The following is a 143,145-nucleotide window of genomic DNA, read 5'->3' on the forward strand; positions in this document are numbered from 1 at the left end:
CAAGTTTCTCCTGGGGTACCTGCTAGGAATTATATGGTTTCTCACATTTCTTACTAGGCGACTTTGGGTTCTAGGTATGGCAAGACATTTTTTATTCTTCCAATGTTAGGTTCAAGTTTCTTTCCAAGGAAACGTCCAACTATGAATACACACCATCATGTGAATACATTTCCACCCCCTTGAGAATTACAGTTTCAATGGGAAATGCTGCTAAACTTTTTTCCTACTGATTATTATTGCATCCCTATTTTTATACTATTAATCTAAAAGGATGTCTGAGTTTATGTCAAGCTAATAATTTATGCGGATTTAAAGCCATATATATTGGAATAGTTATATTCCAGGACCTGCCGGAGAGGATCAAGCTGCTGCAGGAAGAGATCGGGCAGTAGCAGGAGGAGGCGCCGGGCATGCTCAGCGTTTTCCGGGACCTCAACCCCGACGAGATGGTGGCCAGGAACACCCCAAGGTACGTGAAGAAGCTGCTGCTGGCCTACTGCTACTGCTATTGGGGGAAATGTGAGGGCTGAGATGCTGCTGATGGCACCTGCAGTCCGACGTGGTGCGGAAGGAGGGCGGCGACACCCGGGTGGAGATCTACTGTGCCGCGTGCACTTCAACGGTGATGGCTCGTGGGATGTGATTAGGGATGGTAATGGAATTGTCTCTTCACAATTTCTTTGAGCCCTTAATTAATTTTAGTTCAAAAATGAATAGAAATAGAACCTGATTCTAATCCGATCTAATCCTCAATTTTATAGTGTAAAATTTATAGCCCGTTACTACCTATATGTGATTGAGAATTTAAGATTTGTGGATTTGACTTCTGACCAGTTGTTGTATGTTGTCCCGTTACTGAAATCATGGGAGAGGACTCAAGAAAAAATCTAACTACAGGGTACATACAACAGATACTTATCAATATTGCTAAAAAAGATTAGATTAGTGTATGGTTGTCAACATATTTGCCTACCATTCAAATTTTTATATTGAGCCTTTAGAAATAATTTGTGCGATAATATAATGTTTGTTTCATATTAGTTTATTTTATTTGAGTGGACGTATTTATATAATATTATATATTTATATCGTCAATACAATATTAGTGTTATTGTGATATTTTTGTAACACGAATTTTACATATTATAGTGATGTTTGTTATTCTGTATCTGTGTTTTATATTATTTTTAACCCTCGTAGCAACGCACGGGCACATACCTAGTACATGTATATGGCATCTTGTTTTGAATGATTTATTACAAGAACCACAATGGTATAATCAAAATTTAACAATGTTTAATTTGTAAAATATAGATCTTTTAATTCACAGCATATCTTGATATCATTATATTGTTTGACTTTGGAGGCATGTGTTTGTAAGAGTACAACCTCAAGACAACGTCAAGTGAACCGAGGTGACAAACAAGATTGTAGCGGCCCACAAAGACTTCACAAGCATGTTGACCCATATGCGCTAAAGGAGTGTGACACGTGAGCAAAACACCAAACATATATCATTATGGACGGCTTGATATGATCTAGCCGTCGGCATATAACAACTTTCTAAAGGAGATTGGGACATGATAGACAAATCGTCCAATTTTTAGTTTAATATCTTTTAAAGAAAACAATTTACATCTTGATAGTCAAAAATCTCAATTTTGACTTTAGAGATCAACATTACAGCTCATAACAAGATTCATACTTTGGGGTCAAAGTCCATGACACCGAGATTATATTTAGTGTGACCACGTGGCATAGATGTTGCATTCACATAGCAGTACATTAGCACCAGGAGCCATGATGCCGAGGTCGACACCATGGCTCTTGACGACGAGCTTCAGTTCAAAATCTAGAACCCACTCCTTTGGTCACGTTTTTTCTTACTTGGAGTAGAGAGATGGCATAGGACGAGTGTGCTATGGCCAACGTGACTTTTGTAGATCTTTTCTTTCTTCTGTCTTCCCTTGTCTTGATGTGGTCGATCACCTTCGATCTCTGGTCTTGATGTCATCATTCGAGCTGGGGCATATAGTTAAGATAACTTGTAGATAAGAACATATTGTCAATAGGTAGATGGCATGGGACGAGTGTGCTATGGCAAACGTGGTCTGGTTGCTTTGTTAGGTTGGCTAGTTATCTTATAAACACATTTTTACGCCTATATGTATATGCAGATTCCATTGTGGACATTACTCCACAACTCATCACACTCAATCAAAGAACCAAATCAAGCAGTTATCATAAGAACAGGCATCCAAGCGTATAGATACCTACAAAAATAGTTTTGTTTTTGTTCCTAAGATTAGGTCTCCTATTCCTAAAGGTCACTTTAGGTACAGGATTTCAAAGTGTGAAATCCACTTTTGTCTTTAGAAGTGAAAAGATAAGACTAATCAGAGTAAAGCAACAATAGATGCGAAAAGATTGAGGTAAGTTTAGAAAGAATCTGAGTAGCAAAGGTAAGTAGGTAAGGGTTGTCCAGTTCTATCTAGGTTTGTCCTACAGTCAACATTCCTCTGATACCACTTCTGTCACACCGGGATTTATGGGACCAAACTCGGGCGCGAGCCACATGTTTGCTAGGACTAAGTCTCACACATATGATGACTCATGGTACAGAAACGAATGTCGCATCTTCACTATATAATAGGAGTTCTATACAAAATATCTAAATAATTACATCATATGAAGACAACGATCTAGCAACCAAAGTTGACTAGGAGACGACGGCCTAGGCCACTCACGAACTCATCGCAGCATCCTTCATGCGCCTCATCCTATGGTACATGTCCTTGACCTAGGGGATGTGAGTACAGTAAGGGTGAGCTCACATACGTTTATCGCTCAACAAGTTGTGGGGAGTAATGTGCATGAACTCACCAAAGGTGGGAGCTCATGTGAAGTGTAAGGCTCAGCAAAGAGGATGGTTAAAGCTGAGCATTGCTTTAAAAGTTGGTCAAAATTTGATTAGAAGTTACTAAGTATAAGTAGATACCAACCTAATTAAATATGATATCATAATTAATAATAACACCAGCGATGCAGTGCATATGATAAATTAAGTTTAATTCCATAAATTAATCATGTGAGAGTCATGAGTCGCTCTTGACCGTGAGCACGGCTAATATACCAGTTTTACACTCTACAGAGGTTGCACCCTTTACCCACAAGTCATGTATCCCATCTAGCCATGGTTTGCAAGGCCCTTAGACACTTCCGAGGTGAATGGCTAGAGATCCACTATGAGGCCTTTACAAAGTTCCACTAGCTTCAGAAAACCCGCTACAGTTCCTAAGAAGGGCAATATAGGAATCCCTTGTCCGAAAAGCCATCGCAGCATGATCGACCCGAGAACTTTCCTATATGTAGCTCCTCTATCGCTCTTGCTCCTTTTGGGTAAGGTATTCCTCCACTAGCTTTCCTAATTAGTCAGTCAAGGGTGTCACATTCCACCCTTGTGGTAGCACGGATATCTCAAGTTAAGCTCCATGTTCCAATTAACATAATAATCTTGTCATGAACAATAATTAAAACTACAACATGACTATAACATGATCATAATATAACATTAATTTCCCAAAACTAGGTAGAGCAATAGCAAAACTACCCAACAGTTCAGTGGCAAACAAGGTGTGGGATGAACAATGCTAGGGAAGCCTATTAGGTCCCATCAAATTAACCTGAGCATGTCACAGTGATTAACATAAACATTATTAGGTAAAGAAGAGTGATCAAGGGCACAACTTGACTTAAACTTGAGATCCCCAGGTACCAACTTGGTCTTCAAGTGACTCGTAACCTCGCTCCTACTCATAGCAATACAAACAAACATGGTATAGGCAAAATTAACATCACACCAAACAAAAGAAAAAACTGTATAATAATGTTATATGTTTCGTTACGAGATCATAGGTTCGAGAACCACTAAATTCGAAGTTACGGTTATATAGTTATGATTTTCTAAAGGTTTAAGTGTTAGATATAGAACAAATTAAGTGCATAATTTTAACCTATGTTTCATAACAAAATAAGGTTACCAGATGATAAACAACATTAATATGAATTTAATGCAACTGGAATGGATCAAAAAGGAGTTAAAATGAATTAATTACGAATTAAACAAGATTCTCTAATTATTTCTATACTCTAAATCATTTTCTATACTATTTTATTCAATTTATTTGTTCTCTGGGTTGCGCGCGTTATTACCAGAAAGTTTAGGGTCCAAATCATAAATATCGGGACTCGATTCTAATTGTTTTCTAACTGGTGGGGGATGACGGGTTGATTGCCTAAAACACTAAGGTCTCTTTTGCAAATCTGGCTCGGCGAAGGGGTATCCTTTATCCCTAGGCATTGGATAATGCCTGACGGTACAGATTAGATTGAATCCTACGAGATCTCGGCCACTCGATTCTCAATCAACGTTCAGGATTTTAAATGATTGGGTGAACCCTGGCGTGCACGATCCCAATCCAACGGCGCGCGGCAATGCCCCCAAACCGGTATCCCTCATTTTAATCACGACCATCCATTCACAGATCGACGGTAGACACCTGATTTCCTACCTCCCATTCTATTCGTCAATACTTAGGCCAGCTATGGTTCGGCCAACGATGACGGCGGCTGGCGCGCACAGGCCAGCACCGAAGGTGATGGTGAGGACTGAGGACAAAGCATAGTGCGGTCCGTGATATTATCTGTTCTCCAACGCAACACATCGGTACCCCGGACGCTCCCCCGGCTTCACGACGCGATGCGCACGCACGGTGCAGAGGAGGTGAAGTTCCAGCTGCCATTGGCCGCGACGAAGCTCCTCCGATGCGCGTGGGGGTAGCAGGACTCCCAGCGGCCGAAGAGGACTCGAGTTCATCTGAGGCGGCGGTCTTCTCTCGCTCCCTCCTTCTGCCATAGCGACGACGGAAATCCTTCCTCACACGGCCTGGCGTGGTGGTGGTCTCGACGTGGCTTAGGCTGCCCGCAGCGGTAGCCGCGCGGCGCCCCCTTCCCTTATATGGCGGCCACAGGGACGTCCCTATGCGCGTGTTAGCAGAATTTGCAGGTAAAGGAAGACCAGTAGGAAGATAGGAGGAGAAGGAGAAGCTGTCGTATAGAACTGGAGAGTTGGTACAGAATGAGTTTGTTATGCTTTTTCTGATTTCTCTCCTTTACCAGCTACTCCCCTATAACCTCCAGCGTTACCCCAACTTAGAGCACACGTTCACACATTCCGGCCACATTCGGCCCACCAGACGCACAGCGTCTTACACACGCCAATCCGGCCCAAACACCTTCACGCTTGCCTTCCTCGCTCTTGTTCCCCTTCTAGTTTCCACATCAGCAGGAACCCGAGCTCTTTTATCTCCTTGCTTTGGTGCATCCATCCTCACATTCCCCCCTGGAAGAGACACTGCTTGTCCCCAAGCAGGTGCAAATGGAAAGTTATGTCGCAGGGCAATAGCATCCTCCCATGTAGCTAAGGATTCTGGCATGGCCGACCACTTCACCAGCACTTGTGATTTACCTTCAGAATCCAGCCGGCGTTGCAGTATGGCTTCGGGAACCTGAATGTCAACCATCTCTCCCGGTAGCTGAGATACCTGCACTGCCGGACCCACTGCTTTTTTCAGCTGAGATACATGAAAAACAGGATGAATGGAAGATGAAGCTGGCAGTTGCAAACGGTAAGCAACAGTTCCCACTTTAGCCACTATGGAAAAAGGGCCGAAATATTTAAAAGCCAGCTTTTGGTTCGCGCGGGGAGCCAAAGAGGATTGCACATACGGTTGGAGCTTCAGAAAGACTTGGTCCCCCACAGCAAACGACCTTTCAGAACGCCCTTGATCAGCTTGTTTCTTCATCCTCAGCTGAGCTCTGGATAAATGTTGTTGGACCAGCTCAGACATCACTGTTTTATCTTGCATCCATTGAGCCAGAGATGGAACAGGACATGCAGCATTGGCATCCACACCAAAGTGTTTAGGAGTATACCCATACAGTACCTCAAATGGGGAGAAACCCAAGGACGAATGCCAACTGCAGTTATACCAATATTCCGCCAAGTATATCCAATCCACCCACTTAGAAGGGCAAGCGTGTACAAAACAGCGCAAAAACGTTTCCATACACTGATTGACCCTTTCAGTCTGTCCATCGGATTGTGGGTGATATGCACTACTCATATTTAAGGACACTCCAGCTAGTGAGAACAAGGATTTCCACAACTGACTGGTAAAAATTCTATCCCTGTCAGACACAATTGCCAGAGGTAACCCATGAAGTCTATATACTTGCTGCATAAAAACTTTAGCTACTATCGCAGCAGTAAAGGGGTGTTTGAGAGGAACAAAGTGGCTGAATTTAGAAAATTTATCCACCACCACCAGCACACAATTTTTGCCTCCTGACATGGGTAAGCCCTCAACAAAATCCATGGAAATAGTTTGCCATGCCCCACTAGGAACTGGTAGAGGTTGGAGAAGCCCAGGATATTTAGATCGGTCAGGTTTAGCTTGCTGACAAGTAGTACAAGCGGCCACAAAATTTTGAACGCACTTCCGCATACCAGGCCAGGAAAACAATTGCTTCAGTCTGTGGTATGTTACTGGGAACCCAGAGTGACCTCCCACTGCAGAGCAATGCATGGCTGTCATCACAGTGTGATGTAATGTGACATTGTTGCCTAACCATATTTTCCCTTTGTACCTGAGCAAACCATCATGCAATTCGAAGTCAGGCACGGCCACGGGGTTGAGAGATAACTTGGCCAAAAGTTCCTTGGACTCAGTGTCGTCCAAATACCCATCCAGGACTGCTTGGCACCACTGTGGTTTTAGTACTGAAATTGCACAACACTGGCCATTATCCGGGGCCCTTCGAGATAAAGCATCAGCCACCCTATTATCTGACCCTGGTTTGTACACAATCTTATACTGCATGCCAAGTAACTTGGTAAACACTTTTTGTTGCCAAGGCGTATTGAGTCTCTGCTCATTCAAGTGGATGAGACTTTTCTGGTCAGTGAAGATCAGAAATTCCCCATGCAGCAAATAAGGTCTCCATTGCTCAACTGCCAGCAAAATAGCTAAATATTCTTTCTCATATGTGGACAAGCATTGTGTCTTAACCCCCAATGACTTGCTGATGTATGCCAAAGGGTGCCCATCCTGTAACAACACAGCTCCAACCCCATTCTTACAAGCATCAGTTTCAATACAAAACTGTTTGGAGAAGTTAGGTAGAGCCAAAACTGGGGCAGTGCTTAGGGCCTTTTTAACTGTGGAAAATGCTAACTCCTGCTCAGCAGTCCACACAAACCACACACCCTTCTTAAGTAAGGCAGTGAGAGGTTTAGTAATCAAAGCAAACTGCTTGATAAACTTCCTATAGTATCCTGCCAAACCTAAAAACTTCTTAGCTCCTTGAGATTGGTGGGAGAAGGCCACTGTAAGACTGCTTCAACCTTAGACATATCAGTTGACACCCCAAGTTCACTGATTATATGTCCCAAATAAGAAATTTGCCTCTTAGCAAAAGAACATTTAGAGGGCTTCACATGCCAATGATCTTGACGCAGAATAGTCAAAACTGCTGTCAAGTGAGCCACATGATCATCCAATGTGTGACTGTACACAAGAATATCATCAAAAAATACAATGACACATTTACGAAGTAGTGGGGCCAAAGATGTGTTCATAGCATTCTGAAAAGTCCCAGGGGCACCTGATAATCCAAAAGGCATAACCAAGAATTCAAAATGACCGTGATGGGTCTGAAAGGCTGTTTTATGTTCCTCTCCTTGCTTCATCCTCACTTGGTGGTAGCCCGAAATCAAATCCAGAGTAGAAAACCAACTTGCGCCTGACAACTCGTCCACTAGCTGATCGAATATGGGAATAGGAAATCTACTCTTTAGTGTTAAGGTATTTAAATACCTATAGTCCACACAAAATCGGAAAGATCCATCCTTCTTTTTGACTAATAAAACAGGAGAGGAAAAGGCAGACGTGCTAGGTCTGATTAACCCTTTTTGTAACATTTAAGTCACCTGATGCTCAATTTCATCCTTAAGTGCTGGTGCAAACCTATAAGGTCGAATATACACCGGATGAGCCCCTGCAATGAGAGGAATACTATGATCACAGTTCCTGACTGGTGGTAACTCCACAGGTGGTGACATCACACCAGCAAACTGTTGTAGTAATGCAGTAATAGCAGATGGTAATTCTGGTGCAGATGTATTAATGGAAGAATCATCAACCTCAGTAACATGTATAAGGAATTTTTCCTCCACTCCTTTGGACAAGCCTTGCAAGAGTATGGGTTCTCCCTGGTATGGTATCAACATCCATTTCTGACACCAATGGACCTCCATAGGACTGAACTGTTCTAACCAGTCCATACCTAGGATAATGTCATAGACAGCCAGGGGTAAAATCTTTAGATCCATCTGGAACTGGTAATGGTGAATAGACCAGATGGCTTGGATGATCGAAGTCTGACACAACATTACTTCTCCATTCGCCACTCTGACCTGAATGGGGGCAGTACTCTCCTCTGGTAGATGAAGCTTAGCCACCAATTGTTGGCTTACAAAGGAATGAGTGCTACCCGAATCAATAAGTATGCTGACATCTTGATCCTTTAAACGACCTCCTAGTTGCATAGCTCTTTTAGCCTTACCACCTGACACTGCTTCAAAGGAAAGAGCAGAAAACACATGCTCCTCTGGAAGTACTTCTGACTCTTCTCCAGAAGCTGATTCTTCAGGCTCGAACAACTCCCAGACTTCCTGTATGGCCTGAAGCTGGACAGTAGTCGCACAGGTATGTCCCTTATGCCATTTCTCAGCACACTTATCACACAGGCCTCGAGCACGCCTGTAGGACCTAAGTGCTCCCATTCTATCAACCATAGTCTGAGGAAGGGGCCCTGGGCGTTGATCTGCAGGCACTGCCTTGTCTGCTGTTGGTGGTAGGGTGTTCTTGACTGAAGGTTTGTTCCACAGATTGCCATCAAACCGACGAACTTCCTTACGCTTCATCGGTTCCGAAACTTCTTCCTGTAACGTGGCCAAGGTACAAGCAGTGTCGAGGTCTGGAGGTCGTTGTAGCATTACGACAGCACGAATATCCTCCCTCAGGCCTTCCATAAACCGAGTTGTGAAATATAAGGGATCAAACACTGACTCATAAGCTGTTAATTGATCAACCAGGACACAAAATTTCTCAATATAGTCAGCCACCGTTGTCGTCTGCTTAATACGAAACATCTGGCGCAACAGGGACTGATGTTGATCCTTGCCGAACCTGTCCAAAAGCAGCTTACAAAACAACTGCCATGGCAGAGGCTGATAGCGACGCTCAATGGACTGAAACCAACAGGCAACCAGTGGGGAGAAATGCATTTTAGCCACTTTAACCCAGGAGGTCTGATCCACACTATACATATCAAAATATACTTCACAGCGAGAAATCCAAAACTGGGGATGAGTACCATCAAACAATGGGAATGAAATTGTGGGTAACTTGCCCGTAGAATGATGTGTAGGGGCAGAATCAAAACCTCCAACCCCACCCAAATCACCAGGAGTACTAGAGAGCATATGATTCGGAATAACTGGGGGTGAGTGGAAGTTGTGCATACCCTTGCCCGAGCCCGGCATGAAGGTCGTCACTGATCCGTACCCCGGGTCACGAATCTGGTTCTCCTCGTTGCCCTTCAGACGGAACGACGGCTCGGCCTCAGGACGGAGCAGGAGACCTGAATCCCCGGTTTGCGGATCCATGAAGGAGCGATCCCATTGCTTGTTGAGTTTCCTCAACTCGAGCTTGACATCTTCCAAGGCGGAATCCACCTTGGGTCTCCACGCCTCCAACTCGGCAGTCGAGTTCTCGAGCGCGCCCAAGCGCTCCTCCTTGATGGCGACCACCTCCGAGAACCGCTGTTCCCACTTGGCATCCAGTGTCGAAATTTTTTTCTCCATCTCGTCGAGGATGAGTTTGGTGCTCGCATCCATGGCTCCTTGACGCTTCTGGAAACGGGTGAAATAATTGTGGCTGGGAACTGGATCCAGCTTGTAGCCCGGCTAGGAATCGAATACCTCTGATACCAGATTGTTAGCAGAATTTGCAGGTAAAGGAAGACCAGTAGGAAGATAGGAGGAGAAGGAGAAGCTGTCGTATAGAACTGGAGAGTTGGTACAGAATGAGTTTGTTATGCTTTTTCTGATTTCTCTCCTTTACCAGCTACTCCCCTATAACCTCCAGCGTTACCCCAACTTGGAGCACACGTTCACACATTCCGGCCACATTCGGCCCACCAGACGCACAGCGTCTTACACACGCCAATCCGGCCCAAACACCTTCACGCTTGCCTTCCTCGCTCTTGTTCCCCTTCTAGTTTCCACATCAGCAGGAACCCGAGCTCTTTTATCTCCTTTCTTTGGTGCATCCATCCTCACAGCGCGCAGCGCAGTCCCCTGAAAGGCTCTCTACGCAGCGTGCTTCCGCGGCTCTCCTCTCCCTCTGTTTTTTGTACGGCGGGTTATTTAATAGATGAAGAAAAAATGTAATAAATGATGAATAAAGTTGGATAGTGATATTTTATAGATGTAGTGGGGTATAGGGGGAGAATATAGGGGGAACCGCTGCGGGAGATGGAAAAGTAGGGGATGAAATGTTGATGATGTGACGTAAAAAAATGATATAGGGAAAAAAAATTAGAGGTAACCGCTGCGGACAGCCTTACTGGATGGATCAGAGGGGGTAGCCTGGTAGCGGGGCCCGCTTTTATATGGCCGAAGTTCGGGTCTCCAGCCAGCGAAGGTCCAAGGAGGGTTTCAACGACCGGCGTCAGATCGTAACCACCCCGGCGAGTTTGCAGCGTTTAGTTTTGGGGAGGAAATATCTAGCGGGCGGGACCCACTCGGCAGCGACTAACAAATGAGGGCACACGATGGGGTGGCTGACGCATGGGCCCTATGGTCGGCACACACATCTGATGGAGGCGGGCTGAGCTGATCAAAAAGGGAGAATGGGCCGGGGGCTGGGCTTCTGGTGTTTGGGCCAACAGATTTCGGCTTATGACGCAAGTTTGTGCAGTTCCTTTTTCTCTTTTCATGTTTCCTATTTCCACTTTTAGTCTTCAAATTTAAATTCAAACTTGGTTTTGGATTTCAAATTCAACTTAATGCACACCCAAAATCCAGTATGGACGCACATACATATATATTTGGTTATTATTTTACTTATTGTTACATGCTTTTAAGTGAATGCTCCAAAACGTATAATAAAGAACAAATCACATATTCTTCATTATTCAAAAGTATCATTTTTAAATGTGTAGTCAAATTAAAGTTATATATATATATATAATTTCAAGCTTACTACCTATTTAGTTTAGCAGAAATAAAATCTTCACCAAGATTTACTTTTAGTTCAAATATTTTTAAGGAGTTGCTTTAATTATAAATTTATAATAAATAAATTGAAAGTGTTTATTTTACTTATTGTTCCATAGTTTTAACTTGAATCTTTAGTTTCCAGTTTTGGATCTAAATTTTAAGCTACTGAGCTTTTGATATTACTATTTATTTACTTTAGGTAAATATACGAGAAAGGAATATATTATTAATTAATTTTTTAACTCAAATATTTTTTTTGAAAAAAACTTATATCAATCCCCATATAAAATTTTGGATGTTACATCTGTAAGTCAAACATTTTTAGAAATTTTGTAACTTTAAAGTATAGCTACTTAACTCTAAGGCCCTGTTTGGGAGGGCTCTGGCTCCTCTAAAACTGGCTCCAACAGCGGCTCTTTTAAAAGAGCAGCTTCTCTACCGGAGCCGATGTCTTTTACAAATCATTTGACAAAACAGTGACTCCCAAACACTTTTTTAATTTATTTTATAACTCAAATGTCCAAAGTGCTATTGGACATTTACACAAACACTTCGTGTGCGCCTTCGCACGCGTTCTTCACGGCCACACCTCCTCCTCAAGCTTCGGCAAGGAATCCCAACTGCAGCGGTGATTGCAAGTAACAAAAATCAAATCTGCGAATAAACCAGGCCAAATCAAATCACCTTGTGTTGTCGCCCTCCCACGTCGGTACCGCTTGTGCCTGCCGACTCCGCGCTCATGCTACTGTTTGGCGGCGCGCACGCTCGTGCAGTCTCCACGCTCGCCAGAGATGGTCATCACGGAGCCGGTTAGAGCCACTTTTTCGGGCTCCGGCTCTCGGCCCTCAAACTAGCTCCTGCTCCCAGTGTGGAGCTATTTTCACCATGCCGTTTGGGAGGGCTCCGACGAGGAGCCAGAGCCGAAGCCGGCTAGGAGCAGTATCAAACGGGGCCTAAAGTTTTATGAAGCTGAGCTGATTTTGCCAAACACCCGCTTAGGATTGATCAGCTGAAGGCTGAAGCTCATTACAGCCGGTCGCCACTCACCAGGCAAGCGCCGCAAGCTTTCCATTCCAGCGCGCACGCGGACGCACCCGCCGCGCCACCTACCATCGTGCGTGCCAGGCTGCCCGCGTCCGCTCGGGCCTTTTCCCGAAGTGGACAGATACTCAGATACCCCAACGGAGGGGAAAGGAAAAAAATCAAACGAGAAGGAAGCCACCGCTCCCCAATCGCCTGCTTGCCTTCCCATCCTCCTCGTAGATCTCCGGCACCGGGCACCATGAGCTCCTACTCCGGCGACCGCTCCTCCTCCTCCTCCTTGCGCCCCACCAACACCTCCTTCGACTCCTACAAGTTCGACTTCGGCATCAACTCCTCCCGCTCCTCCGGCTCTCGCCCCCTCCGCGACCAGCGGCCGGGCGCGGCTACCAACCCTCCAACGAGGCCCGCCACCGGCGCCACGTGGATGCACCAGCCCGCCAGCGCCAAGCCGTCGTGGACCCACCAGCCTTCCCCCGCCGCGGCGTCGGCGCCCACCATGGCGGGGCCTGGATCCGGGCCAACCTCCATGGTCGGCGACATCTTTGGCCGGAGCTGGTCCTCCGCCGCGCCCTCCTCTGGGTTCGGCATCCCTCAGGCCAACAACCCCGGCCTCTTCAGCGATCTCCTCGGCTCCGCGCTCGGCTCCTCCCGCTCCCAGTCCAACGCGCCGCTCAGATCCGCCGCCGCGCCACAGGCATCCAGGCCAGCCGGTGAGAAGCCCAATGTCAACGCTAGCAGCTCTCCCTTCTCGATGGGCGGCATGGCGGGCGCGCTCCCGAAAACTACGGGAGCACCGATGGGCTCCGGTGGATACGGCGTTGGTGGCCGGCCGATGAAACCCGTGGGCATGGCCGCGACGGCTGCTGCGCAGCCGATGGGGCAGCAGAGGGATCCATTTGGCTCAATAGACCCCTTTGCCGCAAAGCCTGGGTCCATGAACGCGGTGAAGCAGGCCAATTCGGTCAAGCCGGATCAGGGATTTGGAGCTTTCCAGGGTGTGAATTCCAGTGTCGCTGCTGGATTTGGGAGCTTCCAGAGTACTGATGCTGGATCTGGTGGTTTCCAAAGCGCTGGCACGACCACACCTTCTAACTTTACACCACCGCCAGCACCAGCTTCAATGCCTACTCCTGTGTCTGCAGCAGTTAACTCAAGCATGGATCCTCTGGATAATCTTTTTGCTTCAACCACAAGTGCACCGACTGCAGCTGCCGCTAGTAATGGTGACAGTGGCGGTGACATGTTTGGTGAGATGGATGGTTGGGTCGATGTGGAGGCAGAGTTTGCTGGTGGTGATAGTGGTGGCACAACCACAGAGCTGGATGGCCTGCCACCGCCACCATCCGGATTGACAATATCAGCTGCCAAGGCCAAAGGGATGGATAGCTACAAGGGAGGGCAGTATGCTGATGCTATCAAGTGGTTGTCATGGGCTGTTGTTCTAATTGAGAAATCAGGGAAAGATGCTGACATTGTTGAGGTGTTGTCTTCAAGAGCTTCTTCATATAAGGAGGTTGGTGAGTACAAGAAGGCCATCACTGACTGCTCGAAGGTATTGCATTTTCCTGTAGACGTATTGATTTGTCTGAAAGTGCACTTTGATTAATATGATGGCCTATTTGGAATGATATGCTTGTTGCTAGTAAGCTTGAGTGATGGTACACAAATGTGTTCAGAGTTTTAGTAACTTTATGGTTATCTGTTATCTTCTGTGCAGGTGCTGGATCAAGATAAGGATAATGTCTCAGTGCTAGTGCAGCGTGCTCTCCTTTATGAAAGCACAGAGAAATATAGGCTTGGTGCCGAGGACCTGCGTTTGGTTCTGAAGATTGATCCTACAAATAGGCTTGCCAGGAGTACAATTCACCGCCTGAACAAGTTGGCTGACTAGTGATGTCTTTCTAGCGCCCTGATGTAATATTGTACTACCACTGTACTGCATCCTTCTCACATGAGATATTGAGATCTGTGAGTTATTTGAACTCTTTAGTCTTTATTACTATACTTGTGGCTTTGGGGGAATAGTTTGCAATTGTGTTGTTATAAAGTATGAAATACGAATTTACATACAATATATTTTTTATTTGTATAATCTACATCATGTATCAAATTATCTTGAAAGCTATTACTCTGCGGCATGTATTCTGTACCATTTTGCTAGAATTCCCATGGTTTTGATGGGAATCATCAGGCATGCAATGTTTAAACAACATAAGGTATTGATACAACCTTAAGATTGAAAGTATTATGATATTGGCTTTTGCATTGCAACATGGTGAAACTTTGGACTTGTCTAGTAGAATGATCATTAGTAGTTACTAGTGTCATTTGAACATTTCCTGTCTGCTTGTCACACTTGTTTATGCTGAGTGGAGTTTATATTCTGGTGGTTTGCACCTTGAATCTTCAGCTATCTCATTCCAAGATGCAATTGCACATCTACCCATGAATCATCTTAGTAATTTTACCTTTGGTGTCCTTTTCTGTTTGGCTATTGGTTAATATTTGAACTTCCTAGTATTCATGATGTTTCTGGTTATCTGTTTATAATTTGTGTGTTCATTTTACCCCTTAGTTATACTAAGTAGGAAAGCGGCTCCAGCAGACCAAGTCTTTTCTTTTTTATTGTTATAGGTGTATAATGTTCCATATTTCTAGTATTACTGTATGGATGAAGATTCTTTCTGGTTACATCTGTTATGAGTTCATTTTGGCTGCAGGACCCAAATATACAGACAGTGTTTACAAGTTAATTGTAATTGTGATTAGTCAACCTAATTGGTATCTTGAAGTTGATAGGCTATTAGGTTTGCCTAGGTTCCTCGTTGTCTGCTTAGTCAGTCAATAAATTGTGACTAGGTTGTTGTGGGTTTGCCTAGGTGACTAGGTTGTTGTGGGTGGGTCTGATCAATTGGGATTTGAGGTGAGTTATTAGGCTGCCAATCTGGACCAGTAGGGTAGGATATACAAGTCACAAGAGAGGGGAGCCTCCAGAATCAGAACTATGCTGTCACATGCTCCACTCTGATGTCTGCTTCAAACTGTTGCCTGATCCCTTAAAGCGCTGTCGAAAACCTTACCCAAGTTGCTGCCGGCTGCTGTCACTATCTCTGCCGAGTGCCCTTTCTCAAGCATTGTGTAATCCATGTCCGCTTCAAACTTCTGCAGTCCCGCTATAGGGATTGCAAGATGAACTCTCCTCAGACTGAGTGTGCCCCCAGCCTCCTTTAGATTTTCTTGCCAAGCATTATAGCCTTTACTTGATGGCTTGATGCTCTGTTGTCTGAGATTAATCGAGACTAGTCGCCTTGTCGGTGCCATGATGACTAGAATTGACTAGATAATTTACAAACCTCGAGTCCACAGGTACAAAGTTGAGCAATATATGCTCAGTGCAACATTGATTTCAAGAAGGATCGTGTGGCTTCTCAATTCTATTTTATAATAATCATCAGTGTTTGTATCAAAGTTTCTAAGTCATTTGTTGTAAAAAAATATTTGAGTCTTGATTTTTTTTTCAGCTCTAAAAAGTAACACAATTCAACATTTCCTTATTTTTCTCATTCATAAGGCTAGAATAGTTCTATGCTAATTTTAATCTGTAGGTTTATTTTACCTTCATTGAGGAGGAATCTCCAAATCAGAGAGTATCCATATGATTGATGACACCTTTTAGATGTTATAAACGTTGATTTGGTTTTTTTAAGGAAACAACAAAAACTCGTTTATATGGGAGAGTAGCCTGTAGTTGTATCAACTGAGGTTTAACCGAGTGGGGCAAGTCATCCGTCCATTCTCCCTAAACCCTGTACTCGGCACATTAAGAATGTGTTTTTTTTCCTTTACCTTTGGTGAGTAGACTAAAAAAATCAACTGCCAGTCGAAACAGTATGGAACATTTGTCATGGAAATGGCCATAGTTTGAGGTTCTGCCAACTACATTTCAAGAAGGTTTCTTGTGAATCTTTCGGAATTTGATTGTGTGATCCTTGAGTTCTTGAATCTTCAGGATGTCTATAATAATTCTTGAAAAAGAGATTTCCTTGATAATCATAATTGCTGATGGGGAAAAGGGTCAACCATAATTGCTGCCCTGAAGATAATATAATTTAATCCTAGCTTCGTTAGACCTTAATAACAGGCACACTGTACACTGCCCCTTTGTCGATTTGTGGTTTCAGAATAGCCATGGAGTTAAGTGTTTATTCAGCTGTTTACTGTGGTTCCTATTAATATTTCTATCAATCGGCGAGACTCCATATTTCTAGGCAATTTGTTACAATTTACAAGGGGCCACAGTCGAACTGATTGTACATGCTACCCTACAATGTATTTCTCGTCCTACTCTGGCCCTGTTTGGCATTGGAAAAACAGCTTACCTGAGAAACTGGTGAAGAACAGAGTTTAGATTGAGAAGCAGTTGAAATGGTAAGCTGATGTAGCCTTGTTTGATACAGATTCTGTTTAAACTTGTGAAAAGCTCTAAAATAAGCCGTGCCAAAACATCGCCTCTGATTTATACTCATGAGATAGGCCTTTGCCGGCGTTCATTTGCATTGTCTTCAGCACATGGAATGACGTTCTTTTGGCACCTCCAGCAGTTAAATGATTACTTCTCAAATGATTTTTTTCACGTTATCCAGAACTAATGTAGTCTTTAGGGCAGTTCCAATGGGTAGTTTCCATAGCATTAATCAGTGTGTCAATATGCTGATGTGGCATTGGAACTGAGGAGAGAGAAATGTTTCTTATTCAAACTATGTCTACACAACCAATACCAATACTGATAGATTTATAATGAGAGAGAAGGTAGTGATTGTATGAAAAATTAATTTGAAGAGCCATCTCCATGTGAATATAGTTTTCAAGCGTTGTATGGACATTAATTTATAAGTATAGAAACTATCTCATGATTTCATGGTTGAGACTGCCCTAAGGGTAGCCTCAAGGTCAGTTTCATTCTGGTTTCATCCATATTTAGTGGCTGTTTAGATTTCCTCTAAATTTTAGAGCTAAAGTTTCAAACAAGTTCTAAAATTATCTTTAAACTCTAGCTCATCTCGTACTAGAGCTAAAAAATAAGCTAGAATGCTCTAAAATTTAGAGAAGTGGATCTAAACACCTTAATAGTTTGTTACATAAGCATTTTTTTAATGATATGTCATTTAAAAAAAATTGAATGTGATAATTTTTTAAAATAAGAGAGGATAATTGAGTTCCACGAAAATGGAACCCTGTTGGAATTAATTGTTTATGAAACATGAGAATGAAATCATGCATTGAGGTTAGTTATTTATCCCTATTTTATTATTATTGTATCTGCCATGTTATTTTTGAAAACAATGTCATCAAACTCTTCACTAAGAATAATTTAAGTAAATACACATCATCCAAAACTAATTAATGTGATCTTGGCCTGTTTGTTTCCCTTCATTCTGAGGAATTGTAATCTAACTAATATAGTAGGTTATTTTTTTAAAATTGTGACATTTCACGATTTTTCAAAGTTTATATATAAGTCTATCTCAAATTCATAATGTGAGAGATGGAAATTGATTCTATAGATTTATATGCTACTTTTATAATGTACAATTTATAGCACCTCTTCTACTTACTTCTATATATTTACTTCTATATAGTATAAATGTAGTGTATATCTCTCTCTCGTATGATTAGGATAATATACAAGCAAATTGCATATACAAATATATTAACTTAATTAATTAGTTTGTGTATAGATTATAATTATTAAAACGGAATTCAATTCCAATGAAATAAACGGGGACTAAAGAAAATTAAGAAAGATAACTTGAGGAAATACATGTGCAAATGACTAGCTTAGCATGAAGAGTCAGCCCTTCTTTCTCTCCATTCTGCATCGGAAAAAAAATGTGGCATAGATTTAACTAGCTAGCACTACATATTCTCTCCTTTACATCGAGAAAAAATATGGCATGGATTTAATTAGCTACCGAGGCGGTCTTAGCATCTAGCTTTGACTGATGTTTGACGCATGCCAAATCATATGGCGTCATGCCGTCATACAGAGAAAGCACAATGTCTTATCATTTGGTGATGTGTTTTGATCGCTTAGAAAATTGAGCATTTTAAAGATTAAATTAATATTCTAAAACAATCACTATATAATTCACGCATAGAAAATAAAAACATGATTATATAGTTGATTATATTTATCTTAAATAAACTCATCATTACTCGTAGAGTCGTAGTAGAGGTTGCTTTAGTCTGATCGAAGATGGGTTCACATAGTTGTTGAAGTCTGTAGACGCTGTAGTACATGTTAACTCGGTGCGTCGTCGTATGATCGCTGCCTAAAAACCCAATTTGCCCCAACCCATATCAGTTCTTCAGCAGAGCAAGGTTTCAAAGACACTCCTCTTCTTGTCGTCATCATCACACCAACGTCAGGGTTGAAGGAGCTTGAGATCATACAACATCGAGGACTTTCTTGTCTAAAATCCTAACTCATAGTAGATTGGTTGTTTCTCGTTCCTTTAGGAGAGAACACCCTCTCTATTATATAGGATGATAGACACATGATTATTATGCACAAAAGAATAGGAAAATGATCTGATGGATCCTGTTTTAAACTTGTCACACAAGATAAGGCAAAGTTGAAAACATGAGTGAACCTTTAAGTTTTATTCTTGGAATTATTGTTAACAAAAGTATATAATAAAACTCAACAATAGGAAATATTGTTAAAGAAATTGTACAATAAACTCTAAGGCAATAAAAATATTGTTAAGAAAATTGGACAATAAGCTCCAACAAAGATCCACAAAGATCTGGAATGCACAACATGACCTAGTACCAAATATCTTTAAGTGTTGTTTATATATTGAAAGTCGCCTAGAGGGGGGTGAATAGGCGGAATCTGAAATTTACAAACTTAAGCACACACTACAAGCCGGGGTTAGCGTTAGAATTAAATTCGAGCCCGAAAGAGAGGGAAAACAAATCAACAAAGAAATAAAGCGGATAAACACGGTGATTTGTTTTACCGAGGTTCGGTTCTTGCAAACCTACTCCCCGTTGAGGTGGTCACAAAGACCGGGTCTCTTTCAACCCTTTCCCTCTCTCAAACGGTCACCTAGACCGAGTGAGTCTTTCTCTTCAATCAAATGGGACACTAAGTCCACTACAAGGACCACCACAACTTGGTGTCTCTTGCTTTGATTACAAGTGAGTTGGAAACAAGAATAGAGGAAGAAGAAAAGCAATCCAAGCGCAAGAGCTCAAAAGAACACAAAAGTCTCTCTCTTAGTCACTAATTTGTTTGGAGTGATTCCGGACTTTGGAGAGAATTTGATCTCTTTGTTTGTGTCTTGGAATGAAGTCTATAGCTCTTGTATGAGGTTTGATGGCTGAAAACTTGGATGCAATGAAGTGTGGTGGTTGGGGTATTTATAGCCCCAACCACCAAAATGACAGTTGGTGAAGGCTGCTGTCGTATGGCGCACCAGTCTTTGTCCAATTGTTTGTGTTGGGCAATTCAACCACCAAAATCATTTAGGAAAAGGTGTGAGCCTATTTCCCTTTCAATCTCCCTCTTTTTGGTGATTGATGCCAACACAAACCAAAGCAAATATATATAAGTGCAGAATTAAACTAGTTTGCATAAGGTAAGTGCAAAGGTTACTTGGAATTAACCAATATACATTTTATAAGATATGCATGGATGCTTTCTTCATTTTTAACATTTTGGACCACGCTTGCACTACATGTTTTGTTTTTGCAAAATCTTTTGGAAATTCTTTTCAAAGTCTTTTTGCAAATAGTCAAAGGTAAATGAATAAGATTTCGAGAAGCATTTTCAAGATTTGAAATTTTCTCCCCCTGTTTCAAATGCTTTTCCTTTGACTAAACAAAACTCCCCCTCAATGAAATTCTCCTCTTAGTGTTCAAGAGGGTTTTAGATATTAATTTTGAAAGAGGTCATACCAATTTGAAATTATATCAAAAATAAGATATCAATTGAAAAACTTCTTTAAATTCAAATTGAAAGACTATACTTTTTTTGAAATTGGTGGTGGTGCAGTCATTTTGCTTTGGGCTAATACTTTCTCCCCCTTTGGCATGAATCGCCAAAAACGGAGTCATTAGAGCCCTTTTACTTTCTCTCCCCCTTTGGTAAAGAATATATGAGTGAAGATTATACCAAATTGGAGAGCGATGCGGAGTGACGACGAAGGATGAATAATTCGATGGAGTGGAGTGGAAGCCTTGTCTTCGCCGAAGACTCCATTTCCCTTTCAATCTATGACTTAGCATGAAATACACTTGAAAACCATATTAGTCATAGCAAAGAAAGAGAGATGATCAAAGGTATAAATGAGCTATGTGTGCAAAACATCAATCAAAATTCCTAGAATCAAGAATATTTAGCTCATGCCTAAGTTTGGTAAAAGTTTTCTCATCTAAAGGCTTGGTAAAGATATCGGTTAATTGTTCTTTGGTGCTAACATATGCAATCTCGATATCCCCCTTTGTTGGTGATCCCTCAAAAAGTGATACCGAATGGCTATGTGTTTAGTGCGGCTGTGCTCAACGGGATTATCCGCCATGCGGATTGCACTCTCATTATCACATAGGAGAGGAACTTTGGTTAATTTGTAACCATAGTCCCTAAGGGTTGGCCTCATCTAAAGCAATTGCGCGCAACAATGGCCTGCGGCAATGTACTCGGCTTCGGCGGTAGAAAGAGCTACAGAATTTTGTTTCTTAGAAGCCCATGACACCAGAGATCTTCCCAAGAACTGGCAAGTCCCTGATGTGCTCTTTCTATCAATTTTACACCCTGCCCAATCAGCATCTGAATATCCAATTAAATCAAAGGTGGATCCCTTGGGGTACCAAAGACCAAACTTAGGAGTATAAACTAAATATCTCAAGATTCGTTTCACGACCCTAAGGTGAACTTCCTTAGGATCGGCTTGGAATCTTGCGCACATGCATATGGAAAGCATAATATCCGATCGAGATGCACATAAATAGAGTAAAGATCCTATCATCGACCGGTATACCTTTTGATCTATGGATTTACCTCCCGTGTCGAGGTCGAGATGCCCATTGGTTCCCATGGGTGTCTTGATGGGCTTGACATCCTTCATCCCAAACTTGGTGAGTATGTCTTGAATGTACTTCGTTTGGCTGATGAAGGTGCCCTCCTGGAGTTGCTTGACTTGAAATCCTAGAAAATACTTCAACTCCCCCATCATTGACATCTCGAATTTTTGAATCATGATCCTACTAAACTCTTCACAAGTAGATTTGTTAGTAGACCCAAATATAATATCATCAACATAAATTTGGCATACAAACAAATCATTTGCAATTGTTTTAGTAAAAAGAGTAGGATCGGCTTTGTCGACTTTGAAGCCATTAGCGATAAGAAAATCTCTTAGGCATTCATACCATGCTCTTGAGGCTTGCTTGAGCCCATAAAGCGCCTTAGAGAGTTTATACACATGGTTAGGATACTCACTACTTTCAAAGCCGGGAGGTTGCTCAACATAGACCTCCTCTTTGATTGGTCCATTGAGGAAGGCACTTTTCACGTCCATTTGATAGAGCTTAAAGCCATGGTAAGTAGCATATGTGAGAGCACCTAGAGGGGGGTGAATAGGTGATCCTGTAAAAACTTGAAACCTAATGCCACAAAACTTGATTAGGAGTTAGCACAATAAAGCCAAGTGGCTAGAGAGGAGTTCTTGCAAAACACAATAACCACAAGAAGATCAACACAGATAGGCATAGTGGTTTATCCCGTGGTTCGGCCAAGTCCAACACTTGCCTACTCCACGTTGTAGCGTCCCAACGGACGAGGGTTGCACTCAACCCCTCTCAAGCGGTCTAAAGACCCACTTGAATACCATGGTGTTTTGCTTTGTTTCACTATACCCCGCTTGCGAGGAATCTCCACAACTTGGAGCCTCTCGCCCTTACAATTTGATGTTCACAAAGAAGCACGGAAGTAAGGATGGGATGAGCAACTCACACAAGACACAAAATCAGAGCACAAACACGCACACGAGTCACAACTCGAGCTCACAATACAACCCCGAGAGTTCTCTACTCAAATGGAGCTCTAGTTGCTATCACAAAGAATCAAATGCGCGGAATTGGAGTCTTGGTGCTTAGGAATGCTTAGAGAATGCTTGGTATTGTCCTCCATGCGCCTAGGGGTCCCTTTTATAGCCCCAAGGCTGCTAGGAGCCGTTGAGAGCATTCCAGGAAGGCAATTCTTGCCTTCTGTCGACTGGCGCACCGGACAGTCTGGTGCACCACCGGACACTGTCCGGTGCGGATTTCTTTCCTGTTTTGGCGCAGCCGACCGTTGAAGATCCAGAGCCGTTGGCGCACCCGACACTGTCCGGTGCACACCGGACAGTCCGGTGCCCCCTTCTGACTGTTGGCTCTGCCACGCGTCACGCGCGGATTGCGCGGCCGACCGTTGGCTCGGCCGACCGTTGGCTCACCGGACAATCCGGTGCACACTTAGGCACTTGTGTTGGACACTTAATCACCAAAATACTTAGAAATGGCCCAAGGGCACATTTCCCTTTCAATCTCCCCCTTTTTGGTGATTTATGCCAACACAATAAAAAGCAACTAAAAGAAGTGCAACATCAATGCAAATGAAAACTCAATTTTGTTTTGATTTAAATTTGGCATATTTGGATCATTCTTTGCCACCACTTGGTTTGTTTTTGCAAATCAACCTCAATTTCCTATCTCTAAGTCAAACACACTTGTTCAGACATAAAGAGAGTTGTTCCAAGAGAAATTGATCGAAGATTTCAAAAATTCCCCCTTTTCCCCATAATTAACCATTCTCCCCACAAGAGGCCATCTTTTGACAAACGAGACAATAAGAGATTTTTGACAAATCAAAAGCTCTATTCTACTATTTTCAAAATTCTCAAGTGGTAGCTGATCCATTTGTTGCTTTGGCCTTATTTTCTCCCCCTTTGGCATCAAGCACCAAAACGGGATCAATCTTGGCCCTTTAACCCCATTGCCTCACCAAAATCTTCAACTAAGAGTAAAAAGGCAATAAGAGTACAAGGATGAACTTGGAATCAGTTACTCTTTCATCGGAGTGCAGTGGAAGTCTTGCATGGTCCAAGTCCACCTTTTCCCTTTCAAACCTCCTTTGAGACTAAATTAAGCAAACTCAAGCACACAGTTAGTCTCAAAGGGTCAAGTTGTAGCACATCTCCCCCTAAATATGTGCATCACTTGCAAATGGACTAGTGAGGTCCGGGGAGTGCTTGTACAACTTGAGCACCATAAATAAACAACAAAATGCATTAAGGAACATGATCAAGGCATAAAACATATGTATGCTATAAATCAATCCAGATTCCGCGAATCTAAGACATTTAGCTCACTACGCATCTTGCAAAAGGTCGACTCATCTAGAGGCTTGGTAAAGATATCGGCTAGCTGGTTCTCGGTGCTAACATGAAACACTACGATATCTCCCTTTTGCTGGTGGTCTCTCAAAAAGTGATGTCGGATGTCAATGTGCTTTGTGCGGCTGTGTTCAACAGGATTATCCGCCATGCGGATAGCACTCTCATTATCACATAGGAGTGGGACTTTGCTCAGATTGTAGCCAAAGTCCCTGAGGGTTTGCCTCATCCAAAGTAGTTGCGCGCAACACTGTCCTGCGGCAACATACTCGGCCTCAGCGGTGGATAGGGCAACTGAAGTTTGTTTCTTAGAACTCCACGACACCAGGGACCTTCCTAAGAATTGACACGTCCCCGATGTACTCTTCCTATCGACCTTACATCCAGCATAGTCGGAGTCTGAATATCCAATTAAGTCAAAGGTAGACCCCTTTGGATACCAGATCCCGAAGCAAGGCGTAGCGACTAAATATCTAAGAATTCGCTTCACGGCCACTAAGTGACACTCCCTTGGATTGGATTGAAATCTAGCACACATGCATACGCTAAGCATAATATCCGGTCTACTAGCACATAAATAAAGTAAGGACCCTATCATAGACTGGTATGCCTTTTGATCAACGAACTTACCTCCTTTGTTGAGGTCGGTGTGTCCATCGGTACTCATTGGAGTCTTTGCGGGCTTGGCGTCCTTCATCCCAAACCGCTTGATCAAGTCTTGTGTGTACTTCGTTTGAGAGATGAAGGTCCCATCCTTGAGTTGCTTCACTTGGAACCCAAGGAAATAGCTTAACTCGCCCATCATCGACATCTCAAACTTTTGAGTCATCACCCTGCTAAACTCTTCACAAGACTTTTGGTTAGTAGAACCAAATATTATGTCATCGACATAAATTTGGCACACAAAAAGATCACCATCACAAGTCTTAGTGAATAACGTTGGATCGGCTTTCCCAACCTTGAAAGCATTAGCAATTAAAAAGTCTCTAAGGCATTCATACCATGCTCTTGGGGCTTGTTTAAGTCCATAGAGCGCCTTAGAGAGCTTACACACGTGGTCGGGGTACCGTTCATCCTCGAAGCCAGGGGGTTGCTCCACGTACACCTCCTCCTTGATTGGCCCGTTGAGGAAAGCGCTTTTCACATCCATTTGGAACAACCTGAAAGAATGGTGAGTAGCATAGGCTAACAATATGCGAATTGACTCTAGCCTAGCCACAGGAGCAAAAGTCTCCTCAAAGTCCAAACCTGCGACTTGGGCATAACCTTTTGCCACAAGTCGTGCCTTGTTCCTTGTCACCACCCCGTGCTCGTCTTGTTTGTTGCGGAACACCCACTTGGTTCCCACAACATTTTGCTTGGGACGAGGCACTAGTGTCCAAACTTCATTTCTCTTGAAGTTGTTGAGCTCTTCCTGCATGGCCAACACCCAGTCCGGATCTAGCAAGGCCTCTTCTACCCTGAAAGGCTCAATAGAAGAGACAAAAGAGTAATGCTCACAAAAATTAACTAATCTAGAGCGAGTAGTTACTCCCTTGCTAATATCACCCAAAATCTGGTCGACGGGATGATCCCTTTGAATCGTCGCTCGAACTTGGGTTGGAGGTGCCAGTTGCGCTTCTTCCTCTATCACATGAACATCTTGTGCTCCCCCTTGATCACACGCCTCTTCTTGATGAACCTGTTCATCGTCTTGAGTTGGGGGATGTACCATTGTTAAAGAAGAAGGTGGATCTTGCTCCTTTTGTTCCAGTGGCCTCACATCTCCAATCGCCATGGTGCGCATTGCGACCGTTGGAATATCTTCTTCATCTACATCATCAAGATCAACAACTTGCTCTTTTGGAGAGCCATTAGTCTCATCAAATACAACGTCGCTAGAGACTTCAACCAAACCCGATGATTTGTTGAAGACCCTATACGCCTTTGTATTTGAGTCATAACCTAACAAAAACCCTTCTACAGCTTTGGGAGCAAACTTAGAATTCCTACCTTTCTTCACTAGAATGTAACATTTGCTCCCAAATACACGAAAGTATGAAACATTGGGTTTGTTACCGGTTAGAAGCTCATACGAAGTCTTCTTGAGGAGGCGATGAAGGTACACCCGGTTTATGGCGTGGCAAGCCGTGTTCACGGCTTCCGACCAAAACCGCTCGGGTGTCTTGAATTCTCCAAGCATTGTCCTCGCCATGTCTATGAGCGTCCTGTTCTTCCTCTCTACCACACCGTTTTGCTGTGGTGTGTAGGGAGCAGAGAACTCGTGCTTGATCCCTTCCTCCTCAAGGTACTCCTCCACTTGAAGGTTCTTGAACTCGGACTCGTTGTCGCTCCTTATCTTCTTCACCTTGAGCTCAAACTCATTTTGAGCTCTCCTTAGGAAGCGCTTGAGGGTCCCTTGGGTTTCAGATTTATCCTGCAAAAAGAATACCCAAGTGAAGCGGGAAAAATCATCAACTATAACAAGACCATACTTACTTCCTCTTATGCTTAGATAGGCGACAGGTCCGAAGAGGTCCATATGAAGTAACTCCAGGGGTCTTGATGTTGTCATCACATTTTTGGCATGATGAGAGCTTCCCACCTGTTTACCTGCTTGACAAGCTACACAAGGTCTATCTTTTTCGAAAGTTACATTAGTTAGACCTATCACGTGTTCTAAAGACAGACACATCTACATTTGTGAATAAACAGTTATATCCCATATTACAACGTTGACTTACAGACAACAAGTTATATCTAAGCGACTCAACTAAGAACACATTAGAAATAGAGTGCTCGGATGAAATAGCAATTTTTCCTAACCCTTTCACCTTGCCTTGGTTCCCATCACCGAATATGATTGAATCTTGGGGATCCTTGTTCTTGACGTAGGAAGAGAACATCCTCTTTTCCCCCATCATGTGGTTTGTGCATCCGTTGTCGATAATCCAGCTTGAGCCCCCGGATGCATAAACCTGCAAGGCAAATTTAGGCTTGGGTCTTAGGTACCCAACTCATGTTGGGTTCTACAAGGTTAGTTACAATAGTCTTAGGGACCCAAATGCAAGTATTATCTCCCTTACATTTGGCCCCTAATTTCCTAGCAATTACCTTCTTATCCTTTCTACAAATAGCAAAGGAAGCATTGCAAGCATAATAAATTGTAGAAGGTTCATTCATTACTTTCCTAGGAACATGAACAATATTTCTTCTAGGCATATGATGAACAACATTTTTCCTAGCCAAATTTCTATCATGCATAATAGAAGAACTAGAAGCAATCATGGCATGAGAATCAAAAGCATCATAACTTCTATAAACATTCCTAGAATGTCTCCTATCATGATACATGAAAGCATGGTTCTTTTGAGCACTACTAGCCATAGGGGCCTTCCCTTTCTTCTTGGCGGAGATGGAAGCCTTATGACTTGTTAAGTTCTTGACTTCCCTCTTGAAGCCAAGACCATCCTTAATTGAGGGGTGTCTACCAATCGTGTAGGCATCCCTTGCAAATTTTAGTTTGTCAAACTTACTCTTACTAGTCTTAAGTTGGGCATTAAGACTAGCCACTTCATCATTCAATTTAGAAATTGAAACTAGGTGTTCACTACAAGCATCAACATTAAAATCTTTACACCTATTGCAAATTGCAACATGTTCTACACAAGATGTTGATTTATTAGCTATTTCTAACTTAGCATTCAAATCATCATTTATGCTCTTTAAGTTAGACAATTCACAAGAAAGCATTTCATTCCTTTTAATTTCTAAAGCAAGGGATTTTTGTGCCTCTACAAACTTATCATGTTCTTCATACAAAAGATCCTCTTGCTTTTTTAATAACCTATTCTTATCATTCAATGCATCAATTAATTCATTAATCTTATCAACCTTAGTTCTATCTAGGCCCTTGAATAAACATGAATAGTCTATTTCATCATCGCTAGATTCTTCATCACTTGAGGAAGCGTAAGTACTAGTATTATGAGTGCTTACCTTCTTTTCCCTTGCCATGAGGCAGGTGTGATGCTCGTTGGGGAAGAGGGCCGACTTGTTGAAGGCGGTGGTGGCGAGTCCTTCGTTGTCGGAGTCGGACGACGAACAATCCGAGTCCCACTCCTTTCCAAGGTGTGCCTCGCCCTTAGCCTTCTTGTAAGCCTTCTTCTTTTCCCTCTTGTTCCCTTGTTCCTGGTCACTATCATTATCGGGACAATTAGCGATAAAATGACCAATCTTACCACATTTGAAGCATGAGCGCTTCCCCTTCGTCTTTGTCTTGTTGGGATGCTCCTTGCGACCCCTTAGCACCGTCTTGAAACGCTTAATGATGAGGGTCATCTCTTCCTCATTGAGTCTCGCCGCCTCAACTTGTGCCACCTTGCTAGGTAGCGCTTCCTTGCTCCTCGTTGCTTTGAGAGCAACGGTTTGAGGCTCGTGGATTGGGCCGTTCAACGCATCGTCAACGTATCTAGCCTCCTTGATCATCATCCGCCCGCTTACGAACTTTCCAAGTATCTCCTCGGGCGTCATCTTGGTGTACCTAGGATTCTCACGAATATTGTTCACAAGATGTGGATCAAGAACAGTAAAAGACCTTAGCATTAGGCGGACGACGTCGTGGTCCATCCATCGCGTGCTTCCATAGCTCCTTATTTTGTTGACGAGGGTCTTGAGCCGATTGTATGTTTGGGTTGGTTCTTCGCCCCTGATCATTGCGAATCTCCCAAGTTCGCCCTCCACCAACTCCATCTTGGTGAGCATGGTGACGTCGTTCCCCTCATGTGAGATTTTGAGGGTGTCCCAAATCTGCTTGGCGTTATCCAAGCCGCTCACCTTATGGTATTCATCCCTGCACAATGAAGCTAGAAGAACAGTAGTAGCTTGTGCATTTTTGTGAATTTGCTCATTAATGAACATGGGACTATCTGTACTATCAAAGTGCATTCCATTTTCTACTATCTCCCATATACTTGGATGGAGAGAGAACAAGTGACTACGCATTTTGTGACTCCAAAATCTGTAGTCCTCTCCATCAAAGTGGGGGGGGGGTTACCGAGGGGAATGGAAAGCAAGTGAGTATTGGAACTTTGCGGAATACGAGAATAATCAAAGGAAAAGTTTGAATTAACCGTCTTCTTTTTATCGTAGTCGTTGTCGTCGTCCTTTTGGGAAGAGGAAGATTCGTCGCTGTTGTAGTAGACTATCTCCTTGATGCGCCTTGTTTTCTTCTTCCTCCCGTATTTTCTTTTGTGGCCCGAGCCTGAGTCAGTAGGCTTGTCATCCTTTGGATCATTGATGAGGGACTCCTTCTCCTTATCATTGATCACCATCCCCTTGCCCTTAGGATCCATCTCTTCGGGCGATTAGTCCCTTTCTTGAAGAGAACGACTCTGATACCAATTGAGAGCACCTAGAGGGGGGGGTGAATAGGTGATCCTATAAAACTTGAACTTTAATGCCACAAAACTTGATTAGAGGTTAGCACAATAAAGCCAAGTGGCTAGAGAAGAGTTCTTGCAAGACATGATAACCACAAGAAGATCAATACAGATAGACACAGTGGTTTATCCCATGGTTCGGCCAAGTCCAACACTTGCCTACTCCACGTTGTGGCGTCCCAACGGACGAGGGTTGCAATCAACCCCTCTCAAGCGGTCCAAAGACCCACTTGAATACCACGGTGTTTTGCTTTGTTTACTTTATCCCGCTCGCGAGGAATCTCCACAACTTGGAGCCTCTCGCCCTTACACTTTGATGTTCACAAAGAAGCACAGAGTAAGGGAGGGATGAGCAATGCACACAAGACACAAAATCAGAGCGACAATACGCACACAAGTCACAACACGAGCTCTCAACACAACTCAAAGAGTTCTCTACTCAAATGGAGCTCTAGTTGCTATCACAAAGAATCGAATGCGCGGAATTGAAGTCTTGGTGCTTAGGAATGCTTAGAGAATGCTTGGTGTTATCCTCCATGCGCCTAGGGGTCCCTTTTATAGCCCCAAGGCAGCTAGGAGCCGTTGAGAGCATTCCAGGAAGGCAATTCTTGCCTTCTATCGCCTGGCGCACCGGACAGTCCGGTGCACCACCGGACACTATCCGGTGCGGATTTCTTTCCTTCTTTGGCGAAGCCGACCGTTGGCGGTTCAGAGCCGTTGCCGCACCGGACACTGTCCGGTGCACACCGGACAGTCCGGTGCCCCCTTCTGACCGTTGGCTCTGCCACGCGTCGCGCGCGGATTACGCGGCCGACCGTTGGGCGGGCCGACAGTTGGCTCACCGGACAGTCCGGTGCACACCGGATAGTCCGGTGAATTTTAGTCGTACGCCGCCGACGAAATCCCGAGAGCAGCCAGTCGACAGACGCCAGCCTGGCGCACCGGACACTGTCCGGTGCACCACCGGACAGTCCGGTGCACCTAGACCGAGCAGCCTTTTGGCTGTACACAACCAACTTCTCCAAAATTATTTCTCCTATTTCTAGCACTTAGACACAATACATTAGTCTTCAAAACAATGTACTAAGTCTAGAAACATACCTTTAATCTTGATTTGCACTTCTTGAGTCTTTGGCACAATTTAACACTTAGGCACTTGTGTTGGACACTTAATCACCAAAATACTTAGAAATGGCCCAAGGGCACATTTCCCTTTCAGATGTTACTAAACTTTTTGCGCTCATGGCGCTTAGAAGTGACGGACGACGCGTCAGAGCCAAAGGTGGATGGCGACGAAGAGTCGGTCTCATAGTAGACCACCTTTTTCATCATCTTCTTCTTGTCGCCACTCCGGTGCGACTTGACGCGGGGAGGTGATTCCTCCCTCTTGTTGCCGGACTCTCCCGATGGAGCCTTCCCGTGGCTTGTGGTGGGCTTCTCGCCGGTCACCATCTCCATCTTGGCGTGAGCTCCCAACATAACTTCGAGCGGTTAGGCTCTTAATGAAGTACCGGGCTCTGATACCAATTGAAAGTCGCCTAGAGGGGGTGAATAGGCAAATCTGAAATTTATAAACTTAAACACACACTACAAGTCGGGTTAGCGTTAGAATTAAATGTGAGTTCGAAAGAGAGGGCGAAAACAAAACGAATAAGAGCGGATGACACGATGATTTGTTTTACCGAGGTTCGGTTCTTGCAAACCTACTCCCCGTTGAGGTGGTCACAAAGACCGGGTCTCTTTCAACCCTTTCCCTCTCTCAAACGGTCACTTAGACCGAGTGAGCCTTTCTCTTCAATCAAATGAGATACTAAGTCCACTACAAGGACCACCACACCTTGGTGTCTCTTGTTTTGATTACAAGTGAGTTGAACACAAGAAAGAAGGAAGAAGAAAAGCAATCCAAGCGCAAGAGCTCAAATGAACACAAATGTTTCTCTCTCTAGTCACTAATTTCTTTGGAGTGATTCCGGACTTGGGAGAGGATTTGATCTCTTTGGTTGTGTCTTTGAATGAAGTCTATAGCTCTTGTATGAGGTTTGATGGCTGAAAACTTGGATGCAATGAATGGTGGGTGGTTGGGGGTATTTATAGCCCCAACCACTAAAGTGACCGTTGGTGAGGGCTTCTGTCGCATGGCGCACCGGACAGTCCGGTGCGCCACCGGACACAGTCCGGTGCGCCAGCCACGTCACCCGGTCGTTGGGTTCTGACCGTTGGAGATTCTGATAGGTGGGCCATCGGACAGTCACTATTCACTGACCGGTGCGCCTTCTGGCGCTGCTCTGACTTCTGTGCGCGCAGGCGCGCACTGTTCACTTTTACTGTTCCGTTGCAGACGACCGTTGGCGCTGTGTAGCCGTTACTCCGCTGGCACACCAGACAGTCCGGTGAATTATAGCGGAGCGGCTCCCAGAATTCCCGAAGGTGGCAAGTTCGAAGTTGGGTTCCCTGGTGCACGGGACACTGTCCGGTGCGCCAGACCAGGGCTGCCTTTGGGTTGTCTTTTGCTCTCTTTGTTTGAACCCTTTCTTGGTCTTTTTATTGGTTTGTTGTGAACCTTTGGCACCTGTAAACTTATAATCTAGAGCAAACTAGTTAGTCTAATTATTTGTGTTGGGCAATTCAACCACCAAAATCATTTAGGAAAAGGTGTAAGCCTATTTCCCTTTCAGTTCCGACCGTTGGAGCTCTGACATGTGGGCCCACCGGACAATCCGGTGGTGCACCGGACAGTCACTGTTCACTGTCCGGTGCGCCTTCTGGCGCCTGCTCTGACTCTGCGCGCGCAGTCGTGCACTATTCACTGTTCCTGTAGCTTTTGCAGACGACCGTTGGCACAGTTAGCCGTTACTCCGCTGGCACACCGGACAGTCCGATGAATTATAGCAGAGAGGCTCCCCGAATTCACGAAGCTGAGCAGTTCAGAATGATTCTCCCTGGTGCACCGGACACTGTCCGGTGGCACACCGGACAGTCCGGTGCGCCAGACCAGGGCAGCCTTTGGTTGCTTTGCTCCTTTCTTTTTGAACCCTTTCTTTGAACTTTGTATTGGTTTATTGTGAACCTTTGGCACCTGTAGAACTTATAATCTAGAGCAAACTAGTTAGTCCAATTGTTTGTGTTGGGAAATTCAACCACCAAAATCATTTAGGAAAAGGTGTGAGCCTATTTCCCTTTCATATACCAATTTTACGATGAAGACAGTTAAGTTGAACATCCACTACCAGACGGGGGCACATACGGCGGACTCGGCCACCAGCTAGACGTTTCTAGATAAGCTCACATGGGATAGAGGTCCAGCCATGGGCTTGACACTAGGGATGTCAATTTAACCCACAAGCCTGAAAACTTATGAGTACCCGACCTAACGCGTGCGAGTACAAGTGGAGATTTTGGCCCGTGGATGCACCCGCATCTGACCCGAATTTTCACGCGTGTGGGTGCTTATTTCTATTTCAACGCGCTGGTGACTGCATCCGATCCGAAATTTGTTTCATTTTTATTTTGCGCAAAAATATTTAAGATACAATATTAATTGTTTTGAATAAATAACTTGGCTAATGATTCAATAAATGTTTTTGTTGCCACTCAACGTGAGAAGACTTAAAATCTATATATACGACTCAATTTATTGTTGGTACATAATTGCTTATAGCTGGATTATTTTTTAAAAGTGTATACTGATTAAAAGCCCACAGGTGGCTCGAATCCAACGAAACCCGACGAGTCTGGGTGCAGGTTTGTAATTGTACCATGGATGTGGTCACAACGGGTTTAGGTAGACTTACGTGTGCGATTACGGGGAGATTTTTGCTCTACCCGATCCGTTTATATCTCTGGTTGACATAAGGAGGAAGTAGGGAGTAAAGCAACATGTTCGATAAAGTTGTTGTCACAACCAAAGCTTGTCTCAACCAGAGCTTATAGTGTACAAAGTCGTGACTCGGCCCTTAGGCTTCAGTGGAGGCCCGCTCATGGCCAGAAGCTCCGAGGGGGTAGGACTGGGCATTCATTTCTTTAAGAATCGGTTTGATTTCTCAATTTTATAGACAACAAGGACCGATCGATTTACTAGGAAATGAAAATACAATAAGTACGATTTTGGTTTTTTTACTTCTATATTTCAGTAAACCCCGAACACCAAACTTATAATCAAGAAGTTTACATGACATCACATATAATAAGTTTATATGATTGATTACAATCTAAAAATGTAAAAAGATACAACCAAAATGGTTTATAGGTACATCATATGTCAGGCACCCAAGAACGAGGTGCCCAATGGAAGCCCAAAAAACTCTTTAAAATGACCCGCTAGTCTATCGGATGGCTCTCTGCCGAGCAACTCTGCGAGGCGGAACGAACGACCAGCTCTCTGTCGAGCAACCCTAGGAGGCGGAGCGGGCGACCAACTCTCTACCGAGCAACCCCGCGAGGAGGAGCGCACAACTAACTCACTGTCGAGCAACCTGAGATGGAGCGGGCGACCAACCCTCCGACGAGTAAGCGTGCAAGAGGTGAGGGCCTGAGCCACTAAGCCACATCGCAACAAGACGCATCAACATCAAACCATGTCTTGGACGTGGGTACATAGCCGAAAGGACTCCGTGATACATGACGACACGCCCCCGCGCATATCCTTAAGTATGCCCTCGCTGACTTGTGGGGCCCAGTAAACCCTAGTCGTAGGGACCTCAGCACAGGAGTCTATACAACGACCCACATACTAGGAGGGGCGTGATGGTACACCATACATCCATACCGGGTGTATGCCAACGCATGTTGGAAAGTGACGTAATGACACGACGAAAGATGGAGCCGCACCAACCACGACCCTGAACCCCACCATAAGTCTACTCTGTGGGACCCATAAAGCACTACAACATCGACATCGAACACGCTACAGGGACCCATATACCGGACGGATAGAGTAGTACGTCATACCAAGAGTACGATAGTGCACGACCCTACGAACAATGTGAGAAGGGCTACACCACCCAGTGGCAACAAGCCGAGCCCCCAACAGAATACAGAGTTCCTACTGTAAAGTCCACTATTGAGCTATGTCGGCGTTTCGAGACAGGGGGGTCCCTAAGCCGACGAGTGAGTGTGCTGCGTGCCCCAGCCCAGATGGGTCGAGCGCGTGGGCGAGCGCGAAGGGGGGAGAGGCGAGGTGGCCGGAGTCGAGCGTGAGAGAGGTGGAAGTCCCGCGGCCTTCGTGTTCGTCCCGCGCCCAGGTCAGGTGCGCTTGCAGTAGGGGGGTTACAAGCGTCCACGCGGGTGAGGGAAGCGAGCGGCCCCAAGAGAGCGCCTGTCCCGTCCTCGGTCCCGCGCGGCCAACCTTCTCTGAGAAGGCCCTGGTCCTCCCTTTTATAGCCGTAAGGAGAGGATTCAGGTGTACAATGGGGATGTAGCAGAGTGCTACGTGTCTAGCGGAGGGAGAGCTAGCGCCCTAGGTACATGCCAATGTGGCAGCCGGAGAGATCTGGGCACCCTGCTGGCGTGATGTCGTGGCTGTCGGAGGTGCGGCGGAGCCTGATGGAGGGACAGCTGTTGGAGCGGTCGAGTCCCTGCTGACGTTGTCCTGCTTCCGTAAGAGAGCTGGGGGCCGCCGTCGTCATAGAGCTTGTGGAGCGCCATCATTGCCCCTCCGGCGGAGCTGGCCGGATGAGACGCCGGTCTTGTTCTCCGTGACCCGAGTCGATTCGGGGTAGGATGATGATGGCGCCTCCTGTTGACGTGGCGGTCTGTGCCCTAGGCAGGGCGACGTGGGGGTTCCTCCGAAGCCGAGGTTGAGTCTGCCTTTTGTTGCCGTGGCCGAGCCCGAGCCAAGGGGTCGGGCGACGCAGAAGTCGTTCGGCCGAGGCCAGGGCGGAGTCCGAGCCCTGGGGTCGGGCGAGGCGGAGTTTCATCGTCTTCCGGGCGTTAGCCCAAGTCCGAGCCCTGGGGTCGGGCGGAGCGGAGTTCGCCGTCTTCCGGGTCTTAGCCCGAGTCCGAGCCCTGGGGTCGGGCGGAGCGGAGTTCGCCGTCTTCCGGGTCTTAGCCCGAGTCCGAGCCCTGGGGTCGGGCGGAGCGGAGTTCACCGTCTTCCGGGTCTTAGCCCGAGTCCGAGCCCTGGGGTCGGGCGGAGCGGAGTTCGCCGTCTTCCGGGTCTTAGCCCGAGTCCGAGCCCTGGGGTCGGGCGGAGCGGAGTTCGCTGTGGCGCCTTTGGCAAGGCCTGACTGCCTGTCAGACTCACTCTGTCGAGTGGCACTGCAGTCGGAGTGGCGCAGGCGGCGCTGTCCTTCTGTCAGACTGGCCAGTGGAGCGGTGGAGTGACGGCGGTCACTTCGGCTCTGCCGGGGGCGCGTGTCAGGATAGAGGTGTCAGGCCACCTTTGCGTTAAATGCCCCTGCAATTTGGTCAGTCGGTGTGGCGATTTAGTCAAGGTTGCTTCTGAGCGAAGCCAAGGCCTCGGGCGAGCCGGTGATGTGTCCGCCATAAAAAGGGGGCCTCGGGCGAGACGGAAGTCTCTCGAGGTCGGCTGCCTTTGGCCGAGGCTAGGCTCGGGTGAAGCGTGATCGAGTCACTCGTGTGGACTGATCCCTGACTTAATCGTACCCATCAGGCCTTTGCAGCTTTATGCTGATGGGGGTTACCAGCTGAGAATTAGGCGTCTTGAGGGTACCCCTAATTATGGTCCCCGACAGTAGCCCCCGAGCCTCGAAGGGAGTGTTAGCACTCGCTTGGAGGCTTTTGTCGCACTTTTTTGCAAGGGGACCAGCCTTTCTCGGTTGCATTTCGTTCCGGTGGGTGCGCGCGAGCGCACCCGCCGGGTGTAGCCCCCGAGGCCTCGGAGGAGTGGTTACACTCCTTCGAGGTCTTAATACTTCGCTTAACGCTTCGGCTGGTCTGGTCGTTCCCTCATGCGAACTGGCCGTAGCCCGGGTGCACGGTCGGGGCCCAAGCTCTCGGGCTGGTATGTTGACGCTGTCAACGATTTGGCCGGAGCCGGTTTTTGCGAGAGCAGCCCCCGAGCCTCTGCACAGGGCGAGAGGACGATCAGGGACAGACTCGACTTTTTACATACGCCCCTACGTCGCCTTTCCACAAGGAGGAGGGGGGGAGTGCGCCATGTTACCCTCGATGGGCACCGAACATGGTGTCTCCGGTGAGCTGCAAGCGGGTAATCCGAGTGGACGTCCGTGCCCCGTTCGTTGGGGGTCGGCTAGGGGCCCAGAGGCACGCCCAAAAGTACCTGCGGGTGATTTGCCGGACCCGGTCCCCTGGCGACGGGGTCCGAGGGCTCGATGCCTCCCTCCGATGGGATTCCGTTACAAGATCGTTCCCGCTGGTCTCGGAAATGTCCTAGGGTACCTCGGGAGCGCAGCCCGAGCCTTGGTTATGTATCGAACGTACCCCTGGTCATCCCTCGCTCGGTGTCTGAGGCGACTGTGAACCCTTCGGGGGCCAGCCTTCGAACCCCTGATCAGTAATGGGCGCGGAGCCCGAGTAGCCTGAGGCGGCCATGGAGCCCTTCGGGGGGCTGGCCTTCGAACCCCTGACCAGTAGTGGGTGTCGGGCCCACGCGATCTGAGGCGACTGTTGAACCCTTCGGGGGGCCAGCCTTCGAACCCCTGATCAGTAATGGGGGGCTCGGAGCCCGGTTCCTTCGCGGAGAAGGATCCCTTTCGGGGTATCCCCCTTTCCCGGTCCCTGTTGCAAGAGATAGAGAAAGAGGAAAACGGAAAAGGATACGAAATCGGACGACGTGGCGTAACTTTTCTGACGCGTTTATTACGGCGAAGGTGAAGCGTCGCGCGCTCCTCCTGCCAGAGGCGCCGCGTGTCCCGCCGCGGAGTTAATGCGACGGGGCGAGTGGTTGGCGGGGCGGCCGTTGCGCGCGTGCGATCCGTTCGAGGAACGGGTCACGGGTGCACCGTCTCCACGCCGTGAGAGGAGGCTCTCTTGCTGTCTCAAGATGGGACGTGAGCCTGGCTGACGACGTGACCGCTGCGCCCGCCCGCCTGCCACCGCTATTACTGCCGGCCCACTTTCGGTCGCTTTGACCGACGCGCCAGTCTGGCGCTGTTGGGTCGCCTCGAGTCGTGGCATAGGCTTCGCAACCAAAGAGGCGCGATGGTGGCACAAGTGGCGGTGCGGTTGCTTGCATGCAGCAACTGGCGCGCCGGTTGCTCGACGCGTGGGCCTGGGTTCCCAAGCTGGCGTGTCAGAAGTCGGAGAAGCGCGTCCATCTGGCGCGGTTGCATGCCGCCTGCATGGCTGCCCGCCCCTTCTGCCCGTTGGTCTGGGCGAAAATGGGGGGTCGCCTGTAACCGCTGGACGGTCGTGCGCACCACGCGCGGCGGTTTGGCTTCTTCTGCCCTGAGCCGGCTTGCATGACATGCGGGACCCAGCCCCCGAGTCGCAGGGGAGGGCCTTGGAGCGTGTTGGAGAAGACTCAGCCCGCGGCGCCTGGGGGCGCACGTAGGGAGAGTTGCCTTTAAAAGGAGGGAGACTCCTTTCGTAAGGCAACCATGTCTTCTTCCTCCCTTAAGCGTCGTGTCTTCCCATCTTCCAAGCCCCCGGATGGGGGGTATCCGCTGCCTTTCCGCCTCCTCGTTGGAGGAACGCAACTCCATGGGAGTTGGTACCTCTCAGCCATCGTTCGGCTTCAAGGATTTTCATCATGCAGCCCGGTCGCACCCCTTCACCGGCGGTCACCCGAGATGGCGACCTCCAGCTTGATGGTGGGGGAAAGCGAGCCGGGCTGCGGCCTCTGCCCCTTCCTCAGCCTCAAGGATTTTCATCACCAAGGCTGGGGAGGGGAGAGTGCCGAGTTGGGGTCGGCCCCTGCGTGGGCGGTGGCCCGCTCCTTCACTCAGTGATGGGGGGAGAAGCGGGCATTGCCCGTGGCGTCCGGCAGCTGCAGCGTGCCCGGTCTTCAGCCGCGAGTGGCTTCGGGGCCACTTGCGGCGCCGGCGTCTGCCACGGCAGCTGGAAGAGGTTCTTCCGCCGGCGCGGCGGCCGGGACCGGTCCACGGGGTGACCTCCAACTTCTACGGCCTTCTGCCCGTCCTTGCCTCACGAGTTTTGGCATGGGCGGGGGCCTCCTGGCAGCGGCATCCACCCTGAGGTCAGCGTTGCCGCTGTTCGGCCCCCCGGAGCAGAAGTCGTCGTCGTCGCCGCTGCTGGAGCAGGTGACGGCGCGCCGTTCGTCGGCCTTCCGTTGCTCCGCAGGCCTTCCCCCTCGGAGTGGGGTTGTTCGTACCTGCGGAGGGGGAACCGGAGTTCCGTTTGTAATGGCACTTCGAATGCCAGTGAGTTTGTTCATTGTGGCTGTCGAGGCCTGAACGTGTATGTAATTTCGGCACGGAGCCGTGTTTTTTCCTCATTTTCGAGCATTAAGTCTCGCCTGTTGATTATCTGAACCGCTTTACCAAGCATGAGTTGCCCCGTGTCAAGGTGACGGGTGAGGTATCCGTATCCCGGAGGCGTAGGAATCCCTCGGCCCATTCGGCCTTGTTGTCTGGGGCTCCTCTAGCTTAGTTGAAGAGACCCCTTGGCCGCCCTTCGGTGGACCGAGGCCAGGGGTAGCGATATCAGTATGAACTGAGGCGGAGTTGGCTCGAGAATGGGAAACTGGTTGGCCGGAGCCTAGCCGTGTTGTCCGTCAGCGGAGCCGACGCCAAAGTCGATCAGTCGAGGCCTCGGGTCGGGCTGGCGCCCTTGGAAGCCGGTTGACCGAGGCCCCAGGGGTAACCGGTTGAGCCGCCTGCTCGGGCCGGATTCCCGGAGGAGTCCCTGGACCGCGGCGCCGCCCGAAGCTGGGTCGGTCTTTGCTGAAGACGTCGTCGATGCCGAGGGTGCTACGGCTCCCTTCAGCGTGAAGACCCGAGCCTGCAGGATCAGATCATCTTGTAGCGTGTGCTTTCTGCGGCCGCCGAGGCCAGAAGAACACACCCAAGCCGCGCTTGCGAAGCTGCGTCTTTTTTCCTCTTGTTTCGAGCATCTGGACTCTGTCGGTAACAGGGATGTTTGTGTGAGCGAGAGCTGCTTTTCGCGGAAGGGACGAGTGAGGTATCCGTATCCCAGAGGCGTGGGAATCCCTCGGCTCGGTCGGCCTTGCGGCTTACGCGTACTTTCACCCGTCCATGAGGCCCTGTCCCCGACTTAGTCGAGAAAGCTTGAAGGACTGCTTCGGCAGGAGAGCTTCCGAGCGTGATGACTCGTTCGGTCCACGGAGTCGCTTTATCCGAGCGCAAGTTACTTATCGCAGAAGGTGATGAGTGAGGTATCCGTATCCCGGAGGCGTAGGAGTCCCTCGGCTCGGTCAGCCTTGGCTGCTTACGTGTACCTCGTCGTTTCCAGGATCCGCTTTCCGAAGTAGTCAAGAAGCACGAAAGAAATCCTGCTAAAAAGAGATCCTTTTTCGAGGAAAAATCCGACGCAGAGGGGGTCTCCCCCCTTTTAGCCCCCGAGGGAGGGTCGGGCTTTGCCGAGGCTAGGCCGACCCTTCCTTGACGACTAAACTTTGCGTAGGTGCGAGGTATATGAACAACTTGAAAACATTTTAAGGGTAGAAGCGACGTAGCTGTTTTGATGTTCCAAGCGTTGTCGTAGATCTCGCCTTGATTGTTGGCCAGCTTGTATGTTCCGGGCTTCAGAACTTTGGCGATGACGAATGGCCCTTCCCAGGGGGGCGTGAGCTTGTGCCTCCCTCGGGCGTCTTGCCGCAGCCGAAGCACCAGGTCGCCCATCTGGAGTTCTCGGGACCGGACCCCTCGGGCGTGGTAGCGTCGCAGGGACTGTTGGTACCGCGCCGAGTGTAGTAAGGCCCTGTCCCGAGCTTCCTCCAGCTGGTCCAGCGATTCCTCTCGGCTGGCTTGGTTGCTTTGTTCGGTGTAGGCCCTCGCCCTTGGGGAGCCATATTCCAGGTCAGTGGGCAAGATAGCTTCAGCCCCGTAGACCAGGAAAAACGGCGTGAAGCCCGTGGCACGACTCGGCGTCGTCCTTAGGCTCCAGACCACCGAGGGGAGTTCCTTCATCCATCGCTTGCCGAACTTGTTGAGGTCGTTGTAGATCCGAGGCTTGAGCCCTTGTAGAATCATGCCATTGGCACGCTCTACTTGCCCATTCGACATGGGATGAGCCACGGCGGCCCAGTCCACCCGGATATGGTGATCCTCGCAAAAATCCAAGAATTTTTTGCCGGTGAACTGGGTGCCGTTGTCGGTGATGATGGAGTTCGGGACCCCGAAGCGATGGATGATGTTGGTGAAGAATGCCACCGCCTGCTCGGACCTGATGCTGTTCAGAGGTCGGACCTCGATCCACTTGGAGAATTTGTCGATGGCGACCAGCAGGTGCGTGTAGCCCCCAGGCGCCTTCTGCAAGGGGCCGACGAGGTCCAGACCCCATACAGCGAAGGGCCAGGTGATGGGTATTGTCTGCAGAGCCTGAGCGGGCAGGTGTGTCCGCTTCGCATAGAATTGGCACCCTTCGCAGGTGCGGACAATTCTAGTGGCGTCAGCCACCGCCGTTGGCCAGTAGAAGCCTTGCCGGAAAGCATTTCCGACAAGGGCTCGGGGCGCTGCGTGGTGGCCGCAAGCCCCCGAGTGTACTTCTTGCAGCAGTTCCCGACCTTCGGCGATGGAGATGCACCGCTGGAGGATGCCCGAGGGGCTGCGATGGTAGAGCTCCTCTTCGTCGCCCAGCAAGACGAATGACTTGGCGCGTCGCGCTACCCGCCGAGCCTCGACTTGGTCGAGGGGTAGCTCTCCTCGACGGAGATATTGCAGGTACGGGGCCTGCCGATCTTGATCTGGTGTGGCCCCGCTCTCCCCTTCCTCGACGTTCAGTGCCCTGCCCTCGGGGGCCGAGGGTACCTCGGGCTGAGCCGAGGGTACCTCGGGCTGAGCCGAGGGTACCTCGGGCTCGGGCGTGTCGTCGAGCTTGACGGAGGGTTGATGCAGATCCCGGGAGAAGACGTCCGGGGGTACTGTCGTTCGCCCCGAGGCTATCTTAGCCAGCTCGTCTGCGGTTTCGTTGTAGCGCCGAGCGATGTGGTTGAGCTCGAGCCCGAAGAACTTGTCTTCCAGGCGCCGAACCTCGTCGCAGTAGGCCTCCATCTTCGGGTCGCGGCAGTGGGAGTTCTTCATGACTTGGTCGATGACGAGCTGCGAATCACCGCGAGCGTCGAGGCGTCTGACCCCTAGCTCGATGGCGATCCGCAATCCGTTGACCAGAGCTTCGTACTCGGCCACATTGTTGGACGCCGGGAAGTGGAGGCGCAGCACGTAGCGCAAGTGCTTTCCGAGGGGCGAGATGAAGAGCAGGCCCGCGCCGGCCCCCGTCTTCATCAGCGACCCGTCGAAAAACATGGTCCAGAGCTCCGGTTGGATCGGAGTCGTTGGCAGTTGGGTGTCGACCCATTCGGCCACGAAATCCGCCAACACTTGGGACTTGATGGCCTTCCGAGGGGCGAACGAGATCGTTTCGCCCATGATTTCCACCGCCCACTTCGCGATCCTGCCCGAGGCCTCTCGGCACTGGATGATCTCCCCCAGGGGGAAGGATGACACCACAGTTACCGGATGGGACTCGAAGTAGTGTCGCAGCTTCCGCCTTGTCAGGATCACAGCATACAGCAGCTTTTGAACTTGTGGGTAGCGGATCTTAGTCTCGGACAGCACTTCGCTGATGAAGTAGACCGGCCTCTGAACGGGCAATGTATGCCCTTCCTCTTGCCTTTCGACCACAATCGCGGCGCTAACCACCTGAGTGGTCGCGGCGACGTAGACCAAGAGGGCTTCTCCGTCCGCCGGCGGCACCAAGACAGGCGCCTTTGTAAGGAGCGCCTTCAGGTTGCCGAGGGCTTCCTCGGCCTCAGGGGTCCAAGCGAAACATTCGGCCTTCCTTAAGAGGCGGTACAGAGGCAGACCTCTTTCGCCGAGGCGTGAGATGAAGCGGCTCAGGGCCGCGAGGCACCCCATGACCCTCTGTACCCCTTTTAAGTCCTTGATGGGTCCCATGCTGGTGATGGCCGCAATCTTCTCCGGGTTGGCTTCGATGCCTCGCTCGGAGACGATGAACCCTAGGAGCATGCCTCGGGGCACCCCGAAGACACACTTCTCAGGATTAAGCTTGACTCCTTTCGCCTTGAGACACCGGAATGTCACTTCAAGGTCGGAGAGGAGGTCGGAAGCCTTCCGCGTCTTGACTACGATGTCATCGACGTAGGCCTCGACTGTGCGACCGATGTGTTCGCCGAACACATGGTTCATGCACCGCTGGTACGTCGCGCCCGCATTCCTCAAACCGAACGGCATGGTGACATAGCAGTACATGCCGAACGGCGTGATGAAAGAAGTCGCGAGCTGGTCGGACTCTTTCATCCGGATCTGGTGATACCCTGAGTAGGCATCGAGGAAGGACAGGGTTTCGCACCCAGCAGTGGAATCCACGATTTGGTCGATGCGAGGCAGAGGGTAGGGAACCTTCGGACATGCTTTGTTGAGACCAGTGTAGTCTACACACATCCGCCATTTCCCCCCTTTCTTCCTCACAAGCACAGGGTTGGCAAGCCATTCGGGATGGAATACCTCTTTGACGAACCCCGCTGCCATTAGCTTGTGGATCTCTTCGCCAATCACTCTGCGCTTCTCCTCGTCGAATCGGCGCAGAGGCTGCCTGACGGGTCGGGCTCTGGCCCGAATATCCAGCGAGTGCTCGGCGACATCCCTCGGTATGCCGGGCATGTCCGAGGGACTCCACGCAAAGACGTCGGCGTTTGCGCGGAGAAAGTCGACGAGCACTGCTTCCTATTTGGGGTCGAGCCCGGAACCGATCCGGATCTGCTTGGTTGTGTCGCCACTGGGGTCGAGGGGGACGGCCTTGACCGTCTCCGCTGGCTCGAAGTTGCCGGCGTGGCGCTTCACGTCTGGCACCTCCTTGGAGAGGTTCTCCAGGTCGGCGATGAGGGCCTCGGACTCGGCGAGGGCCTCAGCGTACTCCACGCACTCCACGTCGCATTCGAACGCGTGTTTGTACGTGGGGCCGACGGTGATGACCCCGTTGGGGCCCGGCATCTTGAGCTTCAGGTAGGTGTAGTTGGGGACGACCATGAACTTCGCATAGCATGGCCTCCCTAGCACGGCGTGGTAGGTTCCTCGGAACCCGACCACTTCGAACGTCAGGGTCTCCCTTCGGAAGTTGGAGGGTGTCCCGAAGCAGACTGGGAGGTCGAGTCGCCTGAGGGGCTGGACGCGCTTCCCAGGGATGATCCCGTGGAAGGGCGCAGCGCCTGCTCGGACGGAGGACGGATCGACGCGCAGGAGCTTGAGGGTCTCGGCGTAGATGATGTTGAGGCAGCTGCCCCCGTCCATCAGGACCTTGGTGAGCCTGACATCGCCGACAACGGGGTCGACGACGAGCGGGTATTTCCCCGGGCTCGGCACATGGTCGGGGTGGTCGGCCCGGTCGAAAGTGATGGGCTTGTCGGACCAGTCTAGGTAGACTGGCGCCGCCACCTTCACCGAGCAGACCTCCCGGCGCTCTTGCTTGCGGTGCCGAGCCGAGGTATTCGCCGCATGCCCTCCATAGATCATGAAGCAGTCGCGGACCTCGGGGAACTCCCCTGCTGGGTGATCTTCGTTCTTGTCGTCGTCGCGGGCCCTGCCACCCTCGGCGGGTGGCCCGGCCCTGTGGAAATGACACCGAAGCATAACGCACTCCTCGAGGGTGTGCTTGACGGGCCCCTGATGGTAGGGGCACGGCTCCTTGAGCATCTTGTCGAAGAGGTTTGCACCTCCGGGGGGCTTCCGAGGGTTCTTATACTCGGCGGCGGCGACAAGGTCCGCGTCGGCGGCGTCGCGTTTCGATTGCGACTTCTTCTTGCCTTTCTTCTTGGCGCCGCGCGGAGCAGACGCCTCGGGAGCTTCTTCCGATGGGCGGCCCTGGGGCTGCTTGTCCTTTCGGAAGATAGCCTCGACCGCCTCCTGGCCAGAGGCGAACTTGGTGGCGATGTCCATCAGCTCGCTCGCCCTGGTGGGGGTTTTGCGACCCAGCTTGCTGACCAGGTCGCGACAAGTGGTGCCGGCGAGGAACGCGCCGATGACATCCGAGTCGGTGATGTTGGGCAGCTCGGTGCGCTGCTTCGAGAATCGCCGGATGTAGTCCCGGAGCGACTCCCCCGGCTGTTGCCGGCAGCTTCGAAGGTCCCAGAAATTCCCGGGGCGCACGTATGTGCCCTGGAAATTGCCAGCGAAGGCTTGGACCAAGTCGTCCCAGTTGGAAATCTGCCCCGGAGGCAGGTGCTCCAACCAGGCGCGAGCAGTGTCGGAGAGGAACAGGGGGAGGTTACGGATGATGAGGTTGTCGTCGTCCGTTCCACCCAGTTGGCAGGCAAGGCGGTAGTCCGCGAGCCACAGTTCCGGTCTCGTTTCCCCCGAGTACTTCGTGATAGTAGTCGGGGGTCGGAACCGGGTCGGGAATGGCGCCCGTCGGATGGCCCGACTGAAGGCCTGCGGACCGGGTGGCTCGGGCGAGGGACTCCAATCCTCCCCGCTGTCGTAGCGCCCCCCACGCCTGGGGTGGTAGCCTCGGCGCACCCTTTCGTCGAGGTGAGCCCGACGGTCGCGTCGATGGTGCTCGTTGCCGAGGTGGCCCGGGGCCGCAGGCGCGGTGTTGCGCGTGCGCCCGGTGTAGACCGAGGCTTCCCGCATGAATCGGGAAGTCGCGGCATGAGGTTCTGAGGGATATCCTTGCCTTCGGGATGCAGTGCTCTCGGCCCGCCGGGCCGCAGCGCCTTCCAGGAGATTCTTGAGTTCTCCCTGGATTCGCCGACCCTCGGTGGTTGACGGCTCCGGCATCGCGCGGATGAGCATTGCTGCGGTTGCCAGGTTCTGACCAACCCCACTGGATGCGGGCGGCGGCCTGATCCTGACATCGTTGGCGACGCGGTGCTGGAGACCTTGGGGCAGATGACGTATTTCTCCGGCCAGGGGTTGGCCCACCCATGCCTGTCCGACGTCCCGACGGATCGGCTCAAGCGCTCCTGTTCCCTCGTTGAGCCTGGCCTGCGCCTCGCGGACTTGCTCGAGTTGTGGGTCGTAACCCCCCGCCGGAGCGGGGACCACAGCTAGCTCCCGTGGGATGTCGGCGCGAGGCACCGGCCTAGGGAGATCACCATCCTCCGGCATGCCAAGATGGTTGCCTTCGGTGGGATCCCCTAGCTCGATGTGGAAACATTCGCGGCTTGGGCCGCAGCTCTCGTCGCCAAGGCTGCGGCTTCCATCGGAACAGTCGGATAGGCAGTAGTCACATGCGGTCATGAAGTCCCGCACGGCACTAGGGTTGCCAAGTCCGGAGAAATCCCAACCGATGCTGGGATCGTCATCTTCCTCGGACCCAGAGGGCCCGTAGGTCGAGACGTCCGTCAGTCGGTCCCAAGGCGACCGCATACGGAACCTCAGTGGGGTTGCACTCGCCTCAATGAGAGCGCCCGCCAAAACGAGGTCGTTTGGCGGGTTGAGGCCGAGTCGAAATGACGCAAGATGGGAGTTAGTCGGTACCTTTTGGTCGACGAGGAGCGACGTAGTCACATCGGGGACTGGTTGCACCGTCATCTCTGGTTCGAGGGCGACGTCCTGCAGGCTTTCCGCGAGCGCGCCGGCGTCGTCTTCTTGCTCAGGGTCAGCGTGCCGCGGGGGGACGGCGCTTGCCTCCGTCTTGAACGCGAGGTCGACGTCCGGCGTGCCTTCCGTCGGGGCGTCGGGGGCGTCGATTCGCTCGACGGCCGACGAAGCGCGGCCTCCCGTCTGGCCTTGACGGCCCCGCCTCCTCCTCCGTTGGCGGGGGAGAGAACGGAGCGAGCCCGAATGTTGCTCTTCCACCACGCGGGGAAGACGTCGTCGATTCCGCCGCCGGCGGGCGGGTTGTCGGCCGCCATTGTCGTAGTCGCGCGGCGGTGGAAGAAGTATCATGTCGTAGCTGCCGTCGAAGGACATGAACTCAAGAGTCCCGAAACGAAGCACCGTCCCGGGCCGGAGAGGTTGCTGGAGACTGCCCATCTGGAGCTTGACGGGGAGCTGTTCGTCAGCACGCAGCAGACCCCTACCTGGCGCGCCAACTGTCGGCGTTTCGAGACAGGGGGGTCCCTAAGCCGACGAGTGAGTGTGCTGCGTGCCCCAGCCCAGATGGGTCGAGCGCGTGGGCGAGCGCGAAGGGGGGAGAGGCGAGGTGGCCGGAGTCGAGCGTGAGAGAGGTGGAAGTCCCGCGGCCTTCGTGTTCGTCCCGCGCCCAGGTCAGGTGCGCTTGCAGTAGGGGGGTTACAAGCGTCCACGCGGGTGAGGGAAGCGAGCGGCCCCAAGAGAGCGCCTGTCCCGTCCTCGGTCCCGCGCGGCCAACCTTCTCTGAGAAGGCCCTGGTCCTCCCTTTTATAGCCGTAAGGAGAGGATTCAGGTGTACAATGGGGATGTAGCAGAGTGCTACGTGTCTAGCGGAGGGAGAGCTAGCGCCCTAGGTACATGCCAATGTGGCAGCCGGAGAGATCTGGGCACCCTGCTGGCGTGATGTCGTGGCTGTCGGAGGTGCGGCGGAGCCTGATGGAGGGACAGCTGTTGGAGCGGTCGAGTCCCTGCTGACGTTGTCCTGCTTCCGTAAGAGAGCTGGGGGCCGCCGTCGTCATAGAGCTTGTGGAGCGCCATCATTGCCCCTCCGGCGGAGCTGGCCGGATGAGACGCCGGTCTTGTTCTCCGTGACCCGAGTCGATTCGGGGTAGGATGATGATGGCGCCTCCTGTTGACGTGGCGGTCTGTGCCCTAGGCAGGGCGACGTGGGGGTTCCTCCGAAGCCGAGGTTGAGTCTGCCTTTTGTTGCCGTGGCCGAGCCCGAGCCAAGGGGTCGGGCGAGGCGGAAGTCGTTCGGCCGAGGCCAGGGCGGAGTCCGAGCCCTGGGGTCGGGCGAGGCGGAGTTTCGTCGTCTTCCGGGCGTTAGCCCAAGTCCGAGCCCTGGGGTCGGGCGGAGCGGAGTTCGCCGTCTTCCGGGTCTTAGCCCGAGTCCGAGCCCTGGGGTCGGGCGGAGCGGAGTTCGCCGTCTTCCGGGTCTTAGCCCGAGTCCGAGCCCTGGGGTCGGGCGGAGCGGAGTTCGCCGTCTTCCGGGTCTTAGCCCGAGTCCGAGCCCTGGGGTCGGGCGGAGCGGAGTTCGCCGTCTTCCGGGTTTTAGCCCGAGTCCGAGCCCTGGGGTCGGGCGGAGCGGAGTTCGCTGTGGCGCCTTTGCCAAGGCCTGACTGCCTGTCAGACTCACTCTGTCGAGTGGCACTGCAGTCGGCGCTGTCCTTCTGTCAGACTGGCCAGTGGAGCGGTGGAGTGACGGCGGTCACTTCGGCTCTGCCGGGGGCGCGTGTCAGGATAGAGGTGTCAGGCCACCTTTGCGTTAAATGCCCCTGCAATTTGGTCAGTCGGTGTGGCGATTTAGTCAAGGTTGCTTCTGAGCGAAGCCAAGGCCTCGGGCGAGCCGGTGATGTGTCCGCCATAAAAAGGGGGCCTCGGGCGAGACGGAAGTCTCTCGAGGTCGGCTGCCTTTGGCCGAGGCTAGGCTCGGGTGAAGCGTGATCGAGTCACTCGTGTGGACTGATCCCTGACTTAATCGTACCCATCAGACCTTTGCAGCTTTATGCTGATGGGGGTTACCAGCTGAGAATTAGGCGTCTTGAGGGTACCCCTAATTATGGTCCCCGACAGCTATAAAAGGGCAGGATAACCTTCTTGCTCACACAAGCACATCTGTTGTAACACGCTCCAAGTAATACTAGGATTAGCATACACTGGAGTAGGGCGCGAGCCTGAACCAGTATAACCCCCTATCTCAGATCCATAGTAGTGTCTCAGCAATTCACTATTCGAAGTGAGCCCGCGCTAGCATCCCGTGCCGAACACGAATCTTATTGTCCACCACTTTCCTAAACCACAACATCATATATCACATAAAAAAAGTGAATAACGAGTTCATTACCACACACATTTAGTTCACATAATCAAGAGTCACATTTTAGAACAGATAAAATTTGACATTTCGACTGGGTATATGATAAAACCGATTAAAATACCGAACACCGAACCGAACCGAAACAAAATCAAACTAAAAAAAATCTCAATTTCAGTTCGGTTTGATTTTCGGTGTCCAACCTCGATGGGGGCACCGGTCGGATCTCACGACCTCGTTACCTTCAGCTTTGGCAGAGGACACACAAACAAGAAATGAAAGACAAAAAAATAAAGCACTATTTTTATGATTAATGGTCGTGATGGATATTTTTAAAAACTTTATTAAAGTTAGATTTGGTGGAGCATCGTTTGAACTGCCCTACCAATACATTCACCGTTTCAGTGAACCAAACTGATAGTATAGCAGATATCGGATCTGATCTTTTTAGTAAACTCCAAAGCATGTCCTATGATATGGGTATTGCGTAGCCTTTTGTTTATGTGTTCTATTAGATGACGGCATCAGAAAATAATCTATGCTAGCCCGCCCATGTGATCGCTGGCGATACATTGAATGGCCATGTGATCATGGGAGATTTTAAAATTTCTCTTCGTTGTTAGTCAAAACTCAAAACAACCTCAAAAGCAAGTGAAGAATGGACTGCTTGAACAAGACATGCATGCGTCTCCCCCAAAAGAAAAAAAAAGATTCTCTGGATCATCACAAGTTCACAACTAATAAATTAAATAAAAAATGTATTATAAAAAACTGGCATTTTCGCGTCCTTATTTGCATGAACAAATTTTCGAAGACATAAACAAAATTTTATAACGCTCACAAAAGTAAGGCGTGAACCGCAGTCCTGCATACCATTTTTGAGGCCCTTGCCTTCCGGGCTTGAGGTGCTCAGCTGAGAGTACCTCTACTGGCACGATACAAGTAGAATCCAGTGACCAACGCCATACTGGCAAGGAAGCCATACAAAAATCACAGATATTGCCGTCTAAAATTGCACGAAAATAGAAGGGTTGGCTGCGTAGTGCAGAGGCCAAGAGTAGGGCACCCGGCGAAGGAGGGCTGGGCCGCTGGGGGCAGTCACGCACGCAAGCACCCCTCCTGTTCCATTTCACCACGGCCGCGGCCTTTGTGTGGCTGTGGCCTCCGTCTCGTGCTATCTCTTCTTCGAGTTCTTCCGCCTCCCCTCCCCTTCCTCCCCCCCTCGGCAAAGCCCGCCTTCTCTCTCGGTCTCGACGCGACCCGCCGCTCCCTGCGGCTGCGCGCCCAATTCACGCCCCACTGGAGGCGGCGGCGAGCGCACGAGTGCCTCAGCGCCGCCGATGAGGCTGCGCCGCGCCATGCAGACCTCGCCGCCCACCGTGTCCGGTAACAGATATCGTTCTCCGCCCCGTTTTACGATTCTGTGCGCTGCTAGGGTTCTCGATTTGCCGCCTCTCTAGAGTCTGATGCTTTTGTGGTGTCTGCGTGCAGCGTCGTCTCTAGAGTGCGTGAGCTCGTGCAGGGCCGCCTCGTGGAAGGGGGGCGGAAGGCCCTACGAATGCAGCGTACTCTTGTGCGCGTGGAACGCGCCGCGCGCGCTCACGGGCGCGCTCGCCAGCACCGCGCAGTGCTCGTCGTGCGGCCACGCCGAGGCCGGAGGCGGCTGGAGGAGGCGCGGGCGGTCGCGTCGGAGTAACAACTCGGTGCGTTTCCACTGCTCTGTTGTTGTTTCTGTTATTCAGGCTATTCATGCCAATGTATCGATATGGTTTTCGTGTTTTGCCTACTTAATCCAGCAGTGTTGAAGTAGCAGTAGTATCATTCTGGTAGCAAACAATGCTTTGTCACTTACGCCAGTCTCAGCGGGAGTTTCATCTGAATTTCATTTGCATTTTCATATTGTCACACGTCAACAATTTGATGAGTTGGCAGATGTAAGAACACAGGTGTGGAATAGGGTTGAGCACCGCTCCCGGCACCCGATCTCCTCTCACGAAGGACTAGAATTCAAGGGTATCGTGGTGTTACACGGCAAATCCGCCGCCAGCCAGATGCAACCGGTCCTACCTTCTTCCTTACGTCCCCCCGTTCTCAGCTATTCCTTACATAAGATAAAATTTCCCACACCCACTCTGGACGCCGAACTCTACGATGTAGCCCACTGCGGCCCATATACTCTACTATTGAGCCTTCTCAGCCGAGTTGTCTTTCCTGCCACCAAGCCTCCACCAGCCATACCCTTCTTGATCCTCACATTCTCCCCTCCTTCAGAAGGGGCTTGTCCCCAAGCCTCATGGTCCGGGAAACGAAGCTTGAGAGAGTCGACATCCTCCCAGGTAGCAAGCTCTTCCGGCCATTGCGCCCACTTGATCAGGAACTGGAGCTTGTCACCAGATGGTCGACTGACTTGACGACGTTGAGGATTTTCTCAGGTATCTGCAAGTTTTCAGACAGCAAGGGTAAGTTGGAACTGACCTGCAGATGTGGTCCAATCGCCTTTTTCAATAGTGAGACATGGAAGACAGGGTGAATATTTGAAGAAGCCGGTAGCTGGAGCTTGTAAGCTACTGCCCCTACTTTGGCTTCAGCAGGAAACAGACCGAAATATTTGAACACTAACTTGTGATTAGCTCTTTTGACCAGAGAAGACTGCACATAGGGTTGAAGTTTGAGATACACCATGTCACCCACATCAAAGTAGGGTTGAAAACGGACGGAAAAAATCCCGTCCCGACCCGTACCGTTTTCTATATTTGACCCGACCGTTTCTGTATTTACGGAAAAATATGGAAACGGAACGGAAACGGGAGAGGGCTTATTCCGTCCGTTTTTGCGGGATCCCGTTTTTTTCCGGATTGAACCCGTATTTATCCGTATTTGACAAATATGGGACGAGCCTAATATGCATTAGTATATAAACTAAATCCTCGTGTATTTAGGTGACAAATTATAGCACAATTGGCTATTGTGACCACCGGCTCTTTTCAAATGACAAGTGATCTAAAGTCTTAAACAACATCGGATGTAGCTAAATGTACACATTTAGCAACCAAACAACAATATAATGTTGCCTCTCTATATCTATTTGTTTTATGTTATTGTTTTGCCAATCAATCACTAGTCAAACATCAATAACATTTTTATTTGTATTAAATTATGAGTTTCCGTTAGTATTTTCGCTTCCGTTCGTTTTCGCAATTCCGTTTATCCCGCTCCCGTTTCCGTTCCCGACTATTCCGGACCCGATCCCGTTTCCGATGATAAAGTGCGGATACGGAAACGGGAGAGGGGTTTTTCCATTCGTTTTCGTCCGTTTTCATCCCTACATCAAAGTTCATGTCTGTACAGTGGGTGCTTATCCGCTTGCTGTTTTTGGCATTGTTTTGCCCTGGTTAGCTGCTGTTGTACCAACTGGAGCATTAGCTTTCTCTCAGCAAACCATTCTTGGAGTGAGGGCACAGAGGGGGTAGCCATATAGAACCTCAAATGGAGTTAGTTTGAGAGAAGCATGGTAACTCGTGTTATACCAGAATTCCGCGAGGGAGAGCCAACTTTTCCATTTGGTGGGGCAAGGTTGAGCAAAACAGCGAAGGTATGTTTCCAAACATTGGTTGACTCTCTCAGTTTGACCGTCCGATTGGTGATGGTAAGCAGTAGAGAGACGATTGAGGAGATGTGTGGCGGTGTGCAGGGCCTTTGCCCAGTAGCTGGCAGGGAGAGATGCCTGGAAGAGAAGGCAGCGAATCATGTTGGTGGTGATGCGAATGATGCGTTCGGCCCAGCCGTTCTGGGGAGAGGTGTAGGGGCACAACAGACGCAACTGGACACCATGGGTGAGGAAGAAGGATCGAGAGGCGTTGTTGTCGAATCGCGACCATTATCACACTGGAGGGCACGGACGAGCGACGGAATTGGGTGGAGACCTAGGCAAAGAAGTGGATCGAACTCCATAGAACAGTGGTTGTCACTAGTGAAACGACGAACAGAGAGAAGGGGATGAGTCAGACCGGGAGCAACAGGGACGTCGTTAAGGTAGAATGGTCCCGGAAGAACCGATGCACCTACTGAGGTGATCGGGAGGGTGGAACCGTTGCCCACAACGATAGAGGGAGGATGTTAGGGGTGTGGTGGATGGGATTGGAATAATGAGCTAGTGGTAGGAATAGTGTTGAAGGAGGCTCCAGAGTCGACCATCCAATCGAGGAAGAGGGTAGCGAAGCCACAGGGTGCGCGGAAAGAGATAGGGGAGGTGACAACAGGGTCTTGATCGCCAGGGAGGCAATCACAGCTCTGGGAAAGACAAGTGGTCCAGGCACGTGGCGGTCCACATGTGGGTGAAGCTCGACACAGTCACAAAGGATAGGGCTCAAGGCGCAATCGAAAGTCACGAAGGTGCCCCTGACAAGCTAGCCGTCGTGGAGGAGGACGCGCATAGGAACGGGGCCTGGGACAGTAGCCGCGACGGAGGTAGGAGTCGCCTGAGGCAAAACCAGAGGGGCGGAGGATGGTGGGACCCCGTATAAGGATGGCATGGGGCTGGGAAGGAGAGCGCGACCGACTGGGGAAATGCCGGCGTGCGCGCCAACAGGGAGAAGAGTGCTCGGTGGCCCAGCGGCAGCGGCGTGCGAGAGAAGGGCGCCAGGGTAGGCGATGGGGGTCGCCATGGAGGGAGCAGCGCAGGGGGCAGTGCATTGCAGGAGGCTGGCGGTGGGAGGCACCGACGGGAAGGTGGGCGCCGATGTAAAGCACTGGGCGCGTGGCAGCACAGGTCGAGGGCAGGTTGGCGGGGAAGACGCCAGGGAGCAGAGGGGGCTCAACGACGGCAACAGGCAGGGCGGCGGTGCTGATGCGAGCACGACAGGATCCGGTGGCACTGGCGGCGTGGACTCACCGGTGACAGACGGAATCTGGCGGGATGATGTGGATCAGGACGGCGGCGCTAAGGCGCAGGGCCTGGCGGCACGGCCTGGGGGGCAAGCGTGGCCACAGGCCGACGCGACGACGGTAGGGGGTGGGGCTCCAGCAGCCTGGGGAAGGAGGAGGGGGGCGGCCGACGATGCCTGGGCAGGGGGTGCCGACGGCTGTGGGGTGGAGTAGGAGGGGAAGAGAGAGAAGCTGGCTCTGATACCAAGTTGGAATGGGAAACCCTAACCCTAGCTGGGTTACGAGTGCATATATATAAGCTGAGTAATTGGGCCAAGCCCATTACACTGTGGGTATGCAAGTAAATACACAGGGACTAGCCCCTAAACCTTAACAATACTCTAACAATGTTGATGCTGGTAGAATATATCATGAGTTAGAAAGGTGACTCTAGTGATTGCACACAACTTCATGAAGGCTTAGCTTTATAGCGCACTTCTATGTCATTTATTTAATTTTATACACAAGAAAATTGCATTTCTTAGTCCTGATGGTCATTGCTGTCCTTTGCTACTATCTGACTGAATACCTGAAATGCAATATCTTCAGCGGTAGAACTGCATTTTAGTTGTGGATGTTTGGCCTTATTGGCCTTGTAATAGGGGTTGACAAGTCTTGTCTCCCCTACCTATTTTTTTCTCCTTAATGAAATGACACGCAACTCTCATTCGTTTGTTCAAAAAAAAAGAACTGCATTCTATCCACTTGAATCACATTTACTCTAGTAAAGGTAATTTCTTTTCTGTAATTGAAGTTAATGAACAATACAACTGGAAAATTGTTTTTGCGTGCACTGCATGCCATTTTAGGTTCCAAAGTAAACAAGCTGTGGACAGATTCACTTTCAATAATCCTGTCTTCAGGAATCAAGAATCCTGTAATCACTTGTATAGCAGTTACCACTCTTTCATGTACCTGCTTTTGACAATAAATCAATAACTGACATGTTCCTTTTATATTGTAGATGTTTCTTGTTTACTGTTATTATTTTGTTTTTGCCTTCTAGTTTGCAAGACAGTTTTCTATTGCCTTTCTTGACCATTTTCTGTCTACATTTTGTGTATTTTCTGTCTGAACTTAATGTGTATTGAGTTGACATACTCTCTCTTACTGCCTCGGTGCCAAATTTGTCCTAAGTCAAGCATTTCTAACTTTGACCAAGTTTTAGAAAAAAATATGTTAGCATGTACAAGTTCAAATAAATACACTATCAAGACATATTTCATAGAGAATTTAGTGAAACTAGTTTGATATTGTAGATATTGATTCAATTTTCTATGAATTTGGTCAAAGTTAGAGAAGACTTAGGACAAAGCTAAAGTGAACTATAACTTGGAACAAGAGCACTAACTAGATATATAATACTTTATCTGTTACTGAATAATTGCTATATCTGTTACTAAATAAGTTAGTTTAATCATTGTCTAATGTGCAATCTTGTGCTTTGTGCATGTTAGTGCCTTAGTGGTGGATGGAAGAGTTTGATAACATACATTCTAGAATTACATCTATTCAGTCATAGAGCATAAGAGGGTTAAGGAATAGTTTCTAGCGCAAAGAGGTTAATATTTCATATTGTCTCATTAAATCATAAGGAAATGATTGAATTGTAACGCACCTGAGCTGAGAAAAAAAGGTAATGTGCATACACCGTTCATTGTAGGCAAAACACCGTTCCTTTTTAGCTTTCCACTTGACTATGGTTCAAATTTGAACGATGGCGACCCTTCCTTTCCCGCCTGACCCTTCCTATCCCCTGGACCTCTCCTCTACCCCCGACGCCTCTTCACCTTCCTCCACTAGCCCCACGCCGGAGACCACTCCGATCCCGGCGGCCAATCACCTCTCTTCTTCCCTGGCGTCGGCGGGGCCCTCTGCGTGCGGTGGTCGTTCCAAGGCGCAACGGTGGTGTGAAGACGGCGCGGCGGGCGTGGGTGCTGTCCCGGCGGCCGTGGGTGCGGTCCCGCCTCCGAGTCGGCTCTCCTACAAGGATGCGCTGGTGTCCTCACATTCCTCTGTTTCACGTTTAGCGGGAGAGAGTGCTGGTGGCGGCTGGGAGACTGTCCAGAGTCGTCGCGGCCGCCGCTTGGCTTGCCGCCCTCCCCGGCCAGAGCCCAGACCCGTTCCAGTTGATCTGCGGGGCATATGTTTCAACTGCTTCTCTGCTGATCACCGAGCGGCGCGGTGTTGGAACCGTGTTCGGTGCTTCTTCTGCAGATGGCCGGGGCATCGTGTGAGCGAGTGCCCGCGCAGGCAGACGAACCTGGTTGCTCCTCAGACGAACCTGGCCGCTCCTGTGCGCAGACTGGTGTGGCAGCCAATTTCCAAGGAGGCCCCGGCGGCGGTCGCTGGTGCTGACCACGCCATGGCGGGTGGCTCGGCGCTTGGTGGTTCAGATGCCGCGATCAGCGGGAAGCGGCGTACCCACCGTGGGCAGCAAAGGCGCATGGCCGGGTCTGGTGGTGGTCTTGGCGGTGATCCTCTGCTGCTGCCTTCGGGAAACTTGTCGCCCACGGCTCAGGACGGTCCTCGTCATGTGAGGTTTATTGGGCGGTCCAGAATGATCGACCGTGCTGAGTTGGAGCTTCGCCATGCCCTGATCGTCAGCGTTGTTGGGCAGGAAGGAACTGGTTGCGCCACGGAGGTTAGAGAGGCGCTCGCCTCAAGGTTTGACCTTGATGCCGATGCGCTCCGCCTACGTCGTGCTGCGCCAGGTTCCTTTATTGTCCTCTTCCCTTCAGAGGAGCTGGCTGTGCGGGTGTTTAGTGGAGGACCGTCGCTCCTTGTCCCTCCACTGAGGTTGCATATTAAGAGATGGACTAGGCAGGCTTTTGCTTCGGGCGGCGCCTGGTGTTCTGGCCTTGTGTGATGTTGTGGTTCCCGATTATTCCCTTGATGGTGCCTCTGCTGATTTGGCTGCTGAATTGAGGGAGGATTCGATTTTGGCAGTGAGTTGTGTTGACAGTGCTTCTTCTGCTAGATGGAATTTGAAGCCACCTGTTTTTAAGGTCTACTCCAGGAGGTTGATACTATCTATTTTGGATGATCAGGATGGCACGTTGGTTCAGTCGGGTCTTGATAATTCTATGGTGATCTCTTCGCCCTTGTGCGAGTTCCAGTGTTTGGTCACTAAACCGGTGGATGCCTTGCTGCCAACTCCACGGTTTCCCAAGAGAAGGAAGAAGCCTCTACCCAGTAATTTTACAAGACATGCTGGGACATCATTAAAGTCGATATAATGGCTGCTCTTAATTCCCTTTACCATGGAGATGCCTATAAGCTTGATTTGCTGAACTCAGCGTATCTCATTCTTCTTCCGAAAAGAGAAGATGCTTCTTCAGCTGGTGTTTTTCGACCAATTAGCTTGATTCATAGTTTTGCTAAGTTGGTCACTAAGATCCTCGCTAATCGTTTGGGGCCATATCTTCAAGACCTAGTGGCAGCTAACTAGAGTGCTTTTATTAGAGGAAGGTCAATACACGACAATTTCATGCTAGTGCAACAATCGATTAAGTTCCTTCATAAGAGGAGGATCTCTAGTTTGCTGCTGAAACTGGATATTTCCAAGGCTTTTGACTCAGTCTCGTGGGCGTTTTTGTTGGAAATTTTGACACATTTGGGCTTTGGTCCTGTTTGGCGTAATCTGATCTCCAACTTGTTATTCACTTCTACTCAGGTGCTCCTGAATGGCTCGCCTGGTAATCATATTTTTCATCGGAGAGGTCTTCGCCAGGGAGATCCTCTTTCTCCCATGTTATTTGTGTTGGTTATGGATGTTCTTAGCAGCTTGTTCCGGGTTGCTGAAAGTAGAGGCTTGTTGCAGAGCCTTGGGGGTGCTGATGTCCGCAGTAGAGTCTCCATCTATGCGGATGATGTGGTCCTTTTCATAAAGTCAATTGAAGCAGACCTGAATTGTGCTAAGATAATACTAAACTGTTTTGGTTCAGCTTCCGGTCTGGTAACCAATATGCTCAAGAGCAGTGCTATTCCAATTAGATGTGATGATCAGCAGGTGCTTGTTGGTTGTAGTGTGTTGCATTGCAGTCCCGCTGCGTTTCCTTGCAGGTATCCGGGGCTGCCCATCTCTGATAAAAAATTGAGGAAATGTGACCTTAAGCTATGGATTGAGAAGATTGCAGACCGTCTGCCTAACTGGAGTTTGTTCAACCTGGCTGGGCGGACTGCGCTGGTGAAGTTTGTTCTATCGGCCATTCCGACTTATCTTCTTATTGCAATCAATGTCCCTCAGTGGGTTATTAAATCAATTGATAAAATTCGGCGAGGATTTCTTTGGAGAGGAAGAAAGGAGGTTAATGGTGGTAGCTGTCTTGTTCCATGGGAAGTTGTCACGAGGCTCTGAAGTTTGGTGGGCTTGGGATCCCTAACCTTAAGTTCAAAAGCTGGGCATTGCAGGCAAAATGGTTATGGTTGGAAAAGACGGATCTGAGCAGACCTTGGCGTGGGCTGTCCCTCCCAGTGCAGCGTCAGGTTAGACCGTTTTTTGACTTGTCGGTTTTTACCATTTTAGGGAATGGGGCTACTACTCTCTTCTGGTCGGACAGATGGATTCATGGGAATACTATCCAGGACATTGCCCCTGAGGTGGTGGGTATGGTTGGCCGCAAGGCGTATTCTTCCAGAACGGTGGCACAGGCTCTGGATAATTGGCATTGGGTCAGTGACATTCGTGGTCCTCTTTCCTTGAGAGGGTTGCAGCAATATCTGTTGTTATGGGATACTTTGGGGGAAGTTAGGCTTTCTCATGATGCTGACAAACATGTTTGGATGCACTCTTCTTCTGGGATGTTCTTCTCAAAGTCTTGTTATAAGGCTTTTTTCATGGGATCAATTTCGTTTGAGCCATGGAAATGTTTGTGGAAATCCTGGGCTCCCCCAAAATGCAAGTTCTTCCTCTGGTTGGCGATAAGGAATAAGTGTTGGACTGCTGATAGACTAAGGAGGAGAGGGCTGCAACACCCGGTTGTTTGTGTCCTTTGTGACCAAGAGCAGGAAACAATGCAACATCTTCTGTGTACTTGCAGTTTTGCCAGGCAATTTTGGCATGCTATCCTTTTTCCCTTGAGTCTTGGGGATCTCATTCCTGCTGTTGATGAAATCTCATTTGCTGATTGGTGGAGGAAGGTGCTTAAGAAGGTGCCCAAAATCAGAAAGAAAGGCTTCAACAGTCTCATTATTTTGGGGTCTTGGTGCCTATGGCTGACTAGAAACGAAGCTGTTTTTGATGGTGTAAACCCTTCCCTGTGCTTTGTTAAAAGTTTATTTCTGAATGAGTTAAGTTGCTGGGATAGGGCTGGGGCTAAGCAGCTAGCAAGTTTTGGTCTTCCTGCTATTATGAGTAGGGTCTAGATTGTGGTCAAGTGTTCGGTTTGCCCTATGGGCATTGTACTTTGGTCCTCTTGGACCTTTTCCTCTCTTAATATAATGACGTGCAGTCCTCCTGCGCGTTCGAGAGAAAAAAACTATGGTTCAAATTTTGCAAACATTTATTTAGGTTAATCATTGTAGCCTAATATTTGGTGTAAGTATCTGGTCTCCTAAGATTTTTGCCACCTCATAAACAAACCTGAGATTATTGTCCTTGTAGAACAAAACAATCTATGTATGACTCCACAACATCCTTTTGTAGCCTTGTTGGACAATGCGATCATGTTATTGAAAACTAAAAGACCATTCCTGTTGATGCCTTGACCATCTCATGTCCTATTCAGTTTTGACCCACTGTTATAGTCAGTTTCCCATGTAATATGCACTGTGATCTCCATTCTCCAGTTTTCCTTGGAATTCATAGTCAGACCCCATTGCAGAATCATGTTTTCTCCGGTACAATATCTAGTAATGTGGTGAAATATCAAGTAATTCGGTTTTGTTTTTGGTATATTGACAACTGCAACAGGTAGCTAGTGCAAGGAAGGTATAAGTCTGGGATCACTCTGCTACTACCTCACATTAAGCCAACTGGAAGGAAAGGTAGGTAGCATCAGGTGCTTCCTGATGCTAAGGGAGTGGCACTCTGGGCTGTGGATAAGTTATAGGTAGTGTGGGGTGAGGAGCAGGCGACACACGCCCTGGCCCCTGGCGCACACTATAATGAGTTATGTAGCTGATGACTTGTTCAAAGGTTTTTCAGAGGGTTCTAACACTACTGAAAGACATTCCAATTTTCCTAATATAACTAACTAGAATTTAGGAGCTTATAATGATTTCATACAACCTGAACAATATTCAGGTTTTTTCATGCTCAACGGGTTTCCTGGACAGCAAATTCAGCATAGAAGAGGGCTGTCCAGGAAACCCTTGTCTGGCAGATTACTTTAAGCTCTGGGATTGTCTCTCTGGTTTTGAGCTGCACCCTCTCATTGAAGATAGACACATCTTTAGTATAGCCCCAGATGGAAAATATTCAGCGAAGGCAGCTTACAAGGGTCTCTTCCTGGGATCCTGTACATTTGGACACTATAAGCGGGTTTGGAAAAATTGGGCTCCATCAAAATGTCGTTTCTTCCTCTGGCTGGTGGCCCATAACAGGTGCTGGACTGCTGACAGATTAGCAAAAAGGGGGCTCAATCATCCTAGCAGCTGTCCACTGTGTGATCAAGAACCTGAAACTATTAACCACCTGCTGGTCTCATGTGTGTTTGCAAGGATTTTCTGGTATAATCTGCTCAGAAAGTTCGGGTTGGATAACTTGGCTCCCCAGCCGGGCCTGACTTCCTTCCTGGAATGGTGGGAGATAGCTTCTGAAACAGTTCAGGGAATGGTCAAGAAAGGTCTGAGTTCGCTGATCTCTTTGGGGGCCTGAACGATCTGGAATCACCGCAACAGATGCGTGTTTGATGGACAGACTCCCAGTCTCCCCTCTATCCTTCGGCAGGCTGATGATGAGAGAAGACTTTGGGAATTAGCTGGGGCCAAGGGTCTCTCCTTCTTGGCAGCTTCTTTGACAAATGGCTGAACCCTACTGTTTCTATTTTAGTAGTTTTTTGAGTCTGGCATTCTTAGACTCTTTCACTTATGTGCGGTACTGGCCTCCGTAAGGAGTTAAATGTTGTAACCCTGGTCTACTATAGACCTTTTTCCTCTTCTTAATATATTTTAAGGCGCAGTTCCCCTGCGCTTTCGATAATTTTTTTTTGCTTCATACTCCACTTTGTGATGATGCTGATTATGTTATAGTTAAGTCTGTGAGTTAATACCATGTCAAATTATGGTTATTTTGTGAATGTTACATTTAAAAAAAATGCATTCACATTTTCTTGGCTAAATATTTAAGTAGTTGAGTTTTTCATTTTCTGATAGTCTTTTACTTGTTTTTTTCAGTTACCGCGCATCACCCTGGATGAGGACATCAATAGAGGGAAATTTGGTTATGATCCATCGCGTGCCTACTCTACAAGTTTTGTCAGATCTTGGTCTACTATTGTTGACCGAACATGGAGATCTTACTGCTATTCATCATCTGATTCTTTCATCTCTCCAGAGACTTTGTGGGAGGTGTGTCATTGAATCACTTATGTAATTTGCACTTTTGCACATATCTGAAGAGCTACATTTTCTAGCTTCGATCAAATCCCTCGATTTGGTTTGCAGCCTTATGACCATTCAAAGTTCTTTTGGGGCAGCAAAAAACACAACAGTGTAGGGGTTTTCCCTTTTATTAAATATATGATATATATAGTGCTTTCCACCTTGTCTCTAACATTTGCACAAATATTCTAGAATATGTAAGGAATAGGGATCGTTCTATTCCTGGTAATGGAACACCACAATTATTTCCTGCTCCATGGTGCCAACACATGTTTTAACTAGAAGAAATTAGATAGGAGTCAAGCTCATTGGTGCTTTTGAAATGTAGTTCTGGCCAGAGTAAAATACATTCATTTCAACAGCCACATGGCCACACTAGTTTTACCAAATGGTACCCGTTTGTTGTTAGTTGTTACTTGGTAGTATGTTTTGCTCCTTTGAGTTCGAAACAACATTTTTTTATGTTCAAGTTTACCTACAAACCTCGGGTGCTACTAAGTCCTTAGGTGAGGCAAGGCTCGACTTTAATGCTAGATTTTCTTATGCGAATCAAGAATCACTTCAATCATAGTGAATTGTAACTTTTTTCTGCATAACAGGATCTCAAACCAGCTGTTTCATATCTTCAACCTGAAGAGTTAAAATTTGTGCATGATGCTTTGAAGGTAACTGGTTCACAATATCTTCCTTCAGTGCTATTTGAGAAAAGACTGCACGAACGTCTGCATCACTATAGTTCATTAATAACCGCAGTTGGCATATGAAGCACACAGTGGACAAAAACGGCGAAGTGGAGAACCATTCATTATTCATCCTGTTGAAGTTGCTCGTATTCTTGGAGAGCATGTAAGTAGTAATATGACCAGTATCATTGACATTAGTGAAGTACTCCATCCTGAAATATAAAGGATTTTAAGATGTCCTAAGCCAAACTCTCCTAAATTTGACCAATTTATAGATAAGAATATTAACACCCATATTTTTTTTGAACGCGCAGGAGAGCTGCGCATCATTAAATTAAGAGAAGAAAAGAGTCCAAAATGGACCAAAGTACAATGCCATAAAAGACAGAACACGAGACCACCAAACTCCTGCTGCGCACAGTACTCCAGCCTCCTTCTGCGCATGAAAAGAACATGACACAAAAGGAGACAAACAACAGATTTGGTGTCTTAAGTAAAAAAAAAAACTCGGCCGAGAGGTAAAGACCGCCCTCCCGGTATTTTATATTAAGAAGAGACCGAAACATGGTCCCGGTCGAGAAAACCCCTGAACCCTGGCCCCCATCACTAACGGGCCGAGTCAGCTGCCCACTCCGCAACAACCCAACCGGAGGGTGGTGTCGGGGACCATAATTAGGGGTACCCTCAAGACGCCTAATTCTCAGCTGGTAACCCCCATCAGCATAAAGCTGCAAAGGCCTGATGGGTACGATTAAGTCAGGGATCAGTCCACACGAGTGACTCGATCACGCTTCACCCGAGCCTAGCCTCGGCCAAGGGCAGCCGACCTCGAGAGACTTCCGTCTCGCCCGAGGCCCCCTTTTTTACGGCGGACGCACCTCCGGCTCGCCCGAGGCCTTGGCTTCGCTCAGAAGCAACCCTGACTAAATCGCCACACCGACTGACCAAGTTGCAGGAGCATTTAACGCAAAGGTGGCCTGACACCTTTATCCTGACACGCGCCCCCCGGCAGAGCCGAAGTGACCGCCGTCACTCCACCGCTCCACTGACTAGTCTGACAGAAGGACAGCGCCGCCTGCGCCACTCCGACTGTAGTGCCACTCGACAGAGTGAGTCTGACAGGCAGTCAGGCCTTGCCAAAGGCGCCATAGCGAACTCCGCTCCGCCCGACCCCAGGGCTCGGACTCGGGCTAAGACCCGGAAGACGGCGAACTCCGCTCCGCCCGACCCCAGGGCTCGGACTCGGGCTAAGACCCGGAAGACGGCGAACTCCGCTCCGCCCGACCCCAGGGCTCGGACTCGGGCTAAGACCCGGAAGACGACGAACTCCGCTCCGCCCGACCCCAGGGCTCGGACTCGGGCTAAGACCCGGAAGACGACGAAACTCCGCCTCGCCCGACCCCAGGGCTCGGACTCCGCCCTGGCCTCGGCCAAACGATCTCCGCCTCGCCCGACCCAGGGGCTCGGGCTCGGCCTCGGCAACGGAAGACAGACTCGACCTCGGCTTCGGAGGAGCCCCCACGCCGCCCTGCCTAGGGCACAGGCCCGCCACGTCAACAGGAAGCGCCATCATCATCCTGCCCCGAATCGACTCGGGTCACGGAGAACAAGACCGGCGTCCCATCCGGCCAGCTCCGCCGGATGGGCAATGATGGCGCTCCACGAGTTCTGTGACGACGGCGGCCCTCAGCTCTCTTACGGAAGCAGGGCGACGTCAGCAAGGACTCGACCGCTCCAACAGCTGTCCCTCCGCCAGGCTCCGTCGCTCCTCCGACAGCCACGGCATCACGCCAGCAAGGTGCCAAGACCTCTCCGGCTGCCACATTGGCATGTACCTAGGGCGCTAGCTCTCTTTCCGCTAGACACGTAGCACTCTGCTACACCCCCCATTGTACACCTGGATCCTCTCCTTACGACTATAAAAGGGAGGACCAGGGCCTTCTTAGAGAAGGTTGGCCGCGCGGGACCGAGGACGGGACAGGCGCTCTCTTGGGGCCGCTCGCTTCCCTCACCCGCGTGGACGCTTGTAACCCCCCTACTGCAAGCGCACCCGACCTGGGCGCGGGACGAACACGAAGGCCGCGGGACTTCCACCTCTCTCACGCCCGACTCCGGCCACCTCGCCTCTCCCCCCTTCGCGCTCGCCCACGCGCTCGACCCATCTGGGCTGGGGCACGCAGCACACTCACTCTTCGGCTTAGGGACCCCCCTGTCTCGAAACGCCGACAGTTGGCGCGCCAGGTAGGGGCCTGCTGCGTGCTGACGAACAGCTCCCCGTCAAGCTCCAGATGGGCAGTCTCCAGCAACCTCTCCGGCCCGGGGCGGTGCTTCGTTTCGGGACTCTTGAGTTCATGTCCTTCGACGGCAGCTACGACATGATACTTCTTCCACCGCCGCGACAACGACAATGGCGGCCGACAACCCGCCCGCCGGTGGCGGAATCGACGACACCTTCCCCGCGTGGTGGAAGAACAACATTCGAGCTCGCTCCGTTCTCTCCCCCGCCAACGGAGGAGGAGGCGGGGCCATCAAGGCCAAGCGGGGGGCCGCGCTTCGTTGGCCGTCGAGCGAATCGACGCCTCCGACGCCCCGACGGAAGGCACGCCGGACGTCGACCTCGCGTTCGAGACGAAGGCAAGCGCCGTCCCCCCGCGACACGCTGACCCCGAGCAAGAAGACGACGCCGGCGCGCTCGCGGAAAGCCTGCAGGACGTCGCCCTCGTACCTGAGATGACGGTGCAACCAGTCCCCGATGTGACTACGTCGCTCCTCGTCGACCAAAAGGTACCGACTAACTCCCATCTTACGTCATTTCGACTCGGCCTCAACCCGCCAAACGACCTCGCTTTGGCGGGCGCTCTCATTGAGGCGAGTGCAACCCCACTGGGGTTTCGTATGCGGTCGCCTTGGGACCGGCTGACGGACGTCTCGACCTACGGGCCCTCTGGGTCCGAGGAAGATGACGATCCCAGCATCTGTTGGGATTTCTCCGGACTTGGTAACCCCAGTGCCATGCGGGACTTCATGACTGCATGTGACTACTGCCTCTCCGACTGTTCCGACGGAAGCCGCAACCTTGGCGACGAGAGCTGCGGCCCAAGCCGCGAATGTTTCCACATCGAGCTAGGGGATCCCTCCGAAGGCAACCATCTCGGCATGCCGGAGGACGGTGATCTTCCTAGGCCGGTGCCTCGCGCCGACATCCCACGGGAGCTAGCTGTGGTCCCCGCTCCGGCGGGGGGTTACGACCCACAACTCGAGCAAGTCCGCGAGGCGCAGGCCAGGCTCAACGAGGGAACAGGAGCGCTTGAGCCAATCCGTCGGGACGTCGGGCAGGTATGGGCGGGCCAATCCCTGGCCGGAGAAATACGTCACCTGCCCCAAGGTCTCCAGCACCGCGTCGCCAACGATGTCAGGGTCAGGCCGCCGCCCGCATCCAACGGGGTTGGTCAGAACCTGGCAGCCGCAGCGATGCTCCTCCGCGCGATGCCGGAGCCATCAACCACCGAGGGTCGGCGAATCCAGGGAGAGCTCAAGAATCTCCTGGAAGGCGCTGCGGCCCGACGGGCCGAGAGCACTGCCTCCCGAAGGCAGGGATATCCCTCGGAACCTTATGCCGCGACTTCCCGATTCATGCGGGAAGCCTCGGTCTACACCGGGCGCACGCGTAACACCGCGCCTGCGGTTCCGGGCCACCTCGGCAACGAGCACCATCGACGCGACCGTCGGGCCCACCTCGACGAAAGGGTGCGCCGAGGCTACCACCCCAGGCGTGGGGGGCGCTACGACAGCGGGGAGGATCGGAGTCCCTCGCCCGAACCACCCGGTCCGCAGGCCTTCAGTCGGGCCATCCGACGGGCGCCATTCCCGACCCGGTTCCGACCCCCGACTACTATCACGAAGTACTCGGGGGAAACGAGACCGGAACTGTGGCTCGCGGACTACCGCCTTGCCTGCCAACTGGGTGGGACGGACGACGACAACCTCATCATCCGTAACCTCCCCCTGTTCCTCTCCGACACTGCTCGCGCCTGGTTGGAGCACCTGCCTCCGGGGCAGATCTCCAGCCTTCGCTGGCAATTTCCAGGGCACATACGTGCGCCCCGGGAATTCCTGGGACCTTCGAAGCTGCCGGCAACAGCCGGGGGAGTCGCTCCGGGACTACATCCGGCGATTCTCGAAGCAGCGCACCGAGCTGCCCAACATCACCGACTCGGATGTCATCAGCGCGTTCCTCGCCGGCACCACTTGCCGCGACCTGGTGAGCAAGCTGGGTCGCAAGACCCCCACCAGGGCGAGCGAGCTGATGGACATCGCCACCAAGTTCGCCTCTGGCCAGGAGGCGGTCGAGGCTATCTTCCGAAAGGACAAGCAGCCCCAGGGCCGCCCATCGGAAGAGGTTCCCGAGGCGTCTGCTCCGCGCGGCGCCAAGAAGAAAGGCAAGAAGAAGTCGCAATCAAAACGCGACGTCGCTGACGCGGACCTTGTCGCCGCCGCCGAGTACAAGGACCCTCGGAAGCCCCCCGGAGGTGCAAACCTCTTCGACAAGATGCTCAAGGAGCCGTGCCCCTACCATCAGGGGCCCGTCAAGCACACCCTCGAGGAGTGCATCATGCTTCGGCGTCATTTCCACAGGGCCGGGCCACCCGCCGAGGGTGGCAGGGCCCGCGACGACGACAAGAACGAAGATCACAAAGCAGGAGAGTTCCCCGAGGTCCGCGACTGCTTCATGATCTATGGAGGGCATGCGGCGAATGCCTCGGCTCGGCATCGCAAGCAAGAGCGCCGGGAGGTCTGCTCGGTGAAGGTGGCGGCGCCAGTCTACTTAGACTGGTCCGACAAGCCCATCACCTTCAACCAGGCCGACCACCCCGACCATGTGCCGAGCCCGGGGAAATACCCGCTCGTCGTCGACCCCGTTGTCGGCAACGTCAGGCTCACCAAGGTCCTGATGGATGGGGGCAGCTGCCTCAACATCATCTACGCCGAGACCCTCAAGCTCCTGCGCGTCGATCTGTCCTCCGTCCGAGCAGGCGCTGCGCCCTTCCACAGGATCATCCCTGGGAAGCGCGTCCAGCCCCTCGGGCGACTCGACCTCCCCGTCTGCTTCGGGACGCCCTCCAACTTCCGAAGGCAGACCCTGACGTTCGAGGTGGTCGGGTTCCGAGAAACCTACCACGCCGTACTAGGGAGGCCATGCTACACGAAGTTCATGGCCGTCCCCAACTACACCTACCTGAAGCTCAAGATGCCGGGCCCCAACGGGGTCATCACCATCGGCCCCACGTACAAACACGCGTTCGAATGCGACGTGGAGTGCGTGGAGTACGCCGAGGCCCTCGCCGAGTCCGAGGCCCTCATCGCCGACCTGGAGAACCTCTCCAAGGAGGTGCCAGACGTGAAGCGCCATGCCGGCAACTTCGAGCCAGCGGAGACGGTTAAGGCCGTCCCTCTTGACCCCAGTGGCGACACCACCAAGCAGATCCGGATCGGTTCCGGGCTCGACCCCAAATAGGAAGCGGTGCTCGTCGACTTTCTCCGCGCAAACGCCGACGTCTTTGCGTGGAGTCCCTCGGACATGCCCGACATACCGAGGGATGTCGCCGAGCACTCGCTGGATATTCGGGCCGGAGCCCGACCCGTCAGGCAGCCTCTGCGCCGATTCGACGAGGAGAAGCGCAGAGTGATTGGCGAAGAGATCCACAAGCTAATGGCAGCAGGGTTCATCAAAGAGAGGTATTCCATCCCGAATGGCTTGCCAACCCTGTGCTTGTGAGGAAGAAAGGGGGGAAATGGCGGATGTGTGTAGACTACACTGGTCTCAACAAGGCATGTCCGAAGGTTCCCTACCCTCTGCCTCGCATCGATCAAATCGTGGATTCCACCGCTGGGTGCGAAACCCTGTCCTTCCTCGATGCCTACTCAGGGTATCACCAGATCCGGATGAAAGAGTCCGACCAGCTCGCGACTTCTTTCATCACGCCGTTCGGCATGTACTGCTATGTCACCATGCCGTTCGGTTTGAGGAATGCGGGCGTGACGTACCAGCGGTGCATGAACCATGTGTTCGGCGAACACATCGGTCGCACAGTCGAGGCCTACGTCGATGACATCGTAGTCAAGACAAGGAAGGCTTCCGACCTCCTCTCCGACCTTGAAGTGACATTCCGATGTCTCAAGGCGAAAGGAGTCAAGCTCAATCCTGAGAAGTGTGTCTTCGGGGTGCCCCGAGGCATGCTCCTAGGGTTCATCGTCTCCGAGCGAGGCATTGAAGCCAACCCAGAGAAGATCGCGGCCATCACCAGCATGGGACCCATCAAGGACTTAAAAGGTGTACAGAGGGTCATGGGATGCCTCGCGGCCCTGAGCCGCTTCATCTCACGCCTCGGCGAAAGAGGTCTGCCTCTGTACCGCCTCTTAAGGAAGGCCGAGTGTTTCGCTTGGACCCCTGAGGCCGAGGAAGCCCTCGGGAACCCGAAGGCGCTCCTTACAAAGGCGCCTGTCTTGGTGCCCCCGGCGGATGGAGAAGCCCTCTTGGTCTACGTCGTCGCGACCACTCAGGTGGTTAGCGCCGCGATTGTGGTCGAGAGGCAAGAGGAAGGGCATGCATTGCCCGTTCAGAGGCCGGTCTACTTCGTCAGCGAAGTGCTGTCCGAGACCAAGATCCGCTACCCACAAGTTCAAAAGCTGCTGTATGCTGTGATCCTGACAAGGCGGAAGTTACGACACTACTTCGAGTCTCATCCGGTAATTGTGGTGTCATCCTTCCCCCTGGGGGAGATCATCCAGTGCCGAGAGGCCTCGGGCAGGATCGCAAAGTGGGCGGTGGAAATCATGGGCGAAACGATCTCGTTCACCCCTCGGAAGGCCATCAAGTCCCAGGTGTTGGCGGACTTCGTGGCCGAATGGGTCGACACCCAGTTGCCGACGGCTCCGATCCAACCGGAGCTCTGGACCATGTTTTTCGACGGATCGCTGATGAAGACAGGAGCCGGCGCGGGCCTGCTCTTCATCTCGCCCCTTGGAAAGCACCTGCGCTACGTGCTGCGCCTCCATTTCCCGGCGTCCAACAATGTGGCTGAGTACGAAGCTCTGGTCAACGGGTTGCGGATCGCCATCGAGCTAGGGGTGAGACGCCTCGACGCCCGCGGTGATTCGCAGCCCGTCATCGACCAAGTCATGAAGAACTCCCACTGCCGCGACCCGAAGATGGAGGCCTACTGCGACGAGGTTCGGCGCCTGGAAGACAAGTTCTTCGGGCTCAAGCTCAACCACATCGCTCGGCGCTACAACGAAACCGCAGACGAGCTGGCTAAAATAGCCTCGGGGCGAACGACGGTCCCCCCGGACGTCTTCTCCCGGGATCTGCATCGACCCTCTGTCAAGATCGACGACGCGCCCGAGCCCGAGGCACCCTCGGCTCAGGCCGAGGCGCCCTCGGCTCGGCCCGAGGCACCCTCGGCTCAGCCCGAGGTACCCTCGGCTCAGCCCGAGGTACCCTCGGCCCCCGAGGGCGAGACACTGGACGTCGAGGAAGAGCAGAGCGGGGCCACGCCTGATCGAGATTGGCAGGCCCCGTACCTGCAATATCTCCGTCGAGGAGAGCTACCCCTCGACCAAGTCGAGGCTCGGCGGGTAGCGCGACGCGCCAAGTCGTTCATCTTGCTGGGCGATGAAGAGGAGCTCTACCATCGCAGCCCATCGGGCATCCTCCAGCGATGCATCTCCATCGCCGAAGGTCGGGAACTGCTGCAAGAAATACACTCGGGGGCTTGCGGCCATCACGCAGCGCCCCGAGCCCTTGTCGGGAATGCTTTCCGGCAAGGCTTCTACTGGCCAACGGCGGTGGATGACGCCACTAGGATTGTCCGCACCTGCGAAGGGTGCTAATTCTATGCGAAGCAGACCCACCTGCCCGCTCAGGCTCTGCAGACGATACCCATCACCTGGCCCTTCGCTGTATGGGGTCTGGACCTCGTCGGTCCCTTGCAGAAGGCGCCCGGGGGCTACACGCACCTGCTGGTCGCCATCGACAAATTCTCCAAGTGGATCGAGGTTCGACCTCTGAACAGCATCAGGTCCGAGCAGGCGGTGGCGTTCTTCACCAACATCATCCATCGCTTCGGGGTCCCAAATTCCATCATCACCGACAACGGTACCCAGTTCACCGGCAAAAAATTCTTGAATTTTTGCGAGGATCACCATATCCGGGTGGACTGGGCCGCCGTGGCTCATCCCATGTCGAATGGGCAAGTAGAGCGTGCCAACGACATGATTCTACGAGGGCTCAAGCCTCGGATCTACAACGACCTCAACAAATTCGGCAAGCGGTGGATGAAGGAACTCCCCTCGGTGGTCTGGAGCCTAAGGACGACGCCGAGTCGTGCCACGGGTTTCACGCCGTTTTTCCTGGTCTACGGGGCTGAAGCTATCTTGCCCACTGACCTGGAATACGGCTCCCCGAGGACGAGGGCCTACACCGATCAAAGCAACCAAGCTAGCCGAGAAGAATCGCTGGACCAGCTGGAAGAGGCTCGGGACAGGGCCTTGCTACACTCGGCGCGGTACCAGCAGTCCCTGCGACGCTACCACGCCCGAGGGGTCCGGTCCCGAGACCTCCAGGTGGGCGATCTGGTGCTTCGGCTGCGGCAAGACGCCCGAGGGAGGCACAAGCTCACGCCCCCCTGGGAAGGGCCATTCGTCATCGCCAAAGTTCTGAAGCCCGGAACATACAAGCTGGCCAACAATCAAGGCGAGATCTACGGCAACGCTTGGAACATCAAACAGCTACGTCGCTTCTACCCTTAAGATGTTTCCAAGTTGTTCATATACCTCGCACCTACGCAAAGTTTAGTCGTCAAGGAAGGGTCGGCCTAGCCTCGGCAAAGCCCGACCCTCCCTCGGGGGCTAAAAGGGGGGAGACCCCCTCTGCGTCGAATTTTTCCTCGAAAAAGGATCTCTTTTTAGCAGGATTTCTTTCGTGCTTCTTGACTACTTCGGAAAGCGGATCCTAGAAACGACGGAGTACACGTAAGCAGCCAAGGCTGACCGAGCCGAGGGACTCCTAAGCCTCCGGGATACGGATACCTCACTCATCACCTTCTGCGATAAGTAACTCGCGTTCGGATAAAGCGACTCCGTGGACCGAACAAGTCTTCACGTCCGGAAGCTCTCCTGCCGAAGCAGTCCTTCAAGCTTTCTCGACTAAGTCGGGGACAGGGCCTCATGAACGGGTGAAAGTACGCGTAAGCGGCAAGGCCGACCGAGCCGAGGGATTCCCACGCCTCTGGGATACGGATACCTCACTCGTCCCTTCCGCGAGAAGCAACTCTCGCTCACACAAACATCCCTGTTACCGACAGAGAGTCCAGATGCTCGAAACAAGAGGAAAAAAGGACGCAGCTTCGCAAGCACGACGAGGGTGTGTTTTCTGGCCTCGGCGGCCGCAGAAGGCACACGCTACAAGACGATCTGATCCTGCAGGCTCGGGTCTTCACGCTGAAGGGAGCCGTAGCACCCTCGGCATCGACGACGTCTTCAGCAAAGTCCGACCCAGCCTCGGACGGCGACGCGGTCCAGGGACTTCTCCGGGAATCCGGCCCGAGCAGGCGGCTCGGCCGGTTACCCCTGGGGCCTCGGCCAACCGGCTTCCAAGGGCGCCAGCCCGACCCGAGGCCTCGGCTGATCGACTTTGGCGTCGGCTCCGCTGACGGACAACCCGGCTAGGCTCCGGCCAACCAGGTTCCCATTCTCGAGCCAACTCCGCCTTTGTTCATACTGATATCGCTACCCCTGGCCTCGGCTCATCGAAGAGCGGCCGAGGGGTCTCTTTAACTAAGCTAGAGGAGCCCCAGACAACAAGGCCGATCAGGCCGAGGGATTCCTACGCCTCCGGGATACGGATACCTCACTCGTCACCTTGACATGGGGCGACTCATGCTTGGTAAAGCGGTTCAGATAATCAACGGGCGAGACTTAGTGCTCGAAAATGAGGAAAAAACACGGCTCCGTGCCAAAATTACATACATGTTCAGGCCTCGACAGCCGCAATGAACAAACACACCGGCATTCGAGATGCCATTACAAACGGAACTCCGGTTCCCCCTCCGCAGGTACGAACAACCCCACTCCGAGGGGGAAGGCCTGCGGAGCAACGGAAGGCCGACGAACGGCGCGCCGTCACCTGCTCCAGCAGCGGCGACGACGACGACTTCTGCTCCGGGGGGCCAAACAGCGGCAACGCTGACCTCAGGCTAGATGCCGCCGCCAGGAGGCCCCCGCCCATGCCAAAACTCGTGAGGCAAGGACGGGCAGAAGGCCGTAGAGTTGGAGGTCAGTCCGTGGCCGGCCCCGGCTATCTCGCCGGCAGCAGAACCTCTTCAAGCTGCCGTGGCGGATGCCGGCACCGCGAGCGGCTCCGAAGCCACTCGCGCCCGAAAGCCAGGCACGCTGCAGCTGCCAGCGCCACGGACGACGGCCGCCCTTCCCTCCGATCACTGAGTGAAGGAGCGGGCCACCGCCCGCGCAGGGGCCGACCCCAACTCGGCACTCTCCCCTCCCCAGCCTTGGTGATGAAAATCCTTGAGGCTGAGGGAGGGGCAGAGGCCGCAGCCCGGCTCGCTTTCCCCCACCATCAAGCCGGAGGTCGCCATCCTGGGTGACCACCGGTGGAGGGGTGCAGCCGGGCTGCATGATGAAAATCCTTGAAGCCGAACGATGGCTGAGAGGTACCAACTCCCATGGAGTTGCGTTCCTCCAACGAGGAGGCGGAAAGGCGGCGGATACCCCCCATCCGGGGGCTTGGAAGACGGAAAGACACGACGCATAAGGGAGGAAGAAGACATGGTTGCCTTCTGAAAGGAGTCTCCCTCCTTTTAAAGGCAACTCTCCCTACGTGCGCCCCCAGACGCCACGGGCTGAGTCTTCTCCAACACGCTCCAAGGCCCTCCCCTGCGACTCGGGGGCTGGGTCCCGCATGTCATGCAAACCGGCTCAGGGCAGAAGAAGCCAAACCGCCGCGCGTGGTGCGCACGACCGCCCAGCGGTTACAAGCGACCCCCCACTTTTGCCCAGACCAACGGGCGGAAGGGGCGAGCAGCCATGCAGGCGGCATGCAACCGCGCCAGGTGGACGCGCTTCTCCGACTTCTGACACGCCAGCTTGGAAGCCCAGGCCCACGCGTCAAGCAACCGGCGCGCCAGTTGCTGCATGCAAGCAACCGCACCGCCACTTGTGCCACCGTCGCGCCTCTTCAGTTGCGGAGCCTGTGCCGCGACTCAAGGCAACCGGCGCACGACCCAGCGGCGCCAGTCTGGCGCGTTGGTCAAAGCGGCCGAAAGTGGGCCGGCAGTAATGGCGGTGGCAGGCGGGCGGGCGCAGCAGTCACGTCGTCAGCCAGGCTCACGTCCCATCCTGGGACAGCAAGAGAGCCTCCTCCCACGGCGTGAAGACGGTGCACCCGTGACCCGTCCCTCGAACGGATCGCGCACGCGCAACGGCCGCCCCGCCAACCACTCGCTCCGTCGCATTAACTCCGCGGCGGGACACGCGGCGCCTCTGGCGGGAGAAGCGCGCGACGCTTCACCTTCGCCGTAATAACCGCGTCAAAAAGAGGTACGCCACGTCGTTCGATTTCGTATCCTTTTCCTTTTTTCCTCTTTCTCTATCTCTTGCAACAGGGACCGGGAAAGGGGGATACCCCGAAAAGGATCCTTCTCCGCGAAGGAACCGGGCTCCGAGCCCCCCCTACTGATCAGGGGTTCGAAGACTGGCCCTCCGAAGGGTTCAACAGTCGCCCCAGATCGCGTGGGCCCGACACCCACTACTGGTCAGGGGTTCGAAGGCCAGCCCCCCGAAGGGTTCCATGGCCGCCTCAGGCTACTCGGGCTCCGCGCCCATTACTGATCAGGGGTTCGAAGGCTGGCCCCCGAAGGGTTCACAGTCGCCTCAGACACCGAGCGAGGGATGACCAGGGGTACGTTCGATACATAACCGAGGCTCGGGCTGCGCTCCCGAGGTACCCTAGGACATTTCCGAGACCAGCGGGAACGATCTTGTAACGGAATCCCATCGGAGGGAGGCATCGAGCCCTCGGACCCCGTCGCCAGGGGACCGGGTCCGGCAAATCACCCGCAGGTACTTTTGGGCGTGCCTCTGGGCCCCTAGCCGACCCCCAACGAACGGGGCACGGACGTCCACTCGGATTACCCGCTTGCAGCTCACCGAAGACACCATGTTCGGTGCCCATCGAGGGTAACATGGCACACTCCCCCCCTCCTCCTTGCGGAAAGGCGACGTAGGGGCGTATGTAAAAAGTCGAGTCTGTCCCTGATCGTCCTCTCGCCCTGTGCGGAGGCTCGGGGGCTGCTCTCGCAAACCCGGCTCCGGCCAAACCGTTGACAGCGTCAACATACCAGCCCGAGAGCTTGGGCCCCGACCGTGCACCCGGGCTACGGCCAGTTCGCATGAGGGAACAACCAGACCAGCCGAAGCATTACGCAAGGCATTAAGACCTCGAAGGAGTGTAACCACTCCTCCGAGGCCTCGGGGGCTACACCCGGCGGGTGCGCTCGCGCGCACCCACCGGAACGAAATGCAACCGAGAAAGGCTGGTCCCCTTGCAAAAAAGTGCGACGAAAGCCTCCAAGCGAGTGCTAACACTCCCTTCGAGGCTCGGGGGCTACTGTCGGGGACCATAATTAGGGGTACCCTCAAGACGCCTAATTCTCAGCTGGTAACCCCCATCAGCATAAAGCTGCAAAGGCCTGATGGGTACGATTAAGTCAGGGATCAGTCCACACGAGTGACTCGATCACGCTTCACCCGAGCCTAGCCTCGGCCAAGGGCAGCCGACCTCGAGAGACTTCCGTCTCGCCCGAGGCCCCCCTTTTTACGGCGGACGCACCTCCGGCTCGCCCGAGGCCTTGGCTTCGCTCAGAAGCAACCCTGACTAAATCGCCACACCGACTGACCAAGTTGCAGGAGCATTTAACGCAAAGGTGGCCTGACACCTTTATCCTGACACGCGCCCCCCGGCAGAGCCGAAGTGACCGCCGTCACTCCACCGCTCCACTGACTAGTCTGACAGAAGGACAGCGCCGCCTGCGCCACTCCGACTGCAGTGCCACTCGACAGAGTGAGTCTGACAGGCAGTCAGGCCTTGCCAAAGGCGCCATAGCGAACTCCGCTCCGCCCGACCCCAGGGCTCGGACTCGGGCTAAGACCCGGAAGACGGCGAACTCCGCTCCGCCCGACCCCAGGGCTCGGACTCGGGCTAAGACCCGGAAGACGGCGAACTCCGCTCCGCCCGACCCCAGGGCTCGGACTCGGGCTAAGACCCGGAAGACGACGAACTCCGCTCCGCCCGACCCCAGGGCTCGGACTCGGGCTAAGACCCGGAAGACGACGAAACTCCGCCTCGCCCGACCCCAGGGCTCGGACTCCGCCCTGGCCTCGGCCACAACGATCTCCGCCTCGCCCGACCCAGGGGCTCGGGCTCGGCCTCGGCAACGGAAGACAGACTCGACCTCGGCTTCGGAGGAGCCCCCACGCCGCCCTGCCTAGGGCACAGGCCCGTCACGTCAACAGGAAGCGCCATCATCATCCTGCCCCGAATCGACTCGGGTCACGGAGAACAAGACCGGCGTCCCATCCGGCCAGCTCCGCCGGATGGGCAATGATGGCGCTCCACGAGCTCTGTGACGACGGCGGCCCTCAGCTCTCTTACGGAAGCAGGGCGACGTCAGCAAGGACTCGACCGCTCCAACAGCTGTCCCTCCGCCAGGCTCCGTCGCTCCTCCGACAGCCACGGCATCACGCCAGCAAGGTGCCAAGACCTCTCCGGCTGCCACATTGGCATGTACCTAGGGCGCTAGCTCTCTTTCCGCTAGACACGTAGCACTCTGCTACACCCCCCATTGTACACCTGGATCCTCTCCTTACGACTATAAAAGGGAGGACCAGGGCCTTCTTAGAGAAGGTTGGCCGCGCGGGACCGAGGACGGGACAGGCGCTCTCTTGGGGCCGCTCGCTTCCCTCACCCGCGTGGACGCTTGTAACCCCCCTACTGCAAGCGCACCCGACCTGGGCGCGGGACGAACACGAAGGCCGCGGGACTTCCACCTCTCTCACGCCCGACTCCGGCCACCTCGCCTCTCCCCCCTTCGCGCTCGCCCACGCGCTCGACCCATCTGGGCTGGGGCACGCAGCACACTCACTCGTCGGCTTAGGGACCCCCCTGTCTCGAAACGCCGACAGGTGGCGCGCAGGATATTGATCCCCGAGAGCAAGCGGGGCACATCAAAGGGATTTTTTAACCAAGCCCAAAATTCGCCCTCAAGGGGGATGGAACCCGGGACCTGAAGGTGCTATTCGAAAGCCCTTTCATTGGTATATTAAGTAACATAGGATAGCTTATTTAGGACAACTCAATATTCCTTGTATTTTGAAGGTTCCCTATGGCTACTACTAGCAGTAGTAATGAAGTTAGTTTTTTTGTCTCCTTGGACATAACTTGGAATTTGATTGACAATCAGTGACGCTATGGTGATGCAATCTATGTACTTGTCCCTACTATACACAGTGAATCTAAGTTCTACTCTGCTTTGATATAATTAGGAACTTGACTGGGAATCCATCGCTGCTGGTTTATTGCATGACACTGTTGAAGATACGAATGTGGTTACTTTTGAAAGAATAGAAAATGAGTTTGGGCCAACTGTGCGACGTATTGTTGAAGGGGAGACAAAGGTACATTGTTGTCTTTTTGCAAAGCTGCAACTTGGATATATTTTGGCGATTGTGCAGTAAATCTAGCAAAAAAACCTGCTCTGTTTTAAATATAGGTGTCTAAGTTGGGGAAACTTCAGTGTAAAAGTGAGGGTAGCACAAAACAAGATATTAAAGCAGAAGACCTAAGGCAGATGTTTCTTGCCATGACAGAAGAGGTATCCTTTTTATCTCATATGGAACATCTTATCAGGAGAAAAAAGATTCAACTCTGTACGTTTTACTTAATAAAAAAATTAAAATCAATTCTTAGGTTCGTGTGATTATTGTCAAACTGGCAGACAGGTTGCATAACATGCGCACTCTCACACATATGCCTCAGCACAAGCAGGTGAATTCTTATTCCAGATTTAAGATATGCTGCATCTTACTTCCACCCTAAGTACTAAGCATGACTATTTGCAGTATGCCATCGCCGTGGAGACACTGCAGGTCTTTGCCCCTTTAGCAAAACTCCTTGGGATGTACCGGATAAAGGTATCTGCTGAGCCTTAGGACCTATAAGAGCTAACTTTAATACTGTATTTCTTTTTATTTGTTTTATTTCAGCTTGTTCAATTTTACAGCATATGCTGCATTTGTTTTTTGTTGATAAAATTTTGAATACCATTTTAAAAATAATTGGTTTCTTCTTTATGTGTTTTCAGAGTGGAATGTTTCTGTTATCTCTGTAACAGTTTTTTTGTCGAACATACAGGAGAACTGCGTATCCTTGTATTAAGAAGAAAAGGGGAAAAACCCCAGAACTAACATTACAAAGGGAAAACACCCACCCACACATGCACACAAGAAAACCCCACCCAGCCAGAGCAGGGGCAAAGTGCCTGTCAGCTGGCAGACACCCCAACAATAACAACAGAGAAACTATCCCACATGACTTTGAGCTTGGAGGAAGGAAACCCCTTAGCTCCAGCCAAGGACCACAGAAGAGCTTCCTCCCCGGCCAGCTGAACGACCACCACCAAGCTTGGGGATGAACCATTAAAGACCACGCCATTTCTATGCTTCCACAGCATCCAAGCACCCAGAGCGACCAAAGAGTCAAAACCCTTCTTACTCAGCCCATCTAGCCGAGCACTATTGGAACACCACCAGAGATCAAAATCCTCAATATCATGTCCTGGAATGAAGCCCTGCAGTCCAAAAGTCCTGAACAATTCGAACCAGAAAAGACGTGCAAAGGAGCAGCCCACCAGCAAGTGATTGATCGACTCATCATGTTGGTCACAAAGTGGGCAAAGAAGCGACTGAGTCAAGCCTCTTTTAGCCAACCTAACTGTTGTCCAACATTTGTTGTGAGCCACAAGCCACAGAAAGAACCGACATTTGCTAGGGGCCCAAGTCTTCCAAATTCGACCAGCTTGCTTGAAAAACACTGAGCCACAAAACATAGCAGCATAAGCAGATTTTGAGGAATAGTCACCGGAACTAGATTACCGCCAAACATGACGATCTTGCACATTAGGTTTCAGCAAGAAACCCTCCAGGATCTCAGTCAAGTCTAAAATCTGGATGTCATAACCGACTGGATATAAACCGCTCGGCTTTCAACCTGGAAGCATGACCGCAATACGATCAATGATAGATTGAAGTTACGGCCTAGAAAGACGTTTTAGGGATAACAGAATCCCAAGATATTTGCAAGGGAAATTATATAACTGGCAAGGTAAAGAAGCCTGCACAATAGCCAGATCTTCCTCCCCACACTGAATTGGGAAGACATTAATTTTCTGAATGTTGGTCTTCAGACCAGAGGCTTCACTAAAAAGATGCAGAATCCCCTTAATTGCCCCAATGTCAACCACATCCGGTCGAAGTAGACGCCCAAGTTCAAAATCACAGTCCTGCTGTTTCTTCTGCCCTCGCTGTGTCGGACCGGCCGCTATCACCTTTGGTCCTTCAGCAGGATGTCCTTTCTCAAGACCCAATTAGTAGTAGGTCTGTGGTGTCCCTTCCTTTACAACAAACCTTCAACCTGCAACGGGGTGGACAGTTTTGTTTGAATGAGTGCCCTTCAGTGCATGAGTGCCCTGGCTGCGGGCAGTTGATCGAGTGTCATAAGGATCTAAGTCAGATTGGAAGTCAGCAGGTTATTGCTTCAATTGGAGATTTGGGCGTAGGGGCTGCCAGTGAGGGTTTGCCTCCCAGGGTGTCTCCTATTGCTGCCACCTCCCCTTCTATGCTCCTCTGCCCAAAGCCTATTCAAGTTTATTTTTGCCGGCGTCGAGAAGCAAGGAGGGTTGAGGAAGCAACCTTGGGGGACTTACCGTCTCAACTGCAGGCCTCTGATGTACATGCATCTCCGTCCCTGGCGGCTTTGTCACCTTCAAGGGTGTCCGAGTTCTTATCCAAAATTTCCAAGGAAGATGACGCTGTGTTGAAGAATCCTACCCCCAACCCCCTAGAAAGAAGAAATTACCTATGGGGCAGGTGGCTACTCCTAGGCGCAGTAGGTGTGTTGCCGGCGTTGGGGTGGAGTGTCACCAACACCTATCTGCTATCAAGAAAAGCAAGAAGACCATTATGAAAAAGCTGGGAGTGATCCGTGATGGGGATTCTCTAAGTCAAGAGGCTCTCGATGACTATGCACGCATTTTCAGCAAATCTCTCTCACAGGTGCAGATCCAAGTTCTTGCCTCTCTCTTCGGGTGGTCTATACCAGAAGAGAATATGGGAGGGATGGTGTCTTCTCAGTGAGGAAGGTGTCTTCCTTGGGTTGAGGGTTTGTTGGTCGTCTTAAGCTAGTGTTTTATGGATCCTTAAAAAATTCTCATTTGGAATGTTAGGGGGCTTAATGCCTCGGCTCGTCAGGATGCTGTGAGGGCTGATGTCGTCTCTTCGGGAGTGGATGTGGTTTGCTTGCAGGAGACTAAAATGCAGGATATTTCTTGTTTTCTGGTTATTCGGATGCTTGGACCAGATTTTGCTAACTTTGTTTTTTGTCCTTCTATCGGTGCTAGTGGTGGCATTTTGGTAGCTTCGAGAGACCGGGTAAATTGCTCGGCTATCTCTAGAGTGGATGATCATTCGGTGTCAATTCAGTTTCGTCCTGTTGATGATGTGGAGTGGTGGCTGACCTGTGTGTATGGTCCCCAACTCGACCAGGATAAACTTGCCTTCCTTCAAGAATTGCGTGATATTCGGGCTTGTTGTTTTGGCCCTTGGTTGGTCCTTGGGGACTTCAGTTTAATTTATAAAGAGGAGGACAAAAATAACCCTAATCTGGATAGACAAATGATGCATGGTTTCCGTAGATGGATTGATGACTTGGCTCTTAAGGAGTTGCCTCTGGTAGGTCGTAAGTACACATGGTAAAATGGGCAGCAGAATCCAACTCTTGTCAAATTGGATCGTGTCTTCAGCTCCTTGGACTAGGATGATCAGTTCCCTTGGGCCCTACTGCAAAGTTTGGCCTCCTTTGATTCAGACCATTGCTCACTTCTTCTGGGTCTTAAGGATATTGTGCAAGGAAAACCGCGTTCCATTTTGAGGCTTTTTGGCCAAGATTGGAAGGGTTTCAGGAAGCTGTGGAGGAAGCCTGGGCTGCTGTCCCTGCCAGACACTGTCCGTTGTTTACTCTTTCCATGAAGCTCAAGGCCACGACTAAAGCTCTTCAAGGTTGGGGTGAGAAAAAAGTTGGTCATATTAGATCGCAGCTTGATCTTGCCAGAGAGCTGCTACATCAGTTTGACATTGCCCAGTACAGTAGAAGCCTTTCTCCTGAAGAATTATGGTTGCATAACAGATTAAAGCAGCACAGTCTTGCTCTTGCGTCCCTATGGCGATCCTTGGTTCGGTTGAGGTCTCGCATTTGCTGGCTGAAAGACGAGGATGCGAATAGTGCTCTATTTCATGCTCATTTTTTTCTCGAAAGAGCGCAGGAGGACTGCGCACCCATATATTAAAGTAGAGGGAAAATAAAGGGCCATAAGGACCCAGGTACAAAGCACTCCTTATGGAGGCCAGAAACAAGCATACACAAAGCTATCCATAAAATTGGACAAAAACACTACAACCCTAGGAGCTAGGTAGTTTGGCTGGCCAAAAAGGAAAGCCCCTTGGCACCAGCCAGCCGCCACATCTCCTGTTTATCATCAGCAGCCTGAAGAAGGAAGGAGATAGAGGGGGTCCTTCCATCGAACACCACCTTGTTCCTATGATTCCAGATCATCCAGGCCCCTAAAGCAATAAGGGAGCCAATCCTTTCTTTCTCATGTTGAGGACCTGAGCCGAGGAATTCTCCCACCAACCAAGGAAGGCTCCACTTGCTGAGGGGATAAGCTATGTAACCCAAACTTTCTCAAAAGCCTATACCAGAAAACTCTTGAGAACACACAGGAAACCAGCAGGTGATCAATGCTTTCAGGTTCTTGATCACAAAGAGGGCACCTAGCCGGATGGTTCATGCCTCTTTTCTGCAGCCTATCAGCAGTCCAGCATTTATTGTGTGCCACCAGCCACAGGAAGAAATGACACTTGGGTGGCATCCAGGATTTCCAGATTCTTTTGTGGTGAAGAAAGGAGCACGATCCCTGGAAGAGCCCTTCATAAGCAACTTTTGCTGAGTAGTTACCATCTGGCGCTATGGAAAAAATGTGTCTGTCTTCAATATCAGGATGCAGCTGAAAATCCGTTAAAGCTTCCCAGAGGTGCAGAAAATCAATCAAGGCCCCTACTGAGAGAGCGCCCCTAATATCACTAATCCATCTCCTATTGTCCATTGCCTCTTGCACTGTTCTTTTATTGGCAATTCTTTTTGATATGGTGTAGAACAGTCTTGGTGCAATATCAGCTACCTTTTTCCCATTAATCCATTTATCCACCCAAAAAAGAGTATTCACACCATTGCCAACCTCTGACATCAACACTGCAGAGAAGAAGGACCTGGCAATACTTGGGACCTGAATGGGTAGGTCCACCCATGGCCTCGAAGAATCAGTTTTTTGCAGCCACAACCACCTCATTCTGAGAGCCCAACAAAGCTTAGTCAGGTTAGAAATCCCGAGGCCTCCCATATGTAGAGGCCTACAAACCTTTTCCCAGGCTACCATACAGTGACCTCCTTTAGCATCCTTTCTGCCTCTCCATAAGAATCCCCTTCTAATTTTATCAATTGCATCCAAAGCCCACTTAGGAAAATCAATAGCCATTGCAGTATAAATTGTCATACTAGTTAGGACATGCTGCACTAGAATTCTTCTGCCAGCTTTGTTCAACAACTCTGCCTTCCAGCTTGGGAGAAGATCTGCAATTTTCTCAATAAAGGGCAGGAGCTGCTGTTTGGTTAGTTTGTGTAGAGAAAGAGGGAGACCCAAGTATTTGCAAGGTAGGGACTCCACCCCACAAGGTAACAAGCTTTGAACCTCCAGGATGGTCTGCTCCGAACATCTGATAGGATAAATACTGGATTTCTGCACATTGTTGTGGAGACCTGAGGCATTCCCAAAGATGTTGAGCCAGAGTAGTGGAAATGTCATTCTGAGTTGGGAGCAGGAAGAGGGCCACATCGTCAGCATAAATAGAAATTCTATGAAGTTTCTTTCTGTTGGACAATTGTTGCAGCAACCCTGTCTCTTCAGCTTTGGCAAATAGAAGGCAAAGGACATCCATGACTAAAATAAATAACATGGGAGAGAGGGGATCCCCTTGCCTGAGCCCCCTTCTATGTTGGATTTTATTGCCAGGGCACCCATTGAGCAGCACTTGAGTAGTTGAGGAACCAAGTAACCCACAAATTATATTTCTCCAGATTTGGCCAAAACCCAAAGCCTGCAGCACCTCAATCAGAAAAGGCCATGAAACCGAGTCAAAGGCTTTTGTGATGTCGAGCTTAAAAAAAAGACATGCCTTATTTTGCTGATGTAAAAATCTTGAAGTTTGCTGCACTAACATAAAATTGTCCTGTATAAATCTGCCTTTGATGAAGGCACTCTGATTTGGGGAGACAAGCTCATTCAGATGACCAGCAAGCCTATTGGCCAGGATCTTGGTTACCAATTTTGCAAAGCTGTGCACAAGACTAATCGGTCCAGCCCCATCAAACTTTGGGATCATAGTAATATATGCAGAATTAACTTTATCCAAGTTATTGAAGTTCCTACACCAAATTGCTGAAACTGCATTGAGTACGTCCACTTTGATGATGTTCCAACAAACCTTATAAAACCTCCCAGTAAAACCATCTGGGCCAGGGGCCTTGTCAGCAGGTAGGTTCAAGACAGTTGCTAGAACCTCCTGCTCAGTGAAAGGGGTGTCCAAGATGGAGAGGTTATGAGCTGGGAGGCCGAGAGCAGCTAAATCAATGGTATTCTCCCTGGAGACCGACTGACCAATAAGGTTGGAATAAAACTGATCCACTAAATCCGCTTTGGCAGCATGGCTAGTAATAATATTATCACCGTCTTTCAGCAAGGTCACCAGATTTTTCCTTTTCCGATATCTAGCATGCATATGAAAAGGTGTTTGCACCCCCTCCTTAATCCTGGATATTCTTGATCTTAATCTTACCATGGTACGCTTGAAGGAGGCCAGCAGCAGGGACTGTTTCTTGAGTCTATTTTTAAGCCAGCATTCAGCCGGAGATAGGGTCCTGTGATCTTGAGCGATTTCGAGTTTATGCAGCAACTCCTTTGCCAGACAAAGCTGCGAGACAATATGCCCTACCTGCTTATCACTCCAGCTGCGTAACCTCATGGCTGTCACCTTGAGTTTCCTATCCAGGGTGATGAAGGGACAGCTGACCGGCTGTATAGAATTCCAAGCCTCCAGCACCACGTCCTGAAATCCCTCCATTTTGGTCCAAAAGGACTCAAAATGGAACCTTCTCTTGCCAACAATATTGTCTTTTAGACCAAGAAGCAGCGGGCAATGGTCTGAATCTTGAGAGGATGAACTGAGCAGAAGCACATTTGGGAAGTAGGATTCCCAGTCAGCCGAGCAGAGTACTCTATCCAACTTCACAAGCACCGGGTTATCTTGTTGATTGGACCAGGTAAACTTTCTGCCATGTAGCTGAATTTCTTTAAGAGCTAGATCGTTGATCAGCGATCTGAACCGGCCCATCATGTCCCTGTTGAGGTTGGAGTTGTTCTTATCACTGTCCTTGTAGATTAGATTAAAATCTCCTGTGACCACCCAAGGGCCAACACAAGCCGCTCGGGTATCTCTCAGCTCCTGTAGAATTTTTTTTTTTCAGAATTCCCCTTAGGCCCATAGACACATGATAACCACCATGGCTGGCCGTCTTGTCTACAGAACTGCACTGAAACACAATGATTATCAATTCTCTGGAGTCCAGTATGACCAATATTCCTCTTCCAAGCCACTAGTATGCCCCCATTGTTTCCTATCGAAGGCAGGAACACAAATTCTGTGAATTCGACGCCAAGCATGGATAGTATATCTCTTCTAGAAATAGATTGCATTTTAGTCTCTTGACAGCATACAACATCAATTTTAGCAGAATCAACCAGCATTCTCACAGCATCTTGCCTGATCGAAGAGTTAAGTCCTCTCACATTCCAGAAAAGTATTTTGGAAGGATCCATTGGAAAACTTAACAGAAAACGCCAACTGGACAGACCTAAGACCTTAAGTCTTCAGGTGTAGACCACCCAAACAGAGCAGCTAAGGCATCAACATGAGACTGGATAAGCCGGCGTTTAAAAAGTAAAGCATACTCCATGATGGCATCAGAAGTAATCTTATCAGACTCATTGATAATACGTAAAGCCCTCATTGCTTTCCTGGATGCCTTGCTGCGCCAATCCTGCATGGAGAACTCCACGCCAATTCCAGCCACACGCCTACTGCGTCGAGGCATAGTCATAGTCAGGTCCTTTTGCCTCTTCAGTCCAGTCCCGGGTGCAGGGAGGAGGTGTGAAGGCTTTCTGCTAATCATGTTGATGAGGGATGATGATGTGCGAGGTATCACAAAGCTAAGAGTTCATTCCTAGAATTGTTTCAGAGGATGGACAGGTCTTCACTGCCCAGGATGAGAAGGCGGACTTGTTCACTGATTTCTATGTGAACCTCCTTGGTACTGCTATCAACAGGGGGGCTGCTATTGATTTGGAGCTGCTTGGGGTTCCTAGTTTTAATCTGGAAGCCCTTGATAGCCCTTTTTCGGCAGATGAGGTGTGGAACACAATCATTAGTCTACCTCTAGATAAGGCGCCAGGGCCAGACAGGTTCACGGGTCGATTCTATAAGGTCTGTTGGCCCACTATCAAGTTTGATGTCATGGCTGCAATTTCCTGTGTTTGGGCTAGAAAGTTTGCCAACATGAATTATCTGAACTCTGCTTACATTGCTCTCATTCTAAAAGTGGAAGGGGCTGACAAGGCCAAGGATTTTAGACCTATCAGCCTTATTCATAGTTTTGCAAAGCTGATGTCTAAGCTTTTGGCTAATAGATTGGCTGGTCAGTTGCAGCATCTTGTCTCGCCAAATCAATCTGCTTTCATCAAGAAATGATTTATTCAAGATAACTATATTGCTGGTTCAACATACTGCTCGTTTTCTGCGGCAGCAAAAACAGCCCCGTATCATGCTCAAATTGGACATTTCTAAGGCGTTTGATAGTGTTTCCTGGGCCTTTTTAATTGAAGTCCTTCATAGGATGGGTTTTGGACAGATTTGGTGCAACGTTGTTTGTGGTTTGCTGTCCTCTTCTTCAACTCAGATCTTGCTTAACGGATGTTCGGGAGAAGTCATATATTATCATCGGAGGGGTCTGCGGCAAGGGGACCCGTTGTCCCCTATGCTCTTTGTCTTGGTTAGGGATGTCCTTAACATTATGGTGCAGCGTGCCTCAGAGGAAGGGATTCTCCAGCCTCTTTCTTCAAGATTCCTACATCACCGGATATCTTTATATGTTACAGTTTTTTGTATCACTGATAAGTCAAATTCGCAAGCCAATCATGAATAGCTTGCATTTTTAGAATTGTTTAACAACTTGCAGTCTTGCTTATACTGCTACATGTGAATACATGCTATGTATAGTTCCTTGCATTAGCTGTTCTCTGACATCCTTCTCCCATGACAGAACCCATTGTATTAAGAGAAAATCTTGCCTTATATTTTTACTCCTTACCTTTTAAAAATAAAATAAACGTTCACTTGCTGTAAACATATTTGTGGAATAATTCTAGAATAAAATAAAAGCAAGGTTCACTTGCTGTCCATAAGTCTTTCTTGTAAAAGAATTTGGGGAATAATTCTAGTTTCGACATCCTCTGCAATAATAGTCCAACCCTTAAACTTGTGAAAGGCTGAAAGCAGTCTCTTTAGTCTTTTTGCAGCTGGTTTTCATCATGGTTTTTTAGGTAGGGAAGGGCCTCTCTCTCAAAATTGAGGGAGAAAGACTTGTCCCCTTTAATTTTTTTTATTATAATAGGTGATCTTGTACTGCTACTTTTATCCGTGTAAAAAAAAAATCTTTTGTTTCATGTAGGCATAATCAGTATATCACTATGTGTATATGTGCATTTATGAAGGAAAAAAATCTTAAATCCTAATGTTTCACTCTCAGTTCTTCCTTCCTTTGACGTTTGACCAGCAGCTCTTGTCTTTGTAGTCTGAGCTGGAATATCTATCCTTCATGTACGTTAACCCCACTGGTTTTGCTGAACTAAGGAAAAGAGTTGAAGACTTGTACAAGTCCCATGAACAAGAATTGGAAGAGGTACTGTGTTCGTTTGATAGCTTTTAAGTTATGATTGATACTGCATGATTCAATGCCATTTTCTCATGTTTGCAATGGATGACATGAATTTGAGATTCTTCAATTCCAGGCAAATAGAATTTTAAGGCAAAAGATTGCTGAGGATGAGTTTCTCGATCTTGTTAGTGTTGAAACCGAAGTGCGTTCAGTTTACAAAGAGCTCTACAGGTAAGCGCATGCCATCTCATTAAACTAGAAGTGCTACTGGCTTCAGAGTTCAGACTTATCTATTTTCATTAGGATTTGGATTATTGTACTATAGCACCACCTCTGCTTGCTGTAGTGCTGTGCTGGCATGCTATTGTGTTCCCTAGATATTTCTTACACAGTTTTCCAATTCATTTCTTATGAGATCATACAATTAACCAGTCTCCTACTCATTTTTTGTTAGTTTTTTTCTTTTATAAAAAGGTTGGCCAGTGAACCATATTTGTTGCTGACTAAAAATCACTACATAATGTGACAATGCTTTGTGGTACAGTTGCCTGCTCATTTGCTTACCTGTACGCCTCAATTAAATTTTAAACCAAAAAAATATTATTACAATAACGGTTTGAGTGTTATGTGGTTCTTACTTTGAAATATGGTGTAAGGTTGTTTATTTGGTGGATTATTTATTAGTTGAGCCATCTTTCAGCATTTACAAAACTACACTCAAATCCAAGAGTTCAATAAATGAGGTGAATCAGGTTGCTCAGGTATTTTTTAATATTCATATTAGTTATATTACTCTAAATATCCTGTTATTTGTAAAATAACGAACCTAATGTTATTTGCTTAGCTGAGAATCATCATAAAACCAAAATCTTGCAATGGTGTTGGCCCATTGTGCACTGCACAACAGGTACCACTAACAACAAATTACTATATTGTTCATACAATGAATTTGTCATTGGCTCACAAGTGTGTTCAATTCAATTCAGATCTGCTATCATGTTCTTGGCCTTGTTCATGGCATATGGACACCCATTCCTCAAGCTGTGAGTTATCTTCTTTTCGTCATATTAAATGTTCTTTTGTGAAATATACAACCTTTCTAACAATTAATTGTGTCAACAGGTGGAAGATTACATTGCAACTCCAAAACCTAATGGGTACCAAAGTCTACACACAACAGTGATACCATTTCTTAACGAGAGTATGTTCCATTTGGAAGTTCAGGTAATGTTGCCTACCCATTTGTTAAACTGAAACTGGCAAATATCAAGCAAAGAATGTATTTTCATCCTGTTACTGATTGTGACATGTTTAAAATTCCAACTGTATTGCAGATAAGAACAGAAGATATGGATTTAATAGCAGAAAGAGGCATTGCTGCACATTACAGTGGAAGAAGGGTGGCTTCTGGACCTGTTGGCCTTGGAATATCAAGTGGAAGAAATGCCAAGGGGAAAGTAATCTGCTTGAACAACACAGACTTTGCTCTGAGGGTACTATACTTTATCTAATCTAATCATACGAATGCTTTTAAGCTTTATAGTATTTCTGCTTTACATATTGTACTGCAGTGGGTTTGAGAATTTTTTTTTTAATAGCATACCATCTTTCATAGATTGGTTGGCTCAATGCAATCCGCGAGTGGCAAGAAGAGTTTGTTGGTAATATGAGTTCTAGGGAATTTGTTGATACTATCACCCGAGATCTTCTAGGAAGCCGTGTCTTTGTGTTTACTCCTAAAGGCGAGGTGAGGCAATGAACTCAGAGATATTAGTTAACAGCATAGACTATTTTGGAGGCTCTAAATAAGCTGTTACATGTAGATTAAAAACCTGCCTAAGGGAGCCACGGTGGTTGATTATGCTTATCTGATTCATACTGAAATCGGCAACAAAATGATTGCAGCAAAGGTAAACTATGAGGGAAAATGGAAATGCATTGTAATGATGAATTCCATTAGGCCCCGTTTGTTTCGTTGGAATTGAATTCCATTCTCATAATCATAATTTAGACACAAACTAATTAAGTTAATATATTTATATATTATCCTAAATCATATAAGAGATAGTTATACCCTACACTTATACTATAGAGAAGCAAGTAGAAGAGTGTACTATAAGTTGTACATTAGAAAAATAGTATGTAAATCTATAGAATCAATTTCCATCTCTCATCTCATGAATTTGAGATACACTTATATATAAACTTTAGAAATGTGTGGAATGTCACATTCTAAAAAAATAGCCTACTCCATTATTTATATTACAATTCCTCAAAATGAAGGGAAACAAACGGGGCCTTAGTGTTTTCATATGCTCTTTTGCAGGTGAATGGCAATCTGGTTTCACCAATTCATGTACTTGCAAATGCTGAAGTGGTGGAGATTATAACTTATGATGTTAGTATTCTTCTCTTAGGTCGCATGGTTTGTTTCTGATATAATTCTTTTTTTTTACAATTTTGCAATGTCAAGAACCCAAGATACGCACATACAAGGTGATGCTTTCATTGTAAAAAAATTGCAATGTTCACATGCTTATTGGTCAAATTATGCTCTCAATTCCTGTTTCCCTAATATTAACTTCAGTATGGTTGCAAGTTTTATACGGTCGTATGACCAACTAACTAAATTTATATACAACAACAATTGCAAGAAAACATGGCATGACCTATTAGGCCGAGGGGGTTGAGTATATATAGAGCAGAGTATTGCCATCAGAATTACAATATGACAGGAACTCCAGCTCGGGTACAAATACCTTAAACGACTCCTATTCTAACTCTGATGTCTCTAGGACTGATCAAACCAGATTCTATCTGTAAGTGCAATCAACCTCGTTTAAGGGTTTTGGTGATTAAATGACAAAACAAATAGAGTTTCTAACAAGTTTGCTCCTAGTACGTGTCTAGTTGTTTCAAAGACAAGAGGAGCACATACTCTATGAATAATCAAAGAGGAATGCATGGTGAATTACTCATATACATCGTTTCGCACGCTTCATGTGATTTTGTGCGAGTATCGTTTAAAATTTTATAATTCTTGAGTCGTAGGATTTACCGTTCAATTAAGAGGGATCCGACAAGTGGGTTAGTTTTGTGATAAGCTCAAACCTTTTCTCTTCAAAATCTTCCTAAAATCTTGAGTTTTGGTCGTTGGTGCGCCTTACTAGAGAGTTCCTAGCAAATGCAAGCTGAGCCCGTCTCTCGGGGCAGCTAAGTTGGGCTTTAGGAACTTCTCTGGCCAGGGCGGCTGACCTTGCTACTCAGCCGGCACATGGACCGGGTTCTTCTCTGGTGGATCCCGGCTCAGCCGGTTTCCCCCTGGTTCAGCACCTTGCTCAATCGAGTAGTGGACCATGTTCCTCTCTGTTGGATCCTGGCTCAGCCAGTCCTTGACCCAGCTCAGCCGGTTTTCTCCTGGTCTGGCTCCTTGTTCAGCCGAGCAGTTGACGAGTTCTTCTCTGTTGAATCCTGGCTCAGCCGGTCCTTGACTCGGCTCATCGGTTTTTCTCCTAGTCCACCTTGTTGCTCAGCCAGTGGCTGGATTGAGTTCCTCTCTGCTAGATACCGGCTCAGTCGGTTTCAATACCGGCTCAACCAGTATTTGAGTAGAAAGGTCAAACGGTCAGCTACCTATTGGGGTTCCTTTATATACCCTTAGCCCTCTCTCTCATTCACTCTTGCCCCATCCACGAATTCTTGGCTGTCATGACTAACCAACTCTCAAACAAGTGCATTTACTTCCTCTCTCACACCCAAATCACATCCCCTTCAATCGCTTGGAGGACCCTTGGTGTGAGGTGAAGCAGTGTTATTAAAACTACGTTTAAACGATGTTTAAACTACGTTTAAACGTCAAAACTCTAATTAGAGGTTGAAATCACGTTTTAGCGTTTTGGCGTTCTAAACTGTAAAACACAGTGTTTTATGCATTTTAGACCATTAGTTATTTTTGGGCCCAGTCTATTATTGTGCGTTTGGTTGCAATGACAGGATGGGATGGAACGGGACGATCCCTCAAATAGGGTTGTTTGGTTCAGGGTTAGGGGTTGGGACAGGACTATCCCAGTGTTGTCCCCAGTTATCCCTCAAAATTGGAGGGATGAGAGAGGACGCCAGGGGACGTCCCTGTCCTTGCTGTCCCGCAACCAAACATACCATTAGTTACTTTTGGGGTTCAATCCAGCTCATGGGTGAAGTTTTGGTAAGCCACTGACCTCTCTGTTTTAGTATTTAACTTCATATTATTGTCTGAAATTATGATATATTGGTATTTTTCATATGTTGTTTAAAACTACGTTTAAACAAAATTTAAACGTTTAAAAGTCAAAATTTCACCCATGAGCGTTCCAACGTTTTATCGTTTTAATAACCTTGAGGTGAAGTTTGGTGAACTTGTTGGTGATTTCATCTCTCTATTCCCCCTCTCTTTCTCTTGAGCTCGTTGAAACTTGAATCTTGTGCGGATTTGTTACTCTTGGAACCTTGTGTTCCTTGAAGGATAGAGGTTGCTTGAGAGTGTCCAAATTAGTGGACAACCTCAATAAGTTTGTATCGCCCGCTCTTTGAGCTAAGTTGAGAAGGGATTGCCTTGACTTTGGTGGTTGGCTTGAGGAGGATTAGGGTTGAAAGAGACCCGGTCCTTTGTGGGTTCCTCAACGAGTAGGACACCTTTGTGGTGTGGCCGAACCTCGAATTATATCGTGTGTTCTTGCGTTCGTGTTGTGTTCTTGAAAAAGGCTTCAAATCGTTGGTTAGCATAGTCTAGTTCTATCTTGTGTGTGGATCTTGTGGACTTCGTTCACATCGATTCGTCCCTATTCATGTGGATTTTCTCTCGGGCAAGGCGTCAGAAAGAATCTCTCATTATACTCTGCGTTGTTTGTTCGTTATTAATCTAACCTAAGTTGAGCAGGTTCAAAAACGGTTCAGCCGGTATTCATACCAGCTGAACCGGGTTGCACTGCAACTTGGAATTTGACTCTATCTCGAAGTTTTAGGTGAGAAAATTCTGATGTAGCCTACTCACCCCACTCTAGGCTACTTTCACTATCCTATCTTGAATTAGAGTCGATTAAGGTCTTCCTCTACTATAGAACAATCGTGTGGACCCCTGATATGGCCGTAGCATGATATACAAGCACATTTTATTCTAACAACCCTCATCATCATAACTTGTATAAGTTAAGATTTCGGGCTTTGATGTAAATTTTGGGCCTGCAAAAATGAGCCTGACACGTTTAACCAATAACATGTCGTTGGACGAGGGCTAAGCCTGTGGGCTGAGCCGGGCGGCCTGAATGTATAGCTATAACCTCGGTCCACTCCACCACTTCCTCGAGGTCACCGTGGAGTGTCGCCCTAGAGCCTATTCCTTCACCAGCGCCAGTACGCCATCGACATTCTAGAGTGAGCTGGCATGGCTGACTGCAAGTCCTGCTCCATGCATATTGACACTTACGCGAAGGTCTCCGACGACGATGGCGCCCTGGTCAGAGACATGACGACCTACCAGAGTCTTGTTGGTGCTCTACAGTACCTCACCTTTACATGGCCAGACATCGCCTACACTGTCCAACACGTATGCCTTCACATGCACACCCCACGGGAGCCCCACCTCACCATTGCCAAGCATATTCTTCGCTACCTCTTTGACTTCTGGCTGGTGGTCTACACTGATGCTGATTGGCCAGCTGCCTTGACACGCGTCGGTCCACCTTTGGCTACACCGTGTTCCTGGATGTCAACCTCGTCTCCTGGTCCTCGAAGCGGCAACCTATCGTCTGCCTCTCCAGCGAGTTGAGTATCGCGTTGTGGCCAATGGTGTGGCCGAGGCATCCTGGCTTTGTTAGCTGTTGCAGGAGCTCCACAGCCCCTCGCGCGCCACACTCGTCTACCGCAACAATGTCAGTGCGGTCTACCTCTCCACCAATCCTGTGTAGCATTAGCGAACGAAGCACGTGGAGATCGACCTCCAATTTTCGTCCGCGAGCGTGTCGTTGTCGGCGATGTCCGCGTTCTCTGCATCCGACCACTTTGCAGTTTGCCGACATCTTCACCAAGAGGCTCCAATATACGGTGTTTTCGGAGTTTTGGTCCAGCCTCAACATCTGTACTGGATAGAGTTGTGACTGCCAGGGGGTGTTAGCGTATTGTGTTCGTGTGTACACTGTAATGGGCCTTGACCCATGTCTTGACTATATATTAATATATCACCTGTCCAATTAGGGTTAGGCTTTTCCGTCTCCTAACACTGGTAATTCCACAAAAGCACTAGTAGTGTGGTAGTAGTGGTACCAACCAGCCAGGTTTGAATCCCAGCTTGCATAAAAATTCCATTGCTGAGTCGCTGTGGCTCCCAAACAAATAATGACAGGGTGCCGACCTATGGTAACGGTGTGGTCCACTCTGTATTTGGTGGTACTGGCAGTGATCGCCTGCCCAGGTTACGGTGAGCCTCTATAGGGAGAGGCCAAGGTTAGGGTGTTTTCTCATCCGGATTCTCTGAGGTTTCTGCTTAGGTGGCGTTTGGATACTGGGAAATGAGGGGAGGGAAATATGCTATTGCTATCATATGTTTGGATTGTTGGAATGGGAAATGAGAAAGGATATGGATAGGAAATGAGGTGGCCTTTTCCTAAACCTCCAAACCCGACACAGGTGGTGGGTTATAGCGAAAAAATAAGGAGCGTTGCGAAATCTCCATCGGAGCCACAAGTGCCAACACATCTCACAGTTGGATCTGCACCTCGCATGGACCACCAGAGCTGCACGCCCGCACCTCACCTTGCAGCGTGGGGGAGATGCTGTAGCTGGTTGTGCTTGCATTGCTCGTCACCAGGGCCCACCTCGCTTCGCCATGGACCACCAGAGCCTGCGTTGCTTTGCCGCGTGGGCCGTCAGAGCCAGCGTCACGTTGTGCTGGCGACTGAAGCTGCGCGTCGCTTTGTGGTGCATGCGTTGTAGTTCTCCCACATCTAGCCCCACATGGGGAACTTGCTGTTAGAGTGTTAGGCCTGTTAAGGCTAGGCCCATGTGGCCCATGTAAACACTATATAGCTAACCTGTTGGGTTAGCCCTAATCTATGGAATATTCACTCCAATATGGTATCAGCCTAGTTTCCATCCCTACAGCCGCCGCTGCCCTAGCCCTACGGTTTCTGGCGCCGCCACCCTCCCTACAGCCGCCGCTGCCCTCGCCCTAGGGTTTCTGGCGGCGCCACCCTATCCTAGGGTTTCAGCCGCCGCCGCCAGACTCCAGCTCAGGGCTTCCGCCGCCGCCGCCCTCCTCCTGGTGGCCCTGACTGACTGGCACCGCGCCCCTGCTACGCCGCGCCTGGCCGCGTCCCTGCTGCACCGCGCCTGGCCGCGTCCAGCCGCGGCCTCGATGCCGCCGTGCGCGCCCTCAGCCGCGCAAGGACCGGCCGCGCCGCCCTGGGCGCCTCCGCCGCCGCCACTTCTTTCCCGTCGCGCCCATGGCTGGTCAGCAGCGCCCCTCTCTCTCCAACTCCTCCTTCCCTCCCCTCTCCTCCTGGGTGCGCGCTGCATCCCCTGGCCGACGCGCCGCCGTGCCCCACCCCCTCCAGCCGTCGCCGACACTACCTCCCCTGCTGGCGCGCCAACCCTGGTAGCAGGAGCGTGGGGGTCGGTTCCCGTCTCCCCCGCACTTGGGCCCGCGTGGGGGGCTGCGCCTAGCGCCACCGGTGGGGACCCCACTGCTGCCGGCGCCGCCTCGGCTCTTGCGGCCGTGGCGGATGTGGTTCCGGCGGGAACTGCCGATCTGGAGGACTCCAACCCGCCACCGCCAATCCCCCCGTCGATGGTTGTCGATCCGCCGCCTCCTCCACCGATCACCCACCAGGAATACACTGTCGCCGCCCTCACCGCTGCTCGTGCGGAGCACGCTGCTCGACAGGCCCGCTTGCGGGAAGCGGCCCTCGCGTGGGAGCGCGAGCGCGAGGCCGCCGATGCTATCGCTGCTCAAATTGCCGCGGCGGAACAGCACCTCGCTTCGCCTGCGGCCCACGACGGCGGGGCCACCTCCGCTAACACCATGGGCGGCGTGTACGGCGTCCCGACCGTACCGACAGTCGGGACCGGGCCCCGGACCATCCCCGCGGTGCTCTGGCATGACCCGGCTGACCCGCTCGTGGCTCAGCTCCACCTACAAGCTGGGAGTGTCCAGAACATTCGCCTGATGGTTCCGGTCGTCCTGGAGTCAGAGTCGCCATCCTACACGCGTTGGCGGGACTTGCTTCTTCTCACCCTTCGCCGCTACGCCCTGGATGACCATGTCCTCTGCGACCCCACCGGTGTGGCGCCGACTGCTGCGTGGGTGCGCCTCGACAACATCGTGCTCACCTGGATCGTGGGGACGATCCCCGTCGACCTCCACAGCCTCCTCCGGAACCTTCCTCACGCTCGGGCTGTTTGGCTTGCCATCGAGGGCCAGTTCATGGGCAACGCCGAGGCCCGGGCTCTCCGCCTCGACGCCGCTTTTCGCACCTTCGTCCAGGGGGACCTCAGTGTCAGTTCGTACTGCCGCAAGATGAAGACCATGGCGGACTCACTTGGCGATCTGGGCTGCCCCGTGGAGGACCGCATCCTAGTCCTCAACGTCCTCCGCGGCCTCGGCGATCGCTACACCCACCTCCGGTCGTTGATCATGCGCCAGCGCCCCTTTCCTACCTTCCTCCAGGTTCGCGATGACCTCGCCCTGGAGGAGATCACTCTGGGTGCTCAGGCTGCATCGATCTCCGGCCCGGGGTCCTCGTCCTCTTCGACAGCACTGGCGGCTTTCCATCTTGCGTGGCCGGCTGGGTGAGATCAAATTTGCCTGACAAAGATCTAGCAGAGATAAGAAGGTTGCAGGACAAAGATGGAAAAGAACAGTGTGCTAGATGGAAGACTTGTGGAGACCATTTTTTATTCACTCATGTGGGTCCTGCCACATATCTCTAACCCAAACAAGAGAAACCGAACATGGGTATGAGTAGAAGTGCTGGTATCCCTATCTGTTTTCCTTCTCATCCCGTCGTATTTCCTATTCCCTATTCCAAGCTCCATCCAGACGCCACCTTAGTGCAAAGTCGTGGGGGCAGTCTTTCCCCTACCTGTCGAGTTTTATATAACTGGTAATTACCTTGAGGGGACACCTTGTATCAGTTAGCGTTAAGACAGTGACCTATGCAACAGCCACTAACCCACCACAAGCATACTGAGTTCAAGAGAGATTAATTGTACATGCAGGGATCGACATGGAGCTCTCCTTGTTTTCTTGTCTAACTGGGTTCATGATATCTTCTTTTGTGACTGATCCATCAAAATGTGACCATGCATGCATCATAGCATCACCATGAGATCAAATGTTACTTTCTTTTTCTTAGAGAGGGCATATGTACTGTACTTCTGGTCTCACCACGTGAATGGTCTCAAGTGAATCAACCAAACTGTCTGTTTTTAACCTATGACATTAGGTAGCCCAATCAATCTGATATCAATACTCTTAACCAACATGAGCAGCCATCAAGGCTACTGACCTACATCAGTACTTGCTAACTGTCTTTTAAAATAGTCTTCACTATAACAATTTGGGTGCAAATCTGAATAACATATGTGTTTCTCAGTAACTATCACAATGCTCATTTTTATTGCCCTGTATCAATCAGGAGGATTTCAAGGCAGAAATTGTATTGGAAACTTTTTTTTATATCCATGAACGTATGGACTAACTCAACATATTTGTTTCCATTGCAGAAATTATCTAGTAAGTATGCATTCCAGCGTCACCAGCAGTGGCTACAGCACGCAAAAACTCGCAGTGCTAGACACAAAATTATGAGAGTATGTGGTACTATCATTTAAATCTATTTTCCTACGATAATAGACAGCTTGGTAATTAATCTTTTCCTTATCAGTTCTTAAGGGAGCAAGCTGCTCTTTCTGCTGCTGAAATTACTGCTGACGCAGTTAATAGTTTTGTTGCTGATCTTGAAGATGAAAGTGATAGTGAGCTTTCACTTCCAAGCACCAAGAAAGAAGATAGTAAATTCAACTGGGAGAAGATATTAAGTTCTGATAAATTATTCTTTGTCAACAAAAGTAGTGATGGCTTTTTACCTGTTAATAATGTCTATCCAAAGGTCAATGGGAAGCAAAACAAAACTGTTAAGGATTTGGGCATCAAAATCAATGGTCATTCTACAATTCGAGGTGATAGCTTCAGTGAGTTAATGCACCCTAGCAATTCCACCTGCAAGGAAGTTTTCCCTGGTTTGGATGACTGGAAATCTGGTAAAATTTCTGGTTGGCATAATACGGAAGGCAACTCTGTCCAATGGCTTTGCATAGCCTGTGTTGATCGAAAAGGTAATATGCTTTTGCCTGCACTAGACAGAGAAGCTATACTGATCTTTCTATCTTTTCCTTGAAGTAGTATGAGTTTTATGGCAAACTTGTTCATGTCAATTATTGCGTGTGTTCGAATATTTAAATCCACCTAATCATAGCCTTGTAAAGGTCACAATCAGTCAGGCCTTAAAGACTAATTTATAAAAAAAACTCGGCCGGGGAGAGAAAGACTGTCCTCCCGGTATTATATTAAAAAGAGACCGAAACATGGTCCTGACCGAGAAAATCCCTGAGCCCTGGTCCCCCATCACTAACGGGCCATCACCGTCCACTCTGCAACCGCCCAGCCAGAGGGTGGCACGTAGGACGTAACCCAGGAGCGGACGGGGCACAACGAGGGGATTTTTTTAACCAAGCCAGAAATTCGCCCCCGAGGGGGATCAAACCTAGGATCTGGAGGTGCTACTCGGAAGCCTTAACCATTACACTAGAGGTCCTTTCGCTTAAGACTAATTTATAGCTTGATGGCCTGAATTAGTTTACTGGCATTTAACTATGGTAGCTTTCCATGTAAATGGCTCCTGATTCTTTGCCTGCCATGTGTTATTTAAGCGTTGCAAGGCTGCAATGCTAATCATTGTGGAATTTTTCCAAGCCTTCATTCCTCTGGTGTTCTCTCTGTGCATAGCCATTTGCCTTTCCACCTTCGAGACTGATTCGAGACTGATTCGACAATTCTACATCTGTTTTCTTTTTGGCACATAAAACACTCATAGTTGTAAGGCATGTAGCTGCTATTAGCTTATAACATTTGCTATATTATTATTGAACTTTTACTGGTAATTTTTGTAAAATCTCATGAATTCATTTGGTGACAATCACAGGGATGATGGCGGAGGTTACATCTGCTCTTACAGCTTGTGGAATTACTGTATGTTCCTGTGTGGTATGTGAATCCAAATTTCTTTGATTCTCAACAATGAATTCTCTCTCTCTCTCTCTCTCTCTCCATCTCTCTCTCCAGGTGTTAGTTGTTAGTTGGAGACAAATCCTCTTTGTATTTTTAGTCAGTCACCATCTTGTATTTTCCAGGCAGAAGTCAGTAAAAGGAGGGGAATGGGTGCTATGCTGTTCCATTTTGAGGGAAGCTATGAGAACGTGGTATGCTTGCTTAATTGATAGTTGATGATAGTATTTATCTTTCAAGCATGTTCTTTTTCATGAACGTTCTACCTAATAATCTCTGTACTTGCAGGTCAGTGCTTGTTTGAGTGTTGACATGATTTTTGGTGTTCTTGGTTGGTCTGTGGGGTGTAGCTGGTGTCCATTGGGTGCTCTTGAGTGCTAATGGGTATCAAGAGACGTATACTGCAGTAGTTCACCACTAATACTATCTTCCTCCAAGATGATGATAATGTTGGAAGCACCAAGACATCGGTGGCTCAAAATTTTGTTGGTCAGATCCTTAAAATCTGGGAACATAGAGCTTGTCCATATTCCTCATTTTGGAAACGTTCGTCCGTTCCGGAGACGTGGGAACAATCTCGTCCCCCATCTCATCCTTGTAGTGTTAAAATCCTTTTTAAGCACGTTCCCGTTCCTCAACCTCATCGATCCAGAAACTTGGTTGCTAAGGTCAGATCATGATTGGACAGGTGAGCGAGTGGAATCCTTTACTTCTCTGTCAAATCAGAAAGTGAGGGTGAGCAAAGTAGAACTAGATATATATGGTTCATTCTGAAAGTGAGTGTACATAGCAGAGTGAGTAGGGTTGGGCTATGGCTAACAAATCGTACATATGATCATGTAAAACACTGTTTTGCATTGCGAATTACACTGTTTACATTGTGTAGTTTGAAATAAGAGATAGAGATGAATAAGCTGCCGACTATGGAGAGTCAGTGCATGCTGGGATTGATTGGATTATACAGAAGGCCTTGTAAAAGATTGTTAAGGGCGGTTCTTCTCACTTTGTGGTTCGCATATACTAGTTTGCTTAAATGTGCAGCTAGAATTTTGACCTGGACGCTAATTCCAAATTTTGTCTGTGTTTAGTTTCCTACCTCTGCATGTAAATGTTATTGTATAGCTTCAGTTTTGCGAGTCAAAATTTGAGCATACTTAACTGGCAGATGCACGCTTCTGGATTACTTGCCATTTCCTGCAGTATGAATGGTAACTTAATTAGAGGTTTGGTTCTGATGATGGTGACCCTTTCATGAACATCTCCAAATAAGATGATGGTGACCCTTTTTGGATTAATTGTATTGTATACATGTCATCTTACTTTTCCAAAATTAGATGGTTAGTTTATTTAGATGCCATAGAATTGCATGAAAATGGACTGGTTTCTAACTTTTTAAAATAAGAGTGGTATATTTCTAATTAACCCTTTCAGGTGGCGTTTAGTTTAGAGGATGGGCCAGTGTTTGGTTAAGGTAGCATTTGTATGAGAGGATGGGATGGGACGGAGTGGGGTGATCTCACTCGGTGGTGTTTGGTTTGAGGATATAAGGGCATCTACAACCCCATTAATTAGAATGTCTTTAAGGGGTAAGTGAAAAAAAATACCATGAGACAGACTTGTTAAGAGCATGTCTCTTGTACAGCTTTCAACCAATAAAAGACTAACGTGTGTAGAATTCCATTTAATATATATTTTTGAGATGTATTTATAGTTAATCTATACTATAAAATATCCAATTTTTATGGATCTATCTCAGCTGTTAGATTAATTTTTTATTAGAATCCTACGGTCGTCGATCCTTCGTAGAAACGTAGAAACTTTTTGAATCCTACGGTCGTCGATCCTTGGTAGGAACAAGAAACTTTTCCCCATGTTGGACGGCCGATGAGACCCTCGTGCAGTCGTGCTTGCACAAACCTGCACGGCGTTTCGCTTCGTCTCGACTGGAAGCACCTGACCTTTGCTGACTGGGCCGTCGCCACGTCCGCCCCATCCAAGACAGCCACTAAGTGTAGCTACAAGGTCGAGAAGCTTTGTTGAGGCGTCGACACCTTTGGTCCAACCGTCGCCTGTTAGTAAACATGAAGAACAGACTGAACTTGATGATGCTGAAGAGTTGACTGGCAGTGCCAGACGTGCTACAGTGGAGAAGTTAACTGAATAGAAGAAGATAGCTAACGATGTTGTGAAGTCGAGAAGGAGTGCACAGGAGATGAAGCCCAAAAAGAAGTATTTTGGTGCCCAATGGCTGTAATAGGGCCCAGATGTCATTGTTGTTTCTGTAGGAAACGGGTGACGCCTAAAAGGGGGTGAATTAAGACTTTTAAAACTTTCACTAAACTAGGCTACTAATAAATCCCTAAAGCAAAACCTGTGCAAATAATCAAACTAGAATGTGCAAACTAGGTTTTGTCTAAGTGTTGCTATCTCTACCACAATAGGTAAGTTTTAATCTACACTATATAAGTATGAATACAAGATTGGAACTTAAATGTTTAATATAAATGCGGAAACTTAAAGAGCAAGATAGAGATGCAAACTCTCGTGGATGACGTCGGTATTTTTACCGAGGTATCCGGAACCACGCAAGGTCTCGACTAATCCTCGTTGGTACCCCTGCACAAAGGGAAGCCCAAGCGAGGGCCAAGCACCTCGGTCGAGTAACTCTGTAGAGAGCCGCGGGCCTTCTCCATGCGCAAGTGGTGCTCCGCTTTCGGCTCCTCTCGGACGCTCCCCGCCGTCTCCACTATCGAGCTTCCGGCTAAAAATGCCGCGGTCCTCGTTCCCTCTGATACACGGTGGCGGCCATGACACAAATGCGGTTTTCACAGTCTCGCAAGACTCTCGCCCCACTCGGTAAAATTATAATGGCTCGCGTAAGAGCCGAGGGGTTGGTGGTTTATCTAAACTCACTCAACTAACTAGGATCCACCTAGAGCAAGCGCTAGAGCGGTCTAACTAACCTAATCACCTACGCTAATCACCGAGTGACTCTATTAAGCACTTGGGTGTAAGAGCACTTGAGAATGTCTAATATATGCCTTGGTATGTCTCTTGGGCTCCCACACTTGGAAATGATCAGTTGAGGGTGTATTTGTTGGAGACTCGTTCTCAAGTGCTATGAATTAAGAACAAGGCAACATAAAGTGTTAAATGTCAACGTCCTTCGTCCATGAAACATTATTCCCTTGAGGATAATGGGTCTTGGACGAAGGTTGATGAGAGTAAAATTACGAAGCTTAGATCTTCGTAATAAAATTTCAATAGATATTGCAAGATGACATAAAATAAAAGGTACAAAAGAGGTAAACAAGTCATATACGAATTATATTATATTTTCTTAATATATCCAATCATTGAATACAATAATACCTCTGCCTTGACAAAAGGTTGAATTCCAGAATATGCGATTGCAGTTACTAGAATCCGTGAACAGTAAAGGAATACTGTTCACTATTTATAGGCACAGGGCGCAGCCTGTGAGGGATTACAAGTATGCCCCTTATAAAAAGTTTACAACATTGACTCAGACCTTTATGGACTAAAAGGTCATTCTATTTTTAAGTCGGTTTGTAATACCGAAGCTTCATGAAGAGGGACCTTCGGCCATCTTATACAAACAGCTTCAGCCGAAAGCCGCTTCTTCCTAGAAGACCTTCGGCGACGAAGCATAGGCCCAACAGTAGCCCCTTTCGCGGTGCTAGATCGTTTTTCGTAACGAGCTTGATCCGTGAAAAAAGTCTCTTAAGCTTCGGAGCGCCGAAGGTCTAAAAAACACCTTCCCTGAGCTCGTTGTCGAGAAACGATTCAATTTCTCAGCGTGTAGCGGCCCCACCTTTCAGAGTTACTGTTCGGTCTCTGCGGTCCACCACGCAGCGAGTGCGAGCGGGTGTCCGCCTGGTGTAAAAATCCTGGCGCTTCGCCTTCTTACCTGCAGCACTATATAAGCAGACGAGTAGGTGTGAAGTTACCACAGCATTCATTGCTATTTGCACTGTTTTGCTGCCAAAATTTTTAACCGTCGCCGAAGCTTGTCTGTCGGAATCGAACGAAGCTCCAGTTTGAAACTTGCTTCGGAGGAAGAAAGTATTAAAGTTCCACAAGTTCATAATTAAATGGCCAGAGTGCGTTCTACCGCCAGGGTTGAACGTGAGGGGGACGAAACTGAAGCTTCGGAGACTGTCCCCATCTCCGAAGCCATGCAACGATCCGGGCTAGTGACTTCGGAAGAGGTTCCTAATGATGATGCAGAACAAGCAATCGCTGAAGCAGAGGAAGAAGATATTGAGGAAACTGATCCCGAAGATGATTATCGCATTGCCATGCCGAGCAAACCCAGCCACTTGGACTTCGGGAAATCTACTGTTTCGAAGGCTGATCTGTCCAAGATGGTAAAATCGGGCTTTTTTACTGAAAACCAGAAGAAGCTATTGCGCTTCGGAGGAGAAGAGACTACCCCAAAGCCGGAGAAGGATGAAATTGTTATTTTCAAAAGCTTTCTAAAGGCTGGATTAAGATTCCCCCTACATGGGATTATTGCAGAGGTGCTGAAGAGGTTCGGTATCTATTTTCACCAGCTGACCCCTAACGCCATCGTTAGGCTTATTGTTTATATCTGGGCACTCCGAAGCCAAGCAGTGGAACCATTTGCGGACAGCTTTTGCCGGGTTCACGAGTTGCATTATCAAACAAAGGCTAGAAAGGATGGATTGCACGATAATTTTGGTTGCTATAACTTCGCCTATCGAAAAACTACAAAGTTTCCTGTAATTAGCTACCGAAGCAAGTGGGCAGCAGGCTGGAAATCAGAGTGGTTCTATGTCAAGGTTGATGATGACAAGGAAAAGCTTGTGCAAAGTCCACTCGAACTAATCTTCGGAGAAACCCGACCTCGCTGCAACATGACACCCGAAGGTCCAACACAACAAGCAATGAATGAATTCAGAATTATTACAGAGCATATCAGCACAAGGGACCTGGTTCAGGAGTTTTTGGCTTTCAAAGTTTTTCCTAGTTTGAAAGAATGGGAAATGCCGAAGCTACAGGGGGAAAAGAAAGAAGGTGAACTTGTACGTTTACCTTACTATTTCAAGTTTAAAAAGTACTTTAAAACACCTTGCCGAGAGTGGCTAGATTCAATTGAAGTGATGTGTAATGAAATACTTGGTAATTATTCCAAAAAAGAAGATCAATTGATGACCGCAGCCTTCGGCACCCGTCCGAAGCGAAGGCTAAATCGAGTGCTGGACGCCTTGAATTTTGAATACCCTGACTATGAAAATCTGAACAAAGGTGCCGGAGGCCAGAAAAGGAAAAGAATAACCGAAGCCTCAAACGAAGATGAAAAAGAGACACCAAAAAAGAAAATTCCAAAGAAAAGGAAAGCGTCTTCTCCGAAACGAAAAATATCCGACGAAGAAAAATCCCCCGCATCACCCTCTGCCACTGATGTGGAGGCAATTCTGAAGGTAATGACTGAATCCTTACCTGCGAAGCTAAGTCCACTGGGGCCTCGACTGACAAAGTTTTTTCAGAAGGACAAGGAGCCCGAAAAATCGAAGAAAACAATCAAAGCAAAAAAACAAAGAATTATTACTGTGACAGAAGTAATTGACAAGACACCGCCAAGAGCTGCAGCTCAAAAAACACCAGCGTCTGCGGAAGGGACAGATGTTGAAATTACACCTTCGGAGGTCGCGGCTGCCGAAGCTGCCTCAGCTGAAGATTTGAACCTGGAGAGCACAATCGAAAATATTGATAGGATACTGCTAGATATGGCTGCAGAAGAAGCTACCACCGCCGCCGAAGAGGCCGTGACCGCAGCGTCGGGGAAAGGGAAGGAAATTGCTGATGAAGCTTCGGAAGACGAAGCTTTCATGTTCCAGAATTTAGTTGGAGAAAAACTGTCAAAAGCTGAAAGAGAAGAGCTTAGAGAATATGCAAAATCCTGCGGATACAAACCTGGAGCACTCCTCTTCGGAGGCATTGATGATGAAAAATTAGATTGCATTCGAGATCAGACTGGGGCCAAAATTATCGGTACTCTGTCAAAGAGTATCGGTTTTCCGAAGCTAGAAACAGACATCAGCCGCTACCGACGACAACATATCGTTGGTAGTTTATTTTATTCCAATTTCAAGGTGAACTACTTTTCCCTTAACTTTTATTGTTTCTAATAATGAAAACATATCTGACGAAGGTTGTTTTCGTGCAGAGTATGCTATTGAGCAAAGCCTTGAAAATGCAGCAAGATTTTGAAGACAAGAAGCACGAAGTTATAATTGAAAATTTGGAAAGCAGAATAAAGGAGCAATCGGATGTTATTGAGAAAAAGAACTTTGAGCTCCAGGCAACCGAAGGTTCATTGGCGGAAGCTGAAACAAAAATAACAGAACTGAACACGAAGCTTCTCCGCCAGTCTGAACAGTTCGAGCGAGAAAAGCTAGAGCTTAATGCAAAACTTGAAGCCGAAGCTCAACAAAATTCAGATTTGAGAAAACTATTGACAAGCCTTCAAGAAAAATGTCTGGAATTTAGCAACAAATGCATTCAACGATTAAGAAAAATTTTCTACTCAGTTGGAGCCAGCAGTGAAAAATTCACCCCCTCAGCTGAAGATCTACCAAAGACCTTCGAACATATTGAGGGTGAGATTGACGAGCTCGACGAAGTCATAGCTGGGCATGGTGACTTCTGTGCCTGGGTGGCTTCTCGAGGCACTGCTGCAGCTTTCCCGAAAGCTGGCTGCGATCATGGAAAGATTGTCAATAGGCTAAATTTCACTTTATCACCATCAATCTTGGATGACATCCCTGATCTCGCCCGAAGTATCTCTAATAGATTTGTAAAAATGATATGGACAAAAGGTGGGCGAGAAAAGGCTGGAGACGAAGCTCGTAGCCACCTTGAACCAGTAAGAAACCATACCTTGTGCTTACCTTTTCTTGCAAGCTCGATTTCGACTTACAACGACGTTATTCATGTAGGATGACGAAGCAGAAGCCGATGATTAAAAATGACGCCGAAGCTGAAGCTCCTTGGAGATTAAACAGTAGTCTAGACAGTACTTGAGGAACTTTTGAGATAATTTTTGTAAATGTAACTAAAACTTGTCTCTAATGAATTCTGTTCATACCTTGTGATATATCCTTACCCTTCCATTGATGTATGAGAAATGCTTTGATGTGAACGAAATTTTCCTTTTTTGAGCCGAAGGCGAAAAAACACCTTCCCTTCTTTTCGTGCGCAACGAAGCATAGAAAACAACATTTCCCTTTTCTCCGAAGCTTTTCCTTTTTGTAAACGAAGCTCTTCCTTCCTCTTTTTTTTCTTCTTTTTGCCAAGGCAAGCATTTATGCCATGATGATGATTATTCTACATATGCCTAGATGAATGTTTATGAATGCAAATGCTATGATGTGATGTGCAAATGAATGTCCAAACGCGCATCCGAAGCCATACCCATAGCCACAATCACACCTCAGCTCTGCATTCCCTTAGGAACGACTTTGGAGCTTCTTCGCCTTTACTTTTGGCGGAATCAGCGTTGACTTTTCGCTGTAAGCTCTGCATTCCCTTAGGAACGACTTTGGAGCTTCTTCGCCTTTACTTTTGGCGGAATCAGCGTTGACTTTTCGCTGTAAGCTCTGCATTCCCTTAGGAACGACTTTGGAGCTTCTTCTCTTTTTACTTTTCAGCACTCGATGGTGCGTTCTCAGCTTTTACATTTACATTCCTTGGGGGATTTTACTCTTATAGAACTAAAAAAGGAAATTACATGTGATGGCCCCATTAAAAACCTTTCTCCCCCTTCAGAAAGGAAAAGGGTGCCATGAAAGAAAAATAAAATAAAAAATATGGAAAATTACATCGAGTTATACATAATATCGCCGAAGCTCATCCGCATTCCAAGATCTAGGAATGTCGTTGCCGTCCATATCCTTCAATCTGTACGAACCGGGTCTTGACGAAGATGCTACTAAGAAAGGTCCATCCCATTTCAACTGCAACTTGCCCACTGTTTCTGGGTTGGCCACTCTCCGAAGCACCAAGTGTCCTGGCTCAATATTCTTTAGCCGAACCTTTCTATCTCGCCATTTAATTGTTTCGGCTTGATATTTATTGATGTTTTCCACGGCTTGCAACCTGATCCCTTCTAAAGCATCTTTTTCCACAGAATAAGCAGCTTCGGAATCTGATGCTGCCGAAGCTACTACCCTTATTGATCCGGTTTTAGCTTCTTCTGGAGTTATTGCTTCGTCACCGAATAATAACTTGAATGGAGTAAAGCCTGTAGACCTTGATGTTGTTGTATTATGGCTCCATACCACTTTGGTTAACTGATCTGGCCACTTTCCCCTGGGTTGATTGAAGATTAACTTCATTATTCCTGTCATTATGATGCCATTGGCTCTTTCAACGAGTCCATTTGACTCCGGATGTCTGACTGATGCAAAATGGATCTTCGTACCAATTTGATCACAGAAATCCCTAAAAGCTTCGGAGTCAAACTGTGTTCCATTATCCACAGTAATAGCCTTTGGTACCCCGAACCGACAAACAATATTTTGCCAGAAAAACTTCTGGACGGTGGCCGAAGTTATTGTGGCTAAAGGCTTTGCCTCAATCCATTTAGAAAAATACTCCACCGCCACTACAACATATCTTAGGTTCCCTTGGGCCGGTGGTAACGGACCTAACAAGTCAAGGCCCCACCTTTGCAATGGCCAAACAGGTTGTATGAGCTGTGTTAAGGACGAAGGTTGTTTTTGATCTCGTGCACATTTCTGACAACCTTCGCACTTTTGGACTAATTCCGCTGCATCCGAAGCTGCCTTCGGCCAATAAAATCCTTGGCGGAAAATTTTTCCAAGTAACGACCTAGATCCAATGTGAGATCCACACAGGCCTGCATGTATTTCTTTCATCAACTCTATACCTTCGGTTCTGGATAAACACTTGAGTAGCGGAGCACAAACTCCATGCTTGTACAACTCCCCTTCTATCATGACATATGGACGAGCTCTTGCCTCTATCCTCCTGTTATAAGCTTCGTCATCTGAAAGGAATTTTCCCTGAAGATAAGAGATGATCTCAGTTCTCCAATCTTCGCTATAAACAGGAGATATATTGAGGACTGCCCTTTCAAGAAGTTCCACCGAAGGTGCTTTTATTGTTTCGAAGAACACATCCGAAGGTAAGGGCAGCCCCTGTGCTGCTGACTTAGCTAACAAATCAGCATGCTCATTTTGTCCTCGAGGGATATTTTTGACAGAAAATCCTTCGAAGGAAGCTTCAACTCTTCGAACCATATCCAGATATTTTTCAAGCTTCGGATCCTTAGCCTTGCAACTCTTGTCAATATGACCCGAAACAACCTGGGAATCAGTTTTGAGTATAGCCCTTCTGATTCCCATTGCTTTTAGCTTCCGAAGACCTAGAAGCAAGGCTTCGTACTCGGCAATGTTATTTGTGCAACTAAAATCAAGTTTTGCCGCATAACAAGTTTTGACCTTGGAAGGTGAAACCAACACAGCAGCCGCTCCTGCTCCGAAGGTTCCCCAAGATCCATCACAAAAACACTGTCCATGCTTCGGCGTCTTTATTTGTTTCTTCCTCCTGAGCCCCTGGCGTCCAGTCAACAATGAAGTCTGCCAAAGTCTGGGACTGAATCGAAGATCTATGAACATATTCAATACAAAATTCATTAAGCTCTGCAGCCCATTTTCCAATCCTTCCAGTAGCTTCTCGGTTCCTCATAATATCCTTCAGAGGTTGTGAAGAAGGAACAATTATGTTGTAAGCTTGAAAATAGTGCCGAAGCTTCCTGGAGGCCATCAAGACAGCATACAGTACCTTCTCCAACTCTGTATAATTTTTCTTTGATAAACTAAGAACCTCGGATACAAAATATATTGGGGCCTGCCTCTTGGCTTGACCATCAAGCTTTTCCTGGACAAGCGCTGCACTTACCGCTGAGTGCGAAGCTGCCACATATAATAACAAAGGAGCCCCTGGCGTCGGTGGAGTTAATGTTGTTAGATCTATCAAATACTGTTTCAGCTCTTCAAAAGCCTTCTGCTGGATTGGTCCCCATTGAAAGACTTCGGCTGACTTCAGTACTTCGAAGAATGGTAAGTTTCTCTCTGCTGATCTGGATATGAATCTATTGAGAGATGCCAACCTTCCTGTCAATCTTTGAGCCCCCTTCTTTGTAGTTGGTGGCTCCATCCGAAGTATAGCTTCAATTTTACTTGGATTAGCTTCAATTCCCTTTGTTGAAACCAAACATCCAAGAAATTTTCCCTTCTTTACTCCAAAGACGCATTTTTCTGGATTCAGCTTTAAACCAGCTTGTCTGAAATTGGCGAAGGTCTCCTGCAGATCAGCAATATGATTCTCCTGTTTCGTGCTTTTTACAATGATGTCATCAACATAAGTTAGCACATTTCTGCCTATCTGAGACTGGAGAACCTTCGCAGTCATTCTGCTGAAACTTCCTCCAGCGTTTTTGAGCCCCTTAGGCATCCGAAGATAGCAATATGTGCCACTTGGAGTTATGAAGCTAGTCTTCGGCTCATCTTCCTTTTTCATCCAGATTTGGTGATAGCCTGAGTAACAGTCTAGCAGACTCATGAGCTCGGAAGAAGCTGCTGCATCTACTAAAGAGTCTATCCTTGGCAATGGGAATTCGTCCTTCGGACAAGCCTTGTTGAGGTCTGTAAAATCGATACACATTCGCCACTTGCCATTGGCCTTTTTTACCATAACAGTGTTAGCTAGCCATTCTGGGTACTTTACTTCTCTGATGACTCCTGCACTGAGGAGTCTTTTGACTTCGTTACGAGCACCTTCGGCCTTATCATCTGACATTTTCCGAAGCCTCTGCTTTCTGGCTCTGAAGGATGGATCAACATTGAGCGAGTGTTCAATAACATCCCTATTTACTCCGCAGAGATCATTAGCTGACCATGCAAAAACATCTTTGTTGTTGAATAAAAACCTCATCAAGGTTTTCTCCTGCTCTTCGGATAATTGAGAGCCTAACAGCACCTTCTGCTCTGCTATGTCCTCACATAAGAGCATAGGCTTCGGCTGATCTGCTGAAGCTGCTTTCTCCCTTCTGAATTTGTACTGTTCACAAGCTTCAGCTCCATCTATGTTATGGATTGCTTTTGAGTCAGTCCAATTGCCTTCGGCCCTTCTGGCAGCTTCCTGACTTCCATGTATAGCGATGGGTCCTTGATCCGAAGGTATCTTCATGCAAAGATAGGCAGGATGAAGAATTGCTTCGAAAGCATTGAGGGTGCCACGACCGATAATTGCATTGTAAGGGTATTCCATGTCAACAATGTCAAACACAACTTGCTCAGTTCTAGTGTTGTTGATGAACCCTAAGGTTACTGACATGGTGATCTTGCCCAATGCTACAATCTGTCTCCCTCCGAAGCCACAGAGAGGATGTGTAGCATCATGAATCTTATCTTCTGGCTCTTGCATTTGTCTGAAGGCCTTAGCAAATATGATATCAGCTGCACTGCCTGTGTCAACCAAGACATTGTGGACCAGAAATCCTTTGATAACACAAGAGATAACCATGGCATCGTTGTGTGGGTAATCCTTGAGGTGAAGGTCCTCTTGGGAGAAGGTAATAGGAATGTGAGACCATCTTGACTTGATGAAGGGTCCTTGCACCCCAACATGCTGTACCCTTCTCTGTGCTTCCTTCTTTTGTTTCTTGTTAGCTGGTTCTGAGGACGAACCACCTGTGATCGGGAGTACCAGCTTCGGGTCTGAAGCAGCTCCAGCTTGGTCATTGAACGAAGCCATCAGCTTAAAAAGTGGAAGTGAGTTCACCGGAGGTGGGCGCCAATGTTGGAGACTCGTTCTCAAGTGCTATGAATTAAGAACAAGGCAACATTGAGTGTTAAATGTCAACGTCCTTCGTCCATGAAACATTATTCCCTTGAGGATAATGGGTCTTGGACGAAGGTTGATGAGAGTAAAATTACGAAGCTTAGATCTTCGTAATAAAATTTCAATAGATATTGCAAGATGACATAAAATAAAAGGTACAAAAGAGGTAAACAAGTCATATACGAATTATATTATATTTTCTTAATATATCCAATCATTGAATACAATAATACCTCTGCCTTGACAAAAGGTTGAATTCCAGAATATGCGATTGCAGTTACTAGAATCCGTGAACAGTAAAGGAATACTGTTCACTATTTATAGGCACAGGGCGCAGCCTGTGAGGGATTACAAGTATGCCCCTTATAAAAGTTTACAACATTGACTCAGACCTTTATGGACTAAAAGGTCATTCTATTTTTAAGTCGGTTTGTAATACCGAAGCTTCATGAAGAGGGACCTTCGGCCATCTTATACAAACAGCTTCAGCCGAAAGCCGCTTCTTCCTAGAAGACCTTCGGCGACGAAGCATAGGCCCAACAGTATTTATAGCCCCAACACAAAACTAGCTGTTGGAGGAAAGCTGTTGTTCTCTGCGGCACACCGAACAGTCCGGTGGTTCACCGGACAGTGCATTGTTCACTGTCTGGTGCGCCTAGCCGTTGCTCTGACACCGCAGATGACCGTTGGCGCGCAGGATTTTCACACCGGACACTCCGGATGTCACATCGAACAGTTTGATGGTCTTTTCTCCACAGTGCCACCTGGAACTAGCCGTTAGGGCTACTGTTTCTGGTGCACCGTACAGTCCGGTGCTCCTGTCCGGACAGTCCGACTGTGGCAACACTTCTTCTCTTCATGGACTTTTCTTGATCTTCTTAATGTCTTCTTTTCAGGTGTTGCTTTCCTCAATGCCTTGGTCCAAGTAACTTTAGCATCCTGTGAACTACACACACAAACACTAGCAAACACATTAGTCCACAGATTATGTTGATCATCAAACACCAAAATCTATTAAGCCAAATGGCCTGGGGTCCATTTTCCTTACAATCTCCACCTTTTTGGTGATTGATGACAACACAACCAAAGCAAGCAAATATTATAAAATTTGATTGAAGAATATGAAATCTACTTGCTAGGATGCATGATTGTCCCCACAAAGTGATATTATGGATTTAAGCCTCCCCCTAACTCCACAATTCACTTACTTCCTCTTTTAGACCAAAGAACCAAAACCACTTGAAGAATTAAAATTTTAAATTGGTGGTGTTTGGTGTTTGATACTAATTTCATTGCTTTGGTTCCTAAACTTCTCCCCCTTTGGCATCAACCACCGAAAAGGAAGACATTAAAAACATGTAGGAAGCAAATAAGACTTGCCCTCATAAAAGATTTGTCAATTAATACTAGTTGAAGCACCAAATTGTTACTCCCCCTAAATGAGTGTTCTCCTTTTAGGAAGAATTTTCTCCCCCATTAGAGACGAAGAAAAGCTCCCCCTGACAGAGATCTTCTACTTAGAAAAAAGCATGTGACAAATAGAGGTGCAAGACATGATTTGAATAGACTAACTTCCCTTATGAATAGGTAACAAAATATGAGTCAACAATATATGCATTTTAGCAACACGGGAAGTATAAGATATGAAGTATAGTCTGGTCAAATATTGGAGAAGACATGTAAATGATATTAAATGTAGTCTCAAAGATACCAATTTGAAAATCAATGGCGAACCAATTGAAGACCAATGGCAGGCTTGTGAGACATAAGAATTCTTGTAGATTTGCAGTGGAAGCTTGTTGTCTTTCTCCGGGGACTTTATTTTCCTTACAATAAGACTACTACATGAAATAGACTCGAAAAAGATATTAGTCTCAAAGTCTTAGATTATAGAGTAACCTCCCCCTGAAAGTGTGCATACAAGTTTTGAATACTTGTAGGAGACATGCACTTTGATTTGATATCAAGAGAGGCAGATTATCCATAATCCGAGCTTTGGCACATATAAGCTTTTGAAGCATTAGTGTCATTTACTTAGGGATGTTAAATAAGCTATGTGCCATGCTTAATTGAACAATTTTAAACCATGTAGGTTTGCTTCAAGAATATGAAATGAGAACGAGCAATCCTACCATGTGATTTACCTAGTATGCATGCATTGTTAATCTAAAGTAAGAACAAAATGAAATACTAGGCATGCAAGGTAAAACTAGATATAAGAAAAATAGATACGCATATCTAAAGATAAGGAATACAATAAATCTAGTTACCTTAGTCATGGGTGGGGAAATTTGGGTCCAAAATATTCACTAATCCACTTGGCAATAAACTTGATCCAAAATGATGTATCCCATGATATACATCCTTAATTTGCCAAGTCTCCAAATTTCCCGTTGTCCTTCGGACTACTCACTTCCCTTTCGGGATCCAAACCTTCTTGGTGCTTTTCATGGTTGAAATTATTTCCTTTGGCACCCAAATGCATTTGGCCCCCTTTCATTTGTTGGCTTGCCTGTTGGCCTTGATTGCTATCACCTTTCCATTCTTTTTCTTCTTGATCAAATATGGTGTAACAGCCTTTTTGTCCACCTTGTTGATGTAGGTGTTGGATATTTTGCTTGATGGCTTTTCCTTAAGCTTTTGCTTTTGTTTATCCCGGTCATCGCCTTGCATTGGAAAGACTTATGGCCTTCCTTGTGGCATAACCTACAAATCACAGTTTCGCCCTCCACAAGCTTGTTCACTCCCGCAGTGGTGTTATCCTGTGGAGGTTGGATTTGTTTGGCTTTGCCTTTCTTGTTGTACAAAGTCTTGCCAAGGCGAGCCACTTCTAGCCTTAATTGCTCATTCTCCTTTGTAACCTCATTCGAACATGTTTCTACAACAATACTCTTAAAAAGAACTTGGTTGCAGGGGTTAGAATTATCAATTAAATCAAAGCAAGAAGTAGAAGCATCCTTTTTAATAATTTCAGGAATTTCAACTAAAGATGCTCCTGGGATGCTACAAATGTTTTCTAGTTTAGTAGTTAGCTCATTGTTGTGTATGCTAAGAATTCCCATTTTCTCTAACAAATTTTCAATAGCTTCTTAAGAGCTAGCTAACTCAGCCTTAAGTTTTTCATTCTTTTTAATAAGACCATCATCGGTAGCTATGGATGTAGCACTAGACTCTAATTGCTCAATTTTAGTTGATAGCTCACAATTCAAATTTGCAAAAGCTTCAAATTTTTCTAGCAAACCTTTATAGTCATTTTGAGAGCTGATCAACTTATTTTCCAAAGTTTTAAGTTGAGCCTTTTGTTTAGTGCATACATCTTGAAAAAAAATTAACGGCTTCCGCAAGCTCATCTACGGAGGGCTTTCCCTCACCTTCATTATCACTGCTGCTTTCATCACTAGAGGATGGAATACTCATTTTACCTCTTGCCATAAGGCACTTGCGTGATGACCGTGATGAGCGTGATGAGGATCACATCCTTGGAGGTTCATCTTCGCTTGAAGAATCGTCCCAAGTTTTGACACTTGTTAGCGCCTAGCCTTTGCTCCTCTCCTTTTTGGGTTCGGCCATAGTTGGGCAGTTGTCCCTGAAGTGGCCCTTCTCCCTGCATGCGAAGCATCGTCTCTTTTTTTGCTTTTTCCTGTCAATATTTGTCGGCGTTTCGAGACCGGGGGGTCCCTGGACCGACGAGTAAACTGTCGCCGCGTGCCCCAGCCCAGATGGGTCGGCGCGAGACAGAGCGCGAAGGGGGGAGGAGACGGGCGTGAGAGGTGGAAATCCCGCGGCCTTCGTATTTGTCTCGCGCCCAGGTCGGGTGCGCTTGCAGTAGGGGGTTACAAGCGTCCACGCGGGAGGGAGCGAGCGGCCTGACGCGAGCGCCTGTCTCGTCCTCTTCCCCGCGCGGCCAACCCCCTCTAAGAGGGCCCTGGTCCTTCCTTTTATAGGCGCAAGGAGAGGATCCAGGTGTACAGTGGGGGGTGTAGCAGTGTGCTAACGTGTCTAGCGGAGGAGAGCTAGCGCCCTAAGTACATGCCATCGTGGCAGCCAGAGAGGTTTTGGCACCCGGTTCGTGTGGTGTCGTGGCCGTCGGAGGAGCGCTGGAGCCTGGCGGAAGGATAGCTGTCGGGGTTGTCGAGTCCTTGCTGACGTCCTCTTGCTTCCGTAAGGGGGCTGAGAGCCGCCGTCGTCGTAGAGCGTGCGGGGCGCCATCATTACTTGTCTGGCAGAGCGAGCCAGATGGGACGCCGGTCTTGTTCCCCGTAGCCTGAGTCAGCTTGGGGTAGGGTAATGATGGCGCCTCCTGTTGACGTGGTCGGTCCGTGCCCTGGGTTGGGCGATGTGGAGGCTCCTCCGAGGTCGAGGTCGAGTCTGTCTTCCGAGGCCGAGGTCGAGTCCGAGCCCCTAGGTCGGGCGAGGCGGAGACCGTCGGCTGAGGCCAGGGCTGAGTTCGAGCCCTGGGGTCGGGCGAAGCGGAGTTCGTCGTCTTCCGGGGCTGAGCCCGAGTCTGAGCCCTAGGGTCGGGCGAAGCGGAGTTCATCGTCTTCAGGGGCTGAGCCCGAGTCCGAGCCCTGGGGTCGGGCGGAATGGAGTTCGTCGTCTTCCGGGGCTGAGCCCGAGTCCGAGCCCTGGGGTCGGGCGAAGCAGAGTTCGTCGTCTTCAGGGGCTGAGCCCGAGTCCGAGCCCTAGGGTCGGGCGGAGCGGAGTTCGTCGTCTTCCGGGGCTGAGCCCGAGTCCGAGCCCTGGGTCGGGCGGAGCGGAGTTTCCCATGGCGCCTAGGGCCGGACTTGGCTGCTGTCAGCCTCACTCTGTCGAGTGGCACAACAGTCGGAGCGGCGCAGGCGGCGCTGTCCTCTTGTCAGACCGGTCAGTGGAGCGGCGAAGTGACTGCGGTCACTTCGGCTCTGTCGACCGGAGGGCGCGCGTCAGGATAAAGGTGTCAGGCCACCTTTGCATTAAATGCTCCTGCGATTTGGTCGGTTGGCGTGGCGATTTGGCCAAGGTTTCTTCTTGGTGAAGGCTGGGCCTCGGACGAGCCGAAGGTGTGCCCGTTGCTGGAGGGGGGCCTCGGGCGAGACGTAGATCCTCCGGGGTCGGCTGCCTTTGCCCGAGGCTGGGCTCGGGCGAGGCGCAATCGGGTCCCTCGAATTGACCGATCCTTGACTTAGTCGCACCCATCAGGCCTTTGCAGCTTTGTGCTGATGGGGGTTACCAGCTGAGATTTAGGGGCCTTGAGGGTACCCCTAATTATGGTCCCCGACAGTAGCCCCCGAGCCTCGAAGGGAGTGTTAATACTCACTTGGAGGCTTTTGTCGCACTTTTTTTTGCAAGGGGACCAGCCTTTCTCGGTTGTGTTTTGTTCCGGTGGGTGCGCGCGAGGGCACCCGCCGGGTGTAGCCCCCGAGGCCTCGGAGGAGTGGTTTGACTCCTCCGAGGTCTTAATGCCTCGCGCAATGCTTCGGCTGGTCTGGTTGTTCCCTCATGCGAGCTGGCCGTAGCCCGGGTGCACGGTCGGGTCCCAAGTTCTCGGGCCGGTATGTTGACGCTGTCAATGGTTTGGTCGGAGCCGGGTTTGCGAGAGCAGCCCCCGAGCCTCCGCACAGGGCGAGAGGATGGTCAAGGACAGACTCGACTTTTTTACATACGCCCCTGCGTCGCCTTTCCGCAAGGAGGAGGGGGGAAAGCGCCATGTTGCCCTCGGAGGGCGCCGAACATGGTGTCTCCGGTGAGCTGCTGGCGGGTAATCCGAGTGGACGCCCGTGCCCCATTTGTTAGGGGTCGGCTAGAGGCCCGGAGGCGCGCTCAAAAGTACCTGCGGGTGATCTGCCGGACCCGGTCCTCTTTCGACGGGGTCCGAGGGCTCGATGCCTCCCTCTGATGGGATTCCGTTACAAGATCATTCCCGCCGGTCTCGGAAATGTCCTAGGGTACCTCGGGAGCGTAGCCCGAGCCTTGGTTATGTATCGAACGTACCCAGGGTCATCCCTCGCTCTGTGTCTGAGGCGGCTGTGAACCCTTCGAGGGCCAGCCTACGAACCCCTGATCAGTAGTGGGCGCGGAGCCCGAGTGGCCTGAGGCGACCGTTGAACCCTTCCGAGGGGCCGGCCTTCGAACCTCTGACCAGTAGTGGGCGCAGAACCCAAGCGCTCTGAGGCGGCTGTTGAACCCCTCCGAGGGGCCAGCCTTCGAACCTCTGATCAGTAGGGAGGCTCGGAGCCTGTTTCCTTCACGGAGAAGGATCCTTTTCGGGGTATCCTCCTTTCTCGGTCCCTGTTGTAAGAGAGAGAAAGAGGAAAAAGGAAAAGGATACGAAATTGAATGACGTGGCGTACCTTTTTCGACGCGGTTATTATGGCGAAGGCGAAGCGTCGCTCGCTTCCCCTGCCAGAGGCGCTGCCTGTCCCGCCGCGGAGTTAATGCGACGGGGCGAGTGGTTCGCGGGGCGACCGTTGCGCATGTGCGAGCCGTTCGAGGAACGGATGACGGGCGCGCCGTCTTCACGCCGTGAGAGAGGGTTCTCTCGCTGTCCCACGAGGTGACGTGAGCTTAACTGACGACGTGACCGCTGCTCCTGCCCGCCTGCCACCGCCATTACTGTCGGCCCATTTTTGGTCGTATTGACCGTCGCGCCTGGCTGGCACTGCTGGGTCGTACGCAGGGTTGCCTCGAGTCGCGGTACTGGTTCCGCAGTCGATGAGGCGTGGTAGTGGTACGAGTGGCGGTGCAGTTGCTTGCACGTAGCTACCGGCGCGCCGGTTGCATGACGCGTGGGCCTGGGCCTCCATGCTGGGTGCGTTGGAAGTCGAAGGGGCGCGCCCACTTGGCGCGGTTGCATGCCGCCTGCACGGCTGTCCGCCCTTTCACCCGCTGGTCTGGGCGAAAGTGGAGGGACGCTTGTAACCGCTGGGCGGTTGCATGCACCGCGCGCGGCGGTTTGGCTTCTTCTGCCCTGGGCCGGCTTGCATGACGCGTGGGACCCAGCCCCCGCGCCATAGGGGGAGGAACTTGGAGCGTGTTGGAGAAGACTCAGCCCACGACGGCTGGGGACGCAAGTAGGGAGAGTCGCCTTTAAAAGGAGGGTGGCCCCCTTGGAAGGCGACCATGCCTTCGCGCTCCCTTATGCATCGTGTCTTTTCACCTTCCAAGCCCCCAGATGGGGGACACCCGCAATCCTTCCGCCTTGTCGTTGGAGGAACGCAACTTCGTGGAAGTTGGTACCTTTCAGCCATCGTTCGGCTTCAAGGATTTTCATCACGCGGCCCGGCTGCATCCCCTCGCCGGTGGTCACCCGAGACGGTGACCACCAGCCCCTGGATGGGGAGAAGCAAGCCGGGCTGTGATCTTGGTCCTGCCCTCAGCTTCAAGGATGTTCATCATCCTCGCTGGGGCAGAGGCCGGGCTGAGCCGGAGCTCTACCTCCCGCGCGGGTTCGTGGGTCAGCCTCTCCTTCAGCATTCGAGGGAGAGGGCGCTCACTGGCCCTGCGAGAGGGGCGGACTTCGACAACGCGGGGCTGGTCGACGGCGGGCGTCGTCAGCTTCAGCGCGTTGGGCTCGCCGGCTTGGCCCTCGGTGCCCCCTCCTGCCGCAAGGGCGGTTGTCGCGCCGCGCGCACGGGAGGACCGCCCAAGACGTCGCGCGCTGCTAGGGCGGCGTTCGCATTCTGGGGCGGTCCTGCCTTTGCACCGGTACGGCGCCTCCGCGCGGAGGTCGGTGCTCCACTCGTCCGGGAGGACCTGAGTGGGGATCTGCCAAGGGGCTGACGGCCCCTGTCGTCGGTGCCGAGGCGGAGGCGGCTCAAGAAGTCCCCGTCGCCGACGGGATCACCGCCACCATCCGCGCTTCGGGCCTCCGGCTCTTTGTACTTGTCCTTGCCCCTCGAGCGTCGGCGTGGGCGAGGGCAAGGTTGCAGCGGCGTCCGCCCTGAGGCCATCGCTGCTGCAGTTCGGCCACCCGTAGCGGGGGTCGTTGTCGCTGCTGCTGGAGCGGGCGACGGTGAGCCGTCCGTCGGCCTTCTGTTGCTCCGCAGGCCCCCCAATCGTGTGGGGTTGTTCGTACCTGCGGAGGTGGAACCGGGGTTCCGTTTGTAATGGCATCTTGAATGCCGGTCTTTTGTTCATTGTGGCTGTCGGGGCCTGAACATGTATGTATTTTTGGCGCGGAGCCGTGTTTTTTCCTCATTTTCGAGCACTAAGACTCGCCTGTTGGTTATCTGAACCGCTTCACCAAGCATGAGTCGCCCCGTGCAAAGGTGACGAGTGAGGTATCCGTATCCCGGAGGCGTAGGAGTCCCTCAGCTCGGTCGTTCTTGCTGTCCGAGGCTTCTCTCGCTTAGTTAAAGGAACCCCTCGGCCGCTCTTCGATGAGCCGAAGCCAGGGGTAGCGGTGTCAGCACGAACAGAGGCAGAGTTGGCTCGGAAAGAAGACTTGGTCGGCCAGAGCCTGGCCGGGTCGTCCACTGGCGGGACCGACGCCGGAATTGAGTTGCCGAGGCCTCGGGTCGGGCCGATGTCGTCGGGGGACAGTTGGCCGAGGCCTCGGGGTGATCGGCCGAGCCGCCTGCTCGAGCCGGATTCCTGGAGAAGACCCTGGCGGCGATGGCCTGGGCGTGGTGATGATGTCGTTCTTCAGAGTGGAGATCCTCGGACCGCGTCGCTGTCCGAGGCTAGGTCGGGCCTCGCCGAAGGTGTAGTTGACGCCGAGGGTGCTGCTGCTCCCTTCAACTGTCAAGATCCGAGCCTGCAGGACCGGAATATCTTGTAGTGTGTGTTTTCTGCGGCCACTGAGGCCCAAACACACCATCGTCGTGTTGTAAAGCTGCGCTTCTTTTCCTCTTGTTTCAAGTATCTGGACTTCTTTGTCGGTAACAGAATTTTTTGTGCGAGCGAGAGTTGCTTTTCACGGAAGGTGATGAGTGAGGTATCCGTATCCCGGAGGCGTAGGAATCCCTCGGCTCGGTCGGCCTTGCCGCTTACGCGCACTCTTGCCCGTCCATAGGGTTCTGTCACCGACGCAGTCGAGAAGGCCCGAAGAATCGCTTCGGCAGAGGAGCTTTCGAGCGTGAAGACTTGTTCGGTCCGCGGAATCACTTATCCGAACGCGAGTTACTTATCGCAGAAGGTGATGAGTGAGGTATCCGTATCCCGGAGGCGTAGGAGTCCCTCGGCTCGGTCAGCCTTGGCTGCTTACGTGTACTCCGTCGTTTTCAGGATCCACTTTCGAAGTAGTCGAAAAGCACGAAAGGCATTCTGGCAGAAAGGATCTTTTTTCGAGGAAAATTTCGACGCAGAGGGGGTTCCCCCCTTTTAGCCCCCGAGGGAGGGTCGGGCTTTGCCGAGGCAAGGCTGACCCTTCCTTGATGACTAAACTTTGCGTGGGAACGAGGTATATGAACAACTTGAAAGCATCTTAAGGGTAGAAGCGACGTAGCTGTTGGATGTTCCAAGTGTTGGTGTAGACCTCGCCTTGACTGTCGGCCAGCTTGTTCGTTCCGGGCTTCAGAACTTTGGCGATGATGAACGGCCCTTCCTAGGGGTGCGTGTAGCCCCCGGGTGCCTTCCGCAAGGGGCCGACGAGGTCCAGACCCCACACAGCAAAAGGCCAGGTGATGGGTATCGTCTGCAGGGCCTGAGCGGGCAGGTGGGTCTGCCTTGCGTAGAACTGACACCCTTCGCAGGTGCGGACAATTCTTGTGGCGTCGGCCACCGCCGTCGGCCAGTAGAAACCTTGTCGGAAGGCGTTTCCAACAAGGGCTCGAGGTGCTGCGTGATGGCCGCAAGCCCCCGAGTGTATCTCTTGTAGGAGCTCCTGGCCTTTGGCGATGGAAATGCATCGCTGGAGGACGCCTGAGGGGCTGCAGTGGTAAAGTTCCTTCCCGTCCCCCAGCAAGACAAACGACTTGGCTCGCCGCGCCAACCGCCAAGCTTCGGCTCGGTCGAGGGGTAGCTCTCCTCGGTGGAGATATTGCAGGTACGGGGTCTGCCAATTTCGATTAGGCGCAACCCCGCTTCGCTCCTCCTCGATGCGCAGTGCTTCACCCTCGGGGGCTGAGGGTACCTCAGGCCGAACCGAGGGTGCCTCGAGCTGGGCCGAGGGTGCCTCGGACCGAGCCGAGGGTGCCTCAGGTTGGGCCGAGGGTGCCTCGGGTCGAGCCGAGGGTACCTCGGACTGAGCCGAGGGTGCCTCAGGCTCGGCCGAGGCCTTCTCGGGCTCGGGCGTGTCGTCGATCTTGACGGAGGGTTGATGCAGGTCTCGAGAGAAGACGTCCGGGGGAACCGTTGTTCGCCCCGAGGCTATCTTAGCCAGCTCGTCCGCAGTCTCATTGTAGCGTCGGGCGATGTGGTTGAGCTCGAGCCCGTAGAACTTGTCTTCTAGGCGCCGAACCTCATCGCAGTAGGCTTCCATCTTCGGGTCGCGACAGTGGGAGTTCTTCATGACTTGGTCGATGACGAGCTGCGAGTCACCGCGAGCGTCGAGGCGTCGGACCCCTAGCTCGATGGCGATGCGCAACCCGTTGACCAGAGCCTCGTACTCAGCCACATTGTTGGACGCCGGGAAGTGGAGGCGTAGCACGTAGCGTAGGTGCTTCCCGAGGGGCGAGATGAAGAGCAGGCCTGCGCCTGCTCCTGTCTTCATCAGCGACCCATCGAAGAACATGGTCCAGAGTTCCGATTGGATCGGAACTGTTGGGAGCTGGGTGTCGACCCATTCAGCCACGAAGTCCGCCAAGACCTGGGACTTGATGGCCTTCCGAGGGGCGAACGAGATCGTTTCGCCCATGATTTCCACCACCCACTTTGCGATTCTACCCGAGGCCTCTCGGCACTGGATGATCTCCCCCAGGGGGAAGGATGACACCACAGTTACCGGATGAGACTCGAAGTAGTGTCGCAACTTCCGTCGTGTCAGAATCACTGCGTATAGCAGCTTCTGAACTTGTGGGTAGCGGATCTTGGTTTCGGACAGTACCTCGCTGATGAAGTAGACTGGCCTTTGGACGGGCAATGCATGTCCCTCTTCTCGTCTCTCAACCACAATCGCGGCGCTAACCACCTGAGTGGTCGCGGCGACGTGGATCAAGAGGGCTTCTCCGGCAGCGAGAGGCACTAAGATGGGCACGTTCGTGAGGAGCGCCTTCAGGTTCTCGAGGGCTTCCTCGGCCTCAGGGGTCCAAGTGAAGCACTCGGCCTTCCTTAAGAGGCGGTACAGAGGCAGGCCTCTTTCGCCGAGGCGCGAGATGAAGCGGCTCAGAGCCGCAAGGCATCCCGTGACTCTCTGTACGCCTTTCAAGTCTTGATGGGCCCCATGCTGGTGATGGCCGCGATTTTCTCCGGGTTGCCTTCGATGCCCCGCTCGGAGACGATTGTGGCGGAACCGCCCGAATTATTCCAGCTTAAGTGCCTAAGTCACGCCTCAGGGGCCGTAACACACTTAAATCGGAATAACCCATCAGTCCCTCAGATCTAGTCTGATAGAGCCACTTAACCAGGATCAAATTCCACAATCTCACTCGAAGGTGAGTCACAGAAGAAATACAATAAAACAGGAAACCTCAAATTAAGTGCGGAATTATTACATAAATCGGAGTTTTTGGAGTAGCAAATAAGTTCACAAAATAAAGTGCAGCGGATAATCGATGTCGTCGGTAATGAGGAAATGGGCAAGGCCTAGCCCACTACTCCTCATGCTCCTCTCCTGCCGGAGCAACATCCCACTCGACCGTCCAACCCGGTGGCAGGGTGGTAGGCCAAGTCACACCATCAACTACATCCTGCATGGTACCTGCAAAAATGGTGCCACAAGCAAGGCTGAGTATACTAATACTCAGCTAGACTTAACCGGTGTGAGGAGTCTACTCCTCTACCTCTAGACTATGCAGCTGTTTGGCTGAGGGGTTTGGTTTGCCAAAAGCACTAGCTATTTCTAAAATCAATTTTTAGCTTTTCAAATTCTACCATCATTAACTTAGCTAGGTTTGCTCCTTCTAAGCATACATGGTAACAAGCAATTAGCTCAATCAACAAGTTATCTCATGTAACCCACATTTCACTTCTTACTCGATGCAGTACAAGGAATCAAGCAGTCTCATTAGCTGCGAGAAGCAGACGATTCGAATCGAGTTTTAACCTTGCAAGGTAAACCTAAACACACGGCATGTCAGGGTACTCCGACCCCACACATGACAACCGTCCCCATCGATTCCCCGTTCGCGTCCAGGCCTCACCGCCTTGGCATACAATGCTCCACTGACCCCGGCTGCCGCCGTGCAGTGACCGCACTTGTACCCACCATAGCTAGCATGGGAGACCCTGTCTCAGGTCGCATGAGGGATAAAGTCCACGCCCGGCTTCACTCAGGTACTAGGTTTACCGGTTACCATTTTTCCCGGCATGTGCTTAGTACGTTCAAAAGCTTGACTCAGGTATCCACACATTAATCCTTAATTCATTTTTCCCGTCTCATGGACAAGGCATCCTCCCTGGATCTAAGTCCATAGACCAACATATATCCCATTATCAAGATGAATACAATCAATTCCTGACCTCGCGCGAGCGCTAGAAAAATCACTCGACTTCTACCGAGATCCTGATTAGCAAGCAGCTACTCGACCTGGCATACTAGTATTCATCTCAAAAAGGAATCCTAAGTTCATGCAACTAGAGGTTTCAAGCAACTCCTACACTTAAGTGCACATTACAGTCCTACAAGCATTAAGTGTAGTAAAGTAGCATATATTAACATGGTTATGCATAAAACCGGGGCTTGCCTTCAATTGCTGGGGCTGCAGGGAGATCCTCAATGGCAGCCTCTGAAGCCTGCTCCTGGTCCTCCTCTTGGACAGGTCCTTGCTCGGGGATGAGCACGTACTCTCCGTCGGCAAGATTACAATCTAATGAATGCAATGCGTAAGATATATGCATGATTCAATATGTGCTTTAGAGTTTACAACTTTTAAAGATGTAGGGTCTTTTGAATTTAAACAAGTTAACCTTACTTATGTAAAACCTTTTAGTGGTATACTTGGTAAATTGGGTTAGTTTTAATGGGATGAGGTTTATTCCTTCTTCTCTTTTCTTTTATTCTTTTTAATGTTTTGGAGTAGGTTTGAACTACAAGTTGCTTTTATAAAATTCCAAAAATTCTGCAAAAATTACAGTGGCTTGCTACTGGTGTATGATTCTCTGTCTCAAAATTTGGGGTTCAGAAAGTAAATGGTTTTCTCTGGACAAAATTACCAAATTTTAGGGCAGAAGGGGTATTTTGAACTACAACTATTATTTAACAGTGGGTAATCCTTCAAAACTTATTTTTGCTGGCTTTTAGGTGTCATAATATGACTTGATACAAATTTCTAGTCATTAATACCTTTTAATTCTTTTCCTATGGTTTTCTTAAGGTTTCTAGCCAAAGGGGTGCTTTCTACTACCACTATATTTGAAAAACATCAAACAACAGAGTTCTTATTTTTCTTAGCTAGTATTTTGTGCAAGAGCAATCATTCTGGAGTTTGGTTTCTTTTTGCTTAAGGGAAGGGGTGGTATGCATTATTTGAGCTAAATGGCCTTTCTCACAAATTACTAGCAAAAGGTATGGGTTCACTTCTTTTTCATGGGTTTGCATTTTTCTCTGGTGGTTTATCTCATCATGGACTTAGCTAATTTTTGGTTGCCCATTATCTCATAAAAAGGGGTTGCTTATGATTTATTGGAAAAATGCCTTATTGTCATTCTGTATTTATTTTTCCCACTTAGAAAGTTAGGCTGGGGTGTTCTGTATTTTTGTAGTGGGGCTCTGGTGGTTATAAGTTCACTGGATTTTTGTTAACCATTTTGGTTATGGTTTTGCAATTTTAATAATTGATTTTCAGTCTTCATAAGGCTAATTAAGGCATCTTAATTAGAAACTGGTCCTAATTAATGGTCTCTGCATTTTTCCTAGGTTCTTGATTGCATAAGTAAACTAGGAAAAATATTACTAATCACTGTTCAACATTTTCTAATGCTTTTCTGATTTTCTCTAAGTTGTGGACAAAATGGCTTTAAATGAATAACTACATTATAATCTCTAATGCTGGGGCTCCTACTATTTTTAAACAGTGTCTAATTAAGGTATAAGCATCTACAAATTTCCTTAAGCTCAGCACAAAAGAAAAACTAATTTTCCTTAATTAAACAAGGTTTAGGGGGTTTCTGTTTTTAATTTTAAGCTCTAAAATTTAGAATAGAAAGCATATGGTTCAATAATTTTAAATGATAGATCATAATATTCCAGAGCTAGCAAAATTGGTTTGACAGCTTTTCATTAAGATTTCATCAAGTTATGAATTTTCTAAGTTCCCTGGTTATTTAAAAGGATAACAGAATTGATTAAAAGGAAAACCACTTTGCACTGGGGTCCCTGGTGGTTTTTCTAAGTTTTCCTTCGCGAATCAGCCCTTAGGTTACTATTCACATGAGTCGCTGACATTACAGAAAACCCCTCGGGTTCTACAAAACCTAACCCGAGGTCCTTCTTCTACCTCAAACAGTAGCCGCGGCGAAGAAAAGGGCGGAGGGGCTTACCGGCGGCGAGACTGTTCCGGTGAAGTGGCCGAGGGCGAAGGGGAGGTCGCGGGGATCACAACGGTGTGCGGAACGTCGACGGAGATGGCCGGAGTTGGTCGGTCCACGCGCGCAGGCGGGGATGCTCGTCGGCGGCGAGGAGACCGGCCTGGTCACGGCGAGATAGTTCAATCAAATAGGTCAGAGAGGTCCACGGGATGCCAGAGAAGCTATGAGCGCAAGGAATTGGTCGGAGACTCACTGGATAGCTCGGTCCACGCGCGGCGGCGGAAGACCGAAGTCCGGTGAGGTCGATCTCGGGCCTCCGGTGAAGTCCGGTTGGGTCCGAGGGCTTGGCAAGCTTCACGGGCTACTGGCGGAGCTAGCCGAAGCACTGGTCAGGCTGGAGGGTGGCTGGAGTGAGCTGGCCACGGCGGCCGAAGCTCTGGCGGCAATGGCGGGCGGAAATACGCTCGCCGGAGCTAAGGAACGGTGGCTGGCCGGTGAGGGTGAGTGCGGGGCGAAGTGGGGCGCGCCTGGGAAGGCTTTATAGGCACGGCGCGGTGCACGGGCGGTCGTGGACCGGCGAGTGCGCGCGGGTGTGCACTGGGAAGGCGCGGTGCGCGAACGGGCGTGAACCAGGGGTGTCAGCCGCGGTCGAACACGTGTTCCCGTTGCCTCTGCCCCTGTTCAAGCGCCGATTGGGAGCAAATCTTCGCGAATTTGGGAAAGATCACTGCAAGGGATTTGTTCACCAGACCAAGCTTTGTCTTTTGTGTATGGACGACGTGCGGTTTTAGGCTAGGGACAGGGAGTTGTAGCGTCACCAAGGTGCCAGTGTCAGAATGCCTGGTCCCGAGGTTGAGCTGCGCCAAAACCGTGTCAAATGAATTTGGTTTGAGTTCAAACTTTCCCAGAATGTGTTCAAGGTAATTTGGCACGACTTTGATATTTGGATCTTCTGGCTTTGAGTTTGGAAAAGCAGAGAACACAGATGATCTTTGAGAAGAGGTCTGAAATTCAGAAATTCAGAAATCTGAATTTCCCTAAGGGTTCATTGATCAAGGGCTGTTTTGGGGATTTAATTGAGTTATTTTGGCTAAGCCTTCTTAATCTTTCTTGTTACTTAGTAAATATACTTTAACTTATATAATTGGCTCAACTCAAAATTTTAAACTTTTCATCCTCTTTTGCTTATTTTCTTGAATTTTGTTCATGGGGTTCACTTAGGGTTTTGAATTAGGGTTGCACATTCTTATCTTTCAAAAGTCTCAATTGTTTTGATCATGACACTTTAAGTATATATACTTGGTGAATTCTTTCTCACTTAAATTGTTTTGATGCTCATGCTTACTTTGGTTCACATAAAATGATGGTTCTTGGTTTGGCTTTTTAAGAGAAACCCTAGGTGACACTGGGGTGTCACAGCCTTCCCCCCTTAAAGGAATCTCGTCCCGAGATTCGGGCCAGAGTCCTCCCGGGGTGAAGCGAAGGGTGAGACTGATAGGAAAAAGGGTGATGATTGTTATTGTTAGGGCAAAACTGCTCTTCGAATGTCATTCTCTTTGCAACTTCAGAAGGAAGTCCTTTTAAGTTTTACTTTATAGTTACTTCATTCTGAATTAAGATCATATTTTTAGAAATTAGATTCGAAAGGCAGGAGGAGGGGTTGGGGGTGATTACATACCAGCTTCCTTAGGTAGGCAATCGGGGAAGTTGGATCTTAAGAATTCCTCGGTCTCCCAAGTAGCTTCCTCCTCTGAGTGATTACTCCACTGGACCTTAAACATCTTGATCGATTTAGCCCGAGTTGATCTTTCCTTGCAATCCAGAATCTTGGAGGGGTACTCTTGGTACGAGAGATCTGGCTCTATCTCCAATTCTGGCTCTGCTAGAATCTCAGTCGGCAATCGAACACACTTCTTCAGCTGAGATACATGGAATATGCTGTGAATGGCAGACATCTTTGAAGGTAACTTCAGCTTGTATGCCACGGGTCCACAAGCTTCAATGATCTCATAAGGTCCAATGTAACGAGGGGCTAGCTTGCCTTTGATCCCAAACCTCTGCACTCCCTTGGTGGGTGATACCTTGAGGTATACAAAACTTCCCACCTCGAACTGGAGAGGTTTCCTTCTTCTGTCATGATAGCTCTTCTGTCTGGCCTGAGCAGCTTCTAGATTCTTCCTGATCAGCTTGACCTTCCGTTCGGCTTCAGTCACCAAATCAGGTCCAAAAACTTCTCTTTCACCAGGCTGAGACCAATTGAGTGGTGTCCTGCACCTTCTTCCATAGAGAGCTTCAAAAGGTGCCATCTTTAGGCTGGACTGATAACTGTTGTTATAAGCAAACTCTGCCAAGGAGAGGTGCTTATCCCAGTTCTTGCCACAATCGATCGCACAAGCTCTCAGCATATCCTCCAGAATCTGGTTTACCCTTTCCGTCTGACCATCAGTCTGTGGGTGGTAAGCTGAACTCCTGATTAGCTTGGTTCCCAAAGACTCCTGCAATTGTTCCCAAAATCTGGCAACAAATTGGGCTCCTCGGTCAGAAACAATGGTCCGAGGTAATCCATGCAAACACACGATCCGGTCGATATACAATTCTGCATACTTCTGAGCCTTATCAGTGGTGTGCACAGGAAGAAAATGTGATACTTTCGTCAATCGGTCCACAATAACCCAAATTGAATCATGATGACGAGAGGTGTTGGGTAGACCCACAATGAAATCCATGCTGATGTCGTCCCACTTCCACGAAGGTACGGACAGTGGTCGCAAAGCTCCAGCGGACTTCAAGTGGCTTGCCTTTATCCTCTGACAGGTGTCACATTCTGATACATACTGGGCTATCTCCCTCTTCATTCTGGTCCACCAGTATAAAAGCTTCAAATCATGGTACATCTTGGTGCTTCCCGGATGCATAGAGAATTTGGAGAGATGAGCCTCATCCAAAATTTTCCTCTTGAGATCCTGGTCCTTAGGAATTACCAATCTGCCTTTGAACCATAACACACCCTTCTCATCCTGGCGGAAACAATTATACTTCTCAACCTTCTGATGGAGATTCTTCTTGATAATCTGCACTCCCTTGTCACTGAGCTGGGCCATGATAATCTGGTCTTGCAAAGCTGGCTCAACAGAAATGTGAGACAAAGAACCAGAAGGAATCACTTCAATTTGCATCTTGCTCAACTCATCACACAAGGTGTTAACACGAGAATCCATCAGAATACAGTTGCATTGCAACTTCCGACTCAAGGCATCAGCTACCACATTAGCTTTCCCTGGGTGATAATGTACCTCCAGGTCATAATCCTTGATCAGCTCTAGCCATCTTCTCTGCCTCATGTTGAGATCAGCCTGAGTAAAAATGTACTTAAGGCTCTTATGATCAGTGAAGATGTTGCAGTGGGTTCCCATCAGGTAGTGCCTCCACATCTTCAATGCATGAACCACTGCTGCTAACTCAAGGTCATGAGTGGGATAATTCTGCTCATGAGGCCTGAGTGCTCTTGAGGCGTAAGCAATGACTCGGTTGTCTTGCATCAAGACACAACCTAGCCCGGTGCCAGAGGCATCGCAATACACATCAAAAGGCTTGCTGCTGTCGGGTTGCGCCAATACCGGTGCTGTGGTCAGATGTTGCCTCAATGCATGGAAGGCATCTTCGCACTTCTGACTCCACACAAACTTGACCTCTTTCTTCAGCAACTCAGTAATAGGCTTCGCAATTCGAGAGAAGTCCGGAATAAATCTTCGGTAATAACCGGCCAATCCCAGAAAACTCCGAATCTGGCGAACAGTCGTTGGTGGCCTCCAGTTCATCACCTCTTGCACTTTATCAGGATCAACAGCTATTCCATCCTGAGAGATAGTGTGACCCAAGAATTTGATTTCCTTTAGCCAAAAATCGCACTTGGATAACTTGGCATAAAGGTGGTGCTCTCGCAGACGTTGAAGTACTACATGCAAATGCCCGACATGTTCTTCTTCGTTCTTTGAGTACACCAGGATATCATCGATGAAAACCACCACGAACTTGTCCAATTCCGGCATGAAAACAGAATTCATCAGATACATGAAATATGCTGGTGCATTTGTCAGCCCGAATGACATCACCAAGAATTCATATGACCCATATCTGGTTGAGAATGCCGTCTTCGGAATATCACTTGCTCGTATTTTGATCTGATGGTAGCCAGAGCGAAGGTCTATTTTGGAAAACACCTTGGCCCCGACCAATTGGTCAAAGAGAACATCAATACGAGGCAAAGGATACTTGTTCTTGATAGTTACCGCATTAAGAGGGCGGTAATCTATGCACAGCCTCAAGCTTTCATCCTTCTTCTTCACAAATAGTGCTGGACATCCCCAAGGCGAAGTGCTTGGGCGAATGAATCCCTTATCCAGCAACTCTTGCAACTGCTTCTTCAACTCTGCCAACTCAGCGGGTGGCATTCGGTAGGGCCTCTTGGAAATTGGGGCCGTTCCCGGTTGCAACTCGATGGCGAATTCAATATCCCGGTCCGGTGGCATTCCTGGCAATTCATCAGGAAAGACATCTGCATACTCACAGACCACTGGGATCTTCTTCAGGGGTAACTCCGTCATAGAGAAAGCACACGACTGAGAAGAACCCTGACTAGGCAGAATCAAAGTGAAATTCCCGCAGAAAGGAGAATTAACTTCCACGGTACGACTGGCTACATCAAGCACAACTCGGTGCAAGGTCATCCAATTTGCTCCTAGAATAATGTCCACATTTTCCAATCCCAATACAAGAAGAGTGGTTTTGATAATGTGGCTTCCCAGTTGGATAGGCACACTTTGGTTTAATTGATTAGTTGCAATTTTACCCCCAGGTGTGACTATCATGAATGACCCTTTTGAGTGAGAGAATGGCAGTTTGCAATTAGCACTGAACTTTTGGCTAATGAAACTATGAGATGCACCGGAATCAAACAGAATTAAAGCAGGTTGATTATAAACTGAAAAGGTACCGGTCATGATAGGAGCTCCTTCTGGCACTTCCTCTAGAGCAGTGAAGTTGAGCTTCCCTTGCCTGACTTGCACCGTCTGCTTTCTTCCCTTGTCTTGATTCGGTGCTGGCATCTGCCTCTGCTGGTTCCTGGGACAATTCTTGGCATAGTGGCCCACATTGCCACAAGTGAAACACTTGTTCCCATTGCCCTGGCGGAACTGCTGCTGCTGCGGAGGCTGATTGTTCCTTGGGGCGGGAGCTGGATAGCGGTTGGGTGCCGGCTGCTGCTGCTGAGGCGGCCTGATCACCCATCTGCCTGCCTGCTGCTGAAAACCCCTGCTCTGATTGTGAGAAACAATCCGGAACCTCTGAGCCTGAGCGGATGGTGCTGCCATTGGTGCCTTCCTCTTCTTCTCTGCCCGGTGAGCAACAATGCAATCCTCCTGAGAGATGGCCATGTTGACCAGCTCATTGAAGCTATTAGCCCGGACAGTGTTGAGTCGTTCCCGCAGCTTGGTATTGAGACCCCTGCGGAAGCGATCCCTCTTCTTTTCATCAGAATCAGCATGATACCCTGCATACTGGCATAAGTCGTTGAAGGCTTGCGCATACTGCAGTACCGTGCGGGTTCCTTGATTGAGGGCCAGGAATTCATTCAACTTCCGATCAAGAATGCCAGCTGGAATGTGGTGTCCTCTGAAGGCAGTCTTGAATTCCTCCCAAGATACTTCATGATCAGCGGGGAGCATAGCACGGAAGTGGTCCCACCAAGTCCGAGCTGGGCCGCGAAGCTGCTGTGCGGCGAAGCGAGCCTTGGCCTCATCAGGGCAGTCTCCCGTGAGGAGGGGAAACTTGGACTCGACGACGCGAAGCCACACGTCGGCGTCCAACGGATCCTCTGCCTTGGTGAATAAGGGTGGCTGCGTGCTCAGAAACTCCTGGTATGTTGCCATAGCCGGAGGTCGCTGATGCTGGCCTCCACCATGATGCTGAGGGTGGGGCTGGCGCTGCAAGAGCTGTCGCAGAATCTCATTCTGCTGGGCCATCAGCTCCTGCACTGTGGGAGCTGGAGGAGGTGGCGGGGGAGCTTGCTCATTCTGCCCGCGACGCTGCCTCGCTGCCATCTGAAAACAGAAATTGTCGCCATTGTTATCCCAACTCACATTTCCGAACGACAAGATATCATCTCATATGGAAGGAAAAGGCCATAATCATAATATTAGGTTCGAAAATGAAGATAGCATGGTGACAAGGATCCCACAGATATCAAAAGTTTACAGGGTTACATTAATCAGGGGAAAGTACCCATAAGCCTAGTCCAAAATGTGATACTACTAAGCTCGCATAGGTTTCTATCCGCCTAAAAATGTCAAAGCGACTGCTTAACCCTGAGCGGTGGAAGCGACACTGGATACGGGTGAAGGAGGCATCGCGAAGGTAGTCCCATTGGCACCAGGGGCTGGTCCTAGCTCCTCGGGAGCCTCTTCTCCCTCGCTTCCTGCTTCATTGGCCTCCATCTCCAGGTGGTGCATGTCCAAGTGGTCATTGGCTTCCTCGAGTTCCCTCTGCACGTCGTGAAGCTGGTTCTCCAAGACATCAATAGTGTTGTCTCGGATCTCCACTTGCTGCTCCAGGGTGGTAATACGCTGGCTCAGCCTTTCCACCTGCAGATCCTTCTCCACCAACTCTGTGGATAGGTCGACCACAAAATCTTCCCGACTGTCGAGAGTGAGCTTGGCAGTCTGAGCGGTGTTAGCAAGAAGTGTCATAGCATCGCTCTGAAGGGCCTGAAGGCGGTACAGCGCACTCATGCACTGAACAGTGACCCTCCCAACCAAGTCAGGATACATTGCCCACACATCCTTCACATGGCTCACGCGGTTACACCACATGGGATCATCCTTCTTCTCAGCAGGGAAGAGTCCCAAGGGGTGCATCACCATCTCCAGGGGATGGTAGCCACAGAAAGTCGTCAGAGTCTTCATGGCTGCTGCCTCAACGGTGTCGTCCGTCCTGAGTCCAATCGTCTCAGAGTCAAGAGAACGCCAACCCGGCTGAAGGGGATGAGCCTCCAAAGTTAGCCAGACCCGACAACGAGGTACCCGATGCTCCTCATACAACTGCACCGTGTACAAAGGGGGCGTAGGGTAACCGGCGGAGTTAAGCACTTCCCACAAGATGGAAGGAAAGCCATCGCGAGAAAGGAAGTCAGAACTGAAACGAGAGTCTCCTCCACTGGCGGGGGTGGGTGAATTCATCTGCGGAAAGGAATCAAGATAAAGATTATGGTGGAAGGAAAAAGAAAAAGAGAGCCCGGATGATTTTGAAGAAAAGGGGTTAGCTCAAATTTTAATTCCTCTTTGTGTTTTATAATGCATGCATGCAGAAAGAAACGTTGCCTCTCAAAAGGGAAATGGGGTGCCTTTTTAGGGCATCCTAAAATATAAGTATTGGCCCACAGGGCCTAATTAATTAGCCACCTATTTCTCCCTCTATGCCTAAGGCCTTTCGTCCTAGGTCTAGCGGTCTAGTCCTGACGATCCGTAGTAGTTTCTAGGCAAGTTTTAGATTTTGAAAATTGGTATTCATGGTTTATTGTCCTTCTCTGTGGTGGAACCTGGCTCCGATACCAGCTGTGGCGGAACCGCCCGAATTATTCCAGCTTAAGTGCCTAAGTCACGCCTCAGGGGCCGTAACACACTTAAATCGGAATAACCCGTCAGTCCCTCAGATCTAGTCTGATAGAGCCACTTAACCAGGATCAAATTCCACAATCTCACTCGAAGGTGAGTCACAGAAGAAATACAATAAAACAGGAAACCTCAAATTAAGTGCGGAATTATTACATAAATCGGAGTTTTTGGAGTAGCAAATAAGTTCACAAAATAAAGTGCAGCGGATAATCGATGTCGTCGGTAATGAGGAAATGGGCAAGGCCTAGCCCACTACTCCTCATGCTCCTCTCCTGCCGGAGCAACATCCCACTCGACCGTCCAACCCGGTGGCAGGGTGGTAGGCCAAGTCACACCATCAACTACATCCTGCATGGTACCTGCAAAAATGGTGCCACAAGCAAGGCTGAGTATACTAATACTCAGCTAGACTTAACCGGTGTGAGGAGTCTACTCCTCTACCTCTAGACTATGCAGCTGTTTGGCTGAGGGGTTTGGTTTGCCAAAAGCACTAGCTGTTTCTAAAATCAATTTTTAGCTTTTCAAATTCTACCATCATTAACTTAGCTAGGTTTGCTCCTTCTAAGCATACATGGTAACAAGCAATTAGCTCAATCAACAAGTTATCTCATGTAACCCACATTTCACTTCTTACTCGATGCAGTACAAGGAATCAAGCAGTCTCATTAGCTGCGAGAAGCAGACGATTCGAATCGAGTTTTAACCTTGCAAGGTAAACCTAAACACACGACATGTCAGGGTACTCCGACCCCACACATGACAACCGTCCCCATCGATTCCCCGTTCGCGTCCAGGCCTCACCGCCTTGGCATACAATGCTCCACTGACCCCGGCTGCCGCCGTGCAGTGACCGCACTTGTACCCACCATAGCTAGCATGGGAGACCCTGTCTCAGGTCGCATGAGGGATAAAGTCCGCGCCCGGCTTCACTCAGGTACTAGGTTTACCGGTTACCATTTTTCCCGGCATGTGCTTAGTACGTTCAAAAGCTTGACTCAGGTATCCACACATTAATCCTTAATTCATTTTTCCCGTCTCATGGACAAGGCATCCTCCCTGGATCTAAGTCCGTAGACCAACATATATCCCATTATCAAGATGAATACAATCAATTCCTGACCTCGCGCGAGCGCTAGAAAAATCACTCGACTTCTATCGAGATCCTGATTAGCAAGCAGCTACTCGACCTGGCATACTAGTATTCATCTCAAAAAGGAATCCTAAGTTCATGCAACTAGAGGTTTCAAGCAACTCCTACACTTAAGTGCACATTACAGTCCTACAAGCATTAAGTGTAGTAAAGTAGCATATATTAACATGGTTATGCATAAAACCGGGGCTTGCCTTCAATTGCTGGGGCTGCGGGGAGATCCTCAATGGCAGCCTCTGAAGCCTGCTCCTGGTCCTCCTCTTGGACAGGTCCTTGCTCGGGGATGAGCACGTACTCTCCGTCGGCAAGATTACAATCTAATGAATGCAATGCGTAAGATATATGCATGATTCAATATGTGCTTTAGAATTTACAACTTTTAAAGATGTAGGGTCTTTTGAATTTAAACAAGTTAACCTTACTTATGTAAAACCTTTTAGTGGTATACTTGGTAAATTGGGTTAGTTTTAATGGGATGAGGTTTATTCCTTCTTCTCTTTTCTTTTATTCTTTTTAATGTTTTGGAGTAGGTTTGAACTACAAGTTGCTTTTATAAAATTCCAAAAATTCTGCAAAAATTACAGTGGCTTGCTACTGGTGTATGATTCTCTGTCTCAAAATTTGGGGTTCAGAAAGTAAATGGTTTTCTCTGGACAAAATTACCAAATTTTAGGGCAGAAGGGGTATTTTGAACTACAACTATTATTTAACAGTGGGTAATCCTTCAAAACTTATTTTTGCTGGCTTTTAGGTGTCATAATATGACTTGATACAAATTTCTAGTCATTAATACCTTTTAATTCTTTTCCTATGGTTTTCTTAAGGTTTCTAGCCAAAGGGGTGCTTTCTACTACCACTATATTTGAAAAACATCAAACAACAGAGTTCTTATTTTTCTTAGCTAGTATTTTGTGCAAGAGCAATCATTCTGGAGTTTGGTTTCTTTTTGCTTAAGGGAAGGGGTGGTATGCATTATTTGAGCTAAATGGCCTTTCTCACAAATTACTAGCAAAAGGTATGGGTTCACTTCTTTTTCATGGGTTTGCATTTTTCTCTGGTGGTTTATCTCATCATGGACTTAGCTAATTTTTGGTTGCCCATTATCTCATAAAAAGGGGTTGCTTATGATTTATTGGAAAAATGCCTTATTGTCATTCTGTATTTATTTTTCCCACTTAGAAAGTTAGGCTGGGGTGTTCTGTATTTTTGTAGTGGGGCTCTGGTGGTTATAAGTTCACTGGATTTTTGTTAACCATTTTGGTTATGGTTTTGCAATTTTAATAATTGATTTTCAGTCTTCATAAGGCTAATTAAGGCATCTTAATTAGAAACTGGTCCTAATTAATGGTCTCTGCATTTTTCCTAGGTTCTTGATTGCATAAGTAAACTAGGAAAAATATTACTAATCACTGTTCAACATTTTCTAATGCTTTTCTGATTTTCTCTAAGTTGTGGACAAAATGGCTTTAAATGAATAACTACATTATAATCTCTAATGCTGGGGCTCCTACTATTTTTAAACAGTGTCTAATTAAGGTATAAGCATCTACAAATTTCCTTAAGCTCAGCACAAAAGAAAAACTATTTTTCCTTAATTAAACAAGGTTTAGGGGGTTTCTGTTTTTAATTTTAAGCTCTAAAATTTAGAACAGAAAGCATATGGTTCAATAATTTTAAATGATAGATCATAATATTCCAGAGCTAGCAAAATTGGTTTGACAGCTTTTCATTAAGATTTCATCAAGTTATGAATTTTCTAAGTTCCCTAGTTATTTAAAAGGATAACAGAATTGATTAAAAGGAAAACCACTTTGCACTGGGGTCCCTGGCGGTTTTTCTAAGTTTTCCTTCGCGAATCAGCCCTTAGGTTACTATTCACATGAGTCGCTGACATTACAGAAAACCCCTCGGGTTCTACAAAACCTAACCCGAGGTCCTTCTTCTACCTCAAACAGTAGCCGCGGCGAAGAAAAGGGCGGAGGGGCTTACCGGCGGCGAGACTGTTCCGGTGAAGTGGCCGAGGGCGAAGGGGAGGTCGCGGGGATCACAACGGTGTGCGGAACGTCGACGGAGATGGCCGGAGTTGGTCGGTCCACGCGCGCAGGCGGGGATGCTCGTCGGCGGTGAGGAGACCGGCCTGGTCACGGCGAGATAGTTCAATCAAATAGGTCAGAGAGGTCCACGGGATGCCAGAGAAGCTATGAGCGCAAGGAATTGGTCGGAGACTCACTGGATAGCTCGGTCCACGCGCGGCGGCGGAAGACCGAAGTCCGGTGAGGTCGATCTCGGGCCTCCGGTGAAGTCCGGTTGGGTCCGAGGGCTTGGCAAGCTTCACGGGCTACTGGCGGAGCTAGCCGAAGCACTGGTCAGGCTAGAGGGTGGCTGGAGTGAGCTGGCCACGGCGGCCGAAGCTCTGGCGGCAATGGCGGGCGGAAATACGCTCGCCGGAGCTAAGGAACGGTGGCTGGCCGGTGAGGGTGAGTGCGGGGCAAAGTGGGGCGCGCCTGGGAAGGCTTTATAGGCACGGCTTGTGCACGGGCGGTCGTGGACCGGCGAGTGCGCGCGGGCGTGCACTGGGAAGGCGCGGTGCGCGAACGGGCGTGAACCAGGGGTGTCAGCCGCGGTCGAACACGTGTTCCCGTTGCCTCTGCCCCTGTTCAAGCGCCGATTGGGAGCAAATCTTCGCGAATTTGGGCAAGATCACTGCAAGGGATTTGTTCACCAGACCAAGCTTTGTCTTTTGTGTATGGACGACGTGCGGTTTTAGGCTAGGGACAGGGAGTTGTAGCGTCACCAAGGTGCCAGTGTCAGAATGCCTGGTCCCGAGGTTGAGCTGCGCCAAAACCGTGTCAAATGAATTTGGTTTGAGTTCAAACTTTCCCAGAATGTGTTCAAGGTAATTTGGCACGACTTTGATATTTGGATCTTCTGGCTTTGAGTTTGTAAAAGCAGAGAACACAGATGATCTTTGAGAAGAGGTCTGAAATTCAGAAATTCAGCCCTAAGGGTTCATTGATCAAGGGCTGTTTTGGGGATTTAATTGAGTTATTTTGGCTAAGCCTTCTTAATCTTTCTTGTTACTTAGTAAATATACTTTAACTTATATAATTGGCTCAACTCAAAATTTTAAACTTTTCATCCTCTTTTGCTTATTTTCTTGAATTTTGTTCATGGGGTTCACTTAGGGTTTTGAATTAGGGTTGCACATTCTTATCTTTCAAAAGTCTCAATTGTTTTGATCATGACACTTTAAGTATATATACTTGGTGAATTCTTTCTCACTTAAATTGTTTTGATGCTCATGCTTACTTTGGTTCACATAAAATGATGGTTCTTGGTTTGGCTTTTTAAGAGAAACCCTAGGTGACACTGGGGTGTCACAACGATGAACCCCAAGAGCATGCCTCGGGGAACCCCGAAGACACACTTTTCGGGATTGAGCTTTACACCTTTCGCCTTGAGACATCGGAATGTCACTTCAAGGTCGGAAAGGAGGTCGGAGGCTTTCCTCGTCTTGACTATGATGTCATCGACGTAGGCCTCGACCGTCCGGCTAATGTGTTCGCCGAACACATGGTTCATGCACCGTTGGTATGTCGCACCCGCATTCCTCAAGCCGAACGGCATGGTGACATAGCAGTACATGCCGAAGGGTGTGATGAAAGAAGTCGCGAGCTGGTCGGACTCTTTCATCCTGATTTGGTGATACCTTGAGTAGGCATCGAGGAAAGACAGGGTTTCGCACCCAGCAGTGGAGTCCACAATTTGGTCGATGCGAGGCAGAGGGTAGGGAACATTCGGACATGCTTTGTTTAGACCAGTGTAGTCTACACACATCCGCCATTTCCCTCCTTTCTTTCTCACAAGCACAGGGTTGGCAAGCCATTCGGGATGGAATACCTCTTTGATGAACCCTGCCGCCATTAGCTTGTGGATCTCCTCGCCTATGGCTCTGCGCTTTTCTTCGTCGAATCGGCGCAGAGGCTGCTTCACGGGTCGGGCTCCAGCTCGGATGTCCAGCGAGTGCTCGGCGACATCCCTCAGTATGCCAGGCATGTCCGAGGGACTCCACGCGAAAATGTCGGCGTTCGCGCGGAGAAAGTCAACGAGCACTGCTTCCTATTTGGGATCGAGCTCGGAGCCGATCCAGATCTGCTTGGAGGCGTCGCTGCCGGGGTCGAGGGGGACGGACTTAACCGTCTCCGCTGGCTCGAAGTTGCCGGCGTGGCGCTTCACGTCTGGCACCTCCTTAGAGAGGCTCTCCAGGTCGGCGATGAGGGCCTCGGACTCGGCGAGGGCCTCGGCGTACTCCACGCACTCCACGTCGCATTCGAACGCGTGTCGGTACGTGGGGCCGACGGTGATGACCCCGTTGGGGCCCGACATCTTGAGCTTGAGGTAGGTGTAGTTGGGGACGGCCATGAACTTCGCGTAGCATGGCCTCCCCTGTACTGCGTGGTAGGTTCCTCGGAACCCGACCACCTCGAACGTGAGGGTCTCCCTTCGGAAGTTGGAGGGTGTCCCAAAGCAGACGGGAAGATCGAGTTGTCCGAGGGGCTGACGCGCTTCCCGGGGATGATCCCGTGGAAAGGCGCAGCGCCTGCCCGGACCGAGGACAGATCAACGCGCAGGAGCCCGAGAGTCTTGGCGTAGATGATATTGAGGCTGCTGCCTCCGTCCATGAGGACCTTGGTGAGCCTGACGTCGCCGATGACGGGGTTGACGACGAGCGGGTATTTCCCCGGGCTCGGCACGCGGTCGGCTTGGTCGAAGGTGATGGGCTTGTCCCGATGCTCTTGCTTGAGGTGCTGAGCTGAGGCGTTCGCCGCTTGCCCACCGTAGATCATGAAGCAGTCACTGACCTCAGGGAACTCTCCTGCCTGGTGATCTTCCTTCTTGTCGTCGTCACGAGCCCTGCCACCCTCCGCGGGTGGCCCGACCCTGTGGAAGTGGCGCCGAAGCATGGCGCACTCCTCAAGGGTGTGCTTGACGGGCCCCTGATGATAGGGGCACGGCTCCTTGAGCATCTTGTCGAAGAGGTTGGCACCTCCAGGGGGTTTCCGAGGGTTCTTGTACTCGGCGGCGACGACAAGGTCCGCGTCGGCGGCGTCGCGTTTCGCTTGCGACTTCTTCTTGCCTTTCTTCTTGGCGCCGCGCTGAGTTGACGCCTCGGGGGCATCTTCCGGTGGGCGGCCCTGGGGCTGCTTGTCCTTCCGGAAGATAGCCTCAACTGCCTCCTGGCCAGAGGCGAACTTTGTGGCGATGTCCATCAGCTCGCTTGCCCTGGTGGGGGTCTTTCGACCCAGCTTGCTCACCAGGTCGCGGCAGGTGGTGCCGGCGAGGAACGCGCCGATGACATCTAAATCGGTGATGTTGGGCAGCTCGGTGCGCTGCTTCGAGAATCGTCGGATGTAGTCCCGGAGAGACTCTCCCGGCTGCTGTCGGTAGCTCCGGAGATCCTAGGAGTTCCCAGGGCGCACGTACGTGCCCTGGAAATTGCCGGCGAAGGCTTGGACCAGGTCGTCCCAGTTGGAGATCTGCCTCGGAGGCAGGTGCTCCAACCAGGCGCGAGCGGTGTCAGAGACGAACAGGGGGAGGTTGCGGATGATGAGGTTGTCATCATCCGTTCCACCCAGTTGGCAGGCCAGCCGGTAGTCCGCGAGCCACAGTTCCGGTCTCGTCTCCCCCGAGTACTTTGTGATAGTAGTCGGGGTTCGGAACCGGGTTGGGAAAGGCGCCCGTCGTATGGCGCGGCTGAAAGCCTGCGGACCGGGTGGTTCGGGCGAGGGACTCCGATCCTCCCCGCTGTCGTAGCGTCCCCCACGCCTGGGGTGGTAGCCTCGGCGCACCTTCTCGTCGAGGTGGGCCCGACGGTTGCGGTGATGGTGCTCGTTGCCGAGACGACCTGGGGCCACAGGCGCTGTGTTGCGCGTGCGCCCGGTGTGGACCGAGGCTTCCCGCATGAATCGGGAAGTCGCGGCGCGATGTTCCGAGGGGTACCCCTGCCTTCGGGAGGCGGACCTTTCGGCCCGTCGAACCGCGGCGTCCTCCAGGAGATTCTTAAGCTCTCCCTGGATTCGCCGCCCCTCGGTGGTTGATGGCTCCGGCATCACGCGGAGGAGCATTGCCGCTGCAGCCAGGTTCTGGCCGACTCCACTGGAAGCGGGTGGCGGCCTTACCCTGACATCGTCGGCGATGCGGTGCTGGAAGCCCTGGGGTAGATGACGCACTTCTCCGGCCGGAGGTTGGCCCGCCCATTCCTGCCTGACGTCCCGGCGGATCGGCTCAAGTGCTCCTGCTCCCTCGTCGAGCCTGGCCTGCACCCCGCGGATTTGCTCGAGCTGTGGGTCATGACCCCCCGCCGGAACGGGGACCACAGCTAGCTCCCGCAGGATGTCAACGCGGGGCACAGGCCTAATGAGATCACCGTTCTCCGGCATACCAAGATGGTTGCCTTCGGAGGGACCCCCTAGATCGACGTGGAAACATTCACGACTTGGGCCGCAGTCCTCGTCGCCGAGGCTGCGGCTACCGTCAGAACAGTCGGAAAGGCAGTAGTCGCATGCGGTCATGAAGTCCCGCATGGCACTGGGGTTACCAAGTCCGGAGAAATCCCAACAGAAGTCGGGCTCGTCATCTTCCTCGGACCCCGAGGGCCCGTAGGTCGAGACGTCCGTCAGCCGGTCCCAGGGTGACCGCATACGATACCCCAGAGGGTTTGGACTCGCCTCTACGAGAGCGTCCACCAAAGTGAAGTCGCTTGGCGGGTCGAGGCTGAATCCAAAAGGCGTGAGATGGGAATCGGTGGGTACCTCTTGGTCGACGGGCGGTGACGAAGTCACATTAGGGACTGACTGCACCGTCGTCTCAGGTACAAGGGTGACGCCCGGCAAGCCTTTCGCGAGCATGCTGGCGTCGTCCGTTTGCTTGGGATTGGCGTGTTGCAGGGAGACGGCGCTCGTCTTCGTCTCAGACGCGAGGTCGATGCCCGACGTGCCCCCCGTTGGGGCGCCGGCGCCGTTGACTCGCTCGACAGCCGACGAGGTGCCGCCTCCTGCTTGGCCTTGGTTGCCCCGCCTCCTCCTCCATCGGCGGGGGAGGGGACGGGGTGAGCTCGAATGTTGTTCTTCCACCACACGGGGAAGACGTCGTCGATTCCGCCGCCGGCGGGCGGGCTGTCGGCCGCCATTGTCGCTGTCGCACGGCGGGGAAGGAGTATCATGTCGTAGCTGCCGTCGAGGGACATGAATTCAAGACTCCCGAAACGGAGCACCGTCATTGGCTGGAAAGGTTGCTAGAGACTGCCCATCTGGAGCTTGACGGGAAGTTGTTCGTCAACACGCAGCAGGCCCCTACCTGGCGCGCCAACTGTCGGCGTTTCGAGACCGGGGGGTCCCTGGACCGACGAGTAAACTGTCACCGCGTGCCCCAGCCCAGATGGGTCGGCGCGAGACGGAGCGCGAAGGGGGGAGGAGACGGGCGTGAGAGGTGGAAATCCCGCGGCCTTCGTGTTTGTCCCGCGCCCAGGTCGGGTGCGCTTACAGTAGGGGGTTACAAGCATCCACGCGGGAAGGAGCGAGCGGCCTCACGCGAGCGCCTGTCCCGTCCTCTTCCCCACGTGGCCAACCCCCTCTAAGAGGGCCCTGGTCCTTCCTTTTATAGGCGCAAGGAGAGGATCCAGGTGTACAGTGGGGGGTGTAGCAGTGTGCTAACGTGTCTAGCGGAGGAGAGCTAGCGCCCTAAGTACATGCCATCGTGGCAGCCGGAGAGGTTTTGGCACCCGGTTCGTGTGGTGTCGTGGCCGTCGGAGGAGCGCTGGAGCCTGGCGGAAGGACAGCTGTCAGGGCTGTCGAGTCCTTGCTGACGTCCTCTTGCTTCCGTAAGGGGGCTGAGAGCCGCCGTCGTCGTAGAGCGTGCGGGGCGCCATCATTACTTGTCTGGCGGAGCGAGCTAGATGGGACGCCGGTCTTGTTCCCCGTAGCCTGAGTCAGCTTGGGGTAGGGTAATGATGGCGCCTCCTGTTGACTTGATCGGTCCGTGCCCTGGGTTGGGCGATGTGGAGGCTCCTCCGAGGTCGAGGTCGAGTCTGTCTTCCGAGGCCAAGGTCGAGTCTGAGCCCCTGGGTCGGGCGAGGCGGAGACCGTCGGTTGAGGCCAGGACTGAGTCCGAGCCCTGGGGTCGGGCGAAGCGGAGTTCGTCGTCTTCAGGGGCTGAGCCCGAGTCCGAGTCCGAGCCCTGGGGTCGGGCGGAGCGGAGTTCGTCGTCTTCCGGGGCTGAGCCTGAGTCCGAGCCCTGGGGTCGGGCGAAGCGGAGTTCGTCGTCTTTAGAGGCTGAGCCCGAGTCCGAGCCCTAGGGTCGGGCGGAGCGGAGTTCGTCGTCTTCCGGGGCTGAGCCTGAGTCCGAGCCCTAGGGTCGGGCGAAGCGGAGTTCGTCATCTTCAGGGGCTGAGCCCGAGTCCGAGCCCTGGGGTCGGGCGAAGCGGAGTTCGTCGTCTTCAGGGGCTGAGCCCGAGTCCGAGCCCTAGGGTCGGGCGGAGCGGAGTTCGTCGTCTTCCGGGGCTGAGCCCGAGTCCGAGCCCTGGGTCGGGCGGAGCGGAGTTTCCCATGGCGCCTAGGGCCGGACTTGGCCGCTGTCAGCCTCACTCTGTCGAGTGGCACAACAGTCGGAGCGGCGCAGGCGGCGCTGTCCTCTTGTCAGACCGGTCAGTGGAGCGGCAAAGTGACTGCGGTCACTTCGGCTCTGTCGACCGGAGGGCGCGCGTCAGGATAAAGGTGTCAGACCACCTTTGCATTAAATGCTCCTGCGATTTGGTCGGTTGGCGTGGCGATTTGGCCAAGGTTGCTTCTTGGTGAAGGCTGGGCCTCGGACGAGCCGAAGGTGTGCCCGTTGCTGGAGGGGGGCCTCGGGCGAGACGTAGATCCTCCGGGGTCGACTGCCTTTGCTCGAGGCTGGGCTCGGGCGAGGCGCGATCGGATCCCTCGAATGGACCGATCCTTGACTTAGTCGCACCCATCAGGCCTTTGCAGCTTTGTGCTGATGGGGGTTACCAGCTAAGATTTAGGGGCCTTGAGGGTACCCCTAATTATGGTCCTCGACAATATTAAAGAGAAGATCCTCTACCTGCAGGGGCACACCCATTAGATTAATCTTGCGGATGATCCCCATTACCTTTCCGACGCGTCGAATTGTTTCTTCGTCTTTGGAGGATGATGTTGATGGTTGATTATCTCCTTCATCATCACTTTCTTCTTCTTCCTCTTCTTCACTTGAGGAACTTGGAGTGGGAGCCTTCTTTTTACCCTTCCTTTCATCACATGCAAAAGCATATGGCCTTGAGGAAGTTGGCTCCTCTTCCTCACACATTTTTCGCGACATCTCAAAGGCCGTGATTTTCCCAATCACAATGGTTGGGGTCATTGTACTCAAGTCCTCCATGTTGTGAAGAATAGTGATGATGCTCCCGTATCTTTGTTGTGGTAGCAGGGAGATAATCTTTCTCACAATATCCGCATCACCTAGCTTATTTATGCCAATAGAGTTGAGCTCATTAATGATTAGATTCAAACGAGAATACATGTCTCTAACGAGCTCATTGTCTTTCATAGCTAAAGAATTATACTCATTTAAGACTAGGCAATGTTTTTGCTCACGGACATTTGATGTACCGTCATGGAGCTCATGCAATTTTAGCCAAATCTCATTAGCAGTTTTCAATGTAAATACTTGATTAAAAATATCCATGCTAAGATATTCATACAAGCAATTTTTGGCTCTAGCATTTAAATGAATTTCTTTTTCCTCACTCGTGGTGGGTTTCTCGGGATTCTTGGGAAGTTTCATCCCATCACGAGTGACTCTCCAAACACCTAGATCAACGGCCTCTCGGTAATAAGCCATTCTAGCACTATAATATCAAAAGTTAGTGCCGTCGAAGTGTGGTGGCCTATGGGTATCCATCCCTTCCTCTAAAATGTGTCGGCTCTTTTAGCGGTGAAGCTAAAGCGTTTCAAATGAGCCAAACCAGGCTCTGATACACTTGTAGGAAACAGGTGACGCCTAATAGGGGGTGAATTAGAACTACTAAAACTTTCACTAAACTAGCCCACTAATAAATCCCCAATGCAAAACATATGCAAATAATTAAACTAGAATGTGCAAACTAGGTTTTGTCTAAGTGTTGCTATCTATACCGTAATGGCTAAGTTTCAATCTACACTATATAATTATGAATACAAGATTGAAACTTAAATGCTTAATATAAATGCGAAAACTTAAAGAGCAAGATATAGATGCGAACTCTCGTGGATGACGCCAGTATTTGTACCGAGGTATCCAAAACCACGCAACGTCCTGACTAATCCTCGTTGGTGCCCCTACGCAAAGGGAAGCCCACGCAAGGGCCAAGCACCTCGGTCGAGTAACTCCGTAAAGAGCCGCGGGCCTTCTCCACGCGCCAGTGGTGCTCCTCTTCCGGCTCCTCTCGGACGCTCCCCGTCGTCTCCACTATCGAGCTTCCGGCTAAAAACGCCGCGGGCCTCGTTCCCTCTGATACACGGTGGCAGCCATGACACAAACGCGGTTGTCACGGTCTCGCAAGACTCTCGCCCCACTCAGTACAATTATAATGGCTCGCGTAAGAGCCGAGGGGTTGCTGGTTTTTCTAAACTCACTCAA

General features: G+C 49.9%; 2 protein-coding genes, 1 long non-coding RNA gene and 1 pseudogene across 4 annotated transcripts in view; all 4 read left to right on the forward strand.

Annotated features, from left to right (window-relative positions):
• The window catches only part of LOC103644640 (uncharacterized), an 840-nt gene extending 788 nt beyond the window's left edge, over window positions 1-52 (forward strand). The window contains exon 4 of the long non-coding RNA XR_002266667.1: window positions 1-52. This exon is cut by the window's left edge and continues 37 nt beyond it. This is a non-coding gene — a long non-coding RNA (uncharacterized lncRNA).
• The window catches only part of LOC109941090 (uncharacterized), a 2,677-nt pseudogene extending 1,938 nt beyond the window's left edge, over window positions 1-739 (forward strand).
• An 11,819-nt stretch (window positions 740-12,558) lies between these two features.
• Window positions 12,559-16,384, forward strand: LOC100283117 (TPR domain containing protein). The gene is made up of 2 exons (NM_001156019.2): window positions 12,559-14,003; window positions 14,169-16,384. Exons 1-2 carry the CDS (start codon window positions 12,690-12,692, stop codon window positions 14,340-14,342), a joined length of 1,488 nt encoding a protein of 495 aa, NP_001149491.1. The 5' UTR covers window positions 12,559-12,689; the 3' UTR covers window positions 14,343-16,384.
• Window positions 16,385-49,297: 32,913 nt separating this feature from the next.
• On the forward strand, window positions 49,298-98,315 carry LOC103634629 (putative GTP diphosphokinase RSH1, chloroplastic). Of its 2 annotated transcripts, XM_008657215.3 has the most exons (24): window positions 49,298-49,664; window positions 49,770-49,981; window positions 60,540-60,713; window positions 61,346-61,411; window positions 61,500-61,592; window positions 76,046-76,177; window positions 76,273-76,374; window positions 76,470-76,547; window positions 76,622-76,693; window positions 85,794-85,901; window positions 86,011-86,108; window positions 86,578-86,638; window positions 86,722-86,784; window positions 86,864-86,920; window positions 87,000-87,101; window positions 87,212-87,370; window positions 87,493-87,624; window positions 87,701-87,787; window positions 88,204-88,275; window positions 95,634-95,720; window positions 95,795-96,245; window positions 97,112-97,173; window positions 97,320-97,388; window positions 97,483-98,315. In XM_008657215.3, the coding sequence occupies exons 1-24, from the start codon at window positions 49,619-49,621 to the stop codon at window positions 97,573-97,575; spliced, it is 2,676 nt and encodes an 891-aa protein (XP_008655437.1). In that variant the 5' UTR covers window positions 49,298-49,618; the 3' UTR covers window positions 97,576-98,315. The 2 variants fall into 2 exon arrangements, with proteins under 2 accessions (XP_008655437.1, XP_008655433.1); XM_008657211.4 differs by lacking the exons at window positions 87,493-87,624; window positions 87,701-87,787.
• Window positions 98,316-143,145: the final 44,830 nt, after the last annotated feature.

Source organism: Zea mays, chromosome 1, assembly GCF_902167145.1.
Source record: "Zea mays cultivar B73 chromosome 1, Zm-B73-REFERENCE-NAM-5.0, whole genome shotgun sequence".
Taxonomy (NCBI): domain Eukaryota; kingdom Viridiplantae; phylum Streptophyta; class Magnoliopsida; order Poales; family Poaceae; genus Zea; species Zea mays.

Excerpts from the sequence above, each read along its gene's own strand:
- LOC100283117 (NM_001156019.2), top strand. The coding sequence starts at position 12,690 with ATGAGCTCCTACTCCGGCGACCGCTCCTCCTCCTCCTCCTTGCGCCCC. Across the intron at positions 14,004-14,168 it reads CCATCACTGACTGCTCGAAG|GTGCTGGATCAAGATAAGGA; the intron begins GTATTGCATTTT and ends TCTTCTGTGCAG.
- LOC103634629 (XM_008657215.3), top strand. The coding sequence starts at position 49,619 with ATGAGGCTGCGCCGCGCCATGCAGACCTCGCCGCCCACCGTGTCCG. Across the intron at positions 49,665-49,769 it reads CTCGCCGCCCACCGTGTCCG|CGTCGTCTCTAGAGTGCGTG; the intron begins GTAACAGATATC and ends GTCTGCGTGCAG. Across the intron at positions 85,902-86,010 it reads ATGAACAAGAATTGGAAGAG|GCAAATAGAATTTTAAGGCA; the intron begins GTACTGTGTTCG and ends CTTCAATTCCAG.